At 48.1% G+C, this 130,194-nt stretch overlaps 6 protein-coding genes across 19 annotated transcripts; 4 read left to right on the forward strand and 2 right to left on the reverse strand.

Annotated features, from left to right (window-relative positions):
* The first annotated feature begins 15,076 nt into the window (after window positions 1-15,076).
* On the forward strand, window positions 15,077-23,362 carry CCR2 (C-C motif chemokine receptor 2). The gene is made up of 2 exons (XM_027587207.2): window positions 15,077-15,377; window positions 18,995-23,362. Exon 2 carries the CDS (start codon window positions 19,006-19,008, stop codon window positions 20,122-20,124), a length of 1,119 nt encoding a protein of 372 aa, XP_027443008.1. The 5' UTR covers window positions 15,077-15,377; window positions 18,995-19,005; the 3' UTR covers window positions 20,125-23,362.
* Window positions 23,363-29,227: 5,865 nt separating this feature from the next.
* On the forward strand, window positions 29,228-33,480 carry LOC113918767 (C-C chemokine receptor type 5). 3 transcript variants are annotated; one of them, XR_003518681.1, is made up of 3 exons: window positions 30,492-30,870; window positions 30,952-32,492; window positions 32,868-33,480. XR_003518681.1 is itself a non-coding variant. In XM_027587543.1 (2 exons), exon 2 carries the CDS (start codon window positions 30,963-30,965, stop codon window positions 32,019-32,021), a length of 1,059 nt encoding a protein of 352 aa, XP_027443344.1. In that variant the 5' UTR covers window positions 29,228-29,288; window positions 30,952-30,962; the 3' UTR covers window positions 32,022-33,480. The 3 variants fall into 3 exon arrangements, 2 of the variants coding, with proteins under 2 accessions (XP_027443344.1, XP_027443343.1); XM_027587543.1 differs by lacking the exon at window positions 30,492-30,870 and adding an exon at window positions 29,228-29,288 and having other exon boundaries at window positions 30,952-33,480; XM_027587542.1 differs by having other exon boundaries at window positions 30,952-33,480.
* A 5,461-nt stretch (window positions 33,481-38,941) lies between these two features.
* On the reverse strand, window positions 38,942-45,690 carry LOC113918708. 2 transcript variants are annotated; one of them, XR_003518660.2, is made up of 4 exons: window positions 45,068-45,690; window positions 44,364-44,487; window positions 41,375-41,634; window positions 38,942-40,035 (listed from the first exon to the last, which is right to left on the reverse strand). XR_003518660.2 is itself a non-coding variant. In XM_027587427.2 (4 exons), the coding sequence occupies exons 1-4, from the start codon at window positions 45,124-45,126 to the stop codon at window positions 40,473-40,475; spliced, it is 864 nt and encodes a 287-aa protein (XP_027443228.1). In that variant the 5' UTR covers window positions 45,127-45,690; the 3' UTR covers window positions 40,464-40,472. The 2 variants fall into 2 exon arrangements, 1 of the variants encoding a protein (XP_027443228.1); XM_027587427.2 differs by lacking the exon at window positions 38,942-40,035 and adding an exon at window positions 40,464-40,954 and having other exon boundaries at window positions 44,425-44,487.
* CCRL2 (C-C motif chemokine receptor like 2) lies at window positions 42,544-54,142 on the forward strand. Of its 11 annotated transcripts, none has more exons than XM_027587419.2 (4): window positions 42,544-42,650; window positions 43,253-43,411; window positions 52,355-52,471; window positions 52,990-54,142. In XM_027587419.2, the coding sequence occupies exon 4, from the start codon at window positions 53,049-53,051 to the stop codon at window positions 54,096-54,098; it is 1,050 nt and encodes a 349-aa protein (XP_027443220.1). In that variant the 5' UTR covers window positions 42,544-42,650; window positions 43,253-43,411; window positions 52,355-52,471; window positions 52,990-53,048; the 3' UTR covers window positions 54,099-54,142. The 11 variants fall into 11 exon arrangements, with proteins under 11 accessions (XP_027443220.1, XP_027443217.1, XP_027443218.1 ...); XM_027587417.2 differs by lacking the exons at window positions 42,544-42,650; window positions 43,253-43,411 and adding exons at window positions 50,617-50,890; window positions 51,280-51,354; XM_027587415.2 differs by lacking the exons at window positions 42,544-42,650; window positions 43,253-43,411 and adding exons at window positions 50,876-50,941; window positions 51,280-51,354.
* Window positions 54,143-59,981: 5,839 nt separating this feature from the next.
* LTF (lactotransferrin) lies at window positions 59,982-88,776 on the reverse strand. Its single transcript, XM_027587678.2, has 17 exons — window positions 88,625-88,776; window positions 82,554-82,717; window positions 80,267-80,375; window positions 79,761-79,943; window positions 79,330-79,477; window positions 78,307-78,362; window positions 76,681-76,859; window positions 76,023-76,197; window positions 75,058-75,212; window positions 73,851-73,941; window positions 72,620-72,667; window positions 71,882-72,037; window positions 70,113-70,254; window positions 64,909-64,976; window positions 62,671-62,855; window positions 61,553-61,742; window positions 59,982-60,189 (listed from the first exon to the last, which is right to left on the reverse strand). Exons 1-17 carry the CDS (start codon window positions 88,665-88,667, stop codon window positions 60,155-60,157), a joined length of 2,127 nt encoding a protein of 708 aa, XP_027443479.1. The 5' UTR covers window positions 88,668-88,776; the 3' UTR covers window positions 59,982-60,154.
* A 35,167-nt stretch (window positions 88,777-123,943) lies between these two features.
* RTP3 (receptor transporter protein 3) lies at window positions 123,944-128,235 on the forward strand. The gene is made up of 2 exons (XM_027585760.2): window positions 123,944-124,201; window positions 126,643-128,235. The coding sequence occupies exons 1-2, from the start codon at window positions 124,047-124,049 to the stop codon at window positions 127,541-127,543; spliced, it is 1,056 nt and encodes a 351-aa protein (XP_027441561.2). The 5' UTR covers window positions 123,944-124,046; the 3' UTR covers window positions 127,544-128,235.
* The last annotated feature ends 1,959 nt before the right edge of the window (window positions 128,236-130,194 follow it).

Consider the following 130,194-nt stretch of genomic DNA (forward strand, 5'->3'; position numbering starts at 1 on the left):
GATTGATCAGGCTGATATGGCAAATGAATAAGGACTGAAGTTCTGAGTCCGGTATGTTCACTGCCACTCCCAGTCAGTAACATATACACAATCCCGGCCGTTTTCCCCTTAGCTGCTCATCCACATCCATCTCTCCAGTTACCTCATGCCAGGTAAGTCTTATAATGGCCTCCTAGCTCATCTACCCCATAGGTTTATTTGGCCTCAATCCCTACTGCCCACCTCTCTCAGAATTTACCTTGTCAAAACTCCAATTCATTTAAGGCAGGTTTGGGAGAACAAATCTCTTCCTCCTCATTGCCTAAAACTCCTGAACTTTTCATTCAAAGTCTTCCGTAACTTCCATGAGTCAATTTAACATTTTAGTTTCATCCCCAAGGTCTTCATCACATACTTCATGCTATCACGCTTTCTCTACCCATAACTTTGTTCATGCCATTTACTCTACCTGAAATGTCCTCCCTCACCATCTCCCCAGATTTAAATTCTTCGGAACTCATGTCAGACCCGCTTTCTTTCATGAAAACCCCCATCAGGAGGTTGTCCCTCCTCTGAACTCTGCAAAACATGGAGATCTACATTTGTGGCCATTATCCTATGTTGCCTTGTATTAAAATTTCCCCAGCTCACCACATTTGCATCCCCTTAAGGACAGCACCTTATCATGACTTATGCATCTTTGGATTTCATTAGCACAGCATCCAACACACTTTAGGTGCTCAGCTAGTATTTGATGAATGAACGCATAGATTCTATTTCCAGTCATATTTGCATATATCTCAAGTGAACCATTAATTTCTTCTGATAGGGACCTAAAGAATAAATAATGGAGACCAGTGCAAATCATTAACAAACGTAAAGGATGATTTATTGAAAAATTCTACAGGCTGATCATTACATATTGTAATGTCCATCCACCTGACCTTAAAGTCAGCTAAATATTGGCCATGTTAATGAGTAAAAAAGGAAAAGACAGTAAAATATAATGAAAAGTGCCCAGCTAGCCCCGCATCCTCTTGAGAACCAGATAATAAATAAGACCCTATGATAATACTTTTGAACACTAAAATTCCTGGTTTTCTTGACAGCGAAGCAAGAGCTGAGAGAGAAGTCTGCAGAGCCCTTGCATCTGGCTGCCACAACTTTTGAGAGCAATGGTCTTTCTTCTCTTCTGCTTCCCAAATCACAGTCAAATTGGCTGCCTCTAACCATATAGAAAAGGGAAGCCATATAAAATCCATACAAGGAGAAGGATTCTGGGAAATGTAATCTCTTGTTTCTCTTTTGTACATGCTCCTGTTCAAACGCCTTTACAATTTTACGTTAGACTTAAACTCCTGAACAAGGCATTATACAGTCCAGTCCCTTCCAACCCCATAAATCTTCACATTATACTTTGTGTTCTGCATTCACTGTCCTTCTTTTAATTCCTTGAAAATGGTTATTTCTGATCCAAATGGCTTAGAAACTTCACTTTACTCTTTGGTTGTATCCTTTCTGCTATAACAATATGGCAGTAGATGTATATAGATATATAGATATAGATATAATATACAGAATATACCTCCAAAAACACAAATCCAGGCTCTAAAACAAGCATCTCTGGGAACCAGAAGTGGAGCACAAGACCAGTGTGGTGAGTAGAGCTAAACCACAAGCTTGTTGGGCCCAGATCTGGAAATAAGCAATGCCAGCCAGGAGTGTAGCTTCTAATAGGTAATAGGTACTAAAAGTGTATGCTTGAGATAGGGATTGGAGCCCAGGCTGAGTCTTAAAATCAAAGGTGGAATGAGACTCTATAGCTCCTGACAAAAGGCTCACAGTCATTGCCCAGGCTTTTCTAGGGCTACAGTTGTACAGAGCTGCAGGCTTAAGAAGGCAGGAGGACCAGACATCACCTGGAATCCAGGCACAGAACCAGGCCACCTGCTGTTATACCCCCAATATCCTCTCAGGGCCAATGCTTTAAGTCACCACAAAGGGCCTGGTTCTGGCCTGAGGGACTAGAGGAAGACCACTACAAAGTAGCTGGACAGGGAACGACAAGCATAATGAGGAAGAACAAATATTCTTTTATTCAAAATGAGATTACAAGTCAAAATCCCACAATTCATGAAGAAATCAAGTGGTAATAAAGACAGCCAAGGCTTATCGTTAAAGTCAGAGGCTAGGTTCTAGGACTCCTGAGGGATAGAAACACACCCAAATGTCTGACTCTAACACAAACTACTGTATGCCTTCTAAAGACTCTCCTTCCTTGGGAGCTCCATCTTGCTTAGTAACAAAATTCTGGGCAACGCAATTATAGCCAAGCAAAAGATGACTTTTCGCTTCCCATGTTACTAGGAATCACTAAGTCTGGCCGTTGAGAAGTGAACAGAAGCCTTATGTAGGACTTCTGCAAATTCTCCTTAAAAATAAAGGGAGGAGTGCCGTTTATTTCTTCCTCGTTTGCTCTTTCCTGCTGTTCAAATGTGGGCATGGTGGCTGGCTGGGCACACTTTAGGCCACCAAGTGACCTTGAGGATAGAAGGTTTGTGCCAGAATGGGGGAGTTGGGCAGAAAAAGGAGAAGTGATAATAAACCTCACTATTGCTAAGATGGCAGTGTTCCCCACACTGAGCTACAGATTCAACTCAGAGAGTTCAACCTCTGTGAAATTCCAGCTGATGTTCTTGCAGAAAGTGACACACTGATCACAAAAATTGACATGGAAATGCCAGGGACCCAGGACAGTCAAAACAATCTTGAAAAGAAAAATGAGCAAACTTGGAAGACTTACACTTACTGACTCAAAGTTACAAAGTTTGGGCCAGGCCATGTTTTCTTAAATATGACACTAAAAACACCAAGATTAAAATTAAATTAATTTAATTAATTTAATTAATTAATTAATTAAAATGAAAAACAGCAACATCAAAATTAAGAGGACTTTTGTGCTGCAAAGGACACGTCAAAAAAGTGAAAAGCCAACCCACAGAATGGGAGAAAATACTTGCACATTATGTATCTAATAAGAGACATGTATCCAGGGGTGCCTAGGTGGTGCAGTTGGTTGAGCGTCAGACTCTTGGTTTCAGCTCAGGTCATGATCTCATGGGTCCTGAGATCGAGCCCCATTTTGGGCTCCATGATCAGTGTGGAGTCTGCTTCAGATTCTCTCTCCTTTTGCCCCTCCCCTTGCTCTCTCTCTCTTTCTCTTTCTCAAATAATAAATAAATAAATAATAAATCTTAAAAGAGAGAGAGAGAGAGAGAGAGAGATGTATCCAGAATACATAAAGAACACCTACAACTAAATACTAAAAAGATAAGTAACCCAACTAAAACATGGGCCAAGGATATGAATAGGCGTTTCTCCGAAGAAGATACAAAAATGCCAATAAACACATGAAAAAATGCCCAACATCATTGTTGGGGAAATGCAAATGGAAACCACAATGAGATGCCAACTCACGCTTACCCAGATGGTTATAATCAAAAACACAGATAACGGCTATTGTGGGCAAGGATGTGGAGAAACAGGAACCCTCATACAGGGCTGGTAGGAATGTAAAGTGTACAGCAGCATCTTTGACAGTGTGGAAGTTCCTCAACAAGGGAGCCATAGGGTTACTATATGAACGAGCAATTCAACTTCTAGATATATATCTAAGAAATCTGACATAAATGATATAACATACAATGTTATATTAATTACTATATTATATAATGTAGTACAAACAATATGATACACATTATATTTATTATTAGCAGTATTATATTAGCAATGAATAAAAAGCCAGAAAAAGGGAAACAAACCAAATATTCAGCAACAAATGAATGAATAAATAAAATGTGGTATATCTATAAAATATGATTTGACCATAAAAGGAATAAAGTACTGATCCATGCTACAACACGGATGAAGCTTGAAAACATGATACGAAGTAAAAGAAGCCAGTCACGGAAGACCATATATTATATGATTCCTTTCATGTGAAGTGTCCAGAATAGACAAATTGACACAGACAGAAATACTGCTAAATATCTAATGAGTGTTCACTGTTGCATTATTTAAATAGTGAAAACCTGGAATCGATTAATATATTCACAAGCAGGAGTTTTTTTAAATTGTGGTTTGTTCATCTGATGGAATATCACATGAAGTAATAGATGTTTCATTTCACCAGATGGAAGCCTTTTGCACCAGGACCATTCCAACCATGGTCTGATTACTGGGCTTCTCCAGTATACATAAAAATTTAAAGTGAACATATTCTTTGATCTAGGACTCCCACTTTTACTAGTTTTCCCAAAAGAGGCATTTATAACTAGTGAGATAAATCTTAAAGTCATAAAGAGGCAGATGATACATGCAGATGATAGAAATTCTTTAAACTTTAAAACACACAAAGCAACACTGTGTCTATAGTAAAATGAAATGAATCACGCATGAGGATGATAAACACCCAATTCAGAGTAGTGTTAATACTGAGAAGAGAAAGAGAGAGAAAGATAAATGGGGACTAGGGGTAAGTATACAAGGTTAACTTCAGTTGTAGCTCTAAATTTTTACTTTTTCAAAATAAAATATGGCAAAATAAGATTTGTTAAAGTTGGGGCGGTAGGTACATGGCTGCTCTCATTTTAAAAATATTTCTGTATATTTGAATATTCCATTTTTTTGTAAAGATTTTATTTATTTATTTGTCAGAGAGAGAGAGAGAGAGAGAGAGCACAAGCAGGGGGAGCAGCAGGCAGAGGGAGAAGCAGGCTCCCCGCTGAGCAAGGAGCCCAATGCAGGATTCGATCCCAGGACCCTGGGATCATGACCCGACCCAAAGGCAGATACTTAATCAACTGAGCCACCCAGCAGTCCCTGAATATTCCATTTTAAAAACAAAACTACAGGGGCACTGAGGTGGCTCAGTCAGTTAAGCATCTGACTCTTGATTTTTGGCTCAAGTCCTGATCTCAGGGTCATGAGATCAAGCCCCGCCTCAAGTCTGCCTGAGAGTCTCTGTCCCTCTTTCTCTGCCCCTCCCCCTACTTGCGCTCTAAATAAATAAGTAAAAAAAAAACTCTTTAAAAAAATAAGAAATAAAAATAAAAACACACATGTAATTTTTTAACTGGCTCTTTTCTGCTTCCTGGTCTTCACCTGCCTGGTGAGGGTATGGCTGGTGAGGTACATGGCTCACCTGGTGAGGTATGGCTCCCTCTGCCTGGATTCTTCATGCAGTGGTTAAGAGCAGGATCTTGAGGATGTTAAGGAGGGCACATATTGAATGGAGCACTGGGTGTTATACGCAAACAATGAATCATGGAATGCTACATCAAAAACTAATAATGTAATGTATATGATGACTAACATAACATAATAAAATAAAAAAAATAAATTAAAAAAAGGAGCAGGATGTTGAGGCACACTGCCCGGGCTGGAGTCCCAGTGCTAAGTTGACTTAGGAAGATAGCCTTAATCTCATTGCTTCAGTTTTTCTTCTGAAAATCGAGTATAATAATAGCATTGAGCTCATAGGGTTGTTACAAGGATTAAATGTGACCCCTACGTGGAGAGCACTAGAACAGTGCCTATAAGCACTTAATAAAAATCTACCATTACCACCATCATCATCAATATCACCATTATTACGAAATCTCTTTGTCGGTAAACTCCTATTTACCCTCCATATTTTAAAGATCAGTTAAAATATTACTTCTCAAAGAAGTTTACCCTGGCTCTCCATTATAAATTAGATTTCATAAGAACCTGTTTGTTTTTGTCCATACACTTATTAAAATCTGTATTTTGTATTTATATGTTTTTATTTACTTAACATCTGCTTACCACACATGGACACAAAATTTCTTGAGATATGTTTGATTCATCTTTTTATGTACATGGTCCAGTCTAGGGTGGACAAGGAATATAAAATGATATAGATTCTGAGTATTTATTTATTGAATGAATGGGTGAACTATTTTATCATTTGAACAGTATGCAGCCATTAAAATTATGTTTGTAAAGAATTTACAATATGGAAAAAGTTTTGGCTTGTTTAGTGGAAAAATGAAAAGGTACAAAAGTATATATAAGATGTGACTATAATACCATATAAATAACACCAAAAACAAACCTATACACTGGGGGACAACAAGGGAGGTGCACATTCACAATGTTGTACAACCACCTCGATCTACTTCCAAAACATTTCACCGTCCCAAAATAAAACCCTGTACTCACTGGGTTGTTACTCCTCATTCTCCCCTCCCCAGCACCAAAAACCACCAATTTGCTTTCTGTTTCTATGGATTTACCTATTTACCCATATCTATTCTGGATATTCCTTCTAAATAGAGTCACACATATGTGGCTTTTTCTGTCTGGTTGCCTTCCCTTAGCATGATGTCCTTAAGGCTCATCCATATCATACCATGTATTAATACTTCATTCCTTTTTATGGATAACTGTATGTATAGATCCATTTATTTATCCGTTCATCGGTTGATGAACATTTGGGTTGTTTCTGTCTTTTGGTTATTCAGAACAAGTAATGCTCTGAACATTTGTGTAGCAGTATTTGATTACCGGTTTTCAGTTTTGGGGGGATATACATCTAGGACTAGAATTGCAAGATCATGTGATAATTCTATGTTTAATACTTTTTAGGAACTGTCACAGTTTTCCAAATCTGATGCGCCATTATACAGTCCCACCAAGCAACTTAAGAGAGTTCCAGTTTCTCCACAGCCTCACCAACGCTTGTTATTTCCTTTTTTTAAAAACAAACAAACAAACAACTATACCCTTCTTAGTAGGTAGGAACCCTTCTATACCTAACGGGTGTCTCATTGTGGTTTTGATTTTCAATTCTCTGCTGACTAATGATGTTGAGCACCTTTTCATGTGCTTACTGGCCATTTGTACATCTTCTCTGGCAAAACATGTCTTTGAGTGCTTTGCCCATTTTTAAATTGGGTCGTTTGCCTTTTTGTTCTTGAGCTATAGGCATTCTTTATACTTTCCAGAAACTAGACGCTTAGCAGATACATGATTTGCAAATATTTCCTCTCATCTTACAGGTTGTTTTTTCTCTTTACTGGTAATATCTTTAATGCACAAAAATTTTTAATTTTGCTGAAGTTCAATTTACCTATTTTTTGTTGTTGCCACTCATGCTTTGGCTGTCTAAGAATTCATTCAAAATCAGAGGACATAAAGATTCACCTCTACATTGTCTTCTAAGAATTTTATTGTTTTAAGCTTTTATATTTACGTCGTTGATCCACTTTGAGTTCACTTTTTTATATGATGTGAGGAAGGGATCTAACTTCAGTCTTTTGCATGTGGATATCTAGTTGTTCCAACATCATTGGTTGAAGAGAATGTTCTTTCTCCAATTAGTGGTCTTGGCACCCTTACTGAGAATTAATTTGCAGTAGATGTAGGAGTTTATTTCTGGACTCTCAGTTGTATTCCACTGATCTATAGGTCTATCCTTATGCCAGTGCCACACTGTTTTAGTTAATGTAGCTTTGTAGTGTGTTTTGAAATCGGGAAGCTGTAGTCCTCCAAAGTTGTTTTTTGTTTTTTGTTTTTTGTTTTTGTTTTTGTTTTTTTGCTATTCAGGGCTCCTTGCAATTCCATACGGATTTGAGGATCGGCTTTTCTCTTTTTGCAAAGGCCACTGGAATTTTGATAGGAATTGCATTATATCTTTTAGATAGCTTTGGGACCTACTGCCATCTCAACAATGTTGAGTGTTACAATCCATGAACATGCACTGTCCTTCTATTTGTTTAAGCCTTCTTTAATTTCTTTCTGCAATGTTTTATGGTTTCAGTGTACAAGTATTGCACTTCCTTGGTTAAATTTATTTCCAGGTATTTTATTCTTTTTGATGTTATTGTAAATGGAATTGTTTTCTTAATTTCCTTTTCAGATTGTTCACTGGTGGTATATAAAAACACAACAGATTTTTGTGCATTGATTTTATTTTCTGCAATTTTGCTGAATTTGTTAATTGTTTCTAGGAGGTTTTTTGTGGATCCCTTAGGATTTTCTATATATAGGATCATGTCATCTGTGAATAGAGAGTTTTACTTCTTCCATTCCAATTTGAGTGCCTTTTATTTCCTTTTCTTTCCCGATTGCTTTGACTAGAACTTACAGTATAGTGCTGAATAGCAGTGGTGAAAGTGGGCACCCTTGTCTTGTTCCTGATCTTAGAGGGGAGGTTTTTAGTCTCTTACCGTTGAGTCTGATGCTAGCTGAGGGGTTTCACAAATCTTTTATCATGTTGAGGCAATTTTCTCATATTCCTACTTTTTTGAGCATTTTCATTATGGAAGGGTGTTGAATTTTGTCAAAAGCTTTTTCTGTGTCAATTGAGATGATTGTATTTTTCTTCTTCATTCTGTTCTTGTTGTGTATGACATTGGCTGATTTTTCCTGTATTGAACTGCCCTTGCATTCTTTGGATAAATCCTACATGGCCATGGAGTATAATTCTTTTAATGTGCTATTGGATTCAGTTTACTAGTATTTTGTTGAGAGTTTTGCATCTATTTTCATAGAGGATACTGGTCTTTGTCTAGCTTTGCTATCATGGCAATTCTTGCTTCATAGAATGTGTTAGGAAATGTCCCCTCCTCTTCTATTTATGGGAAGAGTTTGAGAAAGACTGATGTTAATTTTTCTTTTAATGTTTGGTAGAAGTCACCAGTGAAGCCACCCAGTCCTGGGCATTTATCTGTTGGGAGATTTTTTTATTTCTGATTTAATCTCTTTATTTTTTATAGAACTTTTAAGATTTTCTGTTTCTTATTGAGTCACTTTTTGGTAATTTATGTGCTTCTAGGAATTTGTCTATTTCATTCCATTTGTCCATGTTATTGAATTTGTTAGTGGACATTGTATATAATATTCTCTTATAATCTTTTTTGTTTCTGTAAATTCACTAGTAATCAATTACATCTGATTTTAGTTATTTATGTCTTTTCTTTTTTTCATAGTCAGCATAGAGGTTTGTCAACCTTCTTGATCTTTTCAAAGAACCAACTTTTGCTTTCAGCATGCACTACTTTAAAAATATATATATAATATATATGGTATGTTATGTATATAATACATACTATATTTTTAAATGTATATATATCTGAGTTGCATTACAAATTATTTGTCCTCCCCAAACTTGTCCTTTCCCCACCACCAAGTATTTATGTTTCCTGCAAAGCCAACAGCAATTGGGCACATCTTCAACTACCCATACTTGGGAAGGGTTTCTCTATCTTCTATCACCCACCACCCACTCAAGGTGAGGCCTCAGTCATACCTTCCAATCAGAATCTCTGCCACATCCCGATTTGTGGGTTTCTTCTCATGCCACCAGAATCTGCAAAGACCACTATTTGAGTTCTTTTCAGGTGGCTACAGCATTGTACCTCTCCCTGAGACACCTCAGAAGCCACACTCAAATGATGTCAGAGGTGGAAGAAGAGTAGCTATGGCCCCTAATGCCATGTCTGAAACCTCATCCTGTAGGCGGCCACCCCATCCTCCTCCTATTCACCACGCCTTGGGGGAGGGCAGGTGATAGTGTTGACAGCAAATTCTAGCTTCTGATTCCCCAGAACCAGCCCCCCACCCACTTCTGCCATGTCTTAGGGGTCTCTAAAAATGTCTTTCAAGTACTGTGTCCTGACCCATCCCCAGCCATGGCTTCCTCCCTAGAGCAGGTCACCTCTGAGGCGAAGGTCTGAGTCTAGTCACAGAGTAGGTCAAAACATCTGGGCTGTAGAAGAACGCGAGATTATCTCCCTACTACAGGGTTCAAACAACATCCTCTTAAGTCACTTGAGAGGGTTTTTTAACGCGTGGATGTATTAAAGATCTTGACTTCACCTTTATCTCCCAAAGTTGATTTGGTCTCAAAGAACGGAAACATCTCACCTACTACCTTTACACTCTCAGTTAATAGAGACTTAAATTACCTGTTTTTTTATGACATTTTTATTTATTTATTTTTTTCATCACATATCTTTGTCTGCTCTTGGTTCACTGGAGATGGTGGTGAACATGGAGGAGGAGAGAGAAGTTCATGCTTATCTTCTGTCACTGGACACTTTCCCTTCCCAAAAACTATTTGCAGTTTCTGGGCTTTCTTGCTGTTGTGTTACTTTGTCACTGGGGACAATAGTGGAAATAATTTGTATTCTTTTTATTACGGAAACATGACCAGAGCATGCAGGAATGTATAACTGGGTTCTTTCTGTGGGTACCATATTAGTCCAGATCAATGTTTTTAACCAAAACTGAAGATGTAAAATCCTAGAACTCACTAATCTATTTTAGTAGGTCACAGGAAGCATGCAAACCATAGAAGCCACAATCAACCAAAGCATCTGTGTTGAAAAAAAGGCAAGAATGTATCTTCTGAAGGTGTCAACTGAACAAATCCATCACAGATAAGTAAGGGAGTTAGTCACAAGGAGAGTCATCAATGTAACCTGAGGCTGCTGATAAACATTTCCTGTCTTCTTGCCCTGGCAGAAATTCTTTCCAGCCACAGGTTTCCCCATGTTTTCATTTAGCTGAATATTGGCATCCGTGCAAGGGGAGAGCGGTTCTCAGAACAAACCTAACTTTCAGCATCAACGATCTAACCCTCAACTCACTGCTGACCTTCAGAGTACAGATAAACAAGAATCTTAACCTTCTCATGGCCAGTGTTGGTCTCGTTCTTCCCTCTTCATTCAGGGAGTGTGATCCGTTTTTGTTTTATTTGCTTATAGAACTAAGTGTCCCCTCATCCCTGCCCCAGGTCACCTTGAGGTGACCGCAGCCATGCCCACTATTGAGATAGGAGGCTGGTGACACACTTTCCCCCAAGTCTGCTCAAGAGGCCGTACCTTTCTTCCCCCACTGAGAATTTCAGAACCCATGAACCCAGTGCCAACAGGTGAACATGAGGCTCTCAAATTGCTGGAAAAGCATCATTCCTAACTGTCTCCACGTGCATAAAGAATCTTAAGGTGTACGTACCCTGGTTCCCACTCTTCTGACTATCTGCATGGACCAGGTGAGAACATAGTGACCAAAAAAAAAAGTTTGACTTGATAGCTGAGTGACTGATTAGTCATGCTCCCCCAGATCCGCTCTGATTTCCAGGATCCCAGAGGATAAATTCTTCTACTGGCTACATCACCTGTACCCCCGCTGTTCCCTCTTCCTGTTGGGTTCAGGCACTGACAGAAGGTCGGAGGACTTCTGTCCCTGCTCTCCTCCTGCCCTGCAGAAGTTCTAGCAGCAGCTGTATCCTTCTACCTTCAGCTCTCAACAGGGCTCAGGTGATATTTATTGGTTTGATCCTTCAAGCAGCCCACTAGTCTTTGGACACCTCACCCACCTGTTGGTTCTCTTAACCCTGCCTACCCTTCTATACATACACTCAGCCTTACACTGTGTCTTCAAAACAGATGGCCGGGTGTGCCATCTGTTCCCTGTGCCAGAGATAAGCCAAACATTCAAATCCTGGCTCTGCCACCCCTTATCTCTGTGCCTCTCTGTTTATAAAATCACAGAGCTGGAGTCAGTGATGTCTAGTGTGAAGACAGAAATCAACAAGGGCAAAATTCTAGGGTCTTGACCTTCCCCATCCCAGACTGACTCAAAGGAACCAGCAGCATGATGCCAGAGTCAAGACATTCCATAAGTGGGCACGGACCCAGCATCCCTGGGTGGGTAAGACCAGTTTTACTATTGAAATCTCAGAAAGACCCTTCTGATCCTCACTCAGAGACCACATTAGGAAACAACTGGGAAACTTTTCATGTTCCTGATCAAGCAAGAAGCTATCTTCTAAGGAAAAATCTGAGGCCCTTCTTGCTTCACACAAAAACCAGGTCTTATGCAGGATACCTGGCTACAACAAATAGAAATCCAGAAAGGACCCCTGGATTGCACTGAGTGTTTTATTGTTGTTGTTGTTAGCTACTATTAGCTATCTGTTGAGTGCCTAGTTCATACCTGAGGCTGTACTAGCTGCTTTGTATCCATTTAAACCCCACAGACCCCAGAGGCCTTATTATTCCTATGTTATAGTTGGGGAAATCAAAGCTTAGACATTTGCCAAGGCCACAGCATAAGGTTCCTGACCCGAGACCTGCTGAATTCTAGAAAGTGCCTGGAGCCAACTCAGGTGACTCAATTTTCCCTGTGGAACCTGAGGAATATTCCTAAGTGTAGTTGCCTCAATTGCAGGATTTGTGCTGTTAACGATGATTTATGTTTTTCTTTTCTTTTTTTTTGTGGTAAAATAAACATAATGTGTATTATGTTTATATAACATAAAATCTTACCATTTTAACCATTTTTAAGTGTACACTTCGATGGCGTTAAACGCATTTGTAATGTTGCCAACCATTACCACCGTCCATCTCCAGAACTCCTTTCATCTTGTAAAGCTGAAACTCTGTACCTATTAGCACTTATTAATCCCTCACGCCAGCACCTGGCAACCACCATTCTATTTCCTGTCTCGATGATTTTCTTTCTCTTCCACATGTAAGTGGAATCATCCAGTCTTTTGTGACTGGCTTATTTCACTCAGCATAACGTCCTCAAGGTTCTTCTGTGTTGTAGCAGGTGTCAGAATCTCCTTCATAAGACTGAATAATATTCCATTGTATGCATATACCACAGTTTGCTCATCTATTCATCCATGGGTGGACAGCTGGATTTCTTCCATGTTTAAGCTATTGTGAATAATATGATGGCTATGAACATGGGTGTATAAATATCGCTTTAAGACTCTGCTTTCAGTTCTTTCGAGTATACAACCAGAGTAGAATTGTTGGATCACACAGGAATTCTATTTTTATGTTTTTGGGGAACCACCATACTGTTTTGCACAGTGGCTGTACCATTTTACATTTCCACAAGAGCACACAAGAGTTTCAGTGTCTCCACATCCTTACCAACACTTGTTAGTCTCTGTTTTTTGGATAGTAGCCATTTTAATGGCTGTGCGGTGGTATCTCATTGTAGTGTTGATTTTCATTTCCCTAATGATCACTGGTGTTGACCATAACATGTGCTTATTAGCCATGCTTATATCTTCTTTGGAGAAATGTCTATTCAAGGCAAGTCTTTTGCCTAGTTTTGAATTGAGTTTTGTTTAGTTGTTGAGTTTCCGAATTTATCTATCTAGTTTCAATACGGCATCTTCTGAAAAATGTCCTAGATATATTTGAGAAGAGTGTGTGTGCTATTCTTGGGTAGAGTATCTCATATCTCTCTGTCAGATCCAGGTGGCTTATTGTGCTGTTCAAGCCCTCCGCTTCCCTACTTATCTTTCATCTGGTTGTCCAAAATGCACCATTTTGCATTCCCTTATCAAGAACGGGGTGTTGAAATATCCAACTCTTATTGTGCAGCTGTCTTTTTTCCCCCTTCACTCCTGTCAGTTTTTGCTTCATATATTTGGATGATCTTGTCATTAGGTGTAAATGTTTGTAGTCATTGTATTGTCTGGCTGTATTAAACCCTTTATTAATATATAATATCTGTCTGTGTCTCTTGTAATCTTTTTCAATTTAAAGTCTATTCTGTCTGATATTAGTATAGTCATCTCTGCTCTCTTTTGTTTCACATCTTTTAGTTAATATTTTCTTCATCCTTCACTTTCAGTATTTTTGTGTGTTTGGATCAAAAATGAGTCTCTTGTTGATAACACACATTAGAACATGTTTGTTTTGTTTTGTTATTCGTTCTACCATTCTCTATCTTTTGTTTATTTTTTAAATTTTTTTAAATTTTATTATGTTATGTTAGTCACCATACAATACATCATTAGTTTTTGATGTGGTGAGCCAGGATCCATTGTTTTCGTATAACACCCAGTGCTCCATATTTAATGCATTTACATTTAAAGTAATTACTGATAAGGAGGGACTTAATTCTGTCATTTTGTCATTTTTTCCAAGGTGCATGCTTATGGCTTTTTTGTCCCTCATTTCCTGCACTACTGTCTTCTTTTGTGTTTTATTATTATTTTTTGTAATAAAATGCTTAAATTCCCTTTTATTTCCTTTTGTGTGTGTTCTAAAGCTATTTTCTTTGGGGTTACCATGGTGATAGCATAGTTAGAACATTCTAATTTAAATTTATACCAGCTTAATGTCACCCAGCTTAAAAACACACAAACTCTGCTCTTTTATGGCTCTGTTCTCTCCCCTTTGGGTTGCTGGTGTCACAGAAATGCCTTTATACATCATGTGCCAAGAGGAGGCTGTGGGGGATGGGTAGCTGCTACAGTGCCAAAAGCTAAAATCGACGAAAGTTAACTGCAACTGATCATTCAAGCCTCCTCCTGACAGTTGCAGGTCTTCAGTAGATTCCAGAGTTCCAGAATAGTTAGATAAGACAGATTGTGTCAGTGCAATTGTTGTCTGGGTGGGGAGAGAGATTTCTTCTGGTGCTTCCTATGCCACCATCCTCCCAGAATGTCTGTGGTGTTTTCTTTTAGAAAAACTTCTTTCTGGGGCGCCTGAGTGGCTCAGTCCTTAAGCAGCTGCCTTTGGCTCAGGTCATGATCCCGGGGTCCTGGGATCGAGCCCTGCATCGGGCTCCCTGCTCAGCGGGAAGCCTGCTTCTCCCTCTCCCACTCCCCCTGCTTGTGTTCCCTCTCTCGCCGTCTCTCTCTGTCAAATAAATAAATAAAATCTTTAGGAAAAAAAAAAAAAAGAAAAACTTCTTTCTGAGGAGTGGGACCTAAAATAACTGAGGCCCTTATCGCTAATGACATCTCTGATACAAGAGACCATTTTACATTCCCTTTTCAATAAAAATCTCCACCTAAAAAAAATTTCCAACCAGATCCCAAATCCACAATGTCACCGGTGTGCATGGTCACATAAAACTCATTCTGTTTTCTCCACCATCAGCAACAGCCCCACTGTTAGCATTTAGCCTCTGGAAAATTAAGTTCTGTTGTGCTCATTTCATGCAAATTATCACTGGCAGAAGAGAGAGGAAGATTTCCAGATATAGAGACCCACAAGATAAAGAAGCCCAGAGTCGTTAGACAGAGGAGCCGATGTACAGGGTACGCCTGACTCACACTCACGGTTGCATAAGTAAGATTTCAAAATGAATATTACTCTGGAGACCTCAACCTAGTGTACAATGTTCCTGGCTGGAAAAGAAGAACTGTATCATTCTTTTTTTTTTTTTTTCTTCAAATCTGTACCATTACTTGCCGTTGTATCTCCGCCTTCTTCTGCAGGAAACATTATTTCCTACTTCTGCACACCAAGTTTCTACCTTCAGATCTCTTTGGTTCAGTTGCTGAGAAGCCAGACCCTCTAGTGCCACTTGGGAGAAGCCATCCACTGGTGAGTTGTGGGTGCTTTTTCCATTACTTTATGAATCACAGGCTCAAAGCATCCCAACACTGGAGATGCAGGGACTGGCAACACCCTGAAGGTTGCATAGCTCAGGACCTTGGGGGATGGTGTTGGGGGAGAAAAGGCTGGAGGGTGGTGTCTGCACCAGAAATGTTGGAGAGGCCCGGATGACAGTGAACAAGTGCAGAGCAGGGTGAGACCACCCCGTGGGGCTCAGGTGAGAGGACAGTGCGCTGAAGAGGGCAGCCACAAAAGTGAGGACATTCAGGCTTCTCAGCTGCTGCTTCTCTCACTCTGCCCCTCCCAGCCCCCTGGGGCTTTAAAGAGCTGGAACTTTCCATCCCAAATATTCCCCCTCCCCCCTTCATAGTCCATCTATGCGATGGTCCAAGCCCTGAACCAAAATTGGTCTCTTTCCTCAATTCAGACGGCCCATGGGGGCTGAAGTGAGGAACCTGTTTTTCTGAGAGTCAGCTTTTAATCGACTCAGGATGCGTCCTGACACTTGAAAGTGACACCTTGCCAGTCTGTTGTGTCAGGAGCTAGGTGGGCTGGAGTGACTGGGGAGGAGTCGTGGAGGAGGAGGTGGCTGGTAGATGAGAAGCCAGCGCAGGTAAACAACAACGTGGAGAGAACACACGGTGGAAGTGGTCAGGGCGATTGGCCCCCTCGAGCGCTACCCTTTCCCTTGATCTGAATCACCCGAGGGTCCGGGCTGTGCATGTCTGACTGACAGACTTCCTGTGTGATACCGAAGCCCAGCATTTGAGAACCACGGATCGAGTCCACACTTTCCCATCCAGATGAGGAGGCCAGCCCTGTGGTTGGTTATAGAACAGCTCAGAGGGTGTGCTGCACTTAATGGGCTGTGTGCAAGGATCCCCAATATCTTAGTTTTTATACGGTCTCCCACGGGATTGCCTGGGAGGCTAGTCCACAGTGGGGCATTGTGTTTCTCAGCAGCTTGCAGCCTCCTGGTTCTCTGTCATTCACTTACAGAAATGATATTTATTTAACAGACTCTAAGTGCCAGATCAGGCTCTGGGGCACCAAGATACTTCATTGCAAGACAAAGTTCTTGGCCCTTGTGGAGCTTATTTTCGTGTGTGTGTGTGTGTGTGTATGTGTGTGCACGTGCGCACATGTGCCCACTTCTGCATGCATAGGTGGGGCATTTTCATATTGGTGAATGTGTGGCTTTTAAGTCTAAATGCCAAAGAAGTTCAAGGCATGGAAGCATACCTAGAAAATTGTTACCTATTCTATATCCATCTCTGCTCTGCCAGCCTGGAGACAGGAGCTCCTGAGGTCTTTTGTAACGGAATAGCCCCAGGTTCAAAATCCAGCTCAGTTATTACTTGTTTTGTAAATTTGGGAAAGTCATTTAACTTGTCCAGGCTGAAATTTTGAATTTCTTCACTTGTATAATGTATAAATACTTGCTCACAAAATTTTTGCAAATATTAAACTAATGCATGCAAAGTATTTAGCACAGCACCTGGAACTTAAGGAGCACTCAATTAATGATCATAGATGTGATTCTTTAGGTGGATACATTTTTCCCCCAGAGCTTGATTAGAAGTCTTTCTTAGTTGCAGCAGATTTCCAAGAATCTGGCTTAGTGAAATGAAAGATCTATGAGATGTGTCAATCAGAAGAGAAATTGAAGAATAAGGTGTGTACAAAGATAAAAACCAATCCACAGTCACTACCAGGAAAGAAAAAAAAAAAGAATATTCTTGAGACTCAAGCCTAATGATGTTAGATGTTATACTCAGGATAAAGACTTTTCATGCATTCCCTTAATGAACATTTAGTGGTGCCTCCTTTAGCCGGATGCTATATCATAAGAGCTGGAAACAGAAACATGATTGGACTTCAAAGGGCACACAGTGTATTGGAGATCGTGTGATAAGGGCTTGTTTAGAGGCATGCATGGTGTTATGAGATGATTGGAGTGATTGATTAGAGGAGGCAGGTTTGGCTTCACAGAGAAGGGGAATTTGAACAAGAGGTATTGGCGGATGACTAGGAGCTCACCAGGCATTTTAGGCAGAGGGGCAAGCTTATGCGAAACCACTGAAGCAGGTGAGTTTGCAGGAAAATGGACGGAAGACGGATGGGGTGGGGGCACAAGACCTGGGGTTTGAGAAGTGACTGGAGACGAAGCTGGGAAGACATGAGCGTAGAAAAGACTGACGAGTGGTCTGGGCATTGCCTTTGAGGTCCTGCCACATACCAGGTGTGGGACCACTGTGGTTTTCAGCTGAGAAGCGCACGATCCCATTGCAGTGTTGGGGAAGACAGGTTGAAAAGGAACATGGTCAGGAATAAGCCGTGAGCAAGGCAAGACCACAGCAAAGATGGAAGTGGGGAGGGTCTAAGGCAAGACAGTGGCAGCCGACAGAGGTGCAGAGGGGCTGAACCGGGAGGTGTTTATGAGGTAGAATCCACATGACAATGATAATGACAGCAGTAGTAGAACTGAGTATGGCTCACGGTAGGTGCTCAGTGGATGCTGGTTAAATGGGTAAACCCATGGAGAGCTATGCAGGAGGCAATGGGAAATCCAACTCTGAGATGTAGGGGTTGAAAGGTGAGACTGGAAGGCAAAGCCTTGAGATGTATTGACATTCAGGGTGCCTAGAACCCTGCGATTAGACAGCACGACTCAGCAAGAACCTGTGGGCGAGAATAAAGAGGTAGCAGGTAAAGAGGCGGCAGCTAAGGATGGTGCCTGGGGGTTCTCACGGGGTGGGCAGGGGAAGGAGACACCAACGAAGAAAATGAATGAGGCACAAGGCAGGCACTAACCTCCCAGAAGGCAAATGAGTTTTAAATGGAAGAACTTAGCAGAAGGATCCAATGCTCATCGAGGATGAAGCTGAAGCAGACCCAGGGCATTTAGTAGTTGGGTTGCCATGGCAACCTTGCCCAGGAAGCTTTGGCAGGGAGGTGGAGGCTGAGAGTTGAGAGTTAGTTAGAAGGCGTTCGGCTGCAAGTAACAGAACGTGGAACTCACGGTAGCTTAAAAACAAGGGCTTATTTTTTTCCAATCACAAGACGTCAGAGGATGAGCAGTCCAAGGCTGGGCTTACGACTTGGTGGCGCTGGGACTCGGCCTCGTTTTGCTCCGTTCTCTGAGTCTTTTGTTCAGGGTCCCAAACACCAAGCCCTCACAAGACAAGCTCCGACAGCAGACGGGGCAGGCCCGGGTTTCTGCTGCATCTCTCCTGTAGGAGAAGAGCATTCCCAGAGGCCCCCCTCACAGAATGCCCTTCCTCATTGTCCTCTGGGAATGGGTCACTGGCCCGTGTGCCCCCCGGAGAGAAGGTAGAGCAGCAAGTGTGCTGTGCGGGGAATTATACCATGCGAGTTGGGTCCTCCGGGAAGGCCTGGGGTGTTGAGAAATGGCTGGTGGGGAGACAGCTAGCGTCTGCTCCCAGGAATAAAGGGAAGTGATCAGCCAACATGAGAGCTTTCCAGGACACGGCCGTGAAGCAGAGACAAACACCAGGCCGTCGCTGACATGGAGTGAGGATATTTTTAAGCTTGGGGATGGCAGCGGTTATGTGGCGTGTTATCATTTCGTTCTCTGATTACAGGACGGAGAAAGATGGGTGCCAATGGCACGTTTCCCCAGGTCAGCCACGACATGCTGTCCACATCGCTTTCTCTGTTTACAACCAATAGCCAGGGCAGCGATGAAGAACCCACCACCATTTATGACTATGATTACAGCGAGCCCTGTCAGAAGACCAACGTGAGACAGATCGCAGCCAGGCTCCTGCCTCCACTCTACTCGCTGGTGTTCATCTTCGGCTTCGTGGGCAACATGCTGGTCATCCTCATCCTCATCAACTGCAAGAAGCTGAAGAGCATGACGGACATCTACCTGCTCAATTTGGCCATCTCCGACCTGCTCTTCCTTCTCACCATCCCGTTCTGGGCCCACTACGCCATACATGGGTGGTTCTTGGGGGAGGTGATGTGTAAGTCATTCACCGGGCTGTATCACATTGGGTATTTTGGTGGAAACTTCTTCACCATCCTCCTGACCATTGACAGGTACCTGGCGATCGTCCACGCCGTGTTTGCGTTAAAGGCCAGGACAGTCACCTTTGGGGTGTTGACAAGCGGGGTCACCTGGGTGGTGTCCGTGTTCCCCTCTCTCCCTGGGATCATCTTCGCGAGAGTGGAAAAGGAAGATTTTACGTCCTGCAGTTCTCACTTTCCAAAAACATGGATGAGTTTCCATACAATAATGAGGAGCATCTTGGGCCTGGTCCTGCCCCTGCTCATCATGGTCATCTGCTATTCGGCCATCCTCAAGACCCTGCTCCGGTGCCGAAACGAAAAGAAGAAGCACAAGGCCGTGAGGCTCATTTTCGTGATCATCATTGTTTACTTTCTTTTCTGGGCTCCCAACAACATCGTGCTTCTCCTGAGCACCTTCCAGGAGTCCTTTAACATGAGCAACTGTCACAGCACCAGTCAGCTAGACCAGATCATGCAGGTGACGGAGACCCTTGGGATGACGCACTGTTGTGTCAACCCCATCATCTACGCCTTCGTCGGGGAGAAGTTCAGAAGGTATCTCTCCACATTCTTCCGAAAGCACATCACCAAACACCTCTGCAAACAGTGTCCAGTCTTCTATGGGGAGACCGCGGACCGAGTGAGTTCCACATACACACCTTCCACAGGGGAGCAGGAGGTCTCGGTTGGCTTGTAAATGAGCAGCAGTTTGCTTCTTACTTTTAAGAGGGGACACCAATCTGTATGTGATAATAAAGCCTCAAGAGTCTGTTGCAGAAGGGAGGCCTGTGAGCCTCTGAGGCAAGAACACGCTCAGGAACCTCAGGGTTGTGCACGCCAAGACAGATTTTGTCCCTCCCTGCATGACCAAGGGGCGCTCAGGGGATAGTCTAGAACAACTGTGGGTAGAGACTGTGACTTCTCCAATGAGGTCCTCCCAGTTCCTGGAAAACACCACACCTGGAAAATGCTTATGTGCTTCTCCCAGCCTTCACCTTCTCTTCACTGGCTCTGCAATGCTATCCCTTTAGTCAGGGGCCCAGCTGGAGGTGGGAGGGGGGCAAGTGGATGTGGGTTGATGGCGTGAGGGCGCGTGGGGGCAGAGTTGAGTGCCAGGAGGTGTGGGCATGGCTGAGCCTTGGTGAGGAGGATGGGAAGGGCTTCGTTGGTCCAGCCAGACAGCAGTGCCGCCCCCAGGCCCTGCCTCCCACCCATATTAACCTGGAAGGCCCCACCTGCTCAGGGAGAGCCTGGGAACCGCAAGAACCCTCCAAGAGCTTTGTTTGGGTCCGATCATCCTCTTCTGTGTGAGTACATGATGCATTTTTGCTTTGTTGCCATTTATCTATGACAACGACACAGCCTACTTTTGCAATCTATTAAATATCATGCCCCATTTTTCACATGCGTCATAAGCCACATGCCCCTATGTAAAAATGTATGAAAGTGTTTGTTTATAAAATCTGTGTAGTCTATAATGAGATGAAAAATAAAAGCTCTAGTTTGGGCTGTGCAGGGAAAGGGGAGGTTTGCAGGTAGTGATGGGGAGAAGTTGTGAAGGCGGATGACTTCCTGCATCAGGAAGGCGGGAGCTGTAGCAAGAGTTCTGGAGGCTGTGTGAGCACATGCCCCGCCATCCCCACCCCCCCCCCCCCCCCCCCGCCAGCAGCAATGTTTCCAGAATCGGCTAGGAGGAGAGGCCAGGAAGGATGCGTCTGAACCCGTAGAGGCCTCAGGTCTTTGAATCTGACTGTGTTTATCTTCTTGTTACCTGTCCCTGCTGCCCTGGCCCCATCTGCCCCCCCCACCCCCTGAGATTTCATCACAACACTCTTGCCCGAAGGACTGCCCTGCCCCAGAGCCAGCTCGCGGAGGTCCAGGAGAGTAGCTTTGGGGAGTAGAAAACGGTGCAGCCAGAACCCCTCCGTGGGCCCGGGAGAGGGGGAGAAACCGGTGGGGGCCCTGGGGTGTGTCGCCGGGGCAGAGAAGGAGCCGGCAAAGATGACAGAGGCCCCCGCCTTGGAAGTCATACCCTAGCCTGTGAATCTTGGGGTCTAACGGGCCAGATGGGGCGGACCTACACGAGGAAGGCTCTAGATGTGGTTGGGGTAAAATGTTTTCCAAACTACCTTCCAGCACCTCGTTTTTGGATCCAGGCATAGAGTTTGCTTACGTAAAAATAATAATAGTAAAGTAAAAACAAAAGTAAAGCTGAAACTGTAACTTGCAAATGGGGCAGAGTATCCTTTTAAGAGTTGCTATTATGTCAAGCCTGAAAATACCGTATTAGTCCCAGAGAGAATTCTGGTTTTGAGCTTAGAAAGTTGGAGCCTGTGGTATGTTTGGGAGACTACCAATTCAACATGAATAGTTGTTGATCAGGGAGTCCAGGGTCTGGTCTACGGGCTTACTAGCTCATGGTGATGTGGCGTCTAACTCATACCATTTGGATCAAAGCCCACACTGCACAGGTGGCATCTCGACCGGGTCTTTATTCTCCTAGCCTTGTGGCCACAAATCCTTCTGTATCATGAAGTCTAGGAGGTCATGGGTTTGATCGTGTTCAAATGATTCTGTGCTCTGCCAATGTCATTCATGTTCAAACTGTCCAATTTGGAGTGGGAACTCCTAAATCACACTGACCGCTAATCAGACTTTTAAACCCGATTTGTAAAGGGGAGGAGTTGGCTCACGTACGTCAGCAAAGACTCTTACCTTGGGTGAGCCAAGTTAAGAATGTATACATGGGTGACCCAGTGCATTTCTGATCTGACACAAGCAGGAAACACAGGGCTGCTGGAACCTGGCAGCTCCAGAGCTGTAAGCAACAATGGATTTCCGGTCCTGCTTCATGGCTAGAGAAGGTTTCAGAAAGAAGTGTGTGTGTTTGGGGTGGGGAGAGCAGGCTTTGCCTTCCTATATTTGTAGTATCCTCAGGAATGCATGAAATTTTGTTTGGATGATGAGATGTAAATATTGGGGTTTTTTTTTAAGCTATGATTTGGGAAATGAGTTAAGGCTCTAACTATACTGTTGTTTACAAAACTACCTGATTAGCGACTCCCCATTTTCTCCTACCCACCCCCCAACCCAGCCTCTGGCAACCACCATTGTACTCTTTACATCCACGATTTGGACTATTTTAGGTACCTTGTGTAAGTGGAATCATGTAGCATTTGTCCTTCTATGACCGGTTTATTTCACCCAGCCTAATGTTGCAAGGCTCACCCATGTTGCTGCATATGGCAGGACGTCCTTCTGTGTAAGGGCAAATAAAATACTCCATTGCATGTATATGCCACATTTTCTTTATACCTTTATCAATGTGCATAAAATTTCAGTTATACAAGATGAGAAGTTCCACACGTCTGCTTACAACATTGTACCTATTGATACAATACTGTATTGTACATTTAAAAATCTGCTGAGAGGGTAGATGTCCTGTTAAATGTTCTAACCATAATAATAATAATAATAATAATAATAATAAGCCTGCCTATTTTGTTATTCTCTGGTGTGGTGGGTTGTCTTACTGTTAACCACTTTTCACTCCTTCTCCTGTGTGATGACACATGCCTGTCCTTGCGGTGTGACTTATGACTTAGAGTGTGCCCTGCAGGTGTCCTCTTCTATCCACAGGAAGCTCAAGCCACTAAAGAGTGAGAAGTGCCATCTGCCTCATCCACACAGAGTGATAGAGGTGGTTGGGCTGAGACTCTGGCTTTCTCTGCTCAGCCACGGGAAGGTCCGTCCCCGGCCACAGCAGGTGCCGTGGCAAGCGAGCAAAAAGACACAGAGAACAGAGCCAGAGCCCCAGCCACACACGGCAGCCACACGTCACGGGATCAAGAAGTCCACACTTGCTGCTTTAAACCACTGAACCGTGGGGGCTGTTTGCCAAAAAGCACAAAACCTAATTGGTACATATGGTACATAGTGGCTTCAAAAATAAAATTTGGAAAAGTATCCATTTGTTATTCCATCAGGGAGTTCAATGCGGCCAACACCCCTGAGGATATACCATGTGCCAGTCTGGGTCAGGCACATAAAGATGGGTGTGTTAATTCCCATGTTCCTAGACCCCTCTAAGTGCAGGGACCGGCGAGGGGGAGATGGGTAGAGAACGGGGTATTTGTAGATCACCAGGCACCACGCAAAGCACTGACGTAGAGGCATATGTGAAATGTTCTGAGAGCCCAGAGGAGAGAGTCACTAACTCACTGACAGTCCCACGTCATGGTAGTAATAGCTGTGGTAGGAATTTATGGCCACCAAAGAAACCACTACTTAAAAGCTGCTGGCTATTTCCGTTCTAGAAGGGGAAACCCTGTCTCCTTTATCCCGAGGAAAACGTTTGAGTGGGCTGTTTGAATCAAGCAGTTGTCAGGGAAGATCCTCATTTCCAGGGATGGGTGTCTTAAGACTTCCGGTGGAGTTGGGGCCTTGGCAGAGCACAGTCTGTGCTGTCCTCCATGATGCGTGACGCCCAAAGGCCCTGCTGTCTCCTGGGAGTGGGCCACCCAGACCCCTGCCTTCGCCTCATGATTAGGATTTCCCTAACAAATTGAAATGGCTTCAGGGTTGGTTAGCCAGCTGCAGCAAGGACCACCAGGGAGCACCAAAAGGAGGCTCGTCAGAGAGAGGAGGCCTCTGGGCTGCTGAGCTGACCTCTGTGAATTTAGGGGAGGGTTGGCCCTGGGATTGGCGAGTGACTGAGTTTGGAAATGTCTCAGGACATTGTCACCTTGACACCACGTCTGTGTTCTCACATCTCGGGACCTCCTCGCTGCCTCACCGCTGTGCCCCGTCTGCACCATCTCCTCTCTCCGAACCCCTCTTCTGCTCAGCTGGCCTGCTGCCCAGAGGATGGGCCACCGAGCAAGGAGGTGCCAGCCTCCCCCTCTGGCAAGCTCCCATTCCTCCCGTAACTCTCTCAGACCCACTTGGCTTTGAGGAGGGGACCCCCTTTCACCTCCCCATCAAGCCCGCCCATTTCTAGAACCCTTTCCTGCCCAAATCTGTCTCCTTACAGGACAGGGGTGCGAGGAGTCGACATGACAACCAGGGGCGCAGAGCTGATTCTATCACTCTAGTAAGTCCCCAAGGAAGATGTGTGACCCCGGGTGTCAGTGGTTTTCCTTAGAACTGTGGGGTACTTAACACCTCTCTGCCCTCGGCCTTTGGCCATAACTGCCAGTTCTGGGGCAACAGGAAAAGTCCTGTATGATATCCTGTTTTGCATAGAGCTGAAAACAGAGGTGCAGGTGTTATCTGATCCGAAGTCACAGTGGGCCTATTTACACTCCTTCATCGGTGCACTGCATTGCATTAGCTCTATGTCTGGGCACTGATTCGAAAGAAATACTCCAAATGCATAGAGCAGACTTCCCAGCTGAGTTAAAGGGTTTCCACCACATCTGGACACATCTAATAAGCGAAGAGGTAGACGGCCTGCAAGTGTCCACTTGGTTTCGTGATTTGCACAGGGCATGGGGGATGTGGTGCAGGGGCTGGGAAGGGGGTCATTCTGGGAAGGACCTGGAGGACAGAGACATCAGGGGTTGAGAGGACAGTGCAATGACCCCTGGCCCCACTCACCATGAAGTGGATCTGAGGCCAAAGGTGAAGTGGTGTGGGTCATGGAACCCTAGCTTCATTGCTAAGACACATAGGTGGCAGGGAGGGATTCTTCCTCTTTCTTTGAGGACCATGGGGATTCTCTGACTTTCTTGGCGAAGATGGCTTTGGGGACCCTGGGAGTGCCCTCCTTGGTGGGGATATCAGAGCACTGGCAGCCACACTGAGAACCAGCAGTCCATAATAGTGATCGATGGAAAGAGCCTGATGTCTAATAAGAGAACTCTGGCAAATATGGTTATGGCATTATACTGAACAAAAGAAGCCAGACACAGAAGACGATAGCGTCTATGATTACATTTATATGAATTCAAAGGAGAGGCACCTGATGATCCATGGTGACAGAAGTCAGGTGGCCCTTACCCCTGGGTGTGGCATGAGGGCACCTTCTGGGGTGATGGGATGATGCTCTACCATCTTGACTGGGGGGTGGATGGTTATGTGGGTATATGCATATCAAAACTTGACCAAGTTGTGCACCTAGGATTAGTGCACTTTGCTGCATTTAAATCATACTGCCATAAAAAGAAGAACGAAAGAAAGATACGACCATAAAAATGACAATGTAAGAATTATATACCGAGAGAACTTTTTAATAACACGGTGGAATGCCTATACTGTAATTTTTTTTTAAGATTTTGTTTATTTGAGAGACAGGGAGATGAGAGGAGGGGAAGGGCAGAGGGAGAGGGACAAGCAGACTCCCGCTGAATGCAGAGCCCAATGCGGAGTTCGATCCCAGGACCCCAAGATCACAACCTGAGCCGAAGGCAGGCACCCAACTGACTGAGCCACCCAAGCACCCCTATACTATAATCTTTAGCAAAAACAAACAAACAAACAAAGAGAGAAGCATATAGAACTGGTATACGTGTGGAAACAATTAATCAAAAAGTATACATGGGAAAAAGTCTGGATTCAAGCACATCCCATGTTCAGAAGTATTGTTGTGAGACCGTGAGAATGTCTGATTTTTTTCCCACTTTCCATTTTTCTATTTTTCCTAATGCCATACAATGAGTGTGTGTTGGTTTTATTAGACATTGGTTTTAAAAAACTAAAAGATGTTCACAGCCCATCCCGCTGTTGCCTGGCATTGACCTAGAGTCAGGCTGGAACTGTGTGTGTGTGTGTGTGTGTGTGTGTGTGTGTGTGTGTGTGTGTGTGTGTGTGTGTGTGTGTGTGTGTGTGTGTGTGTGTGAGCTGCTGTGTGGCAGGTGGCAGGAGCTCTGCTCATGCGGCTGACCCTCCGAACCCAAGGAGAGGAACCAACGTCTTCCCCAGCCCGTGGCCGATGCTCTGCATCCACAGTGCAGAGATGAGCGGGCAAAAGGAGTTGAGCCACCCATCCAGCGTGGATTCAACGTCTGGATGCTGAGCAGCTATTTCAACGTCTGGCCAGCTCCCCAAAAGGAGGGCGGGTGCAAGATGCCCTCCAATATGGGCATCGAGTCTAGAGGGACAAGCAGGTCAAAAGAGCATTTCTCATGGGTAGTCTGAACATCATCCCCAGGAGAACAAGAGCTCTGCACACGGGGGCCAAAGAGAATCATGAAAGAGACCATGAAACTCAGGCACGGCATGACAGACTGAAATGTTTCCTTGATTCCAGGCTGAAGAAGTTCCCCGGGGTCCTCACTTCCTTGTAACTCCTTCGGCTGAGGCTCCATCCCGAGAGGTGACCTGAATCCCCCTCTGGACCCAGAAACCCCCAAAGGGGTGACACACCCACCAAGCTGGGCTTCCATGTTCTAGGAATCCTCACCTTATTTCCCCTCGAAATGTGTTTTGTCTAAACCAGGTTGGCCACAGAGTCATCCAGGATTGAATGGGGGAGCTGCCTTCGGGACCCCCGGGTCTAGCACATCACCCGACAGAGGACGATAGGGAAGCTCGGGGCGGGGAAGTATCTTGCCAAGGACACACATTTGGGGTGGGGGGGTCAGCAGCACCATCTGGGACAGCAAACCTGCACCACTACTCCATACTGCCCTCTGGGGGCGAGCACTCATCACATCCTCAGCCTCCTGGACAATGGACAGCAGAACCTCACAGGGCGAAGCCCCAGCTCCAGTGGTGAAAGTAAAAAGCCAGCCACGGTCACATACAGAAATGTAACATTTATCCAGCAGCGTCTGAGAGTTCTACACACACACACACACACACACACACACACACACACATACACACACATTACCACCAGTGAACACAAGGCTGCTCTTCGGACGACCCAAACTATTGATGCCACCTATTTTCCGCAAAATTCTATATTGATCTATTTGCTACCCATTTTGTGAACCCCTATTTTTGTGAAGTATAAGGCCTTCTTTACATAGCCCACAGAGGGCCGATATCTGTGAAGAACCCTACTCTTGTTATATCATTTGATCTTAACCACAGACCTATCGAATAGGTTTGTGATTTGGGTGGTTTGTGTTTTTTTGCCCCCATTTTACAGATAAGAGAAACTAAGGCTTGGGGAGTTTCAAAAGCTCGTTTCAGAGCCAAGTGGCAAACGATGAAGCTTGGAACTTACCCCTGGAACATGTCTGCAGAGGCGGGTTCTTAATCAGTTGTCACCTCCTAACTTGCACACACAGGATGAACCTGAAGATTTTTTTTTTTTTTCATGATTCACTGTCCTCGTTGTGATTACCAGTTGTTGGGTTCTGTTGTGACACAAGAGCATGGCCCTGGCTGGGTGGTTATTGATTGCTGGGCTGTTTCTATGTGCTTTTCTGGCTGTCCCAACCATCGTCTCCTTCTAGTCTGTTCTCCAAGCACTGGTCCCTAGCTTCAGCCCTGCAGCTTCTAGGCCGCTGAGACTACTCTGCTCTAGACGAGAACCCCAGGAACCAATAAACTCTCCCTAGGAAAGGATCACGGAATGAGTAACTAGGAGTTTGATGTTTCCCAAGTGGATATAATGTGCTAAATTCTGGGTGTGGCTGCCTTTTGTGCCCCTCCCCACAAACCCATTATTCAGCCCATTGCACGGATGGGAAAACTGAGGGTAGGGCGAGACTTCAAACTCCGGCTGTCTGGCTGCGGAGGCCAAGTGCTTAGCCCTGTATGATGCTGCCCCCACAGGTTTGGGGTCTCCGCCCTTTCTTAGACCACAAGCCAGTGCTTCTGATTCTATAGTGGAGGAAGTGGCAGACCCCAGAGGGCGCTCTTGAGTCTCAGGGTGCTGTCTCCTGCGTTCTCTGCTCAGTAGTCAACAGTTGAGGTTTTCAGATAAGTAACCAACCACCAAAAAGACTCTCTGTGACTGCATGTCGTACTGTCATGTACTCCTGAACCTGACCCTATGAACCTGACCCTATGCCGTCAATCGTTGCTCATTTTATGTGGACAATGTCTCAGAGCTGCAGGATCACTGCTGTTGAAATATCCGGCGCAGTGCAGGCACTCATGAACGCCTGCCCGTTTGGAGGGCTGCAACATAGTAACTACGGGGAGGAAATTCATAATGACAAGCCCCACAACATACCTGACCCCAAGGCAACGTGTTTAGCTCACAGGCAAACCTGCAAGTGAAGCCCTTTAGACAATCAGTTGTTTTCTTTTGCAGAGTACCGGGGGGGTGAGGTATGGGTGTGAGCTGGGGTGGGCACAGGAACAGGGGGGACGCGGGAAAAGGGGACCACGGGGTTCGTGGGAAGCATTCCTCTCTCAATTTCAAGTTGGCTTCAGTGGCTTTGATTGAGGACAAATAGTAAGAGAATCAGAATCTCTCCTGTTTAGCCTCACCATTGATAAGCCCTGTGGTCTTGTACAAATAAATCATTGGCCCCTGAAGCAGCCATTTCTTTCGGCAAAATGAAGGATTTTGACTCAATCAACATGAATGGTGTTCTAGTTCTAATATCCTTCAGTCCTATTTTCTAACAGATTCTAACAGATTTTGTTTTCTGCTCAGAAAACAAAAGACCTAAGTGTCATCAGGGAAACCCATGAATAAGCTCTCAGGCCAGACAACTAGTCTCCGGCCTATTTTAAGTTCATTTGAAAAAGAAGAAGAAGAAGGAGAAGAAGAAGAACCGTTCTCTGATTTTTTTTTTTTGGGGGGGGCCAGGCAATATACTTATTCACTAAAACTCCGCCTCCCCCTCTCAGTAGAAACTGTGCATTTCCTACTTTTATGCTGCCTATATGTTTGATTTGCACAGCTCAGCTGGTCAGAGGAGCTGAGACATCCGTCCCCCTATGAGAACCCTCCTGGTAAGTCACCTTTCAGACACTTTGCCTGTTAGTTAGCTCTGTTTCTGTGATGAGTAAAAGGCTTACAGGAAACCCATTAGACAAACACCAGGTGCTCCTAGAACTGTCTTGAAATATCATCTTTGAGAGAAGAAAAGAGTTAGAATTTAGAATGAGTTTCAGATTGTGATAACATCAAGGATACAAAACATGATTGTGAATGAAAGATTGTAAAGGGATCAATATTGAAAGAGAGAGAGAGAGAGAGAAAGAAAGAAAGAAAGAAAGAAAGAAAGAAAGAAAGAAAGAAAGAAAGAAAGAAAGAAAGAAAGAAAGAAAGAAAGAAAGAAAGAAAGAAAGAAAGAAAGAAAGAAAGAAAAAGGAAGGAAGGAAGGAAGGAAGGAAGGAAGGAAGGGAGAAAGAAAGAAAGAAGCTTCACCTTTCAAAAGAAAGTTTTTCAAGAGAGATGATTCTTGGCCAAAATCTTGGCAGAGATTATCTTCTGGTAAGAACTGAAACCACCCCCGCCACCAGGACGGGATGCCCTCTGAATGTGTCTCCAAGCAGAAGTTGTATCTAAGTGTGGCTCTTGTGTTTCTTTATTTTTTCCCCCCATAAAAGAGGGAAGCTAAATGTTGTCCAAATTAATACCATAGTACAAATATCAAATTAAGTTTCCCTTTAATATATCAGTTCCACAGCACATTTAGTGTAATGATTCTTGTTCTGGCTCAGAAGTTAAGATGAAAGTTTCTGTATACTCCTCCCAGCTGCCTAATCTGAGGTCCAGGGGGCTTGAGACCCACAGGGCTTAATTAAAGAAACTTCTCAATCAAGCAATGAACCTGAAATAGACCAGGCAAGCCAATGTGAGAGCAAATGTGATAATAGGGTCTGGATTTTACAGCTGGCTGCTGGCTCCTCTCGGGGGACTCAGGCTTCAGCCCCTTTCGTTCTGACTATATCGAGGCGCCTGGCTGGCGATGCCATGTTCCAGTTCTCACCAAGAAGTGAGAGACGAGGGTAGCTGGTGGATAACAGCACAGACTGCCTGCCTTCGAAATCAGCTGCTTCCTAGCTATGTGTCTTGGAGCAAGTTACTCATCCTCTTTGTGCTTTGAGGTTCTCATCTGCAACATGGGGACCATAACATGACCTGACTCCTACAGTCACCTTGAGGATCAATCGAATGAATGAATGGGTGTGAAGCTCAGAACAGCGGTTGGCGCACAGAGTGCCCTGGGGGATGGTTAATGGTTACTAGCCCTCGGGGCAGGGCGGGAGGGGGGATGCGGCTCTGTGTAAGTTCAGCCCAGGGAAGGGCAGCTGCAGCACAGATAGTAAAACAGTGTTAGACGGCACCCGAGTCAGTTTCTTTGAAATTGTGACCAAAGCTGCTTTCGCTCCACGTGGCTACAGAGCACCAGATTTTATTGGGTCAGAGGACGCTTTTGTGAATTTCCCCGAGAGTCACACTCTCAATCTAGCGAAAAGAGACGCTGGCGGTGATCTTTACCTTTCCTGCCAAAGTCCTTCGTTTGGCCACACAGGGGAACTCAGTGAAATGCAGAAATTGAGGCATCGATGTTGAAAGCCTATGGAGGTATGAGACAGTTTGTGCTCGTGATGGACCGCTCAGGACATTCTAGGGCTTTATAAAACATCACTTTTTCTTTATTCACAGGGTCGAGCAAAATGAATTACCAAACGTCGACTGCGTACTATGACATTGATTATGGGACGTCAGAGCCCTGTCAGAAGACCAACGTGAGACAGATCGCAGCCGGGCTCCTGCCTCCGCTCTACTCGCTGGTGTTCATCTTCGGCTTCGTGGGCAACATGCTGGTTGTCCTCATTCTCATCAACTGCAAAAGGCTGAAGAGCATGACGGACATCTACCTGCTCAATTTGGCCATCTCCGACCTGCTCTTCCTTCTCACCATCCCGTTCTGGGCCCACTACGCTGCAGACCAGTGGGTCTTTGGAAATAGGATGTGTCAGCTTTTGACGGGGCTCTATTATATAGGCTTCTTCACTGGCATCTTCTTCATCATCCTCCTGACCATCGACAGGTACCTGGCAATCGTCCACGCGGTGTTTGCCCTAAAGGCCCGGACGGTCACCTTTGGGGTGGTGACAAGCGGGGTCACCTGGGTGGTGGCCGTGTTCGCCTCTCTCCCCGGGATCATCTTCACCAGATCCCAAAAAGAGGGGTCTCGCTTTACCTGCAGCCCCCACTTCCCACCCAGTCAGTACCGTTTCTGGAAGAACTTCCTGACGTTGAAGATGAGCATCTTGGGCCTGGTCCTGCCCCTGCTCGTCATGGTCATCTGCTATTCGGCCATCCTCAAGACCCTGCTCCGGTGCCGAAACGAAAAGAAGAGGCACAAGGCCGTGAGGCTCATTTTCGTGATCATGATTGTTTACTTTCTTTTCTGGGCTCCCTACAACATCGTGCTTCTCCTGAGCACCTTCCAGGAGTCCTTCGGCCTGAACAATTGCAGCAGCTCCAATAGGCTAGACCAAGCCATGCAGGTGACAGAGACGCTTGGGATGACGCACTGTTGCATCAACCCCGTCATCTATGCCTTCGTCGGGGAGAAGTTCAGAAACTACCTCTTGGAGTTTTTCCGAAAGCACATCGCCAGACGCTTCTGTAAACGCTGCCCAGTCTTCCTGGGAGATGTCTCCGAGAGAGCAAGCTCGGTTTACACTCGATCCACTGGGGAACAGGAGATCTCTGTCGGCTTGTGACCTGGATTAGGTCTTTGTACACAGCCTGGGAGTGGGAGTGGTTCTTTTGAAAAGGAAGTCACTGTCATAGAGGGTCTATGATTCATCCATCTGGCACCTCTTTTTTTTAAGTATATTAGATCATTTGAGGCCATCACTTCCGGAGAGCCAAATCAATATACGCGGATGATGTAACAACCTTCTCATCTCGGCTCCACGCACATCAACTTATTGGCACACTCTCCCTTCACTGCGGAAGTTCATTATTAAAAAAAAAAAAAAAAAAGAATCCTCGGAGAACTGCTGATTCTTGAGTTTGGTTAACCTGAACAGGAATACCAAAATTAATCAATAAACATATTGTATAGTTTCTTAGCTGGAGGCAACAAGGGCAGGTTGCAAATGTGCTCGAAGCAGGTCCTTGTCGTGATCGGTTCAGAAACGACGTCTTCCAAGTGTGGTTGGTCAAGTTCCACAGATGTTCAGGACCAGGTGAGAACTGGGAGAGCTTCCTCAGTGAGAAGGGGATCCTCTGCTGGGAGAGGGGAGGGAGGCTGAGCTCCAAGCTGCAGACCCCACACCCGTGGAGTGGCTTGGCAGCTGCGGGAGGACTGGTGCTAGCTGGGGAAGGCAAGGTGAGCCTGGACCATGGAGAGCGTGCACAGCACCACTTGTCAAAGTCAGAGCCTGGACTGTCCAGGAGCACATCCAGGTGAGGACTGATTACATAGTTAATGAACGCGCAGAGCTTTCTAAGCATTGAGTTAAGAGACCCCCGGGGCAGGGAGGGAAGCCTGAGTGAGTAAATTTCTGCCCTCCCGGGGCACACCACGGCTTAAACATTGTCTTCTGGATTCAACTCTGTAGGCAGAAGGCAGAAGGAACGGATTCATTTGGAAACAGGCCGCCCGCAGCTTGATCAGCCACAAAAAGCACAATTTACAGACCTTTGTGTTTCGGGCTGAGTGTGGTGGCTTTAGCCACTCCTTCCAGCTGCTGCCTTCTACAGACACATCGTCCCCAAACACTCAGGGATCTTTTCCGGAGAGAGTCATGACTTCATGTTCTGCAGTTGCTACTTTTATTATTCTGTACCTGCCTGAGATGGTTTTGAATCTGAGGAGTAGCTAAGACCATTCGGGAAAGATCAGGTGATGGAACGTAAAGAAGGGAGGGTCACTCGAGAGGGTAAGGTGTCACAATAGTGAGAGGTGCTCCGGATTTTTCTGAAGCTCTGAAAGACGAGACTTGAGAGCATGGGCGGCAACAGGAAGCACCCAGAAATGCTCTGAAGGTTGTTACAAGGGCATCAGTATCTTATGACCCTAGCCTCTGAGTCAGCTCAAAGACGTTCTGGTATCTGTGTGTGTGTGTGTGTGTGTGTGTGTGTGTATGTGTGTGTGTATCTCCTATATACGTGACAATTTTACGTCAGTGGAAAGTTACAAATTGCTTGGAAGAAAATCCTTACCCAATAAAAACCGCCCTCTAAAATAACTGATTGTATTGTTCTTTCAGTCAAGTGCCCGTTTAGAGACTAGCATACGAGACTGCGAAAGCCCTTTGAAAGTAGCTGGTTTTGGAAAATTCCATACGTACACACCCTCACACACACAGAGAATCACACTTCTTTTTAAATATTTGTAAAAGTTGCCCCCCTCCCTGGGTCAAATTGCCAGCATAATGTTTGAAAATGCGGTCCCTCAGGGTAGCGTTTCTGAGCAATGGACACTGGAAACCTTTAAATTTCTAATTTCATTCTACTACCAGAGCCAAAGACCTGACACATTTCTAAAACACAGAAAATCGATGTGTGTTTAAGCCCACGCCAGCTATCGGTGTTTGACAGTGGAGAAGGCCTAAGGTCACAGGTTGGTCATTTCTGTCATCCTAAGTTGCAGACACATGATGCATGAAGGAGGCTCCTCCTGAGGTTGCTTTCCTTTCATTTCAAATCCCCTCCAAACACTTGTCTATAACCGCAGTGGTGACAACGGTTGTGTCACTGACATTTGGATTTCTGGGCATGTGTCTCTTATCTGCAGAGAGGACAGGTGCTCCAGGAAGAGGTGATGGGTCCGGGTCACATCCACGGTTTGGGGCTGGCTGGTTTTCAGGTTCTCACCTTCCGGAGCAGGTCATCATCCTACCTGGAGGTCCGTGGAATGAGCAGAAGACAAGGAGAGCCGGAACTGGCCTGTACGATGGCTTTTCCCTAACAGCCTGAAGGACCACCTTCCACCCATGAGTCAAGAGGAGGCATGACCCAAGGAAGGGCAGAAGGGGGCTGAATCTGAGCAGAGGAAGGGTCTAGGGCACCCTCCCATCACCCCCACACTCCTCACTTTGAGGGGCCCTCCACTGCCCAGCCCTCCTCTGCCCCATCCCTGAGACCCACAAACAAGTTTGGACTCATCGTGACCTTCGGGTTCTGACTCCACTCACCGTGTCCTGGTGGAAGGAATCCTACCCCCAGCCCGGAGGCCTCTGTCATGGAAGGGGTTACGTATGTGCCATGGATAAAGTCAAAGTAAAGTGAACGCCCTCAGCAGGGAGGGAAAATGTGAAAATTCGTAAGTTAGGATTTTGCTCACACTTGTATTTCAAGGTTCTAGTTTAAACACCCACAACGTTAGGGATGCCCGGGTGGGGCTCAGTCGGTTAAGGATCTGCCTTCAACTCAGGGTCCTGGGATCAAGTTCCACGTTGGGTTCCTTGCTCAGCGGGGAGCCTGCTTCTCCCTCTGCCTGCCGCTCCCCCAGCTTGTGCTCTCTCTCTCTGACAAATAAAGAAAATCTTTAAAAAAATAAAAAAATAAACACCTGCAACACAAGTAAAGTGCATTGGCCTTGCCACTGTTATCATGAAATCAAGTTATTTTTCTGCATATGGTGCCGTATTTCCTATTTGCCTTCAGTCTTTTCTAGAAGCATCTTTACAAGTCTTACTTCGATTTGGCTCCATATTGTTACTACTTTAGTTTGATCATAAGTTCTGCATCATTGTGGTTCCGTCCTGTGCCAGGAGCCTGGTTTTGTTTCTTTTTCTTATGGTTGGTACCCAGTTTTTTAAAACACTTGATAATAAAGTCTTTTCAAACTGGAATCCAATGGGCGGGCCTTCAGAGCCAGTAGAAACCCTGGGCTACACTGCCTCCCTGTGGCCACTTTGGTAACCAACAAGGGCATCCCGGCCGCCGAGCCTGGACCCCAGAGCCTGGAGACCCCAGGGACGGTTTAGTGATTGCCTCTGTTGACACCATTCCTGTCCTGGACAAGAGGTATCTCCACAGCAGCTCGGGGTAGATAATGCTCGACTCTTTCTGTTTCTGAAGAATAAGAGGAGCGCCCATGGAGGATCCCGCAGTGGAAATGAAGGTGCGAGCAGCCCAGGGCCAACCTCTGCAGATCACTGAACCCACAGCCTTGCAGCAAGGTCACAAAAAGTTTTGTGACAAAGCATTTTTCACAGGCCATAAAAACATCACAAGCCCCTCCCCTGTGTCTCTCTCGTATATCCAGCGATGGTCTCAGGTACCAAGTGTTTGAAGCAATCAATTACGATCGCCAGTTTGGGTGGCTTTTTTTTTTTTTTTTTTTAATTTATTCACAATTCCCTTTCTCCATTGCTGACTTCACCTCGTCCAGAGATCCCTCTGCTGGTATCACATCATCTGAAAACAGAAAGGTTGTTGAGGACCAGTCAGCCCCACCCCTCACTCTCTGGAGGAGAACAGCCCACCCCCCCGGGGCCACACGGTCTGACGTCAGGGTGGGCCAGAGCATCAGGCCAGGTTTCAGTTCAGCCAGCGATGTGCCGGAGAGCAGGTGGGGGCCTTGCCGGTCAGCACCCATGTTAATGACAGAGAGCTGGCTCTCCTGGCCCCTTAACCTTAGCTGCTTAACCTTAGCTGCTCGTTGGAGTTACCTGGGCAGTCTTACAAATAGGGACACCTGGTCCCACCCCCAGGCTTCTGATTTGCTAGGTCTGCAGAAGCTCCTGGCCATTCTAAGTATAGCCAACTTTGGAAATGACTGCTTAAAGCCCATTGAACTGAGCTTGCTCCAGGGAGGCTGCTGTCTGTGGAGGGTCCTCCCGTGAGTGACTCGTGGGCCAGGGAGGGTCTGGATTCAACTCCTCGATTTTCACAACAGAACATTAATTCTGTCTTCCCACAAGCTGGTCTTTAAAGCATGTGAATCTAGACCTAATTCGCAGTATAAAATCTTTGTATTGGAGGCTCCAAGCATTTTGCTTTCATTTCTGGTTTTGGATTATGTTTCAGCCTGTCCATTCCAAGTGAAAAGTAAATAAAGATGGGTTGTCTGGCGCCCATGTGGAGCTTGGTGGCTTCAAATTCAAGACAGAATAAGTAGAAATAAGTAGAAGAGGTCTGTTTGAGATGCTTTAGAAGTGAATATCGATTTTGCTTATGTTGGCGAAGGAATTCTCCCTTTTCCCCCTTTCCTCGTCCTTCCAGGGAGCCGTCCCTTTAACTGTGTCCAGTAAAGCCTTAATCCCAAAGACCTGGAAAACGCTGGAAGTCTGTGTCAGCCCTGGGTGACACAATGATAAATCTGCAGAGAAAGCAACAAGGTAGTTTTAAAACAGCAATAGTCCATATTTACTCTAAAATGCCTGTACATGGGCGCCTGGTTGACTCAGCTCGTTAAGCGTTTGCCTTTAACTCAGGTCAGGATCCCAGGGTCCTGGGATTGAGCCCCGCATTAGGCTCCCTGCTCAATGGGAAGCCTGCTTCTCTCTCTCCCTCTGCCTCTCCCCCCCTGCTTGTGCTTGCTCTCTCTCAAATAAATAAATAAAATCTAAAAAATAAATAAATAAAATGCCTGTATTTTGGTTTATTTCCACTAGCTAATATTCTTCAAAAATCCCTTTTAAGAAAATTATAATTTTTTTTTTTTCTAACAGATCATCAAATCAGGACTCTCTGTTGATTGGTTTTGTCACTCCTTTCTACAGGGTGGAAAGTAGAGCCTGCTTGAGGTCCAGCCTTGAGGCTGAGGGAGCTTGGGGAAATGAATCAGCATCTGTCTCGGGACCTCAGAGTCCCTTCCAGTGACTTGGGATACTATCTGCCTGATAACTAGGTTGGGTCGGAGTATCTAAACCAGCCCTGCTCAGAAGAACTTTCTGTACTGATGGAGATGCCCTGTCCAGTACGATGGCCACCAGACCAGTGCAAAATGTGGCTAATGTGACTATAGAGCTGGGTTTTTTATTTCATTTTAATTAATTTTAAAACATCGATGCATGTCTCAATGGATAGTGCAAGGCTTGCATACAATAAGTAGTCAAGAAACGTCAGTATAACTTGGATTGTGGCATCAGGGATTCCTAGGCAAGTTGCTCAATGCTTCTAGACTCAGTTTCCTCATCTGTGAGATGGGGCAGAGAGTAATACCTACTAGCTCATACGTTTGTGTGAAGGATGAAATGAGAGGTCGCGTGTTGGCTGAATGCAGTGCCTGGCACATTGGAGTTCTGGTAGCTGTTAGCTACTTTCCTAATAATGGCTATTTCCTCTTTAGATTAGAATTGCGCTCCCCCAAAGAATGCTCTTCAGTGTAGTGGGCAACACAGCTCCCCTTCTGCGGTGGAATGGAAGCTACTGGGGACCTGGGAGGGCTCTTGGGTGTGAAATCAAACACTGTGGATTGACAGCAATAGATGGAAAGGGCCTCCCAACCTCATGGCGTTGTGTTCAATCCGTCTGACCCTGTGTAGGGTCTTGGGAAAGGCTTTCGGGGGCGGGGTTGGGGGGGCAGGGATTAACCTGAGAATGTAGTTCTGGCTGATGCAGACCCTGCAGCTCTAAGCAAACCGGGAGACGGGGTGGGGGGGGGGGGTGGGGGGGGGGGGGGTGGGGGGGGGTGGCAGGCCAACTCCCCGCCCCCTCCCCCTGTGTGGAATTCCGACAGAAGCTGACACACCCGGAGAAGCAAGGCGGGAACACAGTTCACTTGTGCGTTGACCGTGTGCAGCCCAATTTTAGCCGGCATGCACGCATTCATTCATTCATTCATTCATTCAACAAACATTTATGGAGGGCCTATGCATGACCGACAGGGGGCGTCGGGTAAGGGAGCTTGCAGGGGGCGCTGTGCCCTTGAGTGAAGGCTGCGTGGAAGCTCCGTGGGTGGAGGCTAGGAGGAGCAACTACGCAGGCACCAACCGGTCACCCAGGACTAGGTACCATCCAGGTTCCTAAAGTGGCCCAGCACAGATGAGGGGGACAGACAAACAGTGCCTTATCTGACCATTTTTGTAAAGAAAGCGTAGCTACAACCACTTCTTGGTTCCATGCCTCCTTAAACAGCTTATGCAGAACAGAACAGAACGTACTGGTTCCTTGTCCCAGCACCAGCACCGCTGCCCCCAGGCGGGGTCCTCCAGGGCCGGGGAGAGGGCTGTGTCTGCACAAGACACCAGCTGCCTCTTTGAATTCTTGGGGCTGATTTTGTAGTTTCCCCGTCTCCACTTTTGCTTTCAGCTTGTTTGTACCGAAGGGAGTAAGTGAAAAGTCTCCTTCCCACCCCTGCTTCCTGCTACTCGGTCATCCATCCCGGAGGCGATAAAGTTACCACTGCCTTATCATTTGGGAGAGATTTCCTGCGTATATAAGCAAGATCACGTCTCTTCCCTTATCCCTCGTGTTTACACCAATGCCAGTATTATATACCACACCTTGGGTTTTTTACACTCTTGGGCAAGCTTCTTAAGCTCTCTGTGCCTCACTCTCCCCGTCTGTGGAATGGGGGTAATAACGCCAACCTCATTGATTGTTCCAGGGAGTAAATGAACTAATATATGACCTGGCATGTGGCAACAATCTCATGACAACCACTCGGTGAATTTTAGCTGTCGTCCGCCATGCAGATTTTATTTTTATGCAAGTGAACTTAGTAACTTTTTTTTTGGTTTCTGGGTTTTATGACATGCTTGGAAAAGCTTTTCCCATGCTGGGATTGCAAAAATCTCCCATTTTTATTTCTAACGCTGTTATGGCTTCGTTTTTGTTTTGTTTTTATCATTTGTATTGCTCTTTCTGGAATTCATCTTGGAATGCAGAGTGAGGTGGGAATCCCAAGGTTTTCTCCAGATGGCACACGACCATCCCAAGACCAATTATGAAATAATTTTCCTACTCACTTAAAATGCCATTTTTATACTATTTTAGGCTTCCCCCCCCCCCCATGTTTGGCCATACTTCTATATTTCCAGTTAAAGAACTAGATCCCCGGGTGTCATTTAATGTGTTTCCTTCCTTGGGACGGCCCCCGCATGCTGTGGGGTGAGTCCTTCTGTTGCTCCACATGGGGCGCTCTGCCCCTGCTTCCGTGATGAGAACATTGATCGGTGGGTCAGGGACTGTCAGTCAGAGCCGCTCGAGTCCCCCACCGGTCACAAATTAGAGGCTGACTGCCAACCACAAAGTGCAGGGGTGTGCTGCTCAGGGTGAGTCAATCAGATTCTTGCTCCCAAAAGTGATGACCACGAATGCACCCCACAGTGGCCAGCAGTGCCCTGGAGGGAGGCCTTAGGATCGCCTGGGGAGATGTATGTCCCAAGGCAGAGCTGCCTGGGGTCCCATCTTTCCCTGGGGAAAACATCCAGCGATTCCGTCTGTCCTATGATCAACCCCAAGAATGTTCCGGCTCTCCCCATCACGGCTAGACGAGCTGAGCCCTCACTAGTACAGACTTAAAGCCCCCACTTCTCCCACACTCAGCAAGAAAGAGTTCTCCACTTCATCATTTTCAGCTGCCCCTTTCTTTTTCTAGATGAGTTGATGGGTTTTCATGCACAGATTGTTTGCCAGCTCTTGTAGCTTGAATGTGTGTTGGCCTCCCCCCCAAATTTGTGCGTTGAAATCCTAATGCCCCATGTGATGGTGTTGGGGGAGGGGGGCTTTGGGAGGTGACGGACGAGATCCTGAGGGTGGAACCTCACAAATGGGACCGATGCCCTTGTAAGGAGAGACACGAGCGCACACTCCTTCTCTCTGCCCTGCCCCCTGTGAAGACAAAATGAGAACATGGCCATCTGCAAACCAGGAAGTGGGCTCCCACCAGATGCCACGTCTGCCTGCCACTTGATCTTGGACTTCCAGCCTCCAGAAGCCTGAGAAGCACGCATCTGTTCTTTAAGCCCCCGCCCCCCACCCAGGTCTGTGGTAATTCGATACAGCAGCCCAAGCCAAGACACCAGCCCTTTCTTCTACCAGGTGTTTGTCTACCCCCTTGGAAATTGCTTTCTCAAGGGGCCTTAAGACAATTACAAAAGAATACTGCTTTTGGAAGACGAACCCCTTTGCCTGTCTCATGGTATTCCTCCTCGATCAAAAACTCCACTCCCTCCTTCACCCCGCACAGAGTTAACTAACCGATGGCGGTGGAAAGTGTCACTAATTTGGGACTGGCATGTTAAGTTATTCAGTGATTTACCTAATGTTCATTGAGAAGCTGGTGTGCTGGGGCTAGAGCCCCACATGGCCCAAGTCCTGTCTTCAAGGAGCGACGGGAGCCGGGGAGATGGAGGGTCCCCACGAGAGCGAGGGGCGCCCCCTGCGCCAAGGCGGGCCCCCCAGCCCCGAGCTTCAGCCAGAGCCTGGGAAGCGGGAGGAGCCGTCTGATGCCTCCCATCTCCATCAGGCCCATACTCAGAAGCACAAAGGAAGCTAGTCTCTAGCCAAACAAACGCTCCCTCACTCTGAGCTGCACTTGTCTTAGAGCCCAGACTTCTATTCCCCCCCTTCCTAGCATCTTGGGTCCCATCCTGGGACTCAGGAGTCAAATTCAGGAGGTCCAGGGCTCGTTTCTCCCAGTCCCTCAACTCCCACAGTTGATTCTTCAGGTGCAGCAGATAGCCACCAGAGCATGCTTCTCCTCCAGGGGCCGTCCAGCAAGGTCTGGCCGTATTTTGGTTGTCACCACCTGGGAAGAGGCCAACGACGCTGCTCCACATCCTACGATGCACGGGACAATCCCCCACCACTAAAGCTTATCCGATCCAAATGTGGACAGTTGCCACAGGTAGAAACCCTATCTGGTGTTTCTGCCTTGCTTGAAGCCTCAGCAAGAGGAATCTGGGGAGAGCCCGGGAGGCTTAGTCGGTTAAGCATCGACTCTTGATTTTGGCTCAGGTCCTGATCTCAGGGTCGTGAGATGGAGCCCCACAAGAGGCTCTGCGCTCAGTGCGGAATCTGCTTGGGATTCTCTCTTTCCTTCTCCCTCTGCCCCTCTCTGCTCATTCTTGTTCTTTCTCTCTCTCTCAAAAAAAAAAAAAAAAAAAAAAAAGGAGTCTGAGGCCTGTAGGGGGCTGGTCCTGGGCCCTCCCAAATTGCTGCAGCTTACTTATGGAACATTCCAGATCCTTCGCATGGCTGCAGGTCACTGGCTGAGAAGACACAATTTCTTCCTCCTCATTCGTGCCACCCCTCTGCTTCCGTGGCCTTCCCACACCTGTCGATGCAGGACACGCCGGCTGAGAGTCCTGCCAGGGGCCAGAATGCCATGCCCTCCGACCCCCATCTCCACTGGCAAGGTGCCCTTTAAAACACAGCCATGCCGGGCATCTTTCTGAGTGATCCAGTTTGGAGTGGGAGGTGGTGGTCCTACAAGGAGAAAATACAAGGGCAAGTGCATACACGTGGGAGGAATTTCGTTGGAAACGGCGTGTGAGAAAACACGGAGGCAGGGGCGCCTGGGTGGCTCAGTCGGTTAAGCGTCTGCCTTCGGCTCAGGTCAGGATCCCGGGGTCCTGGGATCGAGCCCCGCATCGGGCTCCCCGCTCGGCGGGAAGCCTGCTTCTCCCTCTCCCACTCCCCCTGCTTGTGTTCCCTCTCTCGCTGTGTCTCCTCTCTGTCAAATAAATAAATAACATTAAAAACAAAAAACACGGAAGGCAACTTCATGGAACCATAAGTGGTTTTGTGAGAGCAGAAGGCGAGAAGAAAGTGGGAACAGTCAGGACTGCAAGCTGGCGGGCGGAGGGCAGATGAAGCCGGGCCTCGCACAGAGCGCTGAGGGGTGTGGCCAGTGGGGTGGGGGTTTGAAGCCAGGGAGGAAATGCATACCCAGGAGGGCTAATTGGCCCCTGGAGGAAGGCAAGAATGGAGTCGGAGCCCCAGGGCAAAGGGTGGGCTGCGCTCCTTCTGGGACACAGCAGAGGCCTCTGCCAAGGTAAAAATCTCTGGGAGGAGACAAGTGAATGGATCTGAAAGCTACGGGGGACCAGGGACTCATCAGAACTTGGACTGAGGGAGTGAGGGAAGCAGGGAGGGCAAGGCTAGGGCCCCAGCCCAGGGGGATGCAAAGCACTGGCTTCAGGTGCAGGTTTCAGGACAAGCTGAGTTAGAAATCCAGGGGGCCATCCAGGTGGCAGTGTCAGGAGGAGCCGCCTTGAACCCAGCGGAGCACATGCATGGAGATCCAGTCACAGGCCATGGACACCACGGAGGTGGACAGATGGCTCCAGACAGAGCCCAGAGGAGCACACAGGCAGCCTGCAAAGGAGCCCCAAGGGGAAGGAGAAGGTGTGCCAGGAAAGGCAGACCCAGTGCAGAGAAGAGCCCTCTGGGAGGAAGAGGAAGTGTTGGCAGTGTCAAACGCTGCGGAGACATGAAGCAAGGTAAGAGCGGAAAAAACATCCACGAACCCTGTGATGCAATCAGAAAGGCAAGATAACTTCATGGCCCCTGCCTGTCTCTTCCCACGCCGACTCACGGCCAAGGACACAGAATCGTGCTTCCTCCCTCGTTCTGGAAAAGCACTACTTTTGTACCCAAGTTCTGGACTCTCCGGGGGGGACAGGACCAGCCTCTGTGGTTTGAAGGTCCTGGTTAGCTGGTTAGGGGCCCTTTCCAGTGACCCTTTCCAGAGGGTGCAGCTGAATCCTCTGGGACAGGAAAGGGGTGTGGGGGCCCTGAACTCTGGGGCGGAGATGGGAGCCCCAGAGCCTGCTAGGGAATGGCTGCAGAGCCTCTGAGGAGCCTCAGGGGCCATCCCTGGCTGGGCACTGGGCAGAGAGGGAGCAGAACCTTCCGTATCCAACATCTGGGGCTCACAGCAGCCTAGGCCCTAGGAGGGGCCCACCGCGACCGCGGGAGCAAACCCTGCCCCGCTGTGATGGAATTTTGTTATAATGAGAATGCTACTTGGTTTATTACGTTTTGCCCCTGCTCGTGGAAAGAGATTTTTTTTTCAATCTATTTTAAATATGGTTACTATCAGACCAGTGACTGTCCAACCCACCTGGCCCCGTGGAAACAGGAGTGTGGCCGCTTAGGTGGGGAAGAAGAAAGAGGAAAGGAAAAAGAAAAAGCTGGAGGATGGGGCCTGGGAGGGTCCAGTTCCTCTTCAACTCTGTTCTTCACGCTCAGACGCCAATGGGTGAGTAACCAACAGAGCGGTCACGTGGAGTGAGTGAGCAGGTTGCCCTTGCTGGGCGCGTGACTCCTTCAGCATGCACAAGTGCACCCCAGGGGGCTCACAGTCTTATGACGTGGTGGCTTTAGAAATTTCGGTTGCCATTTCTTGTCATGCAGGAAATTTTAGGAAACCCAGCCCGTGCCGTGGGTGCCCTGTGGTCTGCCCAGACGTCCTCTTCAGGGTCAGTGTGCCCACCCTCCCAGCTGCTGGGGACGGGGACCACCACCCTCAGCCACTGAGACCCACCTTCCCTGGGCCCTGCCCCCTCTCAGGGGACGACTGAGGCCCATGACTGGCTGATGGGGGGCAGCAAGGGCCCGGCCCCCTTCCCTCCATGTGGGACAGTGACGAAGGGCCATCCCAGGCCTAGAGCGCCTCGTGGGGTTGGCGGGGGCTTCGGTGGTCTCCACACTGGGGTCTGCTTCTCCCTCTGTCCAGGCTTGCCTCGCCTACTCATTGACGGGGGTGCCTCCCGGAAGCCCTCCCCAGCCCGGCATTGGCCTGCAGCTGTCCCGCTGAGCTCTGGACTTCCAGGAATTAGATGGAAAATAGCCTGGTTCCTGCTTTCAGCTTTCTCTTCTGCAGAAACTCAGACGCCAATAAGTAATAAAATGTCTCCCCCCCCCCCCCCGAGTTCTGTTTCCCTTGCCTTGCCCCATCTCTGAGATCCAGGTGGATGGCTCCTCAAGAACCTAAAGGAGACGTTAGGAGGAGAAGGGAGGAGAGAAAAGGCTGTGCCCCCCTCGCCCAGCTAACTCCCACTCAGGCTTTCTGCTTAGAAGGCCCCTCCCATGGGACACCATCCCTGGTCCCTCTGGACCAGGGCCTGGCGCCCTCGCCCATGGCTCCCCTAGCTGCTGTGGGCTTCCCCCAGCACAGCACCAGACTCCCCAGATTACCATCAGTTACATACCTGCCCAGCTCCCTTTAGAACATCAAAGCCATGAGGGCAGAGGACAGGTCTATCTGCTCACCATTTTCTCCCGGGGCCTGGCAAAGTTCCTGGAACCCAGGAGATGTGTCCTGCAGAGTCTTGCCTAAAACAAATGGCACAGTGAAGTAAGGTTAGCTGGTTAGGGGCCCTTTCCAGTGACCCTTTCCAGAGGGTGCAGGCTTGGTAAGAGGATTCCTCCCGAGATTTAGACAGGGTGTAGGGAAACCCCAGGGCATGACTGGTGCAGGAGAGAACACGCCGCCATTCCGACTGCTAGGAACAAGGGGCAGAGCAGGGGGAGGGGCCGCCTGGGTCAAGGTCAGGAGACACACCAGCCCCACCAGGAAGGAGCCAGGGCTCTAAACGCCTTGACCTCAGTCTCTAACCTCCTGCCCAAAGCCCCCATTGGCCAAACCTGACTGAGACTCAGAGGGTCAGAGGGTGGAGGCTCTGCTGTTAACAAGTTGAGCCTCCAGGAATGGGGACGCGAAAGTGCAAAAGCAGGCCGGAAGGGGATGGAAAGTGGATATGCAAGGGCAAATGGGGGGAAGGGGGGGTTCACCAGACAGCAGACACTAAATGCCTGTGAAATGAATAACGTTTTTCAACAAATATTCCCTGAACATTCATTCAATTTATTATTTTGATCACTGTCTGGTGTAAACAAATCAGAAGGCACTCACCCTACAAGGCCATTGAGGACACCGGCCAACACAGAGAAGACAGCAAGGCCTCGGGCCATGTGTGACGGGGAGCTGGTGCCGAGAGGTCCCCCCAGAAAGCTAGCTCCTGGAAGAAACACACCCACAGGCGGGGACAATAAGGGAGCTTAGCTGGTTTTGCCTTGACTCCAAGTGGTAGGCAGAAAATCTCTGAGACTCCAAAACCCGTACCTCAATGCAAATATCAAGTTTGATTTTATAATACCCTCAAAGCAGGAGACCCCCGAAACTAAAATTCAGCTCAGGCCATGGATGCCCCTCATGGTCCTGGTGGAAGCAAATGCAAAACTCCTCCGGGAGGGAGTGCTCCCACCTCGGGCAACGAAACGCTGCTGCAGGACCGGTAATTCCCAATAGATGTGAACCCACGCGGACACCACAGAACACACGAGGAAATGCGGCACCAAGAGTGAGGTGGGCAGGCCTCCCAAACCATAGGACTAGAACCCTGAAAGACTTGGTTAAATCGTTAGTTGATTCAAAGTATTTTGACAAGGAATCAGCACACCTGGGTGGCTCAGTCGGTGAAGCGTCTGCCTTCAGCTCAGGTCCTGATCTCGGGGTCCTGGGATCGAGCCTCGTGTCGGGCTCCCTGCTCAGTGGGGAGTCTGCTTCTCCCTCTCACTCTCCCTCTGCCCCTTGCCCTGCTCATGCTCTCTCTCCCACTCTAATAAATAAATAAGATCTTTAAAAAAAATACTTCTACAAGGAATGAAAATCCTTAAAAAAAAAAAAAAAGACTATTATTATCAGAAGTTACTCAGTGTGTATAAAGGTATATTTGACTTTTGTGGAGTTTGTCCTATTGCCCTGCTCTGCACATTGTCTTAGAATGTGAGAAGTCCAAGAAACCCTTCTGGAATGAGAGGGCTTTTACTCAGTAAGTGTTTCTCCTTTCTTTTCCCAGGGATATATACTCTCCTTCTACCCACTTATCTCCTAACGGGAGAGTATTAGGATAATCCTCAGGAATTACTGATTTGTCCCTCTTTCCTCAATACTGTGTCTGTAATAGGATTAGGTTTAGACATCGCTGCAATGCACCACATTTCAAGGTTTTGGAACGAGATTGTACCCTATTTCGTGTTCAGTTGCTACTGGCAAAATTTTAGAATTTTTGTTGAAGCCATTTTATAAGGTACCGCTGGAGGAGGGCGAGGCTGTTGATCCTGCTTCCGTCTGCCATCTTTACTAGAAAGCCCATACTAATGTTTTTTAGATTTCATAAGGGTTTCAAAAACATTAAGCACGACTTCAGCTTGGAAAGCCCCAGAGGTAGCGGTATGGATGTGTCGTTGGCTTTATTGGGAGTAGGGACATATTGGACACTTCCTGCTCATGGGCGCTTCACAAAGCAATTGATGACATTTCAGCACAGAAGGGTGCTGGGGACCCTGGGGAGACCAATCTCCGCGGAAGGGTGGGGACCGACGCCAGGCTGGAAGGGACTGAGTAGAGAATGAACAAGGACAAAGTAGGAAGAATGGGTTTGGACAATGAATGAAGGCTGCCTAAGAAGAGGGAGAGCATGTAGTTAGAGCAATGTGTGGGGTTCAGGATGGGCTTGTGGCCTTATTTAAGGGAGAGACCAGAGCATTTCAATATTGTGAAGAATGCAGTCGGGGTTGGAAGGGACCCTCAGAAACAGTTGCCAGAGGTCAGACAGAATGCAGTCCAGAGGGCAGGAGGAGAAATGAGCCTTTGCTCTCCGAGGAGCAGCTCTGTCCGAGGAGGAGGAAGGAATGGAGATGCCATGATGACATTTGAAGCCGGGGAGTGGAGAGAGTTCTGAGAAAAGCAGGAAATGAGGTCACCTCCTGAGCAGAAGTGTGGGTGGTGGCGGTGGGAGTTTGAAGGCACTGGAAGAGTTTCAGGGGGTTTGGAACAGCCGACGGAAAACAGGAGAAAGTGACGATTTAGGACACTCAGAAGAGTAACTAGGGAAATAAGAGAAATCTCTGGAAGCTAGCTGAGCCTGGAGACCACAAATTGGTGATGGATCTTCTCTTTGTGGCTAAGTGGTTTTAACCAGCTATCCTCAGAAGAAAATTGGGAGGAAGGAGCAGATGGATGGGTTGAGCTAAGGCTGGGGCTTCAAGGGAGGGCAGAGTATTGACTGGAGAGTGGCTAAGTGACAGACTCGGGTCTCAGCGAGACAGGAGGGATGTGACCACCCAAGGCGCTCACAGACAGAGCTGGAGGACTCGAGGAAAGAGAACAACCAATGGTGGGAAGTGAACGGGGGTGAGCGATTTCATTGTAAGTGTTCAGTGGTGGATCAGTATTAACAGACCTGAGTGAAGTTGAATTAACGAGTCCATGAAAGTTATGACCTGGGTGCTGAACAGGGATCAACTTGGGCAGGTAGGTCCCCAGGGGCGTGGAGGAAACTGGGGTGAACAGAAGCCTGTTATCCATGGTACACAAGGCTAAAATAAAAGAAGGGGGGCCATTAGGCTGGCAGTGGAGCAGAGGGTGATAGGGTCAGAGGGCTGGGGACCCAAGGGATCTCCTATGTAGCCGGAAGCAATGATCAGCAAGTGGCACTGGGACCAGGGATGTCACCTCCGGACCCCCGAGTCTGAGGTGGGGGTGAGAGGGACGGAGTATCCTCAAGGGCCAAGAGATGCCAGGAATGTTCTGGAATTCGTGAAGGATGTCAGGAGGAGTGTCTGTCCTGGAGTTCGAGATTCCAGAGGGCATAGAGGGAGAGCGTGGGGAGAGAGGGAAACACTGAGAAGTGAGCCAAGGGCAGGGGAAGCACAGAGGAGAATGGTGATAAGAACCAAGACAAGGTACATGACCCGAGGAGTTGAGCGGAATGGGGGCATGAGGGCAGTACCTGGTCTCCTGGGTTCTGGAAAGTTCCACCCCAGCAGGCCACAGGTAGATGGTGGGCAAGAAGGTCAGGGAAGGATGGGGTGCTGCAAAAGGTATCATTCTCCAGCAAGCCAAGGGCTTAAGACTCTAGAGATGGATGCCTCCCTTCCAAGGCTGTGCTAGCTCAGCTCCTTCAAGATGGGATGTGGCATAAAGGAAGTGTATTAGAGGAAACACTGAGAGTTTGCAAGGGAGCCGGGAGAAGCTGGGAAAGCCACCAGATCACAGAGCAGAACTGGCCCCAAGTGAAGGAGAGAAGGAGGGAGGCAGGCTGGGAGAAAGCGCCAGCCAAAGTCCCATCAGAGGCGCTCACCTCCCAGGACTGGGCCTGTGCTGGTGTCCCCAAGAGGGTCACCGGCTGGAGCAGCCCCTGGTAGGCATGGCCTTGACACGAATGCGAGGATGTGTTTCAGGGTGTGGCAGTTGGGACCCTCGGTCACTATGCTCCCTTCAGAGATGCGGAGTTTTGTCCCCATGGCCACACCAAGACACAGTTAACACGTGTATGTCAAAGGCAACACTTCTCAAATTACGTTCTGCAGAGCCCTTGGCCCATAAGTATCTGTTTGAGGATAAAAAAAGAGGATTCCATGATCAAACAACTTTAGGAAACACTGCAGACCCTCTCTTCCTCATGGAGGATCACAATGCTTATTAGCATATTAAGAGTTCTGAGAAGTCCTGTAGTAAAGAAACTCGCTTAATTTTTTTAGTTTCGCTCTTTTTCAAACTTACGTGGGCAAAGTCTCCCCCCTCAACTTTTCTTTTTTACACTTTTTTTAGCACACTGCAGAATAAATGGAGCATGCACTGACAGAGGCTTTTTAAGATACAGTTAAAAATTTTTCTTTCAGCAAGTACATAGAAAATCTGAGTTTCAGGGTTGATTATCATTATGATCACATTTTGAAAGGATCATTTCCCCCTTTGCTGCCTTCCCAGGAAGACCAGCTATTGGGAGGCCCGAGACCTGAGGTTGGCTGTTAGTCATTATTAGGCAGTCAGTGGGAGAAAATCTGGGGGCAGGACAGACACCCTCAGAATCCTGAAAATTACAACACGAGGGTATCTGTCCTTTTAATCTACTACTCAATGCCAAACAACTAATCCAGCAGGAAGCAGTCATCTAAAAGCAGTTTTTGCACACTTTCCATTAAGAAGAAGTGTTATTTAAAAATTGTAATAGCTGTTCTTTGTGACTATCACTATTTTAGATTACTTTTTCTATACTTTGCAATTTTTCTGTAATGTAATATTTTCAAATAAAAATTAGATAGGTAGATTGATTGATTGATAGGTAATCTGAGAGCACTGACATTTGAAGAAGCCATTTTAAGGGATAGATTAAATTACCGTAATTTTAAAATTTTGAATACCCAATTCTCAATATCAGTAAATCCCTGAGAAATTCTCCATGTTAGTAATTCATCATCCAGAGATGCTCGCAACCCTTCACTGAACTAAATTCAATGTTGGATATCTATCAATCGGCATCCAGTCAAGAGACAGAAATCACACCAGTAATCTGACCAAAGAACATTTACTCTGAAGAATTACTGATTAGTAACCAGGGACTAACTACAGGACCAGCAGAGGTAGGGAGCTGTCTCTAGGCTAAGGCAGAACACCCAGAAGGAACACACTTGGAAGGTGCCTTCCCTCCCAAGGCTGAGCTTCAGACCTTGTTGGAGATGGTGTGACTACAACCCACTGGACTGTGGGTTTTCCAAGCTCCCTGGTATAAGAACTTAGTAACTAGAAGAAAAAATGAGATCGTGAGCATTAATTACGGGGCCTAATCACATGCTGTTCCTACGCACACTTGTCACCAAGCTTCCTCTGACCATCCTACGTAAAGTGTGAGCCCCTGAACCAACCCGGCCCTTCCTACCCTCCTTCCTGCTTTGCTTTTCTCCACAGAACACCTCTCCTACTACCCTACAACTTACATACTTACTCTGTTTTTGTCTGTAGAACGGAAGCTCCGTGAAGTTCAGGATGTTTGCCTGCATTGTTCACCCAGAACAGTGCCGGGCACCTGCTAGGCACTCTGTAAATATAGGTGAATAGCTGGAGAGATGAACTGAATTAATGAATGACCTGTGTGTACAGGATAATGAGAGTTATAGCTTCTTAGTTTCGTGGACTGAAATTGGGGTTGAATTATAGCGATAAAGAAGAATTCAGACCCTTGAAGGTAAGGTTTGTGAGCCACGTGCCAAAGCCGCAGAATGAAGTAAGGTTTCACAAACGATGAAGACCCTATTATGGTTCCAGATAGTAGAAGGGTAATAAAAACTTTCCTCTTGTCTCCACTTCAGACCTCCAGACCATTCCTTCCTACCCATTTAGAAGTTTCTAGAATCCCAAGGCCTTGGAGAGCTAATACACACTCTAGTGATTATAGGCAACGAAAGTGTATTATAAACAGCAAACTTGCTGGCAGCATACATCTTAATTGTTCTACCACTAGCAGAAATGCTAGTTACGTGACGGGACAGGGGTGTCAGCCAACCTCCCAGTGGAGAAGTAGAAACGTATCAAATCAACATGCTGTATACCTTAAACTTACACAATGGTATATGTCAAGTATCTCTCAATTGAAAAAAATAAAAAGGGAAGAACCCCATGGCCTGAGGCTGGATAAGCAGAATGTTGGGAATCAAGCCAAAATAAAATAATACTGAAAGTGAAGGCCATTAATAGCAGGAAGTTAAGGGTGGTCTCAAATTTCCCGTGCTCTTCCCGGGTAACTTCAAATTTCATATAATTCTGTGACCTACATGAGGTCCTGCCTACTGCCGTTTTCCTCTATTTAGCCATGTAGTGTGAGTGTGTATATCCATGGGACTTTCCGTGTTTCTGAGTTCACTTGACTCTCACTGCTTTGCCCAGCGCGGACCGGTGAGCACCCTGCATGAGCTTTACTGAGCCACCATCCCTTACTCACTCAAGGTCCTGGGGGTCCAGGGGAGGGGGGCGTGCGGGGCTGGTGTGGCTGCAAATAGCCCAGCTGAGGGAGGTAGAGCCCCTCCACGGGCGGGTCCCAGGGCTGTGCTGCCACCAGTGGGCAGTGACCCCCACTCACTCCAGGAGCCCGTGCGGGGGGGAGGGGGCAAGCCCATGCTGGGAAGCGTGCACCCCCCAGGTTCCCACCGACAACAACCCCTCCGTGCGGAGGACGAATGTGATCTTTGAGTTAAATTTAACGCTCAACCACGTATTCGTCTGGGCCCTTTCATGTTTGTTTTTGCCTTTCTTTTAATAGTTTGTTTCTATTTCCATCTTCACAGGTCCACGCTCTGAGTTGAAAGCTAGCTCAGACGCTTTTCTGGCATTCATTAACAGGATGTCCTTTAGCCAACTGTGTGAGTGCTACACCACAGCGTAGGGGGGTGGCCCCAAATTAGGTCAGTCACAGGTCCAGAGAGAGGATCCGGGAGAAGTTCATACAGACTTCCCAGCCGGTTTGGCATTCCTCTTCTCCCTTCATCCTTCTTCAAGCCACCCCCTGCCCCGTATGTCCTGCCCCTGACCACCCACCGCTTCCTCCCCCTGACTCTGAAATCTGGACTCCTCCAGCTTCCTTTCTCTCCAGCCTCAGACCTCCTCCCTCCCCCATTACAGTCCCAGCCTGGGAGGTTTCCCCACAGGCTCTGTAGCCCAGACTTGACGCCCTTCCCCCACCCTCCGTGGAATTTTCTGGGATCTTCTGGGAGCAGGGTCAGCACCTCACGCCTTGCTTAACTCCTGGCTTTCCTCACTCTGTTTTCCTCAAATCCCACTCACTGGTCCTGAGCATCTCTGCACCAGCCCCCTTCCCAAGTGACACCACTCTGTGGTTTCCTTTGTCCCCAGATCCTCTCTTGGGACGCCACCCCCCTAGTCCCAGCACAGTGTCTCTCAACAGTGACAGCGAGAACCAGACCTCATGCCGCTCACCGTGGACCTCCCCAAGCCTTCTAGATGCCCTACGGACGCAGGGAGTGGGCTTCTGCCCTGGGGTCTGCACACAGAGCTCCCACAGGACACTTTCCCCTCCGCAGCTGGCTGTCACCTGCTCAGAAGTGCCCTGTTGTCAGCCCACCTCGTATCACTGGGGAGCAGTGGCAACTCAGTTCCCTTATCTGGGGCAGCCAGGAGGACGCCTGTCTGAAGGCCAGGGGGAAATCAAAGGCGGGGTCCAGGGGGAACCGGGAGGAGAAAACAACTTCCTGGTTTCTCTCAGAGGCTTGAGAAACACTGTAGGGGTCCGGAGGAGCTTTCAAGTTGCTTTCTTTGGGTCAGTCCCCGAGACCAAGACCGAGGCCAGTGACTTGTGGTGTAGAGCTCCCCAGGGGTAAACAGTGGCTTCTCTTGCCCCTAAAGGTCAGGCCCAGCTGCTCAGAAGAAAGCTGGCCTCTCGGCTGCCCCAGGCCATTCCCACAGCAGCTCAGATGGTGGGTCAGGAGGCCGAGCCCTGCGCCCCTGGAACTCCGTCAAGGGGTAAGTCATCTGTGTATTTAACCAGTGACGTCCATGTTGATGCTTGGGATGGTTTCGCTTTTGCAAACCTTGGTTTCTATCCTTGGAGAGAAGAGCTCGGCCAGCCTGTTGCAGGAAGCTACTTCACAGGGTGAGCAGAGTTTTGGAACACGTAGACATTAGGAGTGATGCCCATTTCATGACCCTAAACCACAGCACCAGGCTCTCTTTGACGGTGTGTTTCCTTAAATATCACCTTCAGACAGGCAAATCGTGTTTTCACCAGGAAAATTTAAGTTCTGTGAAGAAGTGTAATGCTTACTTTTATTTCGCCAGTGGTATTAGCGCATTGCCAAGTGCGTGAGGGCTTAGTGAGGAGGCCATTTATAGTAACCGCTCTCAGCAAGTGGGGATGCGTCGGAGAAATGCTTATTTTCAATCTTCTCAGCTGTAGACCTACGCTGGGTAAAATGAAGCACCAGAAAAGGGACGGGATAGCTTCACGGACGCTAATCCAATTTTTTTTTTTTCCCCTCCAGGACCACCCACCTGTTTGAAGGGAAAATAATCTTTCACGTCTCCAGAGGGCAGCCTGAAGATGGCTAATTACACGTCAGCCCCGGAGGATGACTATGACGTCCTCATAGAGGATGACCTGAAGAGCAGCGAAATAGAGCCATGCAACCCCTACGACCCCAAGATCCTGGCGGCCCGGGTGGTACCCCAGCTCTCCACCACCGTGTTCCTGGCTGGTCTCCTGGGCGATCTCTTGGTTGTGCTCATCCTGGTGAAACATAAAGGACTCAAGCACACGGAAGATATCTATCTCCTGAACTTGGCAGTTTCGAATTTGTGTTTCTTGCTGGCCCTGCCATTCTGGGCCTACACTGCGACACACGGGGGGGTTCTCGACAACCCCTTCTGTAAAATTCTAGTGGTCCTGTACTCCATAGGCCTATACAGTGAGGCATTTTTCAACGTCCTCCTGACAGTGCACAGGTACCTGGTGTTTTTCCCCGTGAGCCTTCCCTCAACCACCAGGACGGCACGCTGGGGCATGATCTCAAGTGCTCTGGCATGGGTCCTAGCCACTCTGGTCATTTTGCCCGAATCCGTGTTTTATAAAGCTCAGATGGAAAGCCAGACATACAAGTGCTCCTTGAGACTACCTCACTTCCTGCTGGCGGAGGAGACATCCTGGAAGCGTTTTCTGACCTTAAAGATGAACATTTTGGGGCTTCTTTTTCCACTGTGCGTTTTTGTCTTTTGCTACATGCGAATGAGAAAAATACGAAGGTCTGGGGAGAGGAGGTCTGGCCTTTCTAAGCTGGTTTTTGCCATAATGGCTGTTTTCCTTCTGATGTGGGGACCTTACAATATTGCACTTTTCCTGTCCACTTTCAAAGAATCTTTCTCCCTGCACAACTGCAAGAGCAACTACAACCTGGACAGGAGCGTTCAGATCCTGAGAATTGTTGCAGCCACCCACTGCTGCATCAACCCCCTCCTCCACGCGTTCCTTGACCCCACATTCAGAAGACACCTTGGCCGCCTTTGCTGTGTGCACGATGGCCGTCTGCTTCAGTCCAGAGAGGAATCTACACGAGATGCCGCCAGGGAAGAACTTGACCATTCCACCAAAGTGTAAACTAGCTTTCATCAAAGGTGGGACAAATAAACATTGATTTTTATATCGTCGCATTGTTTTGCATATTTTTTTTTACACATTTGTATATAAAACAGGATATGGGAAGAAAAGCAGGGAGGTGAACAAGCATTTTCCAAGCACCGAATTTGTCTCAGGTGCTGTGCGAGGCTCTTTGCAAACCTGAGCCCCTTTGCGCCTCAATACTTGACCATGGGTGTGGATGGAATGTGTCCATTTCGCTAAGGAGGAAACTGAGGCACGGAAATTTGTCTAGGCTTACACAGCTAGAAAGTGGCAGGGCTGGGGCCCAAACGTGAGTGCCATTCACTCCAGAGCCTACGCTTTGTCCAGCATGCCAAACTTCCAAAAATTGGGCAAGGAAACACACGAAATAAATATGTACCCTTAAAACCAATCAGACCACATTCCAAGTTAAAAGCAACCCATTCATATAGAAGGAATTGTTCAGGCACATTTTCTTGCAGGTAATTGAAAGGACTGTCCAGCTGGAAACTAGGGATAAAGGGGTAAAAGTGCTCTGTGGAATTTACTAGGTCTCCTTGGCTACTTGCTACATGAATAGTCTGTGTGAAATAACTCCAGGCAAGAATATTTTCGAAGGAATTGAGAAAACATTCATTCAAGCTCAATCTGAAGTGGAATTTGCTAAGATGTGTTGGAATTGACGGGGGTTAAAATATGCTGTGAGCAGGAAAAGCCTGGGTGGGACAAATTTACAAAATGTGTGGAAGTGGGTCAGTCAATGGTTATTTGTTAGTGGTATTTTGTGGAAAATACTGGAATTTACCACGTGCATTAAACTGTTAGTGTTGGGGCGCCTGGGGGGTGCAGTCGGTTAAGCATCCAGCTCTTGCTTCCAGCTCAGGTCGTGATCTCAGGGTCATGAGATAGAGTCTGCTTGGGATTCCCCTCTCTCTTCTCCCTCTGCCCCTGCCGCTCATGCTTGCTCGCTCTCTCTCTCTCTCTCTCAAATAGATAAATAAATAAATCTTTTTTTAAAAAACATGTTTTCTGAACTTAGCAGTGATTTTCAGACCTCAGTGCAAGGACAGAAGACATTTCCGTATTTTACAATCAGTTTGTGCAACTGGAGAGCTTTCATCTTACGTTCAGTTGGAGGTGCTCTGTGACCTAATGGAATGCCATGCTAGAAGGTATACATCAAGTGAGGAATCTAATAGAATTCTATAAATATCTTCCAAGTGATAAATATGCACATGTAATATCTTATGCTTGCAGCCTGGTGTCAGTGTTTGGCAGCAGCTTGTGTGAAAAGACATTTTCAAAGATGAAAGATATAAAATTTCTCCACAGATCAGCTTTAAGGGGTGACCTTTTGCAACTGACTTTAATAAGAGGGAACACCAGTTTTGAACCTCAGTCGAACAGAAGTTACCCCCCTAACTTCCACTCTTCTCATTAGTACACCTGTATCACACGAAAGAAATTATACTCCAGTTATGAGTCGGTACTGATACCGCCCATTCTAGCCCAACCCAGAGTTTCCACCTTGCCTTCTCCATTCCGTATTTCTTTTTTTTTCTAACTTTATTTTATTATGTTGGTCACCATACATTACATCATTAGTTTTTTGATGTAGTGATCCATGATTCATTGTTTGCATATAACACCCAGTGCTCCATTCAATACATGCCCTCCTTAATACCCATCACTGGGCTAACCCGTCCCCCACCACCCCCCTCCCCTCTAGAACCCTGTTTGTTTCTCAGAGTCCATAGTCTCTCATGGTTCGTCTCCCCTCCAATTCCCCCCCCCTTCATTTTCCCATTCCGTATTTCTGCCCTCCTCTTTTCTTTCATGGTAACTCTAGGTCCCCAAAAGCATCAACACATTTACTCATTTTCCCAATCATACATACACAAGAGTGTCCAGCGTTGCTACACCCATAGTGCTTAGAATCGCGGGCAGATGGATATAGGGATGATAAGGAGAGGTGCCTGGACCAGTCCTAAAGGTGTGGCCTGGAGGAGGGGCGCGAAGCTATCACCGGGCCAGGGAACGTGACCAGGTTATGAGATTCAGCAGCGGGTCTCCCTGGAGGGTATCTGGGCTCAGACATGAGTGATTCCCCCACGGGAATCTTGCACCTGCTCTGTCTTCTGTTTCTGTGGGGCCGGGGCAGCTGTGCAGGTGGAGCCCTGCCTCCGCACCCTAAAGAGGGACACACTGGGCCTGAAATCCAGCCTACGTTGCTGAGCAGGCCACGCTCCCAGGCAGGAGGTTGTATGCACCCTGGGAAAGGGGTACCTTCCCTGGCCTTCGCACAGAGGCCCTGTATGGGCCGGCAGGGCTGTCCTCTGGCTACTGTCTGGCCAGGCACCATGAAATGCTCTAGTGTATTTTCCCTGTGCCATCGCCCTCTTCCCTGTCCTGTGTGTGGGCACGGGAATCCTTCCGCTGCCAGGACAAACTGGAAAGGGGGTTGTCTCCCTCCGGGACCAAGCTTGGGGGCAGAGGGAATTCAAGGAGCAAAGCAGAGACAGCTGCAAGCCCGTGCAGGGCTGGCAAAGCCTGCCCAGAGGGTAGAAAGGCCAGAGAAGAAGACACAGGGTGGAAACCATGCAGAGTGCAAGGCCATGGCCTTTCACTTGAAGCCTGTGAGGAACTTGGGGTTGGAGGAAGTGAAAGCAGGGACACCAAACGGAGGCCACCCTCCATTCAGTGTGAAAAGAATGGGGGGACCAAAGGTCATGTGGCAGCCCAGGGCTTGTGCTACATGGGATGCACCCCAGGGGGGGAAGAGAAAGGAGCATCTGGGCCGTTATGGGACTGTAACATGCAGATTTCCCACTTCTGGGGCACCTGGGTGGCTCAGATGGTTAAGCATCTGCCTTCAGCTCAGGTCATGATCCCAGGGTCCTGGGATCGAACCCCGCATCAGGCTCCCTGCTCGGCAGGAAGCCTGCTTCTCCCTCTACTGCTCCCCCTGCACGTGCTCTCTCACTCGGTCAAATAAATAAATAAAATCTTAAAAAAAAGAAAATTCCCACTTCTGCGAGAATTCATGAGTACTAAGCTCTGAGACTGTTTACCGTGGGTGCAGTTTCAGGGTTTGTGTGTCCCCAAAGATATGAGACACACAGAAGGAAGGATGTGGCTCTTGGCTACTAAGACAAAGTCCACACGTTGGTTCCTTCTCATGACTGGAAGCTTTGACCACTGTCCCAGCCAAGCTGAAGTGAAGGAGATGCTGGGCTGCTTCTTCTCCTCCTCCCTCTATCCCTGCCTTACCCTGGATTCTCCATAGCCTCTGACTTTCTGGGGTGACGCTCTCCCTTAGAACTCAAACAGCAGGCTGAGGTACCCATCTCCTGCTCTGCAGAGAGCTCACGGCCCCACTCAGAATTCCCACGGCTTTCCTGGGCCTCACCTTCTTCTGACCACCTGCCACCCACATCCTTCTGCTCCCTCATTACTGATCTTCACCACCTTTCATTTCCAGAAGCTGCAATCCCCACAGGCTGACACTGTCCTGGTGGGTGATGGCCAAAATGGTTCCAATCATCGATAGGTATTAGGTGTCGGTGATCAAGCACCCTGACCAGCAGAGGCAGGAACTGTCTCCATGATGACATTTTTCTTTAGAACCTGAGTGGCTGTGTTCCTGGGGCCCGTGCGTCCTCTCTGGGTGGTTCTTCCACCACTTCCACACCTTTCCTCACCTGCGGCCGACTCTAAGTTCCCTGGGGGAACTCATCTGGAGGAGTGAGTCAGCTCGATTGATTTGGCTCCAAACTCTCACTCAGGGTAAAGGGCTCACTTTTCTCAACCCCAGGGGCCACCTAATATGACTCCCTATCATACCCTCTGCTTCCACCTTAAAATTCAGACTCAACCTCACCCGTTTATTTCAATCTGGCTCAAACACTAGAAATGACCTGCTTTGGGGCCATGGTGTTCACAGCCCAGCAGGACTGACGCTTCGGTTGGAAGGAGCAGGTGGGTGCTCACAACCGCAACCACAGCACAGATGGTGATTTGCTTACCTTCTCTACATTTCATGACTGTGAGCCTGGTGTACGGATATTCCTGTGTGTTCTGTTGACAATACTAAATTTCAGAAAAGAAGAGACGTACCAGAGCCTTAGGGTTGAAGTAAATGAAGGTACTGCCCCAGATCCAGAAGGGAAATAGTGTCCTATTGCCAAGATATTCACTGCTCCTTTCCACTGGGCCTCTCCCTGCAGGACATCATATGCCTGCCTCGTTGATGTCGTGGCCACCCAACTGACTTTGGACAATGAAATGAGGGGAATGACAAGGTCGCTGTCTTACAGAAGCTCTAGAAATATATAGTGAGGCACCTCCACCTCTCTTTTAGCCCAGGTCTCAGAACAAAGACAGATACAAGCATTTGCGTGTAAGCCGCTAGGATTTCAATAGAACTTATTAGCATAAGCTGATGGATTCAGTGATGTTCAATTTTCAAATTTAATTTTGGCCAGAAAGGGGATTTCATGGGTGGGGCTTTAATTTCACCTTTGTATCTTATTTATACAAGAAGGTTCATACTGTTCCAATGTTATGCTTTGCGGGGCTGGTACTGTAACTAATACGGCAACAGCATCAAATGTTGCTCGCTGAATAACCTTCTCAGGCTAGTAAGGATAGACTGCATATCTGGGCCAATAATTCACAGTAGCAAAAAGTGAGTTTTCATCCTAAGCTTAAAGAGCCCCAATTCACGTCCTTTCCTGGCAGATTTCAGAGCCTGGTGCAGGCCGCAGCAAAGCTCCCCACCCATTGGTGGTGGTCAACGCTGGTCACCCTTGTCTGGCATCTGCCTTTGAAGGGGCTGTCTTCACCCTGTCGGCACGGGTTTACCTGTTGCGTCCAATGAGCTAATGGAAAAAACTGAAAGCTGGAAAATGATCCCTTCCCGAGGAAGAGTTAGCAATCTGAGAGAGCTGGTACCTAAGCACCAGTGAGCCCCACTTTCTGGAAGAAAGTCTGCATTAGTAGCTGAGACCCCATCATCTGGTTCTCTCGTGGGTCAGAAGCAACACCCTGGAGAAGAAAGCCATGGGGGACACAGTTAAAGGACAAAGCATGGGCCCTCCACAAGGCAGAGGAAGGAAGGCCAGAGAGGAGAATGAATGGTATGGAAGCTGAGGGAATGGGGTTCGAGAAGGACTGTGTGGGCCATAGGGTCAGGAGCGGCCACGGGCTCAGGGAACGAGACCGGGAAACCATGAGAAGCTTGGCGGTTCGGGAGGGCATGGGCGTCCTTTCCCAGAACCACCCAGGAGAGAGAACAGGTTAGAACCCAATCACAGTGAGGTGCAGGGAGAATGAGAGAGTGGCCCAACCAGCCCACTCCCTTGCTGAAGGAAGAGAGGGCAGCCCGCTTGGACCGTGCTCTCCAGAACTGGGCCGAGGAAAGTGGGGGGGGGGGGACGAGTGAGTGGAGGTTAGCCAGAGGTGGGGGACAACAAGGCCTGTCAGAAGGCCAAGGGACAGAAGGTTGTCACCTCTCCCTATGACGCCTGTATTATTTGTACATTCGCTGTACCTGACACAATTTATTTAAAATACCAAATACTCAAAACTCTGTGATATCCAGTTTCTTTCACTAAAGCCTTGACTCCTACTCCCTATTCCCTGCCCCTGCCCTAGAAACGCACGCGCACACGCGCACACGCGCAAACATCCATGTGAACAACAAGCCGATGCCCTTGGGGACACTAGCTGCTGGGCCTGTCCTTTGCTGCCAGAAACTGCAGGACAGAGGAGGCCCTGAACCTGGAAAATGCAGAACGAAAGGCCAGCTGCGCCGGCACTTGATCAGACACATGATTTCAGCATAAAATCTAGAAAAGATGAATGACGCTTTACGAGGAATGAAAATCAACGGTCCTTCTCATTTTATTTATTGCGAGGATGACAGCAGGGAGAGCTGGGAAAGCAGATGATTGGCCAGGAAGGGAGAAGGCCCAGCACCTCCGGGAAGGGCCGGGAGCAGCGAGGGGCTGAGGCGCCTCAGGAAGGGAGGCCAGGCCGTCTTTGGGCAGGTTTTATCTACTCAGGAAAGCGCAGGCTTCCAGAAGCACTGTGGGACACACCAGAGCCGGAGATTCAGAAACTGATCTTTTTTTAAACCAAGAGATCAATCAAGGACTGAAGTACTGAAACACAGACCTTCCCCTGTCTTGTCCCACCAACCCTCGGCCCGTGCTTGCTCACCTCGCGCCACCCCCCCCCCCCCCGCCCCCAGAGCCGCCTCCTAATGGCGGCCACCACGGCCCTGGCCCTCACTAACCCCAGTGACTTCCTGCCCTGGCCTGAGTGACACAGGCCCCACCCCATTTGCCTTTAACTGAATCAGTTGTTACACTCAAGTTCACAAGACACAGATGGTCCTCAGATGGGAGCAATCAACTTGCTCGACTTCATGCCAGTCTGTCTGAGGTGGTGCTCTCCTACTTGTGCACTCATGCATTCACCAGTACTCGCCGAGGCCTGCTTTGTGTGAGGCACTGTGCTAAGTGAGGGGTGCAGCAGGGACACACGGGCCCTGCCCTCACAAGAATAGCTCTTTGTCAGAGCGGAGTCCTCGGACCACCTGATCACAATTCCCCGAGATGCTGGCTGGTAAAGAGCAGTGACAGTGTTGACAATTTGGGGCCGGGGAACTCTTTGTTGGCCAGGCTGTTCTCTGCTTTGTTTAGCAGCATCCGTGGCTTCTGCCCACAGACACCAGCTGCACCCCCTAAGTTGTAAGAATCAAAAATACCTCCAAGCATTGCCCAACGTCCCCTGGGGCGGGGGGGAGGGGACTGCACCTAGCTGAGAAGGACTGATACAGAGCTTCTTGGCCCCACCCCATCGCTGGGCCCCCACCACCCCAAAGCCTCCAGCTGTCTGACGAGGTACCAGAAACAGGACTCTGGGTGACCCCGTGCGCAGGGGAGGCAGTGCACATTGCAATTTTAGAATCACCGCCTGGAGCCTTACAACACTCTGCAATATCTTACAAATGTTTTTAAAGGAGCAAATTATTTGTCAATACATTTTCCTGGCTAAGATACTTTCTGGGAATTTGTATTCTCCACGGCTGGTATTTATGGTAACTGTCTAGAGACCAGAATCTGTCATTTCCGAATACACACATGTATATGAGCATATGTACGTATGTACATACATACACACACACCCTTCATTCTACTGGATAAAATGAATCACGGTTTCTAAAACCCCGACAGGCACTATCAGCATTATAAAAATTTCGCATACGACCACTGCCTTATTTTTCTCTGTCTTTCATCTCATCAGTGACTCTGTAACTTTCTGAGGCAGTGGGATAGTACAGCACCTTAACTTTCTTATTCCCATCTTCGTTCCTAGAATGCCTCCTGGCCCTGCAACCTCGCCACCCTTCCCGCGCGCTGGATTCTCCGGGGCGTTCCACTTACGGGAGCTTGAGCACTGTCTCAGATTAGCGACGGCCGTGACGTATGCTGATCCCAAATATTCTTCGTACGTGTTTTTGCCCTGGAGTCTGGCCAGGCACTCCGTGTTGTCATTGAACAGAAGGTTTTTGGTTTCAGACTGGAACAAGCAAAACTCTCTCGGGCATTTAGCTCCGTTTCTTCCAAACTGATCCTGTAGTAACAGGGCAGACGGCAAGGGAGAGGCCGAGGGAAACAGGAGAACGTATGGATTGGGAGAGGCCAAAGACATCTCTTCCATCCAGGCTCAGCCCCAGGAAGCCCACGGAACAAAAGGAGCTGTGTTCTAGAGGTTTTCCACTGCTTGGCTGAGACTTCCCCTGCCTCATGTCCTCCTGCGGCCCGTGCCCCGGGGGTGGCAGATCCACCGGGTAGTGCCTGGGCCCCTCGCTACTTCTGATCTCACTTCCCGCCATCTTTCCCTCCGTGTCCATCTGTGACCTCTTCCCGTAGAAACTCGGGGTGGCTAGATGACAGCTGAGGATTTCTGAGCTCTCCCCCAAAAGCTGATCACCTACAGCATTCTGAGAGGCCAGCTCCAGCAGACAGACAGTCTGCACTGGAAATCGTCTCTGCCATTGATCAGGTCATTGCCTTGGGCGGGTGGGTCACTTAGCCTCCTCCGCAGGGCGAGAGCAACACACCTCCATGATGGACCCCCTCTTATCAGCACCAGTGAGTGTGCCACAGTGAGGTTACTGTACCCATTATTGTCATTCTAGGGCCTTTAAAGCAACCTGGACACAAGGTATTCTAATACAAAACTAGAAGCTCTAAAAGAGAATCACAGACTTTAAGGAAATTGCATGGTTCCCTTCAAACCACTTCCCACAGCCTTCAATCTATAGAAGTTCTGGGTGTGTCGTGTCTAGAGATTACACATGTGGACGCCTCTGTTGTTCTCATCACTGAGACTCTGGGCAGCTCCTCGGCATGAAACGAACAAGGTCAGCACCAGCGTTCAGCAGAGGAACGGGAGAGGGGGGCTCTGGATGGGCTGCTACCCCTTTAGCACTGTGACCGCCCCGCCTCGCAGCAGCCCGAGCACTTAGGAGAAGGCAGGAGGCCCTGGTCATCCACACCTGTTGGTTGAGCAGCACCTGCTTCAAATGTGTCGCCTTATCTTCCCGAGATACCACAGCGTGGTTTGGAGCCATGGCCAGGTGGCATCTCCAAGCTTCCGTCACGGGCTGCCGGGTGCCATCGAGGCATAGCAGTTCAAAGTCCTCCAGCTTCAAATCCTTAGCCCAGGCCTCAGTGTTCCTGCCTGGGGAGAGAAAGAAAGGCGGCATCAGCCACGGGGCTGCCCCCGCTCAGTCAGGTGGGTCGGACGAGTCCACTGGCCTCTCCTGAAATGCGCATATGCGGGTCGCAGGGACGCGAGGGAGAGGGAAGGAAGTTTTGTCCGCACAAGCTATACAAACTTCAAATATAGCAAACGTCGGTGCCGCTTCCATACAAGCAGACAGGATCCAGGAACATAAGGGAGTGAAGCCCTGACGCATTCTACGGCGTGAATGAGCCCTGAAAACAGGATGCTCAGTGAAAGAAGCCAGTCACAAAAGGCCACGTGATCCCATTTCTGTGAGACGTCCAGAACAGGCAAATCTACAGAGACAGAGCGGAGACTGGTGGTTGGCAGCTCTGGAGGCGTGGGGAAAGGTGCCAGGGTACTTCATGGGGCGTTCTAGAGTGTTCTAGAATTGGACTGGGCTGGTGGGTGTGGCACTCCATGAATGTGCTAGGGACCACTGAATCCCACACTTGGAATGGGTGGATTTTTTTTTAAATTTTTTTATTGCTATGTTCATCATCATATATTACATCATTAGTTTTTGATGTAGTGTTCCACGATTCATTGTTTGTGCATAACACCCAGCGCTCCATGCAGAACGTGCCCTCCTCAATACCCATCACCAGGCTAACCCATCCCCCTACCCTCCTCCCCTCTAGAACCCTCAGTTTGTTTTTCAGAGTCCATCGTCTCTCATGGTTCGTCTCCCCCTCCGACTTACTCCCCTTCGGAATGGGTGGATTTTTATAGCACAAATTATATCTCAAGAGAGCTATTAATTTTTTAAAAAGAACGCCCTCCACCTGTGCCCTATTTTCCAGCGAGTTCCAGAAAAAGAATATCTGGTTTATGTTCAAGAAGAAAGTGTTTTATCCTTCCCTTCATATTCAAATGCTCTTAGTGTATAGCCAGACAAAGGACAGAAACTTCTACAAGTTTATCGAATATGATCCATTAATTTAAAAAAAAAAACAGTTGTGAAATCACGAAGAAACTTACACTGACATCTGACATTGCTCTAGGGGATCGAGAGTGCACTTATCGTGATGAGCACTGAGTCATGTACAGAAGTGTTGAATCACTATACTGTACACCTGAAACTACTATCACACTGTATGTTAATTATACTTCAATAAAAAAAACTGACATCAATCAATCCCTGGAGATCACTTAGATTAATGGTTCATAAATTTGAAATGGAATTGTATGCATGTCTGTGTCTGTGCAAACACAGGTTCAATGTTCAGACCCCAGCTTCACTCCTTCTGCCCCTTCTTCCCTCAAAAACAAAACAAAACAGAAACAAAGACACTTTATCCATTCTCTTGGCTTTATCTATTTGATATTGAGATCACTCCAGATTTTTATGTCTGTCCTCAGTACCTCTCCCAAGAGACATGGGGAGGATCAGAAGAAGGGAGGAGGGGCTGTGACTGCCAATATTTGAAGGACAGAAGCAGAAGGTCAAGGAGGTTCTTCCTCAGAGGCTGAAGTGGCTAGTCATCTGCTGGGGACCGTGGGGGCCGAGTGGCGGTTCAGGAGAAGGCTGCGGTTTGGAAGGTGGCCAGATGGCTTGGGGGGCTGAAGTTGGCAATTATTATTCATCTTCTATTAACTGTACCTGCCTGTGACTTTGTCACCTAAGACTCCCAAGGAGTTTCCAAATAGAGGGCTCACACAGGTCTGAATGAAGGCCTTTATTTCCTTTTTTAAAACTATGGGACAGGGAGATGGTGTGCTTCTGAGGCTGACTAGACAAAGCCAGGGAGACATTTGCTACTGAGGATGGCTGGTGTGTGTGTGTGTGTGTGCGTGTGTATGTGTGTGTGTGTGTGTGTGTGTGTGTGTAAGACAGAGAGAGAGGGAATTTGGTTTCAAAATCAATGTGACACTCACAGACATACCATGTGGCATGAAGAGGTGAAGAATTTTGGAAGTAACTTGATCCAAAGCCTAGAACAGGTTATAACAGCTTCCCAACTGCAAACCTGAATACTGAGATGCGAAAGGGAAACACTTCGCTTACCATTCGTGTTCTGCAAGACAGTGACGTCTTTCACAAACGCGACGTCTCCAGCCCTCTCCGCCAGACACCTAAAATGTTCCAGAAAATAAACACATTGCCACAAAAGAGAAACTATTAGGGTTTTCATAAATATTTGTAATATAGATTATAAAAACTGAAACACGGGAGGAAACATGGAACAGATAAAGATAAAAATTTCTAGGAACTTATGGTTTAAAATGGTAGCTTGAACACATACGTTTGTGAACCTTCCCTGCTTCTAGAATCCCAATAACATGACGTTAGTGAGATTGCTGGGGTTTTTTACGTTAGTGAGTTTTTTTTTAAGCCAGAAACCGTGAGCAAGAGGCGGGCAGGGGGGAAGAGAGAGGGTAATACTGACAATGTTTGGAAGGCGGAGAGCAAATCAATGAGCTGTAATTGACCCAGCGGAGCAAAAACAGCTGTAACATATGCTGAAAGTGAGGGAAGCCCAGAAGAACCGAGGTGTGCTACAGAACTCCAGAAAAGCTCATCAGCTAGAAGTACCAGGCACCACGAAAGTGGCTGAGACAGGAGGACTGGATTGAGTGTGTACAGACACAGCGTAGGTGCCCTCCTATTCCATACGGATGGGGGGTGGCTCCCCACCTCCCCCCAGCAGAAGACTGAAGGTTTGTTCATGAGAGACTGAACCTGAACAACATTAACGACAGAGAGCCAAGCACAGTGGAGAGCAGAGGCCCAACACGGACATCAGAGAGTGGTTTGAATATCTATATTCTGGAAGGTTAAATCATAACCTCTTTCCCCCACTCAGCCTCCCATGAAGCATACAGGATGATTTTTCTCTGGAAAAGCTGATCAATCCAAGAAAAATTCCTATGGATTCTGACATGGGGAAGCTCCACGGTGAAATGACACAAACCAATTGCCCCATAGGTGAGACCCATAACCAAGCTAAGACGTGGCACCCGATGCAAAACTCACAGCACTAGTGTTTCATTCTTAAATATGGACAAATGGTCAGAAACCACTGAAGAAATACTGGAAAAAATGTAGCTAAGGGGCGCCGGGGTGGCTCAGTCATTAAGCGTCTGCCTTAGGCTCAGGTCATGATCCCAGGGTCCTGGGACCGAGCCCCGCATCGGGCTCCCTGCTCCGCGGGAAGCCTGCTTCTCCCTCTCCCCTTCCCCCTGCTTGTGTTCCCTCTCCCACTGTCTCTCTCTGTCAAATAAATAAATAAAATCTTTAAAAAATGTTTTAAAAATGTAGCTAATTATACTCAGAAAATACAGAGTCAATACAGGAGAGAGAATAAAACTTTTTTTTTTACTATAATGAATATCATTAAAGAGATGAAAGAAAGTATAGCATTCATAAAAGAAGAACAAGAAGTTCTAAAAAAGGAGCAGTCAGAACACAAACTGTTCTTAGAAAATAAAAAATCATCATAAAAATTCTCAAAAATGATATAATGATTAAAAGGTTAAGCTGAAGAAATATCCCAGAAACTGGAAGATAGAGAAAAGCAAACTATAAAAAACAAATAAGAAGAAAATGAAATGATAACCCAGGAGTCAATAATTTAAGAATTAAGGTTTAAAGAGAAATCAGAGAAAACAGAGTAGAAATTATCAAAGAAATAATGAATTAAAATTTCCCAGAATGGAACAGCTTGAGCTTCCAGATGAAACAGGCCCACCAAGTGCCCAATCCAAAGGATTAAAAGGAGACTCACATAAAGAAATATCAGTGTGAAGTTTCAGAACATTGGAGATTTTTTTTAAATCATTTTTTAAAAACTCAGAAACTTCTTAAGAAACTTGTTTTCTAAACATTTTACTTTTGATAGAACCCCAAATGAATTTTTCCTGAAAAGTATTTTTCATTCATTGTTAAATCTCTGTAAATTTAGAGAGAAACACACATTTAAGACAGAAGTATAGGTGTCTAATTTCTTTACTCTTCACAAAATATGCTTTGTGTCAACCTGTGCACCTAAGATACTTCCTAACCCTCCTAAAGCTCATTCTTTCAGAACAAGGAAGTTACAAATAAGTTGAAAACTCAAAAATCAATTTTTTTCAAAAAGGAAGAGTCATATACAAAGAATCAGGAATCCAAAATGGTATCAGATTTCTCAACAAAAATTCTAGATTTAGAAGACAACAGATTAATGCTTTTAAATTTTTGAATTTGCTCTAGTTTCTGTCTTTTTTGTTACATTCCAGATAATTTTTTCACATATCTTCCTTAATTCTCTTTTTAGCTATGCCTAAGCTGTTACACTGGTCAACTGTGTAGCTAATTTCAATTGCTATATTTTTTCCTTTGCAGAAGTTCAATTTATTCTTTTATAAAAAAATACTACCTTGTTTTTTCTGATGGATGTTGCTTCTAGTAACTTTCCCCGTGTTTTCAGTTAATATTATTATAGCTACTTTTGACTGTGTACTGCTCATTGTTATCGAGACAGGATTTTTGAGCAATCGCTGAAGCCTATCCTGAAGGAGCTGTCTTTCAGGCAGGTTTCTAGAGGGGACCACTTTTAAAAATATTTTTGAGTTGAGAATTTCTGGACCATTCTAGGGGATATAAGTTTGAGCTGCAAATCCATGCAGGAGATGGCTCATGCTTTCCGTTTCTCAGGGATGGTGTGCATTCTCCTCCCTGTTTTCCTCATCATCCAGCAACTTGATGCCCTCAGGAGTAGGTGTGGAAATTACTTCTGATTCGCTCCTACCTTAAAGGTGTATGTAACCTCTGTGTTCAAGTTTGTCACGACAGGTAAATGTCCTCAGGACAAAGTGAACACTTAGCTCTCTGAATTCCTATTCTCCCTTAATAATCTTGCTACTTTGTCACTTATTCGATATTCTTAAGAATGTTTGTGTGTGTACACGCACGCACACGTGCATGTGGACTAATCCAAACTTTTTGCTTGTTTTTAGTGAGACAATTGTTCAAAATAGCTGATGCTGTCATTTCCCAGAAAGGGAAAATCCTGTCAAAATCCCTAGGGAGAATGTTTTTCAACCGACAGTTATCCACCCAAACTATAAATTTTTCAAAGGTAGTACAAAGATGTTTTCCAGACATGTAATACTCAAAGAACAGCAATGCCAATTCAGCGTTTCCCAAAAAGATGTGTTGTGTGCCAACAAAACCAAGAGAGCAAAAGATATGGAATCCAGGAAACAGGCAATTGAACAAGATGTACGTCGAAGGGAAATCCCAGAATGACCGTCAACGGGAATCCCAGGACCACAGCTGTGCGGGGGGCCTAGAGAACATCAGTTCCAACTGGGCGGGAGCAAGATTCCCAAGCATCTGATGAACCTGAGCCGGCATTCACTCTGGGCATGTATTCTTAGCAGGTTTACACTACTGGCTAAGGGTTTTGAGATGAATTAGTGATTTTTTTAAGCACAGAAAATTAAGCAAAAAAGAAAGAAAGAAAGAAAGAAAGAAAGAAAGAAAGAAAGAAAGAAAGAAAGAAAGAAAGAAAGAAAGAAGACACCTATTAACTCTAGAGTAAACAAAAACCTTGTACCAGGGTGCCTGGGTGGCTCAGTTGGTTAAGCGACTGCCTTCGGCTCAGGTCATGATCCTGGAGTCCCTGGATCGAGTCCCGCATCGGGCTCCCTGCTTGGCAGGGAGTCTGCTTCGCCCTCTGACCTTCCCCCCTCTCATGTGCTCTCTCTCTCTCTCAAATAAATAAATAAAATCTTAAAAAAAAAAACCCTTGTACCATAAGGGAAGTATAACCTTATTATACCACGTATTTAATATGAGAATATTTACATATTCATAATAATGTAAGCACTGAACATGACATAAATCTGTTGGGTGCTGCAAGCAGGTGAAATTTGTGTTTGTGAGACACAGAGCAGCAGGAGAGGCTAGAACTTCTTCCATAATGGAAAGTCAAAGGAAAATAGCTGAAAATTGAAAATTAAGAACCAGCAATATAAGGATGTTAGTTAGAAATACAGAGGTGAAAGGACTTCTGGGTCCAGCTTTCAGTTTACATAAAAGGCAAAGCATTTCCTTCTTGTATAAAGAGGAATACTAAAGCGTAGGTGTTTCCAATGAAATAATACCTTCCCATGAGTTTAAAAGAAAAAAAAACCACATAGTAGTTCCTCTGGGTTTTTCTCAGATATGTGTCTACTCAGTATTTCTGAGCAGAATCACATCACAACTTTTCCATTTGCAAATCCTTAGTCTTTTAAAGATATTCTTGTACATTCACAAAATATTTTCATGAGTCTCTCACACTATAGTAAAAGTTACGTCTACATCATCCCATCATTGGAGCGAAGGCTACTGAATTTATATATTAAAAAGTTCAAAGACCCCGGTTTGGCCATGATCATTGTCAGATCCATGACGCCATCTGGTGGTGCAATATCTTTTTTTTTTTTTTTTTTTTTTTAGTAGGCTCCACACCCAGGGCTTGAACTCACAACCCTGAGATCAAGACCTGAGCTGAAGTCAAGAGCCAGACGCTTAACCGACTGAGCCATCCAGGCACCCCAAGTGCAATATATTCTTGATGAATAGAGAAAAAGAGGTTGGGGAGGGCCCCTGAGAAGTGACAACTGACATCTGTATGAACAGGGTTGTAATTTTGAATTATGGATAGTTACTGTGGATCACTAAGTGGCTGTAACTGATGAATTCTGAAAACTTATTTTTTGGTTTATCTTTCACTTTACTAGTGGAGAATAACATTGCACTACTGCTTTGTCTTTGCCATTTCTAAGGCTGAAATCAAAGAGAAAAGTAAAGAGTGAGACGTAATGACAACCCTGATTGGGGGGGCGGGGCGCGGTTGGTGGCTACAGGAAAGAGAAGAGAAGTCTTGCCCACCATAAAATTGAATTGTAGAAAGGACTTAAGAGACCACCAAACACGACCCATTTGATTTTGAGAAGGAGGACCCTGAGGCCCACTGAGGCTAACTTTGGCCCCAAGCCCTGGGGAGTAGCCCAGGAGAGCTGAGGTCATGCAGCCCCGTGGGAGAAGCCCTGTGGTAGCCTCCAGGGAAGAGTGGGAGAACCCTCAGGGGTTCAGCCTCTTAGTGGACCCCCAGGCTGCCCCCTGGCTCTGCTGTGACAGGCCGTATCTGCCTCCTTAGAAATGCCCTGCCAAGATTCTGGAAGATGAGGGACGAAGGACAGGGCCCTACCCTGGGCAGGCTCGGCCGCAGAACTCACCTGAAAGCCCCAGTGTAGCCAAAGTATCTCTCACTGTTGTTGGGCACACACTTGTTCTCACCCTCCTTGTCGCCAATGCACAGGGCACAGAGCCTGGACTTTGGGTCAGACCCAGGGGCACAGCTCTGGCTAAAGAATTCATCTGCAGAGAAGGAACATGGGAGTCAGCGCTTCCCACCTGAGTCGAGACAAGAGGCCTCTCTACCCAGCAGACCATGCAACTTGGGTTGGGTTCATTCCACGGCCTGGGACAGACAGCACATACTCGCTGTCGCACACAGCCACGTGCTACCACCCACCGCGGGCCCAGCAGAAATCAGAAGAGCTTCACACCGGAGGCACTGACAGGAAGTCTGCCCAGGGACTGACCAGAGGGTCCCATTGTGTCAGCCTCGGGCTGGAAACTCAACTGATGAACTTGGCGGCAACTCGCGGCAGAACCTGCAGGCCACCCTCCAGGATCTGATGTCCACTTTCCTCAGAAATAGAAACCCTGCTTTTTACCTGGGTGCCTGGTCCCTTAGAATAAAGACTGGCCTGACCAGATGCCCTGTGGCTAGTACGGAACTCACCAGTGAGTTCCTTAGAAACACCCTTCGAAGACAGTTGGCACAGGCCTTTCTCCCCTTCTCCTTCCTTCTGCACACGGCAGGCAGAGGCACTCAGTCTCCAGTTGCGACATGGGCCATGAAGCAACCTTGAGCATGGCAGCCATACGGATCGCAGCCAGATGTCTGAAACCCAGGTCTCTGACACCATGTCGTTGTCACAGCAGCTCTGGACAATCTAACCCTTGAGTTTTGCTTACATGAGGAAGAAACCTCTGCTTGCTTGAAGCCTCTGCTACTTGGAGTTTTCTCTCCTGGCCACTGAACTTAATCTGAACTAACTCACCGTGTGATTTGACCCACGTTCAGGAGTTGATGGGGACTTATGTGGGTGAAGGAGAGAGAACACGGTGGGGACAAGAAAGTCCTGTCTCGATGAGCAGCTAGCACCCATTACCAGACTCGTGTGGCCCCGGACCCTGGAAGAGCCACACTGTGTGTCAACCTCCGGAGAGGCCCAGGGAGCACCAGCTAAGGTCCCCCCAGCTCGGAGGCAGCCACGGGGCTTGGAAAGGGCGACAAAGGTGAGGGCAGAGCCCCAAGGAAGTCTGCCCGAGCCAGGCTCCCAAATCCACTCAAAATGCAGCAGCGCCCCCCTCAGGCAGACGCCTGCACGAGAGGCGAGCCCCACACTTCCACATCAGCAGGCCCGCACAGGTGGGGCACAGCTTACACATGGGGTGGGAGCATGGCACATGGCAGGGACAGAAGGCCCCAGAAGCAGGCGGAGCCGGAACCCTTGAGCTCTTATTTGGTTTCCTGGCAGTGTGGAGGAAGAAGTCTGTCTCCTGAGGTAGGCAGGTGCCTTTCCCCAAATTAGGAAGCCAGTGCCTACGAGAAATTTGGATCCAGCGCTCCAAGAGATAAAAAAAAAAAAAAAGTAACATCTGTACTTCTCAGAACCTGCATCTATTCTTAGGGTGCAGAAAAGCAGACTGATCCTCCAGTTTTTTATCTTGGCGGGGGCTGGGGCAGGTGAAGTGTAGGGTAGAGACCCACTCAATGCTGCTCTGTCTGCAGGGGGCAGCCACACGGACAAAGTGCTCACCCCAGAAGAGTCCTGCAGGCCACAGTCGGCCTGCCCCTCCCCGCCCCCGCCCTTCCCTGAGGTCCCACGGCTCAGCGCCCCCACCCACCCACGACTCCCTCAGGACACCTTACCGAATTTGCAGGAGCCTGTCTGGTTGAAAAGCAGGCCCATGGGGATGTTCCAGCCTGCAGTCCTGCCCACGGCTGTGTGGCAGGACTTCCTGCCTCTCAGAGAGTTCCAGGTGAGACTGGCATCTGATCTCCTGACAACGGCCACAGCAAGGTACCCTTGAACCACAGAAGAGGGGGGAGGGGGCTGGCATCGACTTGAGCGCAGCTGTCTGCAGCCTGAGCCAAAGCAAGTCGAGGAGCGCCCCGAGGCGGTGATGCTCCCGGATACCTGGCCATTGTCAGAGCTTAAGCGGCTGCTCTATGTGAAGGTGAGACTGATCTAAGCTATGAAATGAAGAAGTAAGACAAGCTGAGCCTTTAAGTGAGTGCCGGGAACCGTCCCTGACCAGCCACACATCATCCCGGAGTTATACACCGGCAATTCGCCGTGATATGGGAGCCGCTGGGCGAGTACAGAGCTCTTCTGAATCGGGGACAAGCATGGGCTCTGGCGGGAGGGCGGGGGTGATGCTCAGAGTACGGGATGTAGCGCAAGAGACCTGGTTCAACTCTGAAAGTTCTCTGCCAAGTGTGAAGGTCAGTAGAAGATTCATTACAATTACTCATCTATGAATTATCTGCATCCCCAAAAGAACTTAAGGCTTCTGCCACTGCATATCTTTCTGTGAGTTCCTGCCACCTCCTCCGGCAACAAGGACGACTTGCCCTTGACTCTGAAATGAGCAGGTTCCAACTCACCTTCCACCGGTCTATCCACACAACTTGTATATTTAGGGTTCTGTGATTCTGAAAGGACAAAAACAAGCAAAATGTCATTAAACACTGAGCTTTGTTGAGAAGTCGCAAACTTTTAAGTCTCAGCGACGCAGGATCAAATCCGAAGAGACTGTGCAGTGGTCCCAGGCACCAGAAAGGCATCTGTGTGTTCACGGATGCTCACAGCAGCTCGTTCACAGCGGCCACTAGCTGGACACCACCCAAATGCCTCTCCACCATAGGAGGGACAAATAACTGTGGCTGAGTCACACCACAGAATACCGTACAGCCATGAGATTCAATATCCTTTGGATAAATAGCACAAACGTTAACACCGTAACACAATGGAGAGACGTACAAAGCACACGCCTCGCATGAAGGGTTTAAAAACAGGCAGAATTGTTCTGTGCCATCTGAGGTCAGGGGTCATTACCCTGACTGGAGTAAGGGGGTTGGTGGCAGGAGGGCACCCGGGGCCACGTGGAACTTGCTGTGTCTTGGTCTGGGCACTCACGCAAGGGGATGTATCAGTTCGTGAAATATCACTGAGTAGGGCACACCTATGGGCACTTTTCGGTATGTATATTATACTTTATTAAAATCTTTTTTTAAATATTTTATTTATTGGGGCGCCTGGGTGGCTCAGTCATTAAGCGTCTGCCTTTGGCTCAGGTCATGATCCCGGGGTCCTGGGATCGAGCCCCGAATCGCGCTCCCTGCTCCGCGGGAAGCCTGCTTCTCCCTCTCCCACTGCCCTTTCTTTTGTTCCCTCTCTCGCTGTGTCTCTCTCTGTCAAATAAATATATAAAAAATCTTTTTAAAAAAGATTTTATTTATTTGCGAGGGAGAGAGCAGGAGTGGGGGGCTGGGCAGAGGCAGAAGGAGAAGCAGACTCCCCGCCGAGCAGGGAGCCCGATGCGGGGCTCGATCCCAGGACCCCGGGATCATGACCTGAGCCGAAGGCAGACGCTTAACCGACTCAGCCACACTGGTGCCCCTGAAACCCCTCTTTTTAAATGAACAGGAGGAAACCAATCTATGCTCTGTCGCTCCTCAACACAGCAAGCTGTGTGGGTAAGGGCCCCTCTCCTTTATTCTTTCCCCCGATTCTCCTGTTTGACTCCATCCATCCATCTCAACATCTCCACTTGTGTGGGCTTACTCCTCCCACGGCCCAGCGGAATAAACCAGAGAGGACACTGCCCTGACTTACTTTGGTTCTCTGCCAGGACAGGCACCAAACCACACTTGCCCGCAACATAGATAAGGCCTCCATCCAGGCTCAGGGCATCAGCTTTTCCTTTCTGTAAAACCAAAGCAGATCATCAGCACCACACAGTGAGGCTGTCTCCCGTCCCACCTGTCTTTACGGTCTCTAAGAGCATGGCTTCATGTCAGAGAATGTCAGGTGTTCCCATAAAGCAGCAGAAAGAGACAGGGGTTTGTTTGAATGGAGCATCCAAGGAAAGACTATGTGCACTATTGATTCTCCACCAGCCTCGCACGTCTTTCATGCTGTCATTTCCAATGCAGAGACCAGGCACAGGCGGCACTGACCCTCTGTCCTCCAAGCACTCTTGGGCCGCCCTCCTGGACCAGCCTCTCTCACTGAGGAGACACATGGGATGCATCCTGTGGGCACTACACTCAAAGTGCTACACAGAAGTTGTTCAACATGGGGCACCTGAGTGGCTCAATCTGTTAAGCATCTGCCTTCAGCTCTGGTCATGATCCCAGGGTCCTGGGATGGAGCCCCATGTGGGGCTCCCTGCTCAGTGGGGAGTCTGCTTCTCCCTCTCCCTCTGCCCCTCCCCCTGCTTGTGTGCTCTCTCTCCAATAACTAAAATCTTTAAAAATTAAAAAAAAAATTGTTCAACAAGTGAGCAGAAATGACTGATCTGCCTCACTCTGGGAATGAACGAGCCTGCACCCCAACATCGGAACACGGATTCATCAAGACTGCAAACTCCCTCTTCGGGTCAGTAATCATTCTTTTGACAGCTCTCCTAAAAATATCTGGAGACGTGGCTGAAGATTTCTATTCAGGGATGCAGCACCACGGGGTTATAGGGTTATAATAATGAAATAAGGGGACAAAGCAGAATGGGATCACGGCTAAACCGAGCCAAAGACACAGGAAAGATACCCTAACATCATTTTTAAGTGTTTTCAGAGAATATAGATTCACGTGGGAAAATGGCCACGACGTACCGTCAAGTGACAAGGACTCAAAGCCTACGGAGCTGGTGCGATCCAGGATGGTTGCGGGCACATGCACACACGCACCAAGAAATCCGGGGCTGGGGAACTATCACCCCCCCGAACGGCGGTGTAGCTCGGCCAGTTGTGTTCGACATGCTACCTGTCGATGCTTCCCCCCCACCCCCCGCCCCGGTCCCCGGCAGTAATCGCGCCCCTACCTGGACCAGCGCGATGCAGTCCTCGCCGCTGGGCGCCGACTCGCAGCTCACGGTCCCGCCGCTCGCGCGCCTCCACTGCTCGCACTTGCGCAGCTCGTCCGTGCCCACCGCGCACCACGCCACCCGCGCGCGCCGCTCCGCCGCGTCCGAAGCCTCTGCGCACAGGGTCGCGGCCGTCGTGGGGCCCAGAGCCCGGCGGGGACACCCCAGCGCCCGCCCGCCGCCCGCCGGCCCAGGGAAGCGCCCGGGCACCTGCCGCTCTCCCGCTCCAACCCTCAGACGCGCACGCAACCCCTTCTCCAGGCGCGCGCAACCCCGGCTTCTCATTCCCCTTCCTTTGGAGACTTCCCTGGCTTCTAATCCACCCTTCGAGCCTCAGTGCAATGACTTGCCTAATATCTCGGTCCCGAGGGATAAAACCTCCAGGGCACAGAGACAGTGGCAGTCCCAGGAGATGGCCCAGGGGGCGTTGAGCCCAGCCCTGAACTCCCTTAGGGCAGTCACCACCATTAACTACAGTGAGGTGCCCTGGTGACCGCCCCCCCCACCTCCCCACTGCACCCAGGAGAGGAGCAGCTATGGCTGAGCTGGCCCACTGTGGTATCCCCCGCCAGGTGCAGGGCCCCAGGCCAGACTTGGTGTCCACCAGGCCTCGGGGTTCATCCCTGGAAGCACCCCGGCTCTCTTGGTTCCTGTGCATATATCTGACTTCATCGGAGGCACGTTGATTGTTCTATCAGGGCTGGGGAGCCTGATGTACACAGGGACATAGAACAGCATTAATTGGGTGCCTGTCACAGGAGTTTGGACATATTAAAATGCCCTGGCTTGGTTGATGGAACACTGGCATCTGCCTCCAATGGAGAAGGGACCACTCCGGAGCAGGGTCCTTCCCGGAAGGCCTCCCCCGTGGCTTGCTGCCCCTGCACCAGCCTGCCCCCAGGGCCTGCCCAGGCCTCACTCACTTTCCTTCAGGCCCTGGAGGGCATTGATGTAGTTGAAGCCAAGGTACAGCTCAGAATCTATATTCGAGGGGATCCTCGAAAACCCAAGGGCCGAGTCTTTGAACAGCAGATCCTTCTCCCCTTCAGGGGAGCCAAAGAGCTGGAACGAAGATGACTTGTCTTTTCCAAACTTTTCCTAATTCGGGAAAAATTAGAATTACAGTCTCAGTGGTAAATAGAGAGGAAAGAAAAAACACAATGCTGAAAAACAATATCTGGAGCTGGGGGATGATTCTGAGGGCGGGAGCCTTAGTTCACTTCCTCCTGTGCGGGGACCCAGGCGCCACCCCTGTGACAGGAGCTCAGCTGTGGCTTATTCCTTAGAAAGCTGCTAGGGTCCAAGCACCTTACGGTCTTGAGAATACTACCTCATCCTCCCTCTGCTTCTGCTCCAGCCCATGAGACACTGTTCATCAGTAATGCTGGAGAGATCTTTATTGTTTCTGCTGTCCAGAGCACAGCCGAGTTAGGAAGTTCACTGAATTTCTTAACTTTTGTGCAGAGAGGCTGCAGAGCGACTTCTGGAGCAGCAGGAGATTGGGGAAGGAAGGAATCTCCCCACACCAAATCCAAGCAGGTGGGGAGGGCGTCCGGGGATGGGGGGAGGGGGGATGGATACCTGTGCCTTCTGGAGAAGCTCCCAGATCAAGTCCTCCTTGCCATTCACACTCCGGGCCACAACAGCATTCGAAGGGATCCGGGCCAGGTGACAGTTCTTGAAAGCGTCCACAGGCTTCCGAGTGTTGTTTAAGCAGAGCAGCTCATACTTGTCCTGGTCAGCCTTGCTGGGCAGGTTCTCTGGAGGAAGGGTGGAAGTGAAGGGGAGCCCAGATGAGCCCACTGGAGGCATTAACCATGAGCTATCGTGGCCTCTTACCAAAATCTCTACTGTCCCTGACGCAGTCTGCAAAACTTGGGGGGGGGGGGGTCAGAAAGGTAGTGGATTGCTCCAGAACATTCAAAAAAGAAAGATAGTGCCCAGAAAGCCTTGGGGGCTAAGCCCAGTGTTCCTCTGAGTCAGACAGGCTGCTCTGGGATTATTAGGACTGCAGCCAGGCCAGCCAAGGAGGGGGGACCAGACTCCATCTGTTTCCATGGCAACTCCGCCTAGAAAAGGGCCATGTGGCAGAGGCAACCCCAGGTAGCCAGCCAGGGGGCGATACCTCACCCACCTCTCTAGAAAGAAAAATTACAAACACTTTTAAGGCAGGAAATACATCTGAATCACTTCCCAACATTGGGTGTTATCAAAAGAAGGGGAAAGAAGACTGTTTTTATGAGTGAGGTCAGCCCCATTTGGAACTGCTAATGTATCTCATACATAAGTTGCTTCAGAATACATAAAGTGACAGGAAGCTGCCCAACTCATGAGATTAGTACGACATTGATCTCAAAATCAAAGAGAGAAGTACAGACAGGCCTTTTGTACTTACGAACATAAATGCATCAATCTCAGATATACATTAGCTAACTCAGTCTAACAGAGTATTTTAAAAACTAATAGATCAGGATTAAGTTTTGTCAATTTATTCCATTAACGAAAGAATGGTCAGTCATCAAAAAAGCTGAAGCAATGCACGTCCTGAATGGAGTAAAGGAGGAGAACCATGAGATCATCTTAATAGTAATAGATGCAGAAAAAGCACGTGTATGTTCAACATCTACCTTGTTTGTTTTTTAGTGCCAGAAAATCAGTAATATGGAGAACTTGGTAAAGTTCTTGACCTTGACAAATGCCATTCATCACAATGGCTACAGCAAAATCATACTAACAGAAGAAAATGTAAGCATGCACTTCAAATCTGCTGGACACATTCCGTGGAGCATTCCTCAACTGTTAGAACGCCTGAACTAGACGTACATACAACATAGATAAATCTCTAAAACAAAATGTTGGGTGGAAAATCTGGGTAGTAGCATGGTTTCTAATGTTGAAACTTCTGTGGTCTTAGAACCCAAAAACACAGGGGCACTCTACATTTTGCGAGACCATATACATCTCGAAGGACCCGTGTCAAGTACCGTGGCAGGGCTGTCTATGAGGAAAAGAAGGGCAGTGCGTATGGTGGATTTAAGGAAAAATGATTGTTTCAAACAGGAAATAACAGGACATAAGAGGCATGCCCTGAAGAGAACCTTGATAATAGTGTGCCAAGAGGTGAGGAGTCCAATTAGCTCAATACTCAAATTTATGAGAGAGTAAAATAAAAGGAGGAGTGCCCGTGGCTGTTCTCCTGCCTCTTACCAAATACTGTACTGTCCCTGACAAAAGCCACATCTCCAGCCCCGTCTTGCAGGCACCTGTGGAATGAGAAAGCACCAGAAGGGTCAGCACGGAGCGGCCCTCCCCGACTTCTTCCTCGTGCGTCCCAGGAGAACAGGGTCCTAGGGCTTGTCTCCCGTGGGCGTCCAACCCACAGAGGTCAGGGCTCTGAGGCTTTGGAGCACCCCATCTGGGGAGGGGTCGGGAGCCACCCCCAGGTAGATGGTGAGGAAGAATGGCTCAGGTGCTGGCCAGAGACATCCCCCCTTCCCCCTGCAGCTCCTCCTGTGTTAGAGGCTGAAAGGGCAAAATGGGTCTTTCTATATAAAAGGGTTTGAAGCCTCTACACCAGAGAGTAAAGTCTGAGTGTCCTTGACCGTGTGGTTCTTCCTTCCAGGACTGAGTGGTGGCCGGCAGACAAGCAGGGAGGCCTCCCTCTGCCAAACTGCCCGAGCGCAGGAGGCAGATGGGGGAAGAGAAGCAGCTCAGCCTCTGCCTCAGCACGGGGGCAGAGGGTGCTGGGGGCGGTCGGGCAGAGCTCGCTGTCTCCCGGCTGGGGTAGAGGCCCGTGCGGGGAAGACCACATCAGCCTGGACACTTCAGCTGTCCTGCCGGGAGCGTGGGACTGGTCATCTCATGACAAGACCCCTGCAGTTCCTCTGTGGTTAGGGAGAGGGCGGCAGTTGGCAGGGGAACCCAGGATATCACAGGGCAAAGCCAGACTCAGGGTTCTCCAGGGAGAAGAAATGACCACTGCCAGGGGGTGGGGGCGGGGGAGGATGGCTCACAGGCACCCGGGGGGGGGGTGGGCAGGGGTTGGGGCTGGAGGGGCATGTGTCCCAGGCAAAGTCAGTGCGCTCTTTGGACTCAGTACGTCTGTCTACACGGCAGTGGGAGAACCGGACCTGCTCTGTGGGCCCGGCCGGCGGGCTGAGCTGTATTTGGGGCCAGAGAAAAGGCCTCCGTGGCTGAGGCGACAGGGAAGAAGAGGGCCTTCTCACTCACTTGAAGGCACCAGACTGGCCAAAGTATGGTTCCTGGGTGGAGCAGGCACACTTATTGCCCTCCGTCCCTGCACACAGGCGACACAGGTGGGGGTACCTTCCCCCATCCGCGCAGGGCACACAGCTGGCAGAGAAGAATTTGGCCGCAGCTGTTGGACACAGAGAAGTAGACCACACAGTGTGAGCCAGCCCAGCCACAGCTCATCACACTTCCCAGCGTCAGAGAGCCACCTGCGGGTGGAGAGCCACCTCCCCCACCCCTGCTGGACAGCCTCCCTGTGAGGCTGGGAGCACAGAGATGCACTTGGCCCACGGCAGACTCGGCTGCCGCCTCCCAAGGGCCGCCTTGGGCTCATCGCACATGTGGCCTGTGGGGACAGCTGGCCTGGAGACCCGTGCCAGAGATGGCCCACCATCCCCCAGCCACCTCACCTTCCTCAAGGGGCTCGGGTGGCCCTCTCCAGTTTAAGAACGGACGAAGGGTACCCATGGGGATGTTCCATCCAGCGGGCATGCCAAGGCCTGTGTGGCAGGACCTCACGCCTTGTAGTTGGTTTAGCTGGAAGATGGTGCCCTTCTTGGCTATGGCCACAGCATAATAGTGGATTCGTTGCTCTGCAAAGGGACCGAGAGAATTGAAAGCTCTTAGCCTGAGAATTAAAAGGCTTAGAGGGAGAAAAATAGCCCACTTGATCTTGCCCGGGTCGAAAGGGGAGCCATGTTGCTGTCTTTTCCTCTGGCCTGCTCTGTTTCCCCTGGGAGCACACGCATGTCCTCCATCAGTGGGTGGGCATCTGGCCTGAAGAGCCCAGGGACTCCATCCCCTGCAAGGGGGACTATCCGAGACCCCACCTCTACAGCTCAGCCCCTCTGACTGCACAGAGCCCAGGGCCAAGGCCAGGGCCACCCCAGCTTCTGGGTCTCCAGGGACAACTCACTTTCTTGGGTCCCATACACCTCAGCCACTATGGGTCGCAGTTTGTTGGGATCCTGGCCTGCCTCAAACACCAAACCACCATCCAGGGTCACAGCATCTGCCTCGTTTGCCTGAAAGCAAAGAGACCAACCAAACTTCAGGAGAGAGTCCGCCCTAACCCAGGCCATTTGATTCCAGGAGGTCACAAGTCTCCGTGGCTGGAAGGATCTTCAGAAGGGTTGCCTTTTGGTCATGTTCACTCATGTCCTGTGAGAGGTGTCCTCCTCTGGAGCCAAGGGTCCCTCCTCTGGGGCACTGCATCAGCTCAATGGCTTTAACTCCTGGAGTTGCTATGTTGGCTCTTTTGTATGAGCCCCTCTGCCTGTATTGGTCGTTCATTTCAGTCATTTCTATCTAAAGTTGTTTATTCTAGATGCTTTCTCCCATTCTTTTGCTCTATGTTTATTTCTTTTAAGTTCTTTTCTATCGAATAGAAAATAAAACTATTACGCTATCTTAAAATTATCATAGTAAACCATGTGCATCCTCTTTGGCATATTACTTCTCATATACTTATATATTTCTTATATTTGCAATCTGGTAGAGATAATATTTGGTGGACTGCTTTACTCATCTAAAACAGCATGACATTTCCTTACTTCTGCAGCCTTTATTGATTTGATGGACCTCATAAAATTTTATGATAGTGTGGTTGTTCCATAGTTTATCAAATAATTCCTTAAATGTTCAGCACTTTCTTTTTTTGCTGTGGTATCTATGTGTTCATGGATCGCTTTGTCCTCATAAATTTTTTTTTTTCTTTCTGATGACCTGTTGCCTTGGATGGGCATCTGAGGGTGGGGTCACGCAGACAGGGAGCATGTTTATCTTTATAACCCTGGCCACTGTTGTTATTCTGCCTTCCAGAAGATCCGTAATGCCAATTTAGAATGCCACCGATCACGAAGATCAGTTTCACTATAAAATCACCAGCAGGACTGGCTTTTATTCTATTGCTATTACTTTAGAAAATGCCAGTGCTAACCAATTGCTTAAGTGTGTATTCCTCTGATTACTAAGGGAAACATTTCCTATTTTTAGTAATTATGCATGCCCTCTTACTAATGCTCGGTTCATATCATTTTTCATATATGACCCTACATTTCTTACCAGGTTGAACTAGTTCTTTAGAGTATACAGTAAATAGCAAACCCTTGTCAGAGCTGGTGCATATTCATTCTGGTGCTTTCTAAATTTTTTGGTTAAGTGTTTTTAATGGCTATAAGTTAAATTTGTTATGTTTTTCAATCTGTCAGTATACTCCATGTTTTAGTTCATTGCTTAAAAGCTATGGGAGTTCTTGTTCTCTAAAGTTCTGAGAATTAAACTGTCCCTTGGTTCTTCAATAATACATGTTTTATTTCCAACCATGTCATTTGATGTGTGGTATGTAGATCTGATTTCGAAGGGGGCTTTTATTAAAAAGGCAGATTTTGCAACCTCATCACAGGTACTCAGTTGAATAGGTTAGAATAGGGTCTAAGAATTTGTATTTTAAACCAGCAAGGTATGCGGGTGCTCTTTTTCCCCCACGCCACAGTTATAAAATAATAGCCCACAACACTGTTCAAACTAGATTTTCCCCCCTACATACTGTTTCGATAACTCTAGATATTATTAAAAACTTTGACACAAATTACCCACTCTGTGCTAGAGTCAAGTACCCACAACAATGGCGCAGGGCAGGGACACAGAACATATATGTTGAGTGAATGAGTTATAATTATTTCAGTAGATCTTATATCTCAAAAAACAAAAGGAATCTGAAATCATCCAGAAGTCATGAGTCCCTTTTCTCTCCCCCTGGAAACGTCTTGCATGAATACCCGTCCAGTGCCCGGTACCCTGGCTGGCCCTTCCCCAGCAATGTGATGTGGTAACTACAGACCAGCTGAGCTTACTTTGCTCGGGGTTTGGCAGTAATGATCTTCTGGAGGTTTTACCTTTCAGAGGGACCGTGACTTTTGTTAGTGTTACATATTCATCCAATGTGACTGCTTCTGTGTTTGCAACAGCTGTTATTAACAATTTGCGTTGCAACCCCAGATTCCCCACACTTGGTCTCTCCACTTTGGAATGTTAATATCTGCTTTCAAAATAACCTTGTGTCCTATGAGGAAGGAGCACTCCCAACTTACAGGTACCCAGAGAGAAAAACAGAGGAAGCAGGGGAAAACACATTTCCTATTTCACTCCATTTCATTCCCTCCATTCAGTTTGGTCCCACCCAACACATGGCACTGACTTACCTTGATGGCCTCGATACATTGCTGGCGGGAGGTTCTCTTTGTGCAGGAGACAGTGGGGCCATCCACTTCTTCCATATTCTTCTGGAATTTGGAGCATTTTTCCAACTCTGCTTCTGATATGGTGCACCACCGAACATTTTTCCTAGGGGCAACCAGACACAGTCCTGGGAGAGAGAAACCAAAGAGTCAGGGCTTCAGCACTGCCCATGGGAGACACCACCTCACCCTTTGACAGGGTTTTCCAGACTCCTCCATCTCTCTGCTCCTCCCCTTTCCTCTCTATTCAGTGCCCAAATCAGGCCACTCTCCTCGAGTGGAGGTGCCCTGATGGTCTAATGAGCATTCTCTGCTGGCCGGAGGGCTGTGATTCTCAATAAATGAAAGGAAATAGTCAGAGCCTCTGGATTATTTTCCTTCCTGTAATTGACACATTTCCTACCTCTAAAAAATGACAATGACATTTTGCCTCAGTTTGTGAGGTCTTCCACCTGCTCTGACTCCTTGAAGCCGAGAGGTGGGCAGGAAAGGGATTACTGCTCTTGTTTTGTTAATGTGGAAACTGGCTCTTGAGGAGGCTAAGTGATTGCCTGCTCAGCAGTGGCAAAATCCTGCCTAGAATCCAGGTCTCTCTAGACTGTTGCATCGACAAGAAACTCCCCAGATGATGCCAAGGCAAGTAAAACACACCTGACTCCTTGTCAGTAGCTACAGGAAGTGGTGTACCAAATGGGTCAGCGTGCCTGAGTTACCACCATTCACCTCTGTATCAAAAAGACTGGTTCTCCGCCGAGACTGCCTTGTTAGTGGAATCTATGCAATTAGGAAGGAGGCTGGACCAGATTTGCTCACAGCCCTTAAAAACCATGTCATTGAAAAACTTATAGTGAACATTATATTAAAATGGTGAAAGACTGAATGCTTTTCCCCTAAGATCAGGTATCCACTCTCAGTTTTTCTATTCAACATAACACTTGAGATCCTAGCCACAGTAATAAGGCAAGAAAAAGCAATAGAAGACACCCATACTGGAAAGGAAGGAGTGAAACTCTCTTTGTTTGCAGATTACATGATCCTCTATGTAGAAAAGCCTAAGGAGTGCACAAAATGCTATTAGAACTAATACACAAGTATAACAAGGTCACAGGATACAAGATCAATACACAAAGAGCAATTATATTTTTGCATCTAAGCACTGGATGATCCAAAAATGAAATTAAGAATATAGTTCTATTCAAATAACATCAAAAATAATTAAATACTTAGGAAAATATTTAACAAAACAAATGTAAGATTTGTACACTGAAAATTATAAAACTTTGCTGAGGGAAATTAAAGAAGATCTAAAAAATGGAGAAACATTTGTGTTCATGCTTTATAAAACTCAATATTGCTAAGATGGTAATTCTCCCTAAACTGATATAGAGAATCAACACAAATACTCCCAAAATTCTGGCAGGCCAGGTTTTTTTTGTTTGTTTGTTTTGGGGGGTAGGAATTGACAAACAGATTCTAAAATTTATATAGGATAAATAAGTAAATTGATATAAAATAGCCAAAGCAATTTTATGTAATTTATATTTACAATTTATTTTATATACTTTATATTCAACAGTCAAAACAATTTTGAAAAAGAAAAAACCTAGAGCAATTTTACTTCCTAGTTTCAAAATATACTATAAAGCTACAGTTATCAAAAAGGTGATTAGCATAAAGACAGACATATAGATCAATTAAACAGAATCGAGTCCAGAAGTAAATCCTTATATTTACATTCAATTGATTTTTTTATAACACTAAGGCAATTCATTGGCAGAAGGGTAGTTTATTAACAAATGGTGCTAGCACACAGATATCCACCTATAAAAAGATTAACTTAGAGCCTTACCTCACACCACACACAGAAATGAACTTGAAGTGGATCACAGAATTTAGCTTAAGAGATAAAACAATTAAACTTTTAAAAAGAAGCACAAGGGGAAAACAATGCAACCTCGGGTTAGGCAAAGTTTAATTAGCTATGACACCAAAAGCACAGTCCATAAATGAAAAAAAACTAATAAATTGGGCTTATCAAAATTTAAAACTTTTGTGTTCCAAAAGACCGTTAAGAAAATGCAAACACGGGGCGCCTGGGTGGCTCAGTCGGTTAAGCGTCTGCCTTAGGCTCAAGTCACGATCCCAGGGTCCTGGGATCGAGCCCCATGTTGGGCTCCTTGCTCATTAGGGAGCCTGTTTCTCCCCTGCCTGCCGTTCCCCCCTGCTTGTGCTTGCTCTCTGTCTCTCTTTCTCTCTTGCTCTCTCTGTGTCAAATAAATAAAATCTTTAAAAAAAAAAGAAAAGAAAATGCAAACACAAGCAACAGGTCGGGAGAAAATATTTACAAAGAATTTGACAACTCAGCAAAGACAAACAACCCATTCAAAAAATAGGCAAAAGATATGAACAGACATTTCACAAAAGAAGATACATGAATAGCTAATAAGCCCATGAAAAGATGTTCAATAACATTAATCATTAGGAAAATGCAAATTAAAAGTACAATGAGATATTCGTTCACACCTACTGGAACTAGTTCTAATAACTAAAACAGAGGATAACATATGGGTGAGGATGTGAAGAAATGGGACCCCTTGTACATTGTAAAATGGTGGAGCCACTTTAGGAAGCAGGTTGGCAGTTTCTCAAAATGTTAAACATAGAGTTACCCTATGATCCAGCAATCCACTTCTAGGTCTATACCCCAAAGAAATAAAAAGACATATCCACATAAAAACTCTTATATGAACATTCATAGCAGCATTATTCAGAAAAGCCAAAAACTGGAAACAACCTGAAAGTCCAGCCACTGCTGAATGGCTAGAGAAAATGTAGTACATCCACACAACAGAACATTATTTGGCAGTGAAAAGGAAAGAACTAGTGATATGGACCATGATACGGATGAGCCTCATTTATGCTAAATGAAAGAAACCAGACACAAGACATTACCTATTATATGATTCTACTTGTATGAAATGTCCTCAAAGGCACATTTATAAAACAGAAAGTAGATTAATGATTGCCTGATGTGGGGGTGGGAATAAGAAGTAATTATAAATGGACATGAAGAAACGCATTAGGGGGTGGAAATGTACTAAAACTGATTTACAGTGATGGTCGTGCCACTTGGTCAAATTACTAAAAATCATTGAATTGTACACTTAAAATAGGTGAATTTGGGGATATGTAAAATATACCTCAATAAAGCTATTACAAAACAAAACACTTGATTGCAAAAGCCCCCTTCCCATTTGGATGTGCTTTAGAGTAGAACACTCAGCTCTCTGCCACCTCTTATTCATGAACCATTCCCTGCATAATCAGACCCATCAAAGTATTTGAGGCTCGCTGGGAGGGTTTGGTGAAGAGACCAGTGGCTCCCAGGCCAGGTCTGCAGGGACTCAAGAGCATGCTGCCACAATCCTTCTCCACCAGCCATCGTCCCAGGAAATCCCAGGGGCGGTAATCTAGCCCGAGGCTCTCGTGGAACTGTCCTGCCATAAAAATCAACCTGGTCATATTCAGCCACTTGTGACCCAGTAGCATTTACTGGATGCCCTCTGTATACACAGCACCGTGTGTCATACGGAGGAACATGTAAGCAGACAGGACTAGATCTTACCTCCCATCTGGAGAGGCAGAAAGTCAAAAAAGAAGAAGCTAAGGATGATGAACGCTCTAGAAGAAACAAATACCAAACCAGAAGCGAGGTCCCCATGACCTCAGCCAGGAATCAGGGTGGTGGCAGTCCAGGAGGGTAAGAATAATGGCCCCATTGTTGCAAGCATGTTTTATGCCAGGTGCTTTACTCAGCACTTCACACCTTCTCTGTCCACTGATCCCCCCAACTCCCTGACTGTCAGCGCTGCTAACACCCTCATTTCCAGATCAGAAAACAGTGGCTTTAGCTAGTTATATGGCTTGCCCAAGGTCCCCCAAACTAATAAGTATTGGGTGCAGGATTTGAACCTACGAAGTCAGACACAAAGCTAAAGTCTCTTACCACAAAAGCTAGCCTTCCTATTTAGGTTGGCTAGGTTAGAGATGGGCTGCAGTGGAGATGGGGTGAGTAAAGGGTTTGGGGTCAGATCATGGAAAGCCCTCAGTGCTGGTCCAAGGAGGTTTTATTCTAGAGGGAGTAGAGCTCTCTCGTGAAAGAGAGCAGAGATAAGAGTTCTGCCTAGAATGGGGGAAGGGTAGACTGAAAGCAGGGAACCAAGCAGAAAAGCCGTGGGAATGGACATGGGGCAGGAACAGGGAGGTGGTGTCAGAAATTAGCTTGGTGACGGATGGGACCAGAGGGTGAAGAGGGAGAGCAAAACAGAAGACCAGGCTTCAAGGTGGGGTGGGGGGGACATGAATAGCGGCAGGAATGGGGAACCTACGGGCAGAGTTGGTTTCTTCCCTTGGGAAGGGCTGAACCAGAAGACTATAAAGGACCACCGAGGGGTTTCCCAAGATCCACAGTCCCAGCCCCCAAAACACCAGAGCCTGAGTCAGAATGCACCACCCACTCATCCCTCCCCCTCTCACCAGCCACCTCCAAAGCCACACGTCCCCCTTAAGACCACATGCTCTCTGAAGCAGGTCTGGGGCTGGCCCCTCCTGTAACCCCACCCCCACACCTGAACCGTGTCAACCATTCAGATGCTGCCCCCCTGAGCCTGGATGGAATCTTCCTGAAAGTATGCCTCCCTTGATTGTTTCTGTGCAGACATGCAGTGCCCTGACCTCATGGGCAGGGGCCAGGATGGAGCTACTCTTCTCACCCCACCCAACCTCTGCCAGCCAGGATGCCCATGGGAGCAGGGCAAGAATCCCCTAGAGCTGGAGTCCAAGGCAACCAAAGATTCAAGTGAACATGGAACCCAGGGGTGCAACTCTGAGCCGGGATCCTGCACCACTGCCCATGACCACCTCCAGGAAAGTAAGGTTTCCCGCTTCTCGGTCTCTCCCAGGTGGCCTCAACCCTGTGCTGTGCTCCCAGCAGGCTACAGGTCAGGAAGCAAAAGGGAAGCTGGTCCTGAGCAATTGGTCCTGGCAGACCCAATCCTGCCTCAGAGAAGACAAGGATGACAATACCCATAGGAAGGACTTTGGAGAAGGGGGCCAGAAGGTGGGGACAGAGAAGGCTTCATGGTCCCTAGGTTTGGGGGTGTTAGCTCACTGTGCTCTCTATGACCCTTTTCCATCCAGGAAGCTCCCAGTTGGGAATACATGCTCTTAGCCGGGAGGAGGCTGCCCCGAGCTGGTGGGAGCCCAGGGAGGGAGGGGACACCTGTCGTTTTCTTCTGACCCCCAACATACTGCCTAGGCACTGATGCCCATCACAGCCCCCCACCACCTGCCCTCACACATTCACGTCTCTGATGTCCACGACTGGCCAGTGCCCTCCGTACACCCCAGAAATTATTTCAGACAGTCCTAGTCTGGGTGCATTTCAAGCCAGAAATCAATCATTTCTCTCTTAGACGCTCCGAAGGAGGGGTCCCCTCAGGAGGGTTTGGGCCACCACCCCCGCCCTTCTGCAGCGGGAAGCGTGTGTGTATACCTTTACCCGCCATTGAGTAGGTGGCAGCCAGCCTCCACCTCACAGCTGCGTGGGAAGACGGTTGGACTTTTTTTTTTTAATCGAAGAAACTAGGGCTCTGTCTCTCCCAAGTTACACAGTCCTTGCAGGAGCTGGGCTCTGAGCTCGTCTCCTGTGTGTCTTGGGCAAGTCACTCACTGTCTCTGGGTCTCATTTTCCTCCCATGTAAAAAGCCTGCCACAGGACTATGGGTACCAAAGGTCCGGGAGGGACACAATGGGACAGGGTCTCTTTGCGTGCACAGCTCTAGAGACACCCCGACAGGCTCCTCTGAGCCCTGCTCTGGCTCTTCCCCAAGCAGGTGGGCGGGACCCGGCGGCGGGGCGCAGGGATGGACGGGTGCGGGGCGGGAGAGTGGGGACGCAGGCACCCACCCGCCGGGCGTCGGGGGTGGGGTGGGGCGCCCACCCGGCAGGACGCGCCCCCAGGTACCCGCACTCACCAAGGGCCCCGAGGAACAGCAGGGCAGGGAAGACTGGCTTCATTCTGGGCTCCTGAGGCGACTTTGGCGAACGAAGTCTCTGCCACCTGTACCGGGCTCTGCACCCCTTTATCCGGGGCTTGGTGACCTCACAGGGTTTGCCCCGGCCTGTGGCCCAATAGGGATCCCCTGCTCTGAGCCCTCGCACCCCTCCTCCACTAGTTCCTGGAGGCCCAGCAAGGGGGGCGGGGAGGAGAAACAGAAGCGGGAGGGGAGAAGGACCGGAGCCTGAGCAGCCTGAGCACCAGGAGAGAGGAGACCCGGCCCACAGGCGACCTCGCGCGCGCTCGTGCTGCGTGGTCGCTGGGATGGCCTTTCTCTCCACCAGTCTGCAAGTCTCTAGGGACTCGTGTCTTGTCCTTGTCCTTCCTCTGGTGCTATTGCCTCCTAGACGGTTGGACATAGAGCAGGGATCCTAAGGCGAACATCTGTGATCATCCTGAACCGCGAGGCTCGCCTTTCCTTTCACAGATGGGTCTAAAGTGCCTGGGAGCTGCCCCGGCCTGACATGAGCATCGTGGGACAGCTAGCCAAGGTGACGGTCGCTGCCCAGAGTCTGCCCCAGGCTGCCCATGGGTCTCTCCTGGCCCCACTGAGACCACAGTACAGCTTCCCGAAAACAGAGCCAGAGGCCTCAGGGGAAGTGACCAACCACCCAGGGCCCAGCGGCTCTTCCCCTATCCCCTCATTAACACTTATGTCATTTTTCTTTTGTTTTGTTTTGTGGCGGTATGAGGCGGGAGATGGGAACCTCGTTTTGATAAATGTCATATTTTGTCAACATAAACTTACCTTATTTCAGGAAGGTGTTTTTCAGCTCTAGGATTTGGCTGCCAAGAATATATCTTGTAAATACACTCCCATGATGCACAATGGCTCACATATGGGGGTTTCCAAGGCAACACTGTGTGTCATTAACCAACTGGAAGCGAATTGAACATCCACGTCTGGGGGGTGTCAAAGAGTGTGCCCCTTTGAGACTCTCAGGGAGGCCCCCCTGCCCCAGGTGTGGAGCCTGCCAAGGCACGGAGTAGGGTCTGATCAGGTACCCTGCTTGCCGGACCCAAGAGTGGGGTCTGGGGCTCAGCACTAGAATCACCAGCTGGGTTTGGGGGTGACAAATCCAGCGTCTCCTATTGTTTGGAAACATAGTGTCACAACATTAAAAGCTGCTTTCATCAATAATTGCAATAAACGGTTTCAAAAATAGTGAAGAAATACAAAATTGACTAATTCTCAGGAGTGCTGAAGCATCTTTGTACCTAAATTAGCCACTCAGCTGCTCTGCCCTTCCATAATTATAAGAGAATTAAGAAATAAATGTCACCACCCATGTGTCTGTCTCTGAATGCAAATTTTACAAAGGGTGGCTTGTGAAGTCAGGGGCCTTCAGACCCTCTTATGTCTGTTACAGCGTTGGCAGGAACACACAGAACCTGGGACCACAATCAAGAGGCTGAGCTGAAAGGATATGCCCTGGAGGCAGGACTGGGATAGGTCAAGCCCCAGGGCACACTGCTTGGATGCTCTGTCTACAGGGCATGGCCCAGTCCCAGGCCAGGGATGTGCTCAGCTGGACACATGCAGAGCATGGCCACGCCAAGGCCACCTGCAGGGGAAGTGGATGGAAGGGTGGGGTCTACCCAGGAGACTATGGAGTTCAACTGAACTATCATCAGCCTTCATTCTTCATTCATTCATGCCAGAACTGGTGAGTTCCAGGAGGGACACAGAGAAGAGGGGTCTGTCCTTGCCCTCAGGAGCTCACAGCACAGTCAAGGGTGGGGGGCAGTCACAGACACGGCAGCATAAACGAAGTCAAGGTGGGAGGAGGAATGAGTGACCAGCTTCCATCATGAAGGCTCCAGAAAGGTTCGAGGAAGAACATTTGACCTGGGTAGTGGTGGGGGAATGACCGCTTTTCTACAGGGAGAATATTCAGGTGGAGGAAACAGCCAAGAAAGGGCGTGGGAGCATGAGCACTCAGTGACCAATTACCTAAGCACGAGAACCACAAAAGGTCACTCTGGGCTTTCTGGCCTGGACCTCTCCTTGGAAAGATTAACAGTGTCACCTCCTCTGTCCTGAGCTCCACACCAGTGTCCATCTGCCTCTGGATAGCTCCTCCTGCAGGTCCTGTAGGCACCAGCATTCCGTGCATCTGAAATGGAGCCATGCACTCCCTCCAGCCCTGCACCTTCTCTCAGATTTGGTTACCACCTTCCATCAAACCCTGCAAACAAAGAGCCTCAGAGGGGTCCTCAGATCCTCTGGCCAGCTAGCCCTGTCTGTGCGATGGGCACCTGATGATCACTATCGGTTGAATGAATGAAGGAGCGAGGAGGAGGGACAGGGGCTAAAGTATCCTGCTCGCCATGCGTCAGGTCTGAAAGACAGGGCTGGCGATGCCAGGCCTCCCCAGAACCTGTGTGCCCGGGGTCATTACTTTGCCCGTGAGCTCAGCATCGATCTGCATGGCTCTCTGAGGGGCCAGGAGCTGGGCCAGATCTTGCAGATCCTGCAGGGAAGTAGGAGGTGGGTTTTGCAATGCTGGGACCATGGCATGGTGTGAATATAAGGAGGGCAAAGAAGGGTGCAGATGGTAGAAACCACCATATAGTGGCAGGAGCCGGTGTGCGGCAGGCAGGTGAGGGAAGCCAACTAACTTCTCCCACATCCTCACTCCCTCTTCACCCCCGAAATTCACACAGGGACCCTTTGCCAGCTCAAGGACTGGCCCAAGCCAAGCGCCCTCCTGACCGGTGCGCAGTAAGTCCCACACCCTGCCCTTGACGGAGCCCTCCAGCTTCAAACCCCAAGAGGAGCTTTGGGAAGAAGGTGTAGATCTGGGCAGAACCAGCTCTAGAAGGAACAAAGGAGAAAAGGAGTTCTTGAGACACCTGCTTACACGGGGGGCTCCAGCCTGGCCGACCAGAGACCGCAGGTCAGGCTGCTTGCCCCTGCCAATGGTGGGAGGTTACTGACTTGCTAGAGAGCCGCTTGTTAAATATTCACAGATTTTGTGGCAGGTTGTTGAACGGTTGGTAGCTTGAACTCATTCGTGGTGGGAGTATCTACACCATGGAAATTAGCAAACACTGTGAATCGGAGCATGCTTCCCTCCTGGGGAGCCAGTTTACAGCACATCACGGCCCAGGGTTGTCACTGTGTGGGGACATGCGGTCCCCACGTCAGTGTGGCTATGTGGGGGGTGGGGGGAGAATGCCTTCCTAGGAGACAGACAAGGTAATAACCTGAAGCATTTGGCTGGCACTTGGAACTCCAAACGGAGCGGCCTGTGGCCTTGTCTCTGATGGTTCGGACAGCTCTGGAAGTCACGGTTACTGCTCTAAAAACAGGTAAACTGAGGGCTGCCCTACAGTCACACAGTGAGTAAGATGCCGAGATGGAACTGCCGGCCCTGAGTCTCCCCTGAGGCTCACAGCTGGTCTGTCCTCCTCTGCAGAGGCTGAGATCCAGGGAGACACCTAGCTCTTGATCTCTGCAGGAAGGAAAACCCTCAGGGATTGAGACCCTTGTGAAGCAGGACTGTCTAGCACCTTCCACACATCAGCCATGGCTCTTGATCCTCAGGGAAGCATCACGACATGCCTCAGCAGGCCTGCTTTCCAAATGGGGGGAATCAGGCAAAGCAACCCATCCATGGTCATGCTGCTGGTCATGTCTAGAAATCCACCACTGCCCCCTGCCCTCTATCCAGTGGTCCTTGATGGCTATCGATCGTTCCTTTGCTGACCACCCTGAAGAGAGAGCAGAAAGTGAGCGTGAGGTGGACGCAGAGCTCCCTGCTTTCTTGACCAGGGGGATGGTCACGATTTCCGGAGCAAGGTCCTAATATTCCGCCCCAAGCAGGCCCCTTGCCTATAGCCAAAAGCCCTGGGGAGTCTTCAGGGGTGTCTGTGGGTGGTGGGGGCTGAGCTGAAGGGTGGCGGGCAGGAAAATGGTGGCTTTATTAACTAATATGTCTTGTTGCCAAATGTTGCCCAATTTACAAAGAACCCACAGAGACTAAGAGCTTCTATGTCCTTGGACAGCCCTCTTCCTCCTTCTCCTCCTTCACCTCCCTCTCCTCATAATCAGCACCCTCTGCCCTTCTGGACCCTCCCCTCTCAGGGCCAGCACCCCACAGTCCTGCCAAATGACACTGCACCCTTCTGCCCAATGGTCCAGGGGCCAGTGGAAATGTCCCAGGCTTTCCAGGTGCAAGATTTCAATTCTCCCAGCCTGGTTAGCACCCCCATTTCCCTGGCATAAATCCGAACTCCATGAGCACCTAATCACCAGGTCCAGATGAGAACATGCAGCAGGCCAGGCCCAGGGAGAGTCTTCCTGGAAGGTGCCAGCCAAGGGCAACCTGGAGGGTGGCAGATGCTGGCCCAGGGCCAGCCATGCAAATTTCTTCCCAGAAGGAATGAGGTCCCTGCCAGAGAAATCCCAGGCAGGAAGCACCTGAGCTGGAGGGCCCCTGGCAGCTCCGTTGGCTGGCCTCCCCCTGCAGCCATGGGGGACCATTGGTGGGCTATCTCTGAGAAGGAGCTTGAGTGGGTGCCCAGAAGAGCAAGGAGCCGCTGTTTTCCTCCATGCCCCTGGGCGAGGCCAGAGCTGCTCCTCCTCAGCTCTCCCAGGCTGGGAGTGGCCAGCCCCCTGACCTGCTCCAGGCGGACGCCTCTTCCACATCCCCTCATTCATCCCTGCACTGGACAGCCTGGCGGGCTGGAGGGCCCAGGGGAGAAATGGTTAGACGCATAGGAGATTGGGTTTGATACCTGCATTGGAACCTGTTCCATTCTAAATAGCCACCTTGACCTGGGCTAGGCTCTTAACCTGTGCAAGGTTAAGGGATACAAATAATATCCACCGTATGAAGGGGGTAGAGTTAAAATCTGATGTTTGAGATGCTTACACAGTGCTCAGTACAGGCAAGCTATTGTTCCTATTTGCTGACACGCATGAGTGTCATGAGCAGTGTGGGCCTCGGCTGGGCACAGGGGTATGGGGGAAGCAGGCAGTGGCCTCTGGGGATGCCTGGCCCATCAGGAGGGGCTGTGTGTGCTGAAAGTCTCCATCCCAAGTACAGGTCTCCCAGCAAGGTGCTGCTGGGAGCTCTGGCGGGGGCGTGGGGGGGGGCAGACAGCCCCCCGGAGCAAAGACAGTGGCAGAGTTATTTTTCCCATCCTGCCCTTCTTTCTAACAGAGCATGCGGCTGCCCTGAACTGCCCGTGGGTTCTAGAGTGTCAATCTTACCCTGGCCTGCACTCCATCTCCTCTTCCATGTCTCTGTCCCTGTTTCCTGCCTCTTCGGTCTCCTCTTATTCTACCTCTCGCTCCTTGGCTTCCTTCTCCATCGCCAGCTCTGGCCCTCCCTCCTAAACTCACCGGTCCACATTCCTTTCGGTTGCCCCCAGCTGAGCGGCTGAGCGTCCTTCTGTCACAGTGATTGTGACACTCACCCATCTCCCCACCCCCCTCTCCCGATGCTAAGCTTTGGGAGGAAGGGGCTGCCTCTGACCCGTCTCTGGATCAGAGAAACAGGAGAAACAGGAGGAGAGGTCAAAATCTGCCTGCCCAAAATCCTTTGGTTGTAAATCTAATTGGCACCCTTCTCATCCTTGTGGAGGTAAGAGGAAGCTGGCCCATGAGAGTGACTGGGGCACTGAGGTCCAATGCGGCGTGGGGGGGTGGGGGGGGCGCCTGCCCCATCTCCTCCCTGCCCGCCCGCCCTCTGTGCCCTGCAGAGACCTCCCAGCAGATGGGATATTCCTGTCCTGCCCCTGCCCTGCCCTGTGCAGCTTCTAGCGTCTGTGGGCCTGGTATCCTAAGGAGCATCCGTATGAGGACAGCAGCTAGGGGGTTAATGGGAAAGGCTGGAGAAGGGATTCCTCCATGACCTCCAACACCCAGAACTCCCCTACAGGGAAGCTAGGATCCCCTTCTACTGAAAGGCCTCTTCCCTCCCCTACAGCCCACATCAGCTTCCAAAGACAAGGAGAGGGGGCCCCAGGAGAGCAGCAGGGAAATATCAGTGATGAGCTGGGGGGACTGTGGAGGCGAGGGACCAGAGCCTCCCAATCCCTAATGCACCCCCCCTTTCCAGGCCAGAGATGTTCTCATCTTAGTGAATTAGTCTGCAGCCAAAGGCCTATCGGAATGTCCAGAAGGACTCTGGAGGCCTGGGACCTCTTTCTCTAGCTCCTTCTAGGTGCTGTGTTCTCCAGGGATACCCCACCCTTCCCACCCCCTCCTTCCTTCTCCCTCCCAGCTCCAGATCCGCTCCTCCTCTCCCCTCCCTCTACTCTTGCTCATGAAACCAGAGGTAGAGCTAGCACAAACCCAGGTCCCTGTAGGAGGTGCTGAGACATCACCCCACAAGTGTATATTATCACTGAACTTGAGCTTCCCCAAGACTACAGAGAGCACTAGACCGGGTTGTCTCCTGGCACTCTGTCTGCTCATCCTTAACCTCCTGTGTACTCACGTTGAGCGAGAGGAGGGGCAGAGAGGGGGAACAAGACGTTCCCTTTTCTTTTCTTTTTTTTTAAACAAGTGCAATTTGATTTTTTTTTTTTTTAAGAGAGGGAGACAGGGGTGGGGTGGGGTGGGGAGGGATAGAGGGAGAGGGAGGGAGAGTCTTAAGCAGACTCCACGCTGAGTGTGGAGCCCAATGCAGGGCTCCATCTCACGACCCTGAGATCATGACCTGAGCCAAAACCAAGAGTCGGACGCTTAACTGACTGAGCCACCCAGATGCCCCAAGACGCCCCCTTTTCTTGATTCACTGAGCAGGTCTTGATCCCGAGGAAAGTCTTCCTCCAGAGGGCATTAACTTTCAGAGAAACCCATTTGGGAAAAGATTAAAGTTCAATCATCAGCTTGGCATGTGTGGTGTTCGAGGGAGGGTTGGGGGAAGCTGAGGGGTGGGGGCTGGGGATACAGGAGAGCAAGGCTCTGACCAACACTGTTGTTGCCCAATGTTGCCCCATTTGTAAAGGAAACTCGGCAATCAAAGAGCTTCTCTCTGCTCATCCCTCCTGCCTCTTCTTCGTGTCTTCCTTCCTCTCTGGAATCCTAGCCCCCTATGGTTTTCTCTTCATTCCAATCTGGCAGGGCTGGGCTCAGCTCCCAGTCTCTCTAGGTCAATACTTGTATGTGTTTTCAGATGCCCCCTTCTCTTTCACTCCCTGGGTGCCATCTGGCCTTCCTTCGTCCGGCCTCTTGTGCCCATGCATCCCTTTTCATTCAGTGGTCATGAGATGGTCCTAGGCTCCTGCCTCAGCTCCTGATCACCCTCCTGCCTCTCGCTGCCCCATTGCAGTCCCACCCCAAGGGACTCTCAAAACCACAGAGCCCACAGTGGCTTCTTTCCTTGCCCCTATTCTCTTCTCCCTACACTCTATCCCTGAAGAACTTCATCCTCCTTCTGCCTTTAGATTAAACTACCCTCCCTGTGCTGACAACTCCTGGAACTATATTGCCCACCCAGATCTCATGTCTACTTTGATCGAGGTGTGCTCAACCATGAGCAGGACAGCTCAACCTGAAAGTCTCACCAGCACCTCAAAACTGCATGTCCGACTTCCAGTTCTGGATCAAGATGGAGCAAGACACATCTCTCCCTACTCCTCCCACATACAGCTTAAAACTCTGGGGATGATTGCTATCATGGCTTAAAACAACACAGATTTATCATCCTCCAGTTCTAAATGTTGAGGTTCAGATCATCCTCCGTGGGCTAAAGAACATATAGCTGCATTCCTTCTGGAGACTCTCAGGGGATTTCACTTCTTTGCCTTTTCCAGCTTCTAGAGGCTGACTGAGTTCCTTGGGTCTTGGCCCCATATCGTTCCCTCTTCTGTTTCCACTTTCACACCTCTGTCTCTCACTCTGATCCCCTGCCTCCTTCTTATAAAAACCCTTGTGATTACATTGGGCCCACTTGAATAATCCCCAGAATACTCTTCCCATCGCAAGATCTTTAATTTAATCATATCTGCAAAGTCCCTTTTGCCACATAAGGTAACATATTAACAGGTTCCAGGAATTAGGACATGGACATCTTTGGGCTCCATTACTCAGCCTAACAGGCCGGTAGATTGTGATGAATCATGTATGCGAAGTGGCCACTAGAGTGACCGCTAAGTAAACTGTATGGAGATACACGCAAAAACACTGTAGATAAATCAAAATGGAATTGTAAAAATATGTTTAAGTAACCCACAGGACAGTAGAAAAAAGAAAATGATGAAAAATGTAAAAACAGAGAAAACAAATAAAAACTAAAATGGCAGATGTAACCCTAGTACATCAATAATTATATCAGATATAAATAGGCTAAATATTCCAATTAAAAGACTGGGATTGGCAAAGTGGTTTTAAAAAAACGTAACCCAGCTATTGGCTGTCTGCAAGAAACTCACTGGAAAATATAATGACATAACTAGGTTGAAAGTAGAAGAATAGAAAAATATCTATCATGTAAATATTAATAAAAAGAAAGTAGGAGTGGTTGTATTAATATCAGACAAAGTCAAATTCAGAGCAAAGAAAACTGTTGGGGCACAGAAGGACATCACATACTGATAAAAGGGTAACAATCTTAAATGTGTACACACCAAAAAGCAGAGCTATAAAAATACGTGAAGAAAAAACTGATAGAATTGGGGCGCCTGGGTGGCTCAGTCAGCTAAGCATCTGCCTTCAGCTCAAGTCATGATCCTGGGGTCCTGGGACGAAGCTCTGCACTGGGCTCCCTGCTCAGTGGGGAGTCGGCTTCTCCCTCTCCCTCTGCCCCTCCCCCTGCTCACACTCACTCTCTCTCAAATAAATAAATAAATAAAATCCTAAAAAAAACCTGATAGAATTAAAAGAAGAAATAGACGAGTCCACAATTATAATTGGAGACGTCAAACCCCTCTCTCAACAACTGAGAGAACAAGGAGACAGCAAATCAGCAAGGGTGCAGAAGACCAACAACACCATCAACCAACAAGACGTAAGCAACATTTAAGGAGCACTCTGCCCAACAATAGCAAAATAATAATTCTCCAGTTCCCACAGAACATTTACCAAGACCGCCCCTGTCCTAGAACATAAAACAAACTTCAACAAAGCAATTAAAATCACTTAAAACATATTCTCTGATCAAAATTAAATCAAACTAAAAATCAATAACAAAAAGAGGAAAATCTCCAAACTCGTATAAAACTAAACATCCAGGAGTGTCTGGGTGGCTCAGTCAGTTGAGCTTCTGCCTCTTGGTTTTGGCTCAGGTCACGATCTCAGGGTCGTGAGATGGAGCCCCATGTTGGTCTCCATGCTCAGCATGGAGTCCGCTTCAGATTCTCTCTCTCTCTCTCTCCCTCTGCCCGCCCGTCCCCACTGCTTGTACGCTCTCTTTCTCTCTCTCTCAAATAAATAAATAAATCTTTTTTTTTTAAAAGAAAGAAACTAAGCATCCAAATATTCAATGGGTGAGTGGGGCTGTGAGACACAGAAGGAGCAGGTAGGACCGGGGACAGAGTGGGAGCCCCTTCCCCACAGATTCCCTCTTGAAGCTGACCCAGACAGCATGGCCCCCATGTTTGGCCCATGACGTCTGTCTTTCTGATCCCTTGTTCTGTCCTGTTACTTGTCTGTAACTCTCTGTTAGGACTTCTGGCTCTTTCTCAACTCCAGATCTCTCTCTGTCTCATCCTCCCACTACATCTCTCTGTCACTCTCACCACTCCTGCCCTCTCCCTCAGCCCCACAGCCCCCAAGTCCCCTAATGGCCTCTCCCAGCAGACTCTTCACTGTCTTCAGCACTTCTGATCTATCTCCCAGCCAGCTAACTCTCGGCCCTCAGGTCCTATCTCCGCTCTACAGTGCCTTCTCCCTCCCGCTTCCAAGTTTCCCTGGGCTACAGGAGAAGCTTTCCTGGAGCCTGTGTAGCCACTTGGTTTCTTCCCCAGGAGCTGAGGGTCATGGTGTTGGTGACAAAGGACAGGTGATGTGCTTTGCCCATCAGTAGGCAACGGCAGGGGCCACAGAGAGCTCTAGGGACTGAGTTCAGGTGAGTCCAGGTGAGACCAGGTGAATCCAGATGAGTCCAGGCCCAGCTGGTTCTTAACCACCATTCCCTGGTCACTGGGGAAGTTGCACTTTGACGAGGAAGTGGCCACAGGATGCAACATGAATGCCAGAGGGCCACTGAAAAGACACAAAGGCAGAAGACGACTTGTAGAATAAGGAAGTGGTGGGCAAAGTAGATGGAGACCTGGTAGATAAAGCAGAACCTGATGGATATTTGGAAATGGAGGAGAGTCGGAAGTGAGCAATTTCCAGGATATTTGGAAATGTTTTGCTTTGAGATTGCTCCCATGAAATAAGCTAACTAAAAAATCAGACACTTTCAGAGCTGAATGTTTCCCTGGATACCATTTTAAAAGTGGGGTCTCTAAGCACAGACGGGGCATGTGACCTGCCCAGACTGGCCCCAGTAGGGCTAGGTGGACTCTGGCTTCCTGACTTGTACTAGGTAGAGTGAGGAGAGTATGGGGAAGCAAGGTTCCTTTCAGCTGAAGACATCTCAACAGAGCATTTGCTCTGGGCCAGGTACTTGTCAAGTGCTGTGGGTCAGCAACATGCATCAGAATTGGTCCCTGCCCCCAAGGACAACAGACAAGAGAGCAGGCAGTTACTACCACAGGGGAGATGAGAATGTGCAGGAAAAGGCATGAAAGACCACGCTTGTGCCCAGTGCCCTGTAAATGGGGGAGGTGTCACCGCCTGGGGCAGCTCTGGAAGAGGCTGGGAAAGCCCCCACACTCCCCCACCCTGGCATCTTCCAGCAACCTCCACCAGTTGGGCCTGGCTAGAACCAAGTGACTGAGGGAGAGGTTATAGGGACTAGGAATTGTGGGGCCTCGCAGGAAACCTGAAGAACCTTTGCTTTCATTCTGAGGGAGGAAGGAGCCATTGGAGGGGCCTAAGAGTAGACTAAGAAGGAGGGGCAGGAGGGAAGCAGACAGACAATTGTGGGGGCTCAGCAATAATCTGCGAGCGAGATGCGACAGCTTGGTCTGGGGTGCAGCAGTGGGGAAGTGGCAGCATGGGTTGGATTCTAGATGTGTTTTAAAGGTGGACACCATGGGGTTTGCTTATATTACCCGGGAATGTGGGATGTGAGCATCAGGAAAAGGGGACACCGCTAGGGTGCTTGGCCTGAGAAGCTAGAAGAAGGGACTTGGATTGCTGAGATGGGGAAAACTGGATGAAGCCGACTGGGAGAGGTAGACCAGAAGGTCCATTCCGTACACTGTCAGTAGAATAGACCCTTGGATTTCCAGGTGGATATGATGGAGGAAGTTCCCCGACTCGTTACCACCTAGTGTGGCATTGGTACTAGGAGTCACAGGTAGAAATCTACCACTTTATTTAAAATTTATTTTGGACCATAGGTCCATATTCTCCCCAAGATAATGCTGATGCCTAGTTATGTAAAATACTGTGTCCAACTCCAGGGGCTCATGAAACACTGTACATGTCCGTGGGTCATTCTCACATGGGAGTCTGGGACTCCACGGCCTTCCTAACCACTCCTTCAAGCCCCATTCTGACCTTTGTACCCCACCCCCCCAACCTGTGTCTGTGGCACTGGACCGCCAATAATCTCCCATTCAAGCCTTTGGCTCATCTCGCTGTTCCACGGACGTTGGTTCTTTCTTTACACGTGAACTCAGAAGGAGGCTGAAGCTTTTCTTTGTACAGTCCACATCTAATGCAAAGCCTGTCTCTTCGAGTTTCACAGCTAAAAGTCCATTGTGATTGATTGTTGACCTCTGCATAAGAGAAAGAGCAGGAAGTGTCTACCCTGACCACAAGAACAATGGGCACATTCACAAGCCTCGGAAGGGCTTGTGTGCGTTTTCGGACAATGTTTATTCATTATATTATGGGCTACTCGGTGTTGCCCACAGATGTCAGTGCACAAAAGAATTTATTGAGATTGGATCTGAGCAGTGATATACAAAACGTGAGAACTGAACCCGCAAGAGAGGGGTTCCCTTGAGAGGGGAGCAGAGCTTCCTCAAGTGAGACTTCTGCCCCAGAGACAGCCCAGTTCAGCCTTCCTTCCAGGTGGGCAGTGGGGTTTTTGCATGGAGGACAGGAAACCTGCACAGGAGGGATACATCTGCCCATGGAAATGCCCCCAGCTGTCTGCCCCGGCCACTGCTTCTGGGAGTACGCCCCAGCCTTACTCCTCACCCCATAGCACTCACAGGCTGACCCTGCCCGGTGCCTGGTGTCTCCCCCGCCCACTCAAACGTGAACATGGGGGCCTTCAGAGGACAGTCCCACCAGGAAGCCAAGTAGCTACACCTGCAGCCCACCGCCCTGCCGGGCTCACGCTTCAGACAGCGGCCCTATGGAAGTAGTATTTGTTTATGGGAATCTTTTGCCAATAATTATCAACCAGCCTATGTCAGCATGCTTGCTCAGCCATAACCTTAGTTTCTAGGAAAGTGTTGGTCCTGGGATAGGAGTACAAAGTACAAGTGAATTTTGTTTAAAAACCCACCAGCAGACATATAAATTGGCGTGACCACTTTGGAGAAGGGTTTTGCGGGGCCAGCGACGGCACAACACACCCTCGGCCAATGCCGGGTTGATCAGCACTTTCTAACTGGCTCTGGGAGTGCAGCTCCAACAAAAATATTTTTGGTTAATATTTTTGTTGATGTTAAAGAGTAACTCAGAAGAGAAACAACACTGAACGTCACTCATTCGTCAGTGATGTAAGCAACGAAACTCTTTCCTGAATCAGTTCATGGTTTTCCGAAACTGGAGAAATATATCCTAAGTTTCTTTGCGCTATATATTACAATGTCACAGCTGCAGAGGTGGTACCCTTCTGAGCCCATCCTGCATTACCAACATGTTCTCCATCACTGCCTTCAGGCTAACCCTAGACCATCAGCCAAACAAATCTATTAAGCCTCGATCTGTAACATTCCCGTGGTGTAAAAACTCCCCCATGGCTGATTTCATGCTACCAACATGGACGGCTATCACGGAACGGGGAGAAGGAAAGAGACAAGTAATATCACATTATATGGTAGTCCCACCATTACAGATACAACCTCAGGAGCCCAAGAATGCAAGGAAAGGAAGGTCAGAATGGGGCAAAATTCTGCAAAGTCTTGACAGTCTAACAGCCGGCTCTCATGAGCCAGGAAGGGCCAGCTCCAACTGTGCTGCCTACAACGGGGTGCTCCTCTCCCAGAATTACGTCCAACTGAAATGTGCACCAAGAACATAAACAGGAATGTTCATAAGAGCATTTCCCTAGGGGCGCCTGGGTGGCTCAGTCGGTTAAGCACCCTACTCTCCGTTTTGGCTCAGGTCATAATGTCAGGGTGGTGAGATGGTGCTCAGCGGGTGGTCTGCTTGAGATTCTCTTCCTCTTCCTCCCTCTGCCCCTCCACCCACTCACTCCCTCTTTCTCCCTCCCAAATAAATAAATAATCTTAAAAAGGAAAAAAAAGAGTGTTTCCCTAAACATCCCAAATGTCTGAGTGGTAGGCTCACGATACATAAATGACAAATGAATAAATGATAAAGAAAGAAACACAATAAATAATAATACTATAAACTAAGCCAGAATGAGCCTGCTGCTGTGAGCCACTATAGCATGGCTCAATCTCACAAATATAAAGCTGAGCAAAAGAAGGGGGCCACAGAGGAGCACTCCCACCTTACTGCATGTATACAAAGCTAAAGAACAGGTCAAATTAGCCTCTGAGGTCACAAGATAGGAGAGTGGTAACTTTGGGAAGTAGGAAGGTAGGAAAGTGATTGAGGGGGGCAGGAGTGGGGCTTTGGGGTGCTGGTAATGTGGGCTACTGGTGGTGATCACATGAGGGGGTTCATTTTGTAATAAGTTATCTAGCTGTACAAAATATTAATGATGCACTTTTCTAGATGTTTGTTATATGTGCATAACAAGCTTAGTTTTAAAAGCCACCAGCATGAGGGCATATGAATGGCTGTGGCCCTGGGAGTGGCCTCCTTGGCACCCCCAGAGGGGCTGCCCTTGCTTGGGATGTGTCAGAAATGCTCCTCCGGGGACCCTCTGGAAAGTGCAGAGCAAAGCTTTTCCGGAAAAACGACCCTCTCGCTCAAAGGTCAACCCTTGTGGGTGGCTGAAGAGAGAAAGGATGTGTGGGAGAGGGTGGGAATGAATATTTGTAAATGGACAAAACTTACGGTTATCCACGTCACAGTGGGATAGGTGTTTGAGCTGGGGCATGGGCTCTGGAAAAGGAAGGGAGGGAGGGACGGGGAGAGAAGGAATAAAGATGTTTGGCAGACCCTGGCGAGCTCCTGAGCACAATGCTAGGAGCTCCTGAGCGCAAGTTCTGGATGCCCTGTGTGCACTACTCCCTGGGCCACCAGTGTGGGTAGATCCTGTTATCATTCTGCCCATCTCACAGAGGAGGAGGTTGAGGCTCACGGGTGGAGGTAAAGCTAAAGTGCCCATGAGGCAACTGCAGGCCCCATACCCTACCCCTACTCCCCTAGCAAACTGCATGTCCCCGCTGGGAAGGCAGTGCCAGGAAGGGCCCGAAATGTTCTGCCCCAGAATGTTCTGCCACCGTGCACCTTCCTCCTACACTGGCACCGAGCCCTTGTGATCTGGGGCTCCCAGCATACTGTTGTTGATCAAGATTAACTGTGATTGATGGAGCAGGGACTTCAAAGGGGCCCACAGGAGGAATAAGGAAATAACTGAAAAATCAAGTCAACCGTTTCCAGCTGGTGCTCACACCTGTTCCCAGCCAGGGCTGATACCTGAAGGCATAGTCTCATCTCAAGCCCCCACCCCGGCCCACTTGAGGGGCAGGGCAAGAGCTCGCCCCTTGGGGTAGAGAGGACAAGCCTTCCACACACTTGGGGGCTGCTGAGTGGGCTCCAGACTGGAAAGAGTCACCACGACCTATGGGACTGGCCCCCGGGGCCATACTTCCTCCGTGGCCAGCCACCTGCTCTCCCAAGCCCCCACCAGCTCCAGGAGGAATGCGCCCTCTTCCATTCTCTGTTAAAAATTCTGAGTCAAGTCTGACCTCAGTCCAGGACCCAGCGGGAGTTGCAGGGAGCAGGGAAGTTGGTAGCAGAAAGCTCAGGGGCCCAGGCCGGGTGGGCCAGAGGCAGGTGGTCTGGAAGGTGATGACGGGTTCTGCTCGCTGGGCTACAGACTTTGTTCTCCCAGCTCCCGGGTTCCAGTTGTTCTCTGGGTCCCCAAGCAGCCCACCCACCGTCCACTGGGCTCCCTGATGGGGAGCAGGAATGAGCAGGAATGGGGGCGCTGGGGCAAGGAAGGAGGCCTGATGGGAAAGAGGAGGTTCGGCAGTACAGGATGCCCACCCACAGTTCCCGTGACAGCTTCCGGTCTCCACGGAGGACAGTTGCTTGCTTAGTGTCAATCACAGAGATGCCGAGTTCACAGGCCAGGCCAGTGGGAGTGGAGATCGGGGCTCCAAGGACCCAACACAGCTCCTAGAGAGAGTTATGGGGCCTCCTCAGAGAAAAGAGGTCACAGGAGGTGCCCACCCGCCAGAAGGCCCTCCGGCCACACCCTTCCCTATACCCAGCCCCTCCCCCTGATTGTACAGAACCCCCTTGTGCTGGCGAGCTCCTTTGCTCCCCGTGGGTGTTGGCAGTCACACCTGGAGAGTGGTTATTCATACATCTTCCTCAAAAGGTCAGCGTTCATTGCGATAATGCTGATAATTTGGGGCACCTTAATCGTGGCTCCTCTTGGCTAGGAGAGAAACAAAGGCCCAGTCAGGTCGGCCGTACACCCGTCCTTGCCGGGGCCAGGGTCACGGTGTGTGCTGTGGCCACTGGGTGAGGACCCTCCCCCTTGTAAATACGGGGGAGGCAGTCTCAGGTGGGCACTGTGGACTCACTCCTCGGAGGAGGGAGCTGAGACCCTGGGCCCAATCGAAGCTGGGAGGCCTTGCGGAGGAGGCACACCAGGACCGCCACTGTCCACGCAAAGGCTCAGGAAGGAGCTCAGGAGACAAGGCGTCCTGGAGAACGGTCCTCGGAAGCTTGGAAAGCTGGCGCAGCCCTGGGAAAGGAAGGCGAGGGGAGAGGGCGGTCCTCTAGAAGTGATGGGAGAGAGCACAAGTGGGTGGGTGCTGCGAACGGAGCAGGAGTGTGTCTGTGCCCAGAAACCCTGCTCTCTTGCAGGCCACACGGCAGACCCCCGCCCCTGGACAGGAACAGGGAAGCTCTGGCCTCCTGACCCACAGCAGTGCCCTTGGGGCTGAGTGGGAGGAAGGCCCCAGGGACAAATGATGCCAAGGGTGGGGAGGGCAGTCACCCAGAGCTTGAGAGTGACACAAAGTGGCCACAAGATGAATGGCCGCCTTCGGCTTCCATCGGTGCCCTGGGCCTATATGAGTGGCATTTCCAAATCGCCAGTTTGAACCTCAGTTTTCTCATCTCTAAAATGGGAGCGATAATCTCCAGGGTTGCAGTGGGGATTAGATCGTTTATCTTTTAAAAACTTAACATGATGTCTGGCCCAGTAGGGAAATGTTGGTTCCAGTCTTCCTTTCTGTCCTGTCTGCCACCCGCCAAAGCTGCTAGTGAGCCACAAACACTGGGTATATGAATGAATGAATGAATGAATGAATGAGAGAAAGGAGGCAGGGAGGGAGGGGGAAAAGGAGGGAAGGGGGGAGGGTGGAAGGAGGAATGCCGACCAAATACAGATTCTCCCAAATTCCTCAGAGCCTCCCTGGGAGGTTCCAGGCTGAGCCAGGACTCCAAGGCCAGGGATCTCCCTGCCCTGCACCCTCCCTCCACCCCCCTGCACCCTGAGGGCCTGTCAAAGGCCTGAAAACTTCACTGAATTTTCCAGCGGGTGGAGGTTCCCAGTGAGAACCAGGCTGCATCGCCCGTGAGCACGGGGACGTGTGTTTCTTCCCCTCCATCGAGGCCCCAGGGGATGAGGGCCTGAGTGACCAGGTCCAGGAGGGGTCTGGTCTGCTTTGTGGAAGCCTTCTACAACTGTGCACAAATTCTCCCTTTCTCCTTCTCCCCTCTCCTCTGCTTCTCCCCGCCACTCTCTCTAATAGATCAGACACCCTTCCCCAAAAGCAGAGAGCTGTAGGCCCTGGAAGCCAGGTTCCCCCTGGGAAGGGCGGCCACAACGTGTCTCTAGAAGGACAAGCAGAGGTCCTGTTCCCAATGCCCTCAGCAGAGGGGTTGGAGGCTCAGGCAGCCAGGGTTCAGGAAGGCTTTCCCCTCCCAACACTAACAATCTGGAAGGCCTCTCCAGCTCAGCCAGTTCCCTGACGCTAGAGAGGAGGACCCTGGCAGCTGGCCACCTGCTCTCCTTCCCTGGGGCTCAGACGCAGCCAAGGGACTCCTGCCATCCATTCACTCAAGGGGCATTTCTCGAGCCCTGGGCTGGTAATGTACCAGCGTCCCTTTCCTCCTACTGACATTCGGGAGACAGCGAGGTGGGGAGAGGCAGCTAAAATCAACATCCGAGGGCAGAAACACGACAGGGCGCTCTCACAAGATAATTTCGGGTATATGAAACATGCTAAGAGTTTTATCTGAGCACAAATGCACGCGAATCAGACAGCGAGAATCCAGAAGTGCTCAGGAGTTCTCCAGCGACAGGTGCAGGAAGCCAAGACAGGAAATTATTGAGTGGCTATAGTTTAAAGGCCCGTTGGCTGTTCGTGATGGGTCGTCCTTATCATTTTCATTTTGAAACCTTGAGGCATTTACAGGCTAGATTCTTGGATGGCTTATGTAGAGGCCACCCCAGCACAGGAGCAACCTCAGGCTAGCTGCCACCTTGTCTCTAACAAGCTGCCCCCAGGGTTCCCACCGTGGGTCCCTGTAGGCTCACTCAGCATCTCCTTCTGCCTGGAGGAGTGCAACGGATCCTGGGGCTCACAGCAGGCAGGGTGACAGCATGGTGGAGTGCCAGTCTCCTCACTCACGACTTTGTTCTCTGCCACTAAGAAGGCCTGAGGCTCTATTCCCTGGAAGCAAGTCTAGCCTACCCAGAAGAAGAGTGGTGGGGCCAAACCAAGTCTCACCTCCTGGAGTGGGGACTCTCTACATATGTTACTTGGAATTCTTCTATAAAGATTTGTCTTTCCCTCTTACTTTTCATGTACTCAATCATTATGAATTCATGTATGCTCATGTTATACTTTGGTTTATGATCCGATACTGTGTTACTTTGTGGCTCAGATTGCTCCAGCCTTCGGGAGCTCGGTCAGGTTGGTCCTGGCGTCCCTTTGACATGCCCGCATCTTTCTGACTTTTGAGCACTTCCTTATTTTTCTGGCACTACAATATGCTCCAGGCTCATCTCGTATTTCTTCCTGCGTATCACCAAGGTGCCTTCACTCCTTTACTAGAGAATGATATTTAGAAATCAAGTCGTAAGGACTGAGTGTGCTCCTTGCCGCCAGAAGCTCTCAGCACACAGGGCTGGGTGGATGTGTCTGTGGGGGAACATACGTAAGTCTTACACTCTGTATCTACCCATCTGTGCATACACGGAGCTCCCTGCGGCTGTCTCCAATTCTAATCCGGCCCTCAGGATCCATCCCAGCCTTCCTTCTTGTGCACCTGCAGCTTCCCTCTCCTTCGGTGCCAACAACCTGGCCCACCTCTGTCATCACGTATTTATTTGTTCAACCCCAGCACGCTATGAAGCAATGTCAGGATGGCACCCCTCTGGGAGCGCCTGGGTGGCTCAGTCAGTTAAGCGTCTGCCTTCGGCTCAGCTCAAGATCTCCGGGTCCTGGGATGGAGCCCCGCATTGGGCTTCCTGCTCAGCGGGGAGCATGCTTCTCTCTCTCTCTCTCCTCACTGTTCGTTCTCTCTCTCTCTCTCTCAAATAAATAAATAAAATCTTTTTTTAAAAAAAAGAATGACACCCCTCTGGGAAATGAATTTACCAATTAGAGTATGATATTTGCAGATCCTTTCATCTTTAGCTCAACTGAGTCCAGGCCACTGTTTTACAAAGTTAGCTGGTTGGGCGTCTTGTCCCCCAGCCACTTCAGTGTGGCTATGTCACACGTTTGTACAAAGTTTGTGTCAATCATAAGGTAGAGCCGGGATGCACCCTTCAGCTTCCTTTAGGGTGAGTGAGATTACTTTTAGAGTAAGCTTTCTCGGTAGAGGGCGCTGGAGGGACGTGACAGGAGGAAGGAGCCATGATGCTGTTTGCAGTGTGGGGCCGGGGAAGGGCAGGGTGGATGTGAGGAAGGGCATCCAGGCTCCAACTTGACAGCCTGGGTCTGGTGGCTAACGCTTTCAGCAGCCCTCTAACACAGAGCCTGAAGCCCCGTGCAGCCTGCCTGCCCTGCTGGCCTGCTGTGTGCTGGTGCCCAGACTCCCTCTCCAAGGCTCCGTGTGGCCTGCACACAGTGGCCTGTGGCCCCAAGGGTCATAGGCTCACCTGCAGCCCCGTGTACAAGCCTCCACGTGGCCAGGCACTCGGAAGGCCTTTCGTCCCCGCTGGTGCCCAGTAAACACTGGGCTGACCACACCTTCTCCAAGGAGACCTGAGCCCTTCCAAGTGTGTCCTTCCTTGAGCTCTCCTTTGGCTCTGCAGCACCCTATAGAGTGGCCTTACACCTCTAGTCTTGTAGTCTAGTTCATATTTCTGTATCAGCCCCTCTGCTACCCTAGGAGCACTCCCACTGGGAGAGAAGTTTGGCCTCAGACACAAAGGAATGTGTCCTAATTTAATAAAGCAGCTCAATGATGGCACCTTGGGACCAAAGCCAGTGGGATGAGAAATGCAGACTCAGGCTGGTGCTCTGTGCCCCTGGGCTGGTGGCGGGAGCAGCTGGGCTGGGTAGCCTCCCACTCCCAAACCCCAGCCTTAAGCGTTCACTTGGAGCTCAGCCATGGGGGCACTGAGCAGGGATCCCCCCTGGGTGCCTCTTCCTGGATTTATATGTGTTGGTGAGAGTGTGTCTGATGTTCCTAGACCAGGTGAGCTTCTCTTTGGCAGGCTGGTCTCAGGGACAGGCTAAGCACAGCCTCCACCATCACGGGGCAGGACCCAAAAGGAAACCAGGCTCAGAGAGAACCCAGTGTCACAAATAAGCTTTCTCTCGCTTGAGTCCCGTGTGTTCTCTGTTCCCTGTGCTAGCCATGGCACCCTTCGCTCAGAGACGCTCTTGCAGCATTTAGAAGGGTGCATGCTCCCTCCCAAGCCCAAGATGGAAACACTGCCCAGGGCCATAGCAGGGGCAACTCATGACCCCAACACAGCAATGGGCTCTCCAAAGACCCTGAAGAAAGGCCGGAGGCAGGGCAAGGCGACCAGGGACCCGCCAAAAAGCACAGGTTTGAGTCCTCAAAGAGACTCTGTAATCCCTCCCTCATCTGATGTCTTTGTACTTTTAATCTACTATAAAATACTTTAGACACATATGAATATGAAAAGATTGAATAATCAGACCACTTGCAGCTTAAGAAATGGAATATTATCAATAGAGACAATGCCCCCATGTGCGCCTCCCTGACTGCCTCAACCCTCCCTTATATTTATGAATCTTCTTATGCTTAAGTGCAGGTGAGTGATTGCCTATGTGACATAGAGTACCATGCTATGGTTCTGTTCTTCATATAGGTGGTATCATACTATATTATTCTTCAGCAACCTGAATTCTTTGCTCAACACTATGATTGGGAGATATGTCCATGTTGATATAGGTAGCTCTGGTTCAAAGGTCAGCAAGCCTCTTCCTGTAAAGAATCAGATAATACATATTATAGGCTTTGTGAAGCCAGAGGCAAAATGGAGGGTACTATGTATTTATATTTATTAATGTTCCCTATCTATTGCAACTCTTCATCTTTATAAACTATTCTTGGTTCTTCGGTTGTACGAAAACAGGTGATGGGACAGAATTGGCTGCAGGTGATAGTTTGCTGACCCCTACTCTAGTTCATTCATTTGTACTGCTGTATAAAATTCCATTGGATGGGGGCACCTGGGTGGCTCAGTCAGTTAAGCGTCTGCCTTCGGCTCAGGTCACGATCTCAAGGTCCTGGGATCGAGCCCCTCATCAGGCTCCCTGCTCAGTGGGAAGTCTGCTTCTTCTTCTCCCTCTGTTCCTCCCCCTCCTCATGCTCACTCTCAAATAGATAAAATCTTTTTTTTTTTTAAATAAATAAGTACGGAGCGCCTGGGTGGCTCAGTCGCTTAAGTGTCTGCCTTCGGCTCAGGTCATGATCCTGGAGTCCTGGGATGGAGCCCTGCATCGAGCTCTCTGCTCAGTAGGGAGTCTGCTTCTCCTGCCCCGACTTGTTCTCTTTCTCTCTCTCTCAAATAAATGGATAAATCTTCAAAAAAAAATTAAATACATACATACATACATACATACATAAAAATTCCATTGGATGACTCTAAATAATTCATTTATTTATTCACAGGGGATGGAGTTCCAGTTGTTTTGATATTAAAATGATATTTCTATAAATAATCTAGTTTATATCTATGCACTGCATGTATAAGTGTTTTTCTGGGTAGTATACATAGAAGTAGAATTGCCAATTGTTGAATAGGGCTTGTGGATCTTTAATACTGAACTGCTTTCCAAGGTGGGTGTACTAATTTCCACAAAGATCGGCAGTGTATATGTATACCTGATGGGCCACATGCTTATAAACACTTGGTATATCAATGTTTCAGGTTTTTCAAATCTGGCTGGCGTGTGATGCTTTGACTTTAATTTTCATCTCTGGATCACAGGTGAGGTTGAATATTTTTTCAAATGTTCATTGATCTCTCCTACTTTCTCTTCTGTAAATTGCCTATTCATACCATTTGCCCACTTTTTTATTAGTTGTTTATATTTTTCTCATTGATTTGTGAAAGTTCTTCATATATCGATTAATTACCTCCTTTGTTCAAATGTGTTGACAATGCCTTCTTCCATTTTGTGGATTTTTCCCATTTTTAAGAGTATCTTCTGAGGAAAAAAGTTTTGTTAAATGTATAGCTCTTTTTGGTATGTCTTGTTTAAGTATGTACTTGAAAAAATTTTGAAATTTTGCTCTTCATATTTAGGTTCTTACTCTATAGAAATTAAGGTAGGGATTTGAATTTATTGGGTAGCACATTGTCCTGGAAAAATGGATTGATGGCTCCACCTTTTCCTAATAATCTTCAGGGCTGTCTCTCTCATATCATATCTCTAGGTATGGGTGGGGCCACTTATGGGCTGTTTATCCTGTTTAATTAGGTAACTTGTACACATTGCTTTGATTTACTAGTTTTGTGTGTGTGTGTGTGTGTGTGTGTGTGTGTGTGTGTTTAAAGATTTTATTTATTTATGACAGAGAGAGAGAGAGTGAGAGAGGGAACACAAGCAGGGGGAGTGGGAAAGGGAGAAGCAGGCTTCGCGCTGAGCAGAGAGCCTGCTGTGGGTCTCGATCCCAGGACCCTGGGATCATGACCTGAGCCGAAGGCAGATGCTTAACGACTGAGCTACCCAGGCACCCATAGTTTTGTGTGTCTTAATTAAATGTTGATACCTAGTAGGGAGAATTCCTGCCCCAAGTTGATCTTCTTTAAAATGGTCTTATAGTGGGCGCCTGGGTGGCTCAGTCGTTAACCATCTGCCTTCAGCTCAGGTCATGATCCCAGGGTCCTGGTATCGAGTCCCACATCAGGCTCCCTGCTCAGCGGGAAGCCTGCTTCTCCCTCTCCCACTCCCTCTGCTTGTGTTCCTGCTCTCGCTGTGTCTCTCTGTCAAATAAATAAAAACAAAATCTTTAAAAAAATAAAAAAATGAATAAAAAATAAAATGGTCTTATAGTTATTTTGGCTCTTGCTTCTATACAAATTTTAGAATCAAACTTATGAAGTTCTATGAAAAGTCCTGTAGGAGTTTTTATTGAAACTGCATTGAGCTTTTAGATTAATTTGGAAAATACTGACATTTTTATACAGATGTATCTGACCTGTGCACATGGTATAGTTCTCCTGTGGGGGGGATGTTAGGGTCTTTTTAAAATGACTTTTATATAAAATTATAGGATTTTTCCATAAAATTTTTCAACATCTTTTGTTAGATTATTCCTAGTTGCCTTAATTTTTATTGTTATTGCTATTGTAAATGTCACTTAAAATTTTTTTTGTTTTCTAATTGTTGTTGGTGTATAGAAATGCACATAATTTTGGTCTCTGCCTCCTATATGTAGAAACCTTGTTGAACTCTTAATAATTCTCATCATTTATCTATAGATTCCTTGGGGATTTTTTTTCCCTACCTATGTAAACAATCATACTGTCTGTGAATAATTGCAGTTTTTCCTTCTCCCTTCCCAGTCCCTATAGCCATTTTGTTAACAACTTATTGGGCTACATTATAATGTTGTATTACAACACTGAATAGAGGTTCCCATGTTAAATGATGGTGGCGTACTTGTCTCATTTCTGAATTTTTAAGGGTAAACTTCTATTGTTTCTCCTTGTGGAATGACTTTGCTGTAGGGTTTTATTAGACACTCTATCAAACAAAGTAATTCCCTTCTATTCCTAGTCTGCTAAGATTTGATGTTTTTTTCTTTTTGTCTTACATGGATGTTGGATTTTACCTAATACTGTTTTTTACTGGGTTTTTCATTTACTTTTTTTTTTATTTAAAGATTTTTATTTATTTATTTGACAGAGAAAGACACAGCGAGAGAGGGAATACAAGCAGGGGGAGTGGGAGAGGGAGAAGCAGGCTTCCTGCTGAGCAGGGAGCCCAATGTGGGGCTCGATCCCAGGACCCTGGGATCATGACCTGAGCCGAAGGCAGATGCTTAACGACTGAGCCACTCAGGCGCCCCGACTTACTTTTATTTTTTTAAGATTTTTTTATTTGAGAGAGAGAGAGAGCACAAGCGGGGGCGGGGGCGGTGAGGGAGGGTGAGGGAGCAGAGGGTGAGGAAGAAGCAGGCTCCCCGCTGAGTAGGGAGGCCGACCTGGGGCTTGATCCCAGGTCCCCAGGATTATGTGACCTGAACTGAAGGCAGACACTTAAACGGCTGAGCCACCCAGGCACCCCTATTTGTTTTCTTTTTAATCTATTTTGAAGATTGTATGTTAATATAGTGAGTTACAATAATAACTTTCTGTTAAGACACTCTTGCATTCATAGCATACATTCAATTTGGTCAAGATACATTGGCTCAGTTGGTGAAGCGACTGCCTTCGGCTCAGGTCATGATCCCAGAGTCCAGGGACGAGTCCCACATTGGGCTCCCTGCTCAGCAGGGAGTCTGCTTCTCCCTCTGACCCTCTTCCCTCTCACGCTCTCTGTCTCTCATTCTCTCTCTCTCTCAAATAAATAAATAAAATCTTTAAAAAAAAATAAAAAATAAAAAAATAAAATAAAATACATTGCTAGATTGCCTTTGCTGGATTTTTTGTTATTCTATGTGTTTTTTTTTTAATATATATGTTAAGTTCTTAGATGACGTTGGCCTACAATTTGTCTTCTTGATTGTTTTTTTGAATCAAGGTTATACTGTGCTAATAAAATGAGTTATCAAGTGTGACTTCTTTTTGTATACATGTAAAAATATTGTGTAAGGTTAGATTTATCTTTTCCTTGAATGTTTTATAGCACTCACCTGCAAAACAAACCTAGATCACAACCTAGACCCAGTTTTTATAGCTTTCTTTAATAATTACAGGTATGTTAAGATGTTAAGTTAATTATAATGTTTCATAATTTTAACAAGTTATTCATTTCCTCTATTTCTCTTATTTTATTTATTTTAGGTAGTATGAATTTATTTTATTTAAATTTGTCATTATAAAGATCTCCAAAGTATAAAGATGAAACATATATTTGTCCCACATGTAACTGGAAAAGAATCAATATGGAAAATATATTTTTAAAATCCCAACAAACCAATAAAAAAGATAAACAACTCAGTTTTTAAAATGAGGAAAAGACGTGACCAAGTACTTCAGAAATGAGAATATCTAAATTGTCGATCAACATTATGAAAAGATACTCGATTTCAACAATAATCAGGAAAACATAAATTTAAATCATAGTGAAATATTTGTACATTACCACTAGAAAGGTTAAATTTTAAAATAATGACAATATCAAGTATTGGTGAGTAATGGAGTAATTGAAACACTCATAAACTTTCCCAAACTGGGATATCTACTGAGGGTTAATATATGCATACTCTATGACCATGCATTTCCATTTTTAGTTATACACCCAACAAAAAGGCACATAAAGGCACAAAAGATATGGCTAAATATATGGAAAGTTTCATTATCATAAGCAAAAACTGGAAACAATTCACACAGGCAACAACAGTAGTGTGGATAAAAACATTGTAGTTTTCATTCAATGGAATATACAGGATTGAAAATCAATAAATTACTGTAGCATGAAACAGCATGGATGAATCTCACATATATACTACTGGGTAAAAGAAGTGTTAAAACATAAACTGAGGCACATTAAAATTTTTCAAGAATTTTGGAGTCAGGCAGCCCCAGACCAAAAGTGGCTAGGTGTGCTCCACCCGAGCTAGGGAACAGGTTTTTATAGAGAAGACTCAGAAGCTAAGTGAGGAAATTAGTTGCTTGGCTATAGCTTACACAGTAGCCTTATTTGGGAAAGTCCGGTTGGCTGTGATTGGTTGTTCTTAAGTTTCATTTTCTCGGGTTCCAATGCATTGATTCTGACCTAGGTTCCAGTTTGCTTACATAAGCTACCAAGGCATTAGAACCACCTCCATCTAGTGGCCTCATTTAATTAACAGAAGCAAAACAAAAAAATACATATAGGTTGATTGTTTACGTGACATTGTTAAAAGACAAAATTTAAAAATAGAGCTGCAGACACACAGGTGGTAATTACTACACCAAAGTTAGAGGAGAGTGGTCACTTATAGAGAAGAGGAGAGAGTTTTGATGAGAAGGGACACTTGGAGGGCTTCTAGAATGATGGTGTCAACTTTCAAAATTTAACAAAGGTGACCAAGTAGCAAATGAGTTTATTCAGGAAGAGCAGAAGAATCGCAATTCAGGAGTTGCAAACTATGGTGAATAGGCAAGTCCAGAGAACAAAGAAGGAGAACGTCCATTTAGAGGAGGAAAGAGGAATTTGGGGAGGGACTGGTTTGAACTAAAGTTCTTTGGAGGAAAAGGAGAGTTGGAAGTGGTGGTGGCCTCTCATCGGCTGCAGGCAAGCACAGCTTGCTCTTTCTGGGCGATAAGGAAATATTCCTTTTTCGTGCTGGTCTACTAGGCTGTGAGGAGTGGTAGCGCATGAGCGCTCTCCCGTCCCATTTTTTTTTTTTTTTAAGTAGACTCCATGGCCAACGTGGAGCGCAAACTCATGACCCTGAGATCAAGAGTCCGCAATCTACAGGACTGAGCCAGGCGCGCCCCACCGCCCCCCCCCCCCCCGACTGCTGACTCAATTTTGAATAAGATTTCCTTTATGCACTTTCACAATACCAATATTCTATTTTTTGAACTTAGTAATATTTATACAAGTATTTGCTTTATAATTACTCATTATGCTGGTATATATGTCTTATTCTTCTGACTGTATATTGCGTAAAACATTTTTAAGTCAAAATCTTAGAAGCCAGGCTAGACAGATATGAATGGCATAAAGGTAGGTCCTCATACCTATTTTCTTAAAATACGGTCTAAACAAAGGGTACATTTTAGCTGTATTTAGGACAACAGTGACTGCAGGTTCACAAAGATTTAAAATAGGATGAACGAAATATGTCAGAGATGAAGGTGGACTGACTTTCCAGGAGCCAGTAACAGTGGACTGGGGAGTGTGGTGATGACACGGTGGCCCATCCCCAGTTCGCTACTTCCATACCTAATAAAACACTGTAAAATACCTTTCACCCGCTCTGCGGTGTTTTATTCCTTCTCCAGTCAGCCAGGAACATGGTTAAATCCCCTTTATTTAACCCTAGTAGTTCTCATTTTCATTTAAAAAATCGTGAAAAATTTGTTATTTTGTGGACTAGTCATCTCTTCAGAACGTTCGTTCTACTTCAAGACAATTGACTGGAAGCGGAAATGCTCCGTTTGGGGCGAGAGTGGGGTTAATATCAAGGAGGTATTTAAATCCTGGGCGTCGCTCACTTCCGCCTGTAACCAGTGGGACTGCAGGGGGCCCGGGTCCCCCCCCCCCCTGCAGTTCACCTCATCGCTGCCTTCCCCTTTTTTTTCCTTTTCCCCTTCGCCATGAAGCTGGAACTATATTCTGTGGGATGGGAGGACACAAACCCTCAAACTTGAATAACTAGAAATATTACGTGTGAGGGTTTTGTTCCTTTACGGAGCTTCTGGATCTAATCTCATTAGCGTACAGTTCAAATGGAAGGGTCCTTGCTCGTCTCACTCGTCCGACCTTGGCCCTGTGGCCGAGCAGCACTCTACCGCAGCTGTCATTTTGCTCCCCGCCTCTCCGCCCCTGGCCCCTCGCCCCGCCTAGCCCGCGCCCCCAGCACACTTCCGGCCCCGCCCAGCCGGCGCCCGCCAAACACTTCCGGCCCGACCCCAGCCGGCTCGCGTTCTCGCGAGACTTGTAGCTTCCCGCCCACCTCGTCCGCCACCGCCCGGGACCCGGCGGGATCGCTTCTGGAGTGACCGCGAGGGATGCGAAGGCCCTCGCCCCCGACCCCCGCCCCCCTCGGCGAAAGTAGTCACATTTATCAGCCCAAAGTCAGCACCAGGGTCCCCGATTTAAATTCAAATTTCAGATGAGCAGGGATCAACTTTTAGTATAAGATACTAATTGTAGTGTAAAACTCGCTAAGAATCTTTATTATTCATTGTTATTGAAATTGGAATTTAACTGAAGTTCAAATCCAAGTAAAACTGTGTTTCATCTGGCAACCCCACTTGGGATCTGCGAGGCCAGAAGCCAGCGACCCGGCTGCCTTGCTGCTTGGTGCTCCACTGAGGGTGCCCTGTGTGCCAGCCTTCCTAACACCCCTTTGTGGGTGCCTGGGGGGAGGGGGGGTGGGGCACCAGTGTGAGACAGTTTACTAAAAACGTGTATTTTTAAAAAAATAATTATTCTCCCAACAAACAAGAGCCCAGGGCCAGATGACTTCCCAGGGGAGTTCTACCAAACATTTCAAGAATTAATACCTAGGGGTGCTTGGGTGGCTCAGTTGTTAAGCATCTGCCTTCAGCTCAGGTCATGATCCCAGGGCCCTGGGATCCAGCCCCGCATCGGGCTCCCTGCTCTGCAGGAAGTCTGCTTCTCCCTCTCCCACTCCCCCTGCTTGAGTTCCTGCTCTCACTATCTCTCTGACAAATAAAATCTTTTTTAAAAAAAAATTAATTAATTAATAATACCTATTCTTCTGAAACCGTTCCAAAAAAAAAAAAAAAGAAATGGAAGGAAATCTTCCAAACTCATTTTATGAGGCCAGCATTACCTTGATCCCAAAACCAGACAAAGACCCCATCAAAAAGGAGAATTACAGACCAATATCCCTGATAAACATGGATGCAAAAATTCTCAGCAAAATACTAGCCAATAAGATCCAACAGTACATTAAAAGGATTATTCACCCCGACCAAATGGGATTTATTCCTGGGCTGCAAGGGTGGTTCAACATCTGCAAATCAATCAATGTGATACACTACATTAATAAAAGAAAGAACAAGAACCAGATGATACTCTCAATAGACACAGAAAAATCACTTGACAAAGTACAGCATCCTTTCTTGATTAAAAGTCTTCACAGTGTAGGGATAGAGGGTACATAACTCAATATCATAAAAGCCATCTATGAAGAACCCACAGCGAATATCATCCTCAATGGGGAAAAACTGAGAGCTTTTCCCCTAAGGTCAGGAACACGGCAGGGACGTCCACTATCACCACTGCTGTTCAACATAGTACTACAAGTCCTAGCCACAGCAATCAGACAACAAAAAGAAATAAAAGGCATCCAAATCGGCAAAGAAGAAGGCAAACTCTCACTCTTCGCAGATGATATGATATTTTATGTGGAAAACCCAAAAGACTCCACCCCAAAACTGCTAGAACTCATACAGGAATTCAGTAAAGTGGCAGGATATAAAATGAATGCACAGAAATCAGTGGCATCCCTATACACCAACAACATGACAGAAGAAAAAGAAATTAAGGAGTCGATCCCACTTACAATGGCACCCAAAACCATAAGATACCTAGGAATAAATCTAACCAAAGAGGCAAAGAATCTGTACTCAGAAAACTATAAAATACTCATGAAAGAAATTGAGGAAGACACAAAGAAATGGAAAAATGTTCCGTGCTCATGGATTGGAAGATCAAATATCGTGAAAATGTCTGTGCTACCTAGAGCAATCTACACATTCAATGCAATCCCTATCAAAATACCATCAACTTTTTTCAAAGAAATGGAACAAATAATCCTAAAATCTGTATGGACCCAGAAAAGACCCCGAATAGCCAGAGGAATGTTGCAAAAGAAAAGCAAAGCTGGTGGCATCACAATTCCAGACTTCGAGCTCTATTACAAAGCTGTCGTCATCAAGACAGTATGGTACTGGCACAAAAACAGACACATAGATCAAAAGAACAGAATAGAGAGCCCAGAAATGGACCCTCAACTCTATGGTCAATTAATCTTCGACAAAGCAGGAAGAATGTCCAATGGAAAAAAGATAGTCTCTTCAACAAATGGTGTTGGGAAAATTGGACAGCCACATGCAGAAGAATGAAACTGGACCATTTCCTTACACCACACACAAAAATAGACTCAAAATGGATGAAAGACCTAAATGTGAGACAGGAATCCATCAAAATCCTTGAGGGGAACACAGGCAGCAACCTCTTTGACCTCAGCTGCAGCAACTTCTTCCTAGACACATCGCCAAAGGCGCGGGAAGCAAGGGCAAAAATGAACTATTGGGATTTCATCAAGATAAAAAGCTTTTGCACAGCAAAGGAAACAGTCCACAAAACCAAAAGACAACCGACAGAATGGGAGAAGATATTTGCAAATGACATATCAGATAAAGGGCTAGTATCCAAAATCTATAAAGAACCTCTCAAACTCAACACCCAAAGAACAAATAATCCAATCAAGAAATGGGCAGAAGACATGAACAGACATTCCTGCAAAGAAGACATCCAAATGGCCCACAGACACATGAAAAAGTCCTCAACATCACTCGGCATCAGGGAAATACAAATCATGAGAGGGGACTGCATTTTCCTTTTTCTACCCAATGGGTAGCAGCCTTCTGGTGGGTCTCCCTGCTTTGTTCTTGCAGCAGGCTTCTGGTGGGTCTCCCTGCTTTGTCCTTGACCCACTAGGCATGGACGTCCATTTGGTCCTTAGCTCAATGCAGAGACAGCAGAGAGCCTGAGTGGACAGATCAGACAGCAGAGATCACACAATGTGAAATCAGACCTTCTCACTCTCGTACCCAAAACTCTTTACTGGTTTCCCATCACACTAGGAATAAAATCCTACAAGGCCCTGCAGCCCTCAGCTGCATCTCCAACCTCATATACTCCTTTTCCGCTCATTTGATTCTGGCCACCCTGGTTTCCCTGCTCCTCCACGGACACACCAGACCCACTTCCACCTCTGGGCTTTCACACGGGCTGTCCCCTCTGATCTGAATGTGCCTCCACCCCGTATATGCTTGGCCCATTCCTTCACTTCAGACAGGTCTTGGTTCAAATGTCATCTCACGTGGAAACCTTTGCTTGTTTATTGGGTCATTGTCTGTCTCCCCATCTGAATAAAACATAAGCTCTGTGAGGGTACTCTTTGCTTTATTTGCCGCCGTAGCCCTAGTGTCTGGAGCACAGAAACTGACACTAATATTTTTTGAATAAATGGAGGAACATCCTAATGATGTCTGTTGGTGTCTTTTCACCAACCACACAGTGAATGAGTGATTGAGGCTCCTAGTGGTGTCTGTTGGCACCTTGTGGCATCACACAGATGATTTCTTTCCTGTGGGATTGATGCAGAGACTGCAGAAACATGACATCTCATTTCTTGGATCATCCTTCTTTTCCCAATTTCTACACAATGGAACATCACAGGACTGAGCCCAGGAACCTCTTCATTCTCTATATCAGCTTCATTCTCTGTATCAGCTCTCACTGCTGGGAGAGACCCAGGAGCGCCGCAGGGGAAAGGGATGATAAGGGACTGCCAGAAGGGGCCAGACCGCCTTTGGCACAGGACTTGGAAAGCACTGGGCTGAGGATGGAGCGGACTTGCTTTCCTGGAATATATCCACCACTCCCCAGGGTCCAGGCAATTTGGCACATCGGAGTAAAAAGAAATTGCAGTCTGAAATGGCTGGATTTACAGTTGCCGGTGCGTTCTATCAGTGATAAGCACCCATCCAGAAGCCTGGCTGGGAAAAGAATGACACTTCGATCTCTGGGCCACAGACAAGACAGGGGCTAGCAGACGGCCTGAAGATCTGGCAGGGTCTAATACCAGAGCTAACTGCCCTAGTCATTAGCACTTTCTGAACAAAAACTGGGTAACAGGTGAGTGCAAGGCTCGGAAGTGGTTTAGTTTCACCAAGCCAGTTCTCCCCTTGGAAGGATGGGAGGGAAGATAAACCACAGGGTAGACAAAGGAAAATGCAGCCCCCTCTCATGATTTGCGGTTCTGGTCCATAAAGCTGCCAAGAACACCGAAATAGCAAAATATTGAACCGTCGCTCCCCAGGGAAATGCAGACTTAGTTCCTGCCAGCCTCTAGCTTTTGGTCAGCGGAGCAATCCATAACCTTGAGTTGTTTCTGTTTAAAGACACCTTACGTAGTAAGTCATGTTCATGTATTAATATTGAAGATGCAGGCAGCAGCACTAGAACTCATGCCTGAATGAAGCTTATCGAACACACATTCTCTCTGGAAGGCACAGCCCAGCCTCCTTACCACTAGGCACCCTAGGCTTCGGGGCCACTTGAAACAATGAGATCGCCAACAAAAAACACAAAACATCTGACACACATTGCACAAATAGACCTGAAAAGGACACTTGTTTTCAGCACAGGAGCTGAAGCGAGAAGGCAGAGTGTTGTCCAAGCTCAGCTGGGCCTGTCCCAAGCTTTCACACACGGCCCCCTTCCAGCGGCACAGCCACAGCCCAGCCAGTGTTCAGAAAGAGTGACAGCAAGTGTCCCTGACCCTGTTGCGAGGAGAATGGCCTCTGGGTTAGAAGCTGGGTATGAGGAGGGCCGTGCTGCGGCCATTGCCCACCAGGAAGGGAGGGACAGAACCCTGGCCAGGCAGAGGCAGTGAGGAGAGCTTGTCTGTCTACACGTAAATTCCCATTTCCAGAGGGCAGGGGTTTCTGTGGTCCTAGGAATTGTTTTTGTCAAGCTTCAGGGACCAGTGTTGGCTTCCTTCCAGGCCCTTCTCGGCACCAGGCATGCCTAGTAGCCCTCCGCATGAAACGTGGCATTTCATCCTCAACAGGCCTGAAGTGACTTGTCCACTGTCACACAGCAGGTCAGAGCCCCAGACCAAAGACCCCCTGACCCCAGCTCCATTCTGTCCCCTGTCCCCTCACCCCCTTTATAAATCTCCTCTGCAGCTGCAGTGAGGCCAGGAAGGAGCTTGCTCCAGGAAACCCCTCCCTCCTCATCGCACCCAAACTTTCCTTTTCCTCCCTCCCTCCCCTTCCTCTCTCCCACCCCATCCACCCCCTCTCCTCCTCTGGGAGCCCACTGCTCCGACCACCAGTGTCCTACCCAACTGGTGGAGGCAACTGGGCAGCCCTAGGACCGCTTCCCCCAGAACAGCGTCTGTAAGCTTTGCTGATCCCAGCAGAGCACTTAAGGGGGAGGGACCCCTCTGGCTCTGGGTCTGTGATTGCTGACGAGGACCTGCCCACCTTGTCCTTCCCTTAAGCCTCCTGGAGTGGTGACCATCATAGCCCGGCCTTGGAATCACTTGAGGAATTTTTAGAGATCTGATGCCCAGACCAGTTCAATGAGAACCCCATGGCTGGTCTGAGGAATATGAATCTCCAGCTATCCTCAGCCCTGCTGAGCTCCTGTGCTACTTCGTAGGCCTTGGCACCCCCACCCCCACCCCAGAAACCCAGAATTCTCTGGAAGATCAGGCAAATGATGTTACTCACGATAGTTAGAGGGAAGACATTTAGCCTATATTAACGAATTAATTAATCTTTTAGAGGGGGGAGGGACAGGGGGCGAGGGAGGGAGAGAATCTGAAGCAGGCTCCACGGCCCAGGGCAGATTCCGATGGAGGGCTTGATCTCTCAACCCTGAGATCATGACATGAGCCAGAATCAAGAGTCGATCGCTTAACCACTGAGCCACCCAAACGACCCTAGTCTACGTTAATTTAAATGTGACAAGCCTTCTCACATTCCTTAATGCTTGTGTTCAAATACTTATATCATTTAAGAAGGCAGAGTCTTCCAATCAGAATATTCTTAGTAGAGCGAGAGGCTAAAAGTAACCTTTACATGACAAAGAAACACTGAGCTATCTGGGGATCTTCAAGGATCTCCTTGCACACTTGCTTTCAAGGGTTGGTTTTTTTTCTTTAAGATTTTATTTATTTGTTTATCTTAGAGAAAGAGAGCGCAAGTGGGGGAAAGGGCAGGGGGGAGAGAATCTGAAGCTGACTCCGTGCTGAGCACGGAGCCTGACACGGGGTTGGATCTCAAAACCCTAATATCATGACCTGAACCGAAACCAAAGGGTCCGAGGTTCAACGGACTGAGCCACCCAGGCGCCCCGCCAAGGGTGGTTTTAACAACGCAGAACTGCCCATGACATTTTCACACAAGATCTCATACCAGGCCAGAAAGTAAGACAGGCTCTTGTCTCAACACCCTCTGCTCCCCACTTGCCCTGAACTAGCTCTGCGATGCAGAAGAGCATTGGCATTTGTACAACTATGGGCGGGGAGGGAGCAACCTTGCTCACCTGGCTGAGATTACTTTCCCGGGTCCAGCTAGGAGGCTGGTGTGGGCTGGCTGGGGCGGGCGGGGGGGAGGGGGGGCGAGGGGGCGTGGAACATGGAGCATGCGCTGTTGGGCCCTGGAACCTGGGCAGGAGCCCTGGGAGCGAAGGCAGGGGCTCTCCTCCGTGGGGCGGCCGTGAGCACAGGGCGCGGGGCTGGGACAGCAAGAGTCTAAGAGTATGGCATGGAGCGAGGGGCTGTGGCTTAGGGTGTAGGGGCGGATATGGGCTTGGGGGAAGATGGCAGGGCTGAGGCTGGTAGAAGGCAGGGGTGGCCTGTGAGGGGTCCAAATGCCATGCTAACATGCAGCGTGTGGGTGGGGGCTTCCACCTCTGGAAAGACGCCCCTGCCCCAGATGCAGCGTGGAGAGTGGCCCGAGAGGCACGGAGGCAGCTGGAAGGATGCCAGGGCAGCGGACCGCCGAGGGTGGGGCTTTCCTCTTGGGCAGCAGTCGGTCAGGGGCGCAGGTCAGTGGCAGGCTGTCTGCGGAGGGAGTCGTGGCATGCAGACACCCAGAATCTTGCCCGCCCTCCCTGGGCCGTTGCCTGCCCCCTGCTCCTCTCTCCTTCCTTTTCAAGCCTCTCCTCAAGGAAGTGGGGTCAGTTGTGGCCACTGGCTGCTCACCCACGTGGGGACCAACCTTGCAGCCTCATCGGGGCACTCGGGCTGTGTCAGCTTTGGTTTCTAATGGGTGGAGGACAAGGCTCAGGAGTCTCCTCGGACAACTTGGGGGCTGTAAGATCCAGTCATACAGAGACCCGCTGGAACGGGAAGCAGAGAGCCCAGGGCAGGGATACAGGGAGCAGGGAGGGCCCACGATGGCACGGTCCTTCTTTGCATCTGCATCTCTCCTCCCCAGTCGCGAGCACAGCAGCCCAGTGGATAAGGACTTCCAAGTGTTAGAACAGAAAAAGCACCTGCAGCCTCTCTCCACCATTTCCAGAGGCTTCAGAGGTAAAGGATGTATTCCAGGCTAAAGTCAGGTAATCAGCAGAGCAAGACTGAGATCCCCTCCTGAGATCCAATCCAGAGTCTGGAGCTTTCCCGTGTTCATATTTTGTTGGATGAAACCATGCATTCTGTGTCTTTGGAAATTCCCTGTGGAGGAGGCTAGCCCTGTCCTCTGAACTGGGAGCCAGATTCAACTGACCTTTGTCCTTGAGGCAAAGACCTGGTCCACGGGCCCAGGTCAGGTACACAAAGGGAGAGCAGGTCCCAGCCCTTGTTCTTTAAAGCAGGAAACCTCATGTCCTGCTACAGACCCGTCAGAGTCTCCAGGAGATCCTGATGCACGCAGCTCACCACATAGCATACGATGAATCAGGACATGGAGCTATGGAAGCAAATGTTCCAGGAATTAATTCAGGAAGTGAAGCCATGGCACATATGGACCCTGACAGTAGACAAAGACCTTCTTCCCAACAGCCTTAAGCCAGGATGGTCACAGTACCAGCAGCGGGCTTTTGCCAGGTGAGTGGGGAAAGGGATGGTATGTATTCCAGAAAATTCTTGTTTATTTGTTACCCATGCTTGCACATGGAAGACTACAGGAAGTATGGTGCTCATCATCCAAGAAGTTTTAGCTTTGGTAAAGGGTTTTTTCTTTATCACAGTGAACCCCAAACAGTAGCAGGGCTGGGCACTGGTGTGGGCTGCATAGGGGTTGGCGGGGGGAGCAGTGAAGAAGAGCTGGGTGGGCAAAGTTCCCACCTCGGAGGACCTGGGGCTCACTATGGAGCCCAGGAGGGAGAGGTCCCGTGGGCTGAGGAGGCCCCTCCAGGAGAGGGCAGAGGTTAAGGTAGTTGAGCAACATGCAGCAGTCTTGCTCCCTGTGCTCTGGGCTGATGGATCCTTTTAAACTAAGACTCTTGGAAGTCATCCAAAGCCTTACCCTTTTTCCCAGGTGGGAAAGCAGAGCCCCAAGGGTCAGGGGGTGGGGCCGCCCCCTTGCACAGAGGGTGGGGGTCTGAGACTCTCTCCTAGGACTGGGGCAGGGCCTCGGTGCCTGCCCACTGCCCTCCTCTCTGGGGAGGGTCTGGGCAGAGGAAGCAGAGGTCTCCTCTCCTTGTGGCCCATGGTTTTCCCCGGGCCAGGAGCTGGCACCAAGAGCATCCAAGCAAAATCTCAGTCCCCTCCCCCTTCTTTTGTGAGAACATTGAACTCTGAGCTGGCACTGAACAGAGCAATATAACCCAGAGAGAGGGCCAGGGCAAGCAGCTCAGGAGAGCAGAGTCCAGGGCCCTGTGCACCACCGACTCCGAATGACCCCAGTGAGGTCATCTCACTCATGGTGGTCAGAACCTCTTGGCCTCTTCCCTTCATTTCATGGCCATGCTCACCCTGTGAGGTGCGGCCAGAATCAAAACACAAGAAGGAAACCTTGACTGGCTCATTCTTCCCAGCCCCCTCCAATTCACCATCCCAGGTTAGTCGAGGCTTGGCTGCTAGAACAGATAAACCTCGAAATATCAATGATTTGACCTAACACGTGGTCCCCAGGTCACCGAGGCAGAGGAAGAGGAGCTGGAGGGTTTTCCAAGAGCTTCTGTGCCAGATTTAGAAATAACACGTCACTGCCCACGTCCCGTTGGGCAACCAGTCATATTGCCCAACATAACTTCGAGGGGGTTGGGAAGTGGGCAGGAGTGCATGGATAATTTGGTGAGCATGAAATGTCCCTGCCATCCTGTAGCTTGTGCCTCTCCCATCATTCCTGTCCTGGGTGCAACCATGTTCTTGTGTGCCTTCTTCCCCTCTCTCCATCATATCCTGACATATATTTGTCCAAATATCTGAGCTCAGGAAATTGCCCTCTTCCCTGCAGAGATGAGGTGTCATTCTCTCGTACCCTGAGGCTAGGTGCACACAGAATATGAAGTTTTCCAGGCTACCTTGAGCGATGAATTGGGTGGGAGGGGGAGCGAAAAGAGAGAGAGCTGGACACAGTGATCTCCCTAAAATACTGGCAGATTGGGGGCCCCTGGGCAACAGGGCAAAGCAATGCTTTTCCTCCAGACACTAGACCAGCCTTGATCTGTGGCTCTACGACTTACTGTCTTCGTCTGTTTGGGTGGCAATAAAATAAATAAGATAAAATGAAATAAAGAAATAAAGAAATAAAGAAGTACACCAGACTGGGCAGCTTATACACAAGAGAAATGTATTGCTCACAGTTCTAGAGGCTAGAAGTCCAAGATCAGGGTGTCAGCTAGTCTGGTGAAAGCCCTCTTCCGGGTTGTGGACTTCTCCTGTTATCCTCATGTGGTAGAAGGAGCTAGGGAGCTCTATGGGATCTCTTTGATAAGGGTACTAATCACATTCACATGGGCTACACCCTCCTGACCTAATCACCTCCCAAAGGCCTTCTAACATCATTACCTTTGGCAGTTCGGATTCCGATATGTGAAACTGGGGGGAAACACAAACTTTCAGACGGTAGCACCTACCAGCACCCACTTGTACCACCTGTGGATTTCAGTTCGGAGCTCTTGGGGGATGATTTAATAGCTGCTGTTGCCCCGTAGCCTCTGACCCACTTCAATCTACATTTGAAGAAGCCTTGGTTTGGGGTTAGGAGACCAGAGGTCTAGTCTTGCTTCTTACACCCACCAAGTCTCTGCACATGATGGGTTCCAGCGTGCTCCTCATCTCTAGCACCATCGTGTAGGACTTAGAAGGTCCCTTCCAACACCAACAGCTTGTGATCTGTTATTTTCATGACAGACACCTGTGGGTCACAGCGCATGTTGGTGGCACAGTGGAGACAGGGGCTCGCTAATTTCTTCCCCCGCTAACCTCGACCCCAGTCAAGTCACGTCTCTGTGTGGTTGGGTGCCCCTTCCTCCCTCTGGCCCAGCCCACAGCTCAGCCATCCTGGGCCAAGCTGAGGGTCTTGTCTTCTGTCCCCGCAGGTTCCAGTGCTCCTTGTGCTCTCGCAGTTGGGCCTCTGCTCAAGTTCAGGTCCTTTTCCACATGCACAAGAGTGGGGAGAAACCCAGGGGCAGGGTGAAGATGAGGGTCTTTGCCCAGAGATGTCAGAGATGCAATCAGTCTCCATTTGAGGTTCCCGAGTTCACAGAAGAGAACATCTCAAGGATCCTGAACAACCTGGTGTTCCGAATTCTGGAGAAATGCTACAGAGAAGGATTTAAGTCCATGGAGGAGATACCTACCATCAAGGAAATCTCTCTTAAAGGGATGCATGACAGTAACAACTGCGAGGCCTGTCTGCTGGGCTTTTGTGCTCAGAGCGGGTCAGGTGAGGCCCTGCAGTTACCAGTGTTGCCATCACTTCCTGCCGTTAGCTCACCTGCCCTTGGGACCGCCATCCCCATGCCCTCTCCCACTAGGAGTGGCGCCCCAGCAAACACAGTGAAGGGGAACACCCGAGCGGACACAGTGAAGGGGAACACCCGAGCGGACACAGTGAAGGGGAACACCCCAGCGGACACAGTGAAGGGGAACACCCGAGCGGACACAGTGAAGGGGAACACCCCAGTGGACACAGTGAAGGGGAACACCAGAGCAGAAGCAGTGAAGAAGAACGCCATGGGAAACAAGGGAAAGGCTTTACCCCAACCCCGGTATACTGTGTCCACAAAGGCTACAATCCTCCCCACCCACTGGAGCTCAAGACCAAACACCCACCACCACATGGAGAGGAGAATCCAGGTCAGCACCTGGAGTGGGGTGCCCTGTTGCCACACAGTCCAGAATCTCAGGTGCAGGAACTTTAATGCTTGCTGCTGTTTTTTCATTCTGATCATTGTTGTGGTGATTATTGTAGAGACCATTCAGTGGACCTCCACATGATGCCAGGTTCAAAGTCATGTAGTCTGGTCCCACGAATAGGAAATACGCAGAGGAGGTAAATCCAGAGACGGGAAGTAGCCTGGTGACTGCCAGGGGCTGTGGGGAAGGGAATTAATCGGTATGGGGCTTTTTGGGGGCAGAGGGTGGGTGGTGATGAAAATGTTTGGCACAAGACGGAGGGGGTGGTTATACAATACTGTGAATGCAGTACATGCCATTGAATTGTTTATTTTAAAGTGGTTGATTTCATGTGATTTTTAAGGGTTAATGTTAATTTCAATTCAACGCAGTTTTGTGTAAAGTTTGCTGACATTCTGCTCATTCTAAGGAGAACTGAGACCGAAGCCTTTATGGCTCACAGAACTATTTGGAAATCTCATGAGACCTGTGGATCCTCTCTCCCCAGAGAAGCTTGCACAGACCCGGTGACGTCAGCCTGTGGAAGCACTTGCCGTGGTTTTCATAAGGTTGAAAGCCTGGGTCTCAAAGCAATGTTCTCCACAGCACGGTCCGTGCAGCTCAGGGCTGCAGCAGGACCATCCACCCACGTGGGGGAGATAGCCTTCAAACCCTATTTCATGTTTCTTCGTACTTTACTATTCTTGTTGCACAGTTTATAATGTGCGTTACTGTACTAGTAGAATGGTATTGTGACACAATGTGTAATTAAATAAATATACACCCATCTGGAGTGTGCACTCAGTTTCTCATTGACTTTTCACTTTTTCATTTTCAGAATTGAAACTCTATACCCATTAAACAACTCGCGTTTTCTCCCTCCCCCTCCTCCCTGCTAACGCCCATTCTTCTTTCTGTCTGTATGAATAGGACTCCCCTGAGGACCTCATAGAGGTGGACTCATACAGTATTTGTCTTTTTGTCACTAGTTTATTTCACTTAGCATAATGTCCTCAAGTTTCATTCATGTTGTAGCGTGTGATGGGATTTCCTTCCTTTTTAAGGCTGAAGAACATTCCATGGTATGTATATATGGTAGACATCTGGGAGGCTTCCAGCTCTTGGCTACTGTGACTAGTACTGCTAGGAACACGGGTGTACCAATAGCTCTTTGAGACCCTACTTTCAACATACTCAGAAGTGAAATTGCTGGACCATACGGTGATTCTATTTTAATTTTTGGAGGAACTGCCATACTATTTACCATAGGAATTGCATCATCTTACACTCCCACCAACAGGGACAAGGGTTCCAATTTCTCCATATCCTCACCAACAATTATTTTCTGGGTTTTTTTTCTTTGTTTGTTTTAATAATAGCTACACCAAAGGGTGTGAGGTGATACCTCACTGTATCTTTGATTTGGATATCTAGAAAATGCAGTTCTTTATGATGCACACTTCTTCTTTTGAGGCAATATCAGAAATAATATTTGTACATCTCAGCACAGATGGAAGTATTGGGAACGCAACAGAAATGTGTGGGTAAATTCTTCACAGACTTGCTATTCATTTTCTAATATTTGGGCACAGTCTGTCTATCTATTTAGCAAATTCCAGAAATTTAACATGTAATAGTGGACAAGATAGTTTCAAACAGATGCCTAAGGAACAAGGGTGCCCAGCAGCCCATAAGGAGCTGGAAGCTGAGTGACCAGTGAGGTAGGGAGGACACGCTGGGTTGTTAATATAAAAGGGGGTTCTTAGTAGAAGGCAAGTCATAAAATGTTAAAGATAGAATCAGCCTTAGAAATCATCTTCTCCAACTCTATTTTTTACAGGTAGGTAAAAGGTGAAGTGATTTTTCCCAAGATTATATGGTGTGTTAGTAAAAGAGCTGGTCTTGCAATCCTGACTCCCCAAGTCCCAGTGCCGATCAGCTTCCAGAAGAGACTGGAATGTGCGTGCACGCGTGTGTGCGTGCACATTTGCACAATAAAGAGATGGCAAATATAGGGAGATTCGAAACATCTGTCGATATCTCCAGACAGACTTTACAGTGTTCGAAGATAGGCAAGGATGGGTGGAATGATTTGGAGTATGTCAATAAGGAAAACAAACTAGAAAATGGAATTTAGATCAGCGGGACATTAAGGGAAGTCGATGTTGAACGATTTGTGAACTCACTGAAGACTGGTGTGAAGAACTTTAATTTCAGGAAAGAATTGGAAAGTTCTTTAAAATTCCAAGAAATGTTATTACGTGATCAAAAGTTACTCTAATAACACATACTGCTGCCGACAAGTAGGGTGGGAGAAGCTAGGCAAAGTGGTGCCCCTATGAATCAGGACGTGGGAAATGAGAATCGCATAAACCTACACCCACCACAACACAACACCTCAAAGTAGGCTTCCTTCCCACTCAGGAGTAGTGAGAGAGTCAAGAGATGGCAATGAGGTGGGAAGGAAGGGAGGCAAAGAAGGAAAGACAGTAACTGATTTCTGGAGGTTACTGTTTGCCATCATCATTAAGTTACCCTAAACTGGTGTTTGGCAAGCATGCCTAATGGTCATTCTAGAAAGCTCCAGTTAAGAAATATGATGTAGTCCTTGCTGGTAATTAAAATGTACTACTCGATGATTTCACCTAAGTGTCTCTGCCCCTTAACAATCCAATGTCTGAAAAATGGGTATAAGAATAAGCTTTTGGAACCAGAACATTTTTCTTCTAGGAATTACATTTTATTCTTTTATT

The sequence above is a fragment of the Zalophus californianus genome, chromosome 1 (genome assembly GCF_009762305.2).
Source record: "Zalophus californianus isolate mZalCal1 chromosome 1, mZalCal1.pri.v2, whole genome shotgun sequence".
NCBI classification, from domain to species: Eukaryota; Metazoa; Chordata; class Mammalia; order Carnivora; family Otariidae; genus Zalophus; species Zalophus californianus.

Coding starts and splice junctions, on each gene's coding strand:
- CCR2 (XM_027587207.2), top strand. CDS start 19,006: ATGGGTGCCAATGGCACGTTTCCCCAGGTCAGCCACGACATGCTGTCC.
- LTF (XM_027587678.2), bottom strand. CDS start 88,667: ATGAAGCCAGTCTTCCCTGCCCTGCTGTTCCTCGGGGCCCTTG. Junction 76,860..78,306: donor CAGGGACAGTACAGTATTTG/GTAAGAGGCAGG, acceptor CCCTTCCTCCAG/AGAACCTGCCCAGCAAGGCT. Junction 73,942..75,057: donor ACTGCATCGCGCTGGTCCAG/GTAGGGGCGCGA, acceptor TTGGTTTTACAG/AAAGGAAAAGCTGATGCCCT.
- RTP3 (XM_027585760.2), top strand. CDS start 124,047: ATGAATCAGGACATGGAGCTATGGAAGCAAATGTTCCAGGAATTAATT. Junction 124,202..126,642: donor CAGCAGCGGGCTTTTGCCAG/GTGAGTGGGGAA, acceptor CTGTCCCCGCAG/GTTCCAGTGCTCCTTGTGCT.
- LOC113918708 (XM_027587427.2), bottom strand. CDS start 45,126: ATGGCCCGAGGCCTTGCTGTCTTCTCTGTGTTGGCCGGTGTCCTCAAT. Junction 44,488..45,067: donor GTCCTCAATGGCCTTGTAGG/GTGAGTGCCTTC, acceptor CATTTGTTTTAG/GCAAGACTCTGCAGGACACA. Junction 41,635..44,424: donor CCAGGCCCCGGGAGAAAATG/GTGAGCAGATAG, acceptor TTCTCCTTGTAG/GACCACCACCTCCCACTCCA.
- CCRL2 (XM_027587419.2), top strand. CDS start 53,049: ATGGCTAATTACACGTCAGCCCCGGAGGATGACTATGACGTCCTCATA.